General features: G+C 49.2%; 2 protein-coding genes and 1 long non-coding RNA gene across 7 annotated transcripts; all 3 read right to left on the reverse strand.

Annotated features, from left to right (window-relative positions):
- Positions 1-285: 285 nt before the first annotated feature.
- On the reverse strand, positions 286-5,771 carry LOC128817508 (uncharacterized). Its single transcript, XR_008440220.1, has 3 exons — positions 5,736-5,771; positions 2,548-2,650; positions 286-460 (listed from the first exon to the last, which is right to left on the reverse strand). It is a non-coding gene; the product is annotated as an uncharacterized LOC128817508 (long non-coding RNA).
- A 5,381-nt stretch (positions 5,772-11,152) lies between these two features.
- NACC2 (NACC family member 2) lies at positions 11,153-64,313 on the reverse strand. 4 transcript variants are annotated; one of them, XM_053996646.1, is made up of 6 exons: positions 64,155-64,313; positions 27,007-27,930; positions 18,970-19,137; positions 16,294-16,399; positions 15,919-16,016; positions 11,153-14,650 (listed from the first exon to the last, which is right to left on the reverse strand). In XM_053996646.1, exons 2-6 carry the CDS (start codon positions 27,866-27,868, stop codon positions 14,151-14,153), a joined length of 1,734 nt encoding a protein of 577 aa, XP_053852621.1. In that variant the 5' UTR covers positions 27,869-27,930; positions 64,155-64,313; the 3' UTR covers positions 11,153-14,150. The 4 variants fall into 4 exon arrangements, with proteins under 4 accessions (XP_053852621.1, XP_053852624.1, XP_053852623.1 ...); XM_053996649.1 differs by lacking the exon at positions 64,155-64,313 and adding an exon at positions 62,903-62,952; XM_053996648.1 differs by lacking the exon at positions 64,155-64,313 and adding an exon at positions 29,370-29,577.
- An 18,106-nt stretch (positions 64,314-82,419) lies between these two features.
- On the reverse strand, positions 82,420-86,224 carry TMEM250 (transmembrane protein 250). Of its 2 annotated transcripts, none has more exons than XM_053996695.1 (3): positions 86,089-86,224; positions 84,807-84,970; positions 82,420-82,988 (listed from the first exon to the last, which is right to left on the reverse strand). In XM_053996695.1, exon 3 carries the CDS (start codon positions 82,862-82,864, stop codon positions 82,445-82,447), a length of 420 nt encoding a protein of 139 aa, XP_053852670.1. In that variant the 5' UTR covers positions 82,865-82,988; positions 84,807-84,970; positions 86,089-86,224; the 3' UTR covers positions 82,420-82,444. The 2 variants fall into 2 exon arrangements, with proteins under 2 accessions (XP_053852670.1, XP_053852671.1); XM_053996696.1 differs by lacking the exon at positions 86,089-86,224 and adding an exon at positions 85,506-85,583.
- Positions 86,225-119,119: the final 32,895 nt, after the last annotated feature.

A 119,119-nucleotide genomic window follows, 5' to 3' on the forward strand; every position in this document is an offset into this window, starting at 1 on the left:
GGGTTTTGCTAATGCTGACAACGACCGTAATTTAGCTTTACACCAGCACTAAAACCGGAGGAAAAAAATTCATGTCCTGGGACATCTGTGCCACAGTTGCTGCTGAGGGCGGATTTATGGGCAGCCCCAGCGGCTCCCAGCAAGGAGAGGTGAAACAGCCCGGATTGACTCCAGCCCGTTCCTGTGGGGACAAAGCCCTGCTCCACTTTATTCCAGCGCGGTCGGTGGGATGGGGGAGGGAGGGAAGGAAGGCAAATCCGTGTCCTGGCGCTGCTGGTGGGCTCATTCCCGAGAGCTGCGCCCGTCGGGCACCCACGGCCCTGCTGGAGCGCTCCAGGGCAGGCACAAGCAGCAGATGGATGGCTAAATCCCCCTGAAGATGGCAGGAATATTTTGGGATGCCAGGCTGCGCCAGCAGCAGCTCCGGAGGGTCCCTGCTTTTCGCGGAGCGCCGTAATTCCTGTTCCCAAACAGCAAACAAATGTTAGACAGCTGCTGCAGGAAAATCTGAAAGCAAAGCCGGAGCCCGGGGTGCAGCAGGAGGGAGGGGAGGAGGGCAGGATGAGGCTGGTCCCAGCACAGGGCAGGGATCGCAGCCCTGGGCTCGGCTGGCTGAAGGCAGCAGCTCCGGGGGTCCCGGCGGGTCCCAAAGGCAGGCGCTGAATGTCGCCTCTCCCAGGGAGCCCCAAAACATCCACGTAACCTTTGTGGAGCCCTCCCGATTCCCCGCGAGCCGCTGCGAGAGGATGAGCTTGTTTGCACACCTGGCTGGGTTTTAAATGGGTTTAATTCCTCGCCGCAGCTTCCCCCCGGTGCCAGAACGAGCCGGCTCCGGGCTGCCCCCGCCGGGAGCAGCCCCGGCAGGGCTGGCAGCTGCCTGGGCACCTTTTGGGGGCAAAAAAGGGCGGTGCTGCAGCCAAATGCTGCGTTCTGTGGGGGGAGAGGATGTGGGGTCACGGGAGAGGAGGGGTAGCAGGAGGCCAGGGACGCCTGAGGGGGTCAAAAAGCCTCCGGAGGAGTCCTGTGGTATGGGGCGTCCTTGCAGGAGGGGCTGGTCCATAAATCCCCCTCTGGGGCATAATGGGATCCCCACACCCTGTGGGAGAGTGGCTGGGGTGATGCGGGACAGTTCTGGCGCTGGGTCCATCCCCAAATCACCCCAAAGGTGCTGATGTCCACAAACCGGGTGTGAGGGGAGCCAAAGCTGGAGAGACCCCGAGCATCCTGAGGTACACAAGAGGTGATTCCTCACTAAGAAACCAGGCAGGGATCACAGAGCAGATTTCCAAGACCTGCTTCTTTTGGAGACCCTTCTGCGTGGCCCAGTGGGATGAAAAACCAGAACCATGAGGGAGCACGTTAATGAATATGGAAACCTTCTTTTCGGGTAGTGCACGCTCATAAATGAATCCACTTTATAGAGCCATAGCAGAGAGGAAATGACTATTCGGAGCCTGATTTATCTGCTCAAATGCTTTGTAGTACTTCAGATTAATAAAAATATTTAATAAAGAATCAAGTTGGTTTATGCAAAGAGAATCACATCCCCTGTATTTTTATTACTGAAAAATTGGAAGCGGGAAGGAATAATGATATAAGCTACTGTATAAATGACAAAAATACCCATTCTAGTTATATGCATTGCTGTACAATCTTTTTCTATCCTATAAACATAATATATTCTTATGCCTATTTCAACTGATTCAGTAGTCATATGCTGCATTGTGCAGTTTAATACCATCCCGTCCTCAACAGCTCTGGCAAGTGATTAAATAAGAAATAAATTTTGCTGTCATTGCATTTAAAATCAAATCAAGGATCATTTGTTACCCCAAACGAACCAGTTATCCTGCTCTGCTCATAAGGAGGCTGCTGTTTGCTGAAGCATTTAGAAATGTATATATAGTAAACTCTTTGCATAATGGCTTGTACTGTAATATGATCTTTATGAGCCTCCCGCTCCGGAGACACTCGGCAGCGCCAATAAACAGCACATTGCTTTTTTAATTTAAAGTTATAGGTATGAGACACTCCATATTCTCCTTGTGCTCCTCCGAGCCTTGCTGGCTTTGCCCACGGAGCTGGGGGCAAAGCTCTGTGTCCCCCAGTGTCCCCCAGTGTCCCCCAGTGTCCCCCGTGTGGCACCTCAGTGACACCCCCCGGTGCTGGCGGCTCCTCCCCAGCCTCTCCAGCAGCTCCCACGGAGAAATCCGGCAGTGCCAGGCCCCCAAACATCCAGGGAACACACCCAGGAAGGAGAGACAAACTGTCCCGCTCACCAAGTACATTAAATTTAATGTCACCGCCTCGTTAATGGCCCCTGGCGTTGTAATGTGTAATATAAACTCACAAATTAATTGCCAGACCTCCGAAAGCTTCTTTAACTGCTGCCGGAATGAAACCTGGCTAATAACCATCATTTCAAAGTCCATTCTTCTTAGAAGATTGTGTCTGACCAAGCTCCTTTTGTTGGCTCATTATTTTAATTCCTCTCCTCCCCAGGAATTGCCATTTTTTGGCCATCTCCACACCCTCACTGGGATTTACCTGAGAGCAGCTGCTCTTTCCTCTGGGATTTCAGCCACAGGTGAGCCCTACACCTGCCTCGTGCTCCAGCTGTGAGCAAAAGTCCGTGGAGGGAACCTTTTTCCTTTGAAAGAAAAAAAAAAAACCCAAAGAATTTTCATTAAAAAATGACCATTGTAAGGAAAATGAGGCTCCCCGGGGTGCCCTGTGGGGGTTTGGGCATCACCAGTGGCTCCCAGCCCCTCACCAACAGCCACAGACCCACCACGGACCCCGCCAAACCCACCGGGCAAATTATTTGTTGCAAATTATTTGCTCAGCTTTAATTATCAAGTTTTGGCACCCATTAGTTAAACCGGTTAATTTTATTACGGAGAAAACAACAAATCACACGGCTGACAATAATGAGGATGAACAGGCATTTAATTATCCTTGTTCTAGACAGAACAATTATTAATTTTAAATTGCAGAAACTCATTTGAAAAGTTTGGAGTCTGGAGAATTCTGGTGGGGAGCGGGATATTGCTGTGGGAGATCTGCGGTCAGCGGCTTCATTAATACCAGGAACTCCAGGAAATCAATTCCTGCACCAGCCTCTCCCTCCCCCTTGGAAAGGGCAGGAGTAAAACCAATAAATTTGTGTGTGGGGGGGGTTGTTAAAAGAGATTTGGAGTCGCTCTGCTGGATCTGGAAGGGTTTGGGGTCCTTCTGCACTCAGCAGGACACAAATTCAGGATCCTCCTGAATTTGGGACAACACAGCTCCCTCCCCTCAGATCCTTCCTCGAGGCATCCTGGAGGCTGAAGGAGAAGCAAAACCACCCAATATTAAAATCTGGGGGAAATGAACCTGCAGAGGGGAGGACCAGCTGGAATCTCATCATTTATCCCCAGTGGTCAGTGGCACAGATAACATTTTTCAAAGTGTAATTGCAGTCAATTGTACTTTCCCCCCAGTGCCCGTCAGCTCAGCTGGGGTGATAAATGTTGGCTTTTAAGCAAGAATGGATTGATTATTAATAGCTTAGATACCAGTTACAGGAACTGCAATAAAGCTAGATTTTAATTTCCCTCTCTATTAAGGGATCTCATGTTTCATTCAATGTAGAGAGAAAATAGGGGGTTTTGCAAAGATATTAGATTTACTGCCACTGTAAAAGATCATCGAGGCACCCAACTCTGGGCTATATTTGACTGATTTTTCAACAAAAGGCAGCTCAGTGGGTCGCTGAGTCTCCCTGTGCCCAGCCCTGAACCTCCCTGGCAGGAGGGAGAAGAGGATTTCATGGAAACCCAGAATGGTTTGGGTAGAAGGGACCTTAAAGTCCATCCAGTGCCACCCCTGCCACGGGCAGGGACACCTTCCACTGTCCCAGGCTGCTCCAAACCCTGTCCAACCCAACCTTAGACCCTTCCTGGGGCAGCCACAGCTTCTCTGGGCAACAATTCCACATCTCCAGAGTTCCTGATCTCCCAACCTCCCTCCTGTGCACTCCTGCTCCCCATTAAACCCAAAATCCCAGCAGAAAATCACTTAATCGGGGCAGGGATGTTTCGGCTGTGATTTGTGTCTAAGTCAGGAGCAAAAGCATAAAAGCTGCCTTGACTGAAGAACAGAGTTGTGCATTTTAATCTCTTATAACTTACTTTTATGATGTAATTCTGAATTATGTTATTGCATTTGTATTTAGAGAGCACACCAGATGGTGCATGCAGTAACACTTTAAATTAGGGTTTCCCAAATACACATTAAATTTAGATTTAATAAGACAGTTATCACATGGGAATTAAATACCAATTGATTATTTGGAAGGTACCACAGCTCGGCAAAGCGTGCAGCTCCTTGCACTGCAGCTGGCACAGGGGAGGGACCTGGAGGGGGCACCCAGGGGTCCTGCCAGGCACCCATGGCCTCCCTGGCTCTTTGTCACCTCAGCGGTGACACTGGCAGCGGAGGGTGACACGAAGGGAGGGACGTGGTGGGATCCCAGTGCCACCCAGACTGGTGCCAGTGGTTTGTCCAGACCAGCGTCACCCCTGGGTAAATCAAATCCCCCCTCTGAGGGCACCTCCAGCCACACAAACCCATTTACAGCCCTTTGTGCCCGGCCATGCCCAGCTCCTGCTGCCCACCCTGTCACTCTGGGCTCGTCCCCTCCAGAGGCTCCTGGTGGCACAGGGCCCCTGGGGACATGGGACAGCTCTGCCTGGCAGTGTCCCAGCACAAGGAGTGGGGGATCCAGCCCTATTTCCATGTGGGAAACAGCTGGATCACAGCTCACTCACTGCCAGGTCTGTAAAAACATTTAAGATCCTTTGCTGCCACTGATTTATTTTTTTATTATTATTTTTATTATTATTATTATTATTATTCTGAGCCACAATGTGCTGCTCATAGACTGCGGGTAATTTACTTTTCTAATCAAATTGATTTCCATTCAAATGAATTCTCTTGTCCATCTCCATTCCAGTAATGTTATTGTAAGTGTGAGCTCTGTCTTGGTACAAATGTCTAATCAAATGGGGGGATGCAGAGGGCAGCCTACTGCGTCCTGGTGAATCACTCACAAGTGAAATTAGGGATGCTTTTAGGTGCAATAATTTATGGATTGTAACTTCTGGTGAGGCCCAGTGAGTGAGATTACATTGCCCTCCTGCATTTATCTGCCTTGGTTTGTGGCTTGGCATTTCTGCCTTTTTCCCCCCCCCCCCCCCTCTTTTTGCCCTGTCCCTGAACTGGACTGATCTAATTCCTCTCCCAGAGCCCCAGAGGGATCAGGTTTGGTCCCACAGGACCCTGCTCGAACCTGGCAAGGACCAGACCCACCGTGAGGGATTTGGGTACCAAAACACCAACCCTGCCTCATCCCAGCCCCAGCACAGCCAGCCAGAAATCGAGTTCCTGCCTCACCTGAGCACCCCCTCATCACCCCCACGCCGGTGGCAGCTTTCCTGCCCGAGTGTCTGCATTGTCACCGCGCCACTGCTGTCCCCACCCCAAGGACGTGGCCGTCGCTCCAACCCCTCCCTTCACCACGGAATTATCATTCCTGTCGTTATTACCCTTAAGCTACCCTCCAATAACCCCCCCAAAGTTCTCCCTGCAGCCCTGCCCGCGGCTGATGGATGCGCTGCTGGCACCGTGAATCCTGCGGAGCGGCCCCGGAGCGCGGCGGGCACGGCAGGAATGATGCACTTCCCACTGCTCACCCTTTATTTGTATTTTGTGTCCTGCACGATCCATCTGAGCCGTCGCCGGCGCTGGAGTGCCGCTGCACAGTCGATTATAAAAGGCTCGGTGCAGAAGATGCATATCAATAAGAGCAGCCCTGGAGCGGGGCTGTGATTTATGGCAGCTGCTCCCGGGCCCTGCTGGCATCAATCTCCCACCTCCCTCACACGGACGGGGCAGGAGGGGAAGCGGCGGCACCCCCAGAGCCCCCGGGCTCACACCCTGCGGGGCAGCAGCCCTGGGAAGGGGGATGAGGGGGATGGAGCCGGCCCTGCACGGGGGCTCGGCTCTTGTTCCCTTTGCCGGGGCTGCAGGAGCAGGGACCAACAGCTCCTGCAGTGGCCAGTGGCAACCACCAGCCCCTGAAATGGCCATCATCTGCAATGGTCAGCTCCTGACATGGCCAACACCTGCAATAGCCAGCTCCTGAAAGGACCAACCCTGAAAGAGCCAGCTCCTGAAATGGCCAACTCCTGAAAGAGCCAGCTCCTGAAATGAGCAGAGCCACCTGCAATGGCCAACTCCTGAAATGGCCAACTCCTGAAATGGCCAGCTCCTGAAATGGCCAACTCCTGAAATGGCCAGCTCCTGAAAGGACCAGAGCCACCTGCAGTGGCCAACTCCTGAAATGGCCAACACCATCAATAGCCAGCTCCTGAAAGGACCAGAGCCCCCTGAAATGGCCAACTCCTGAAATGGCCAACTCCTGAAATGACCAGAGCCATCTGCAATAGCCAACTCCTGAAATAACCAACTCCTGAAATGACCAGAGCCCCCTGAAATGACCAGAGCCCCCTGAAATGGCCAGCTCTTGAAATGGCCAGTGTCTGCAATGACCAACACCTGCAATGGCCAACACCTTCTGCAATGCCCAGCCCCTGCAATGCCCAGCCTCTTCTGTCCCTGGGCTGGTGACCCCTGATCCCAGGATCCCTCCGATTTTCTCACCGTGGGGACAATCTGCACCTGTAGCAGCCAGCTGTGTGGGTGTGAATAAAGAGCCAGACTCAAAGAGTCCGAGCAGGTGCAGTGCTCCAGCATCTCTCCCTCTGGAGCAGATCCCAAGGCAATTAAGACAGGTTAAGTCCTAAGAACACACCAATAACGAGCCGTTTTTAATGCCCTGGGGAGGAGCGCACCCATGGCTGCCCCATCGCCTCTCTCAGCCACCTCCCTCTCATTTTGGCACTGCCAAAATCACAGCCCCACCCCAGGCGGGGGGGGGAACACCTATTTTACAACAATAGCAATAAAAATAGTAACATCAATGCAAAGAAAGATCCCTTTCCATCCCCCCCCACGCCTGCTCCAGCAGCTCCCCTCGCGTCGCTGCCGCAATCCCGGGGCCCAGCCGGCGTGAGCCAACCCCCCCTGCGCATTTTCCCTCAGCACATTTCTACAGCAACGTCGTTTACTTGGTTAAATAACTCATTTATCTTTTTATACTCTCTGCAGATCATAATACACCCACTCTGACAATACCGCACACCAAAGACCTAATTTTAGCGCTGGTGTTTAGAAGTAATCAGTTTGAAATATTGGAGCGGGCGTACGATGGGCTTGGGGTTGGGTTTTTTTATTTTTTTTTTCCCCCCCTGAAATACTGACGTTTGCAAGAAAGCTGCTCATAAGGAAAATTCTGATTATAACAACTCATTTAGAGTAAATCAGTTTGAAATGGTTTATATAACGCGGCGGAATGCGCCGCACGCGAAGCATCCAAGTTTCTGTGTTTTCCCCTTTTCAGTGAGATGAGATTAAATGAAACCCCAAATGCAAGTGGTTTTGGGCACTTCTACTTTGCTAAGCTGAGGAAATGCAGCTTCTCAGCAATTTTATGGCCAGTTGGGTTGGGGGGGAAAAAATGGGCAGAAATTAGAGAGAGGAGAATTACCAACACCCCCAGCCCTCCGCGGGACCCTGCTCCAGCTCAGCCTCTCTGCTTTGAAACCTTTCCCCTGTCCTCATCCTAAAGACAACAACAACCCCATGACAGCCCCATCCCGGGCAGAGTCAGGGGTCCTGGGGTGCTGCTTGGAGCTCCATCTCCCCTGTTGGTGCCTGGCTCCCTCCCCCTGGAGCAGGAGTGGCAGCACATCCCCTGGAACATACCCTGGAACATCCCCAGAGCATCCCCTGGAACATCCCCAGAGCATCCCCTGGAGCATCCCCGGAGCATCCCCAGAACATCCCCAGAGCATCCCCAGAACATCCCCAGAGCATCCCCTGGAGCATCCCCGGAGCATCCCCAGAACATCCCCAGAGCATCCCCTGGAGCATCCCCAGAGCATCCCCAGAACATCCCCAGAGCATCCCCTGGAGCATCCCCAGAACATCCCCAGGGCATCCCCTGGAGCATCCCCAGAACATCCCCAGGGCATCCCCAGAACATCCCCAGGGCATCCCCAGAACATCCCCAGAGCATCCGCTGGAGCATCCCCAGAACATCTCCAGAGCATCCCCTGGAACATCCCCGGAACATCCCCAGAGCATCCCCTGGAGCATCCCCAGGAACATCCCCAGAGCATCCCCAGAACATCCCCTGGAACATCCCCAGAACATCCCCAGAACATCCCCTGGAACATCCCCTGGAACATCCCCAGAGCATCCCCTGGAGCATCCCCAGAGCATCCCCAGAGCATCCCCAGGGCATCCCCACTGCCCAGGGCCCTGAGATGCCCTCTGAGGCCTGGCAAACTCGTCACTCGTGTCCCTGGGTGGGTGGCAGGAGCCCTCCTGCCCGTTCTCAGAGCCTAGGTAAGGTTTTTCCCCGGTGGAGAGGTGGGGAGCTCCCAGCAGAGAGGGGAGAGGGGGATTTCAGCTGCTGCTGCACCCTCCAGTCTCGGCCCCACTCTCTGGCAAAGCCCCAGATTAATTTGGGAGTGCTGCAAATTCAATTTAAAACAACGATAATAGTAACAACAAATATTAGTGTTTATAAGTGGAGGGAGGAAGGGAGGGTGTGATGTGTCCAGGTAAAAAAGCCAAAAGATGCCCAAACCACATCAGGTGAAGTGGGGGGAGAGCCCAGGGCAGTGCAGGGAACTCCAAAATCCCAAAATTTGGGCAAACCCCTTCAACTGGCCAAAGCTGGAGGTTGTTTCATACCTTGAAGTGGAGCCTGAGCCATCAAAGCCCCTTCAGCATCTCTTAACAACCCCCTGCTTAACACTGCCCACCAGCCAGAAAGACAGAAGACAGAGCAAAGGAAACCTTTTAATTGTAATTTACTTTATTATTTTGTAAATGTGAATTTTACAAAGCGTTTTACAATTAATGATCACATTGGGTTGGTTTTTTTTGCTTTTTGTTTTTTTTTTGTTTTTTTTTTAAATGGATTTTTTTTTCATCATATGAAAACAGCTATGAGCACAGTTCCAGCTTGGGGCGGGGTGGGGGCAGGGGGTTCTTCATGTTTTCTCTCTCTCTTTTTTTTTTTTTTTAGTTACTGATATATCGTGTCAGCCATGGCTACAAAATAACAGTCTGAACTATACAGAGTAAGAGCACATAAATACTAGTGAATAATGCACGATAAAAAATAAAATAAAATTAAAAAAAAAAAAAAAAGAAGCTAGCATCGTTCGTGGCTGAGACAGTTGAGGAACATAATTCAGTGGTACTGTGAGATTTCCTTACAGCACAGAAAGTATTTTTAACAGTCATGAATTACAGTACTACTTAATACCCTATGAAGACGCTTTAAAAACAACCTTGTACTTTAAGTCCTTTTTTTTTCCCCAAACATTCTGTCCAAAGGATTAATGTTCTATTTGAATCAAGTGCCATCCAAATGTTCAAGTCAAAAATATGTATACATTTATACTCAGTTGTTTTTTATTATCTATTAATTATTTTATTTACTTCTTTTTTTTTTTCTTTATTCTTGTCTGCTAAAAATAGTATTGCAAGTTTTGGCTTTTTATTTTTTTTATTTTATTTTAATAACCTTGACATAAAAATCACGAGATTTTTTTTTTTTAAATTTTTTTTTTTTTTTTTTTTTTTTACTTTTGTGTGTGTGCAAAACGCTTTTAAACAGTGGAAGAAACTCGAGGAGGAGTGGAGGGGTTTCCAACGTGAGTGTGTCCCACTCGCCCCCTCGCTCGCTCCCAGCACGGTTTGGAGAGCAGGAACACTTGGAACAGCAGTTGAATCCCGGGATGGCTGCGGACTGGCCATGGGGGGCTGCGGGGACACCTGGGGACACTCTGGGGACACTCCGGGGCTCATCCCGGCTTCCCACGGCTCCTCCTCCATTCGCAGCGAGCGATTTCCAGGAAAAAACGAGGGATCAGAGCACGGCCCCGGGGGACAAGGGCTGGGGACAGCCCCTGGGGACACCCGGAGGGGCTCTGCTCCCCAAACACCGTGGGACAAGGGGGACAAGGGCTGGGGACAGCCCCTGGGGACACACAGAGGGGGCTCTGCTCCCCAGACACCGCGGGACAAGGGCTGGGGACAGCCCCTGGGGACACCCGGAGGGGGCTCTGCTCCCCAAACACCGCGGGACAAGGGCTGGGGACACACAGAGGGGGCTCTGCTCCCCAAACACCACGGGACAAGGGGGACAAGGGCTGGGGACACACAGAGGGGGCTCTGCTCCCCAAACACCGCGGGACAAGGGGGACAAGGGCTGGGGACACACAGAGGGGGCTCTGCTCCCCAAACACCGCGGGACAAGGGGGACAAGGGCTGGGGACAGCCCCTGGGGACACCCGGAGGGGGCTCTGCTCCCCAGACACCGCGGGCAGTTCCAGTTTTGGGGCGCTGCGGGGGCTCGGAGCCCTCGGTTCCCAGCCCGCATCCTCGGGGGAATCTGCAGAGGGAAATCACAGCTCCAAGGATCCAAGCACGAGGAGCCGCTCCCAGCTCCTGCCCTCACCGCCGGGAAAGGTCGGGAATGTCACCGTGTCACCGGCCCGGGGGACAGCGGGGGTGGCGGAGGGTCATGCAGCCCCTCGGCAAAGCGGTGTTTAATTAGCGCTAACGAGGAGGACAGGAGCTGGTCCTAGGCTACGGCAGCTGCGGGGAACTCGGGTGCTTTTACACTCTGCGCTCGTTAAAGGTGCTTGGTATAACTTTAGATATAGAATATACAGGTAATATTGCTAATAGTCAAGCATAAGAATAAAGGTGCAGACATACCATAAATACTGATGCTCTGATTTTACACTGTCAGACCTAGATGAATGCAGTTTCCTATTCACATTATAAAGCAGCCCCAAAATTCTAGAATTTAAAATAGTGTCGTAAACAAAGAGGAGGAAGGAGTCGGTTATGATCTGATCTTCTTAATCTGTTTTCCTTGGAAAAAAAATGATCAAAAAATTCTAAGGCACTCAGGAAAGCCGCATACAATCGATGGACTGCTCTGTTCTCACCTTACATTCAGTTTTAAGGGGTTATTTTTTTTTTTTGCTTTTTTTGTTGGTTTTTTTTTTCTCGGAAGAATACAATCATTACCATATAACATTTTCAAACATATCATTAATCCTCCACACACAGGAAACATTAGTGCAAAATGCTTGCCCTCATCTACCAGATAAGGAAAAACCCAACGCCCTTCACATTTTAGAAGTTTGCCTTCCTAATAATAATAATAATAATAATTAACAAAACAAACCCAAACCAGGAAAAAAAAAAAAAAAAAAAAAAGGAAATGAAAGAAAAGAAAAAAAAAAAAAAAAAAGAAAGAAAAAAACCCCAAAATATACAGGAAGTTGTGCTAGGTATAAAAATATATATTTTCACTGTGCAACTTGACTCTCTCCAGCCTCTCTGTCCTAAGCCATTCAAGTACTTCGCTGCTGCCCCCCCGGTGGCCCCGCCGGCTCTCTGGGAACAGGTTTGGTCCAGAATGAATCCCTCCAGCCAAGTGCAGCCCCCAGCCGGGGGGCTCAGCCTGCTCCCCACCCCCCAGCAAGTGCCAAAAAGGAGGAGGAGGAGGAATCCTCTGCAATATCTTCTCTCTCTATATTTATATTTATATATATGCACACAGACACACACACAACACAAGGGACGACTTTTGATCTCCGGCACCCGGAGCCGCTCCCGGCTTTGCCTCAAAGTTTTGGCAAACCCAAAGGTTTGGGGATCAGGAGGGTCCTCAGCCAAACCTGAGCCCCACCAAGCTGGCTGAGCTGCCCTCCAGCAGCTGTCCCCAGGGCACGGGGACACCCCAGGGCCAAGGAATTGCTCTGTGTCCCCAGGGATGGCAGGGGACAAAGCCCCCCCCCCCGAGCTCAGCCCGTGGTCCCCGGGTTTCTTTAGTGACGTGGGTAAAGTGCAAATAGAGCCGTGCCCATTCCCACTTCTCCGAAGCATCCCACACCTCTGCACCTGCACCAGCCCCCAAAACCTGGTCTGGGGCGTCACAGTCCCCCCAAAAAAGCTGTGCCAAAACCCAACGTGGGGCAGGACCCCCCCCCATCACTGATCTGTTGTGCCAGGAGCAGCGGCACAGGCTGGGCAGCCTCGTTAGTTATGATGCAAAAAAACTGCTTCAAGTATCAAAGAAAACAAAACAAATGGCCAGAAGTTGGGTTATCCTCTCCCCACTCCCCCTTTCCCAATGGAAATACAAAGAAGGAAGAAAACCCTGAGCAAAGCGCTGTCTGGATTAGGGAATCAAAGCAGGAAAGAAAAGAGGAGCACAGCCACAGCAGCCAAAAAGTGACTCTTTCTTTGTGCACCTTGTTCCTAGTCCCCAACGTGTTAGAGAACAAGCTGCAAGTGTCATTAAAGCAGGTCGTTAAGTCACAGTAAAAAACAACCATCATTAAAAAAGGAAAGGAAAATAAGGAAAAAGCCAAACTTGGCTTTAATGTCACTGTCCCCATCCCCTGGGGGCACCTCTGCAGTGCCACCCCCCGTGGGACCCCCCAGCCCCCGGGGGAGGCTGCAGGGTCCCGCTGGAGCCGGCTCTGTGGGACAGACTCCACTCACTTTGGGGTTTGTAAAGACCAGGGACAGAGCAGGTACCTGCTGCCCATCACGCTCCAGGGACACCCACAAGTCCCATCCCGAGGCCACCAAAGCCACCACAGCCCGGGGACATCAGCCTGCAACAACAAAAATAAAGACAAATAACTCCACATTGGGTTTTCCCCAGAAGGGGCTGCAGGAGGGTGAGCAGGAGGCAAAGCGCTTCCTCCTCCCCAAAACCTCTTCACAAAAGGGCTCAAAGCTCATTTTTTTCTTTTAATTTTTGCATCCAGTACACTCCAAATGATTAAAATTTGGTTGGCCTGGAGAGGAGGGAGGGGGCAGAGGGTGAGCTCTGCACGCACTGAGCTCTGCCTCTGGATGCTGCCAGGAGCCAACACCAAGAGCTCCCGACTCCATGACCTTTGGAGCAAGAACAATGTGCTCTCCATGCTCAAGATTCCTCCCTAAATCCCTTCCCGGGCTGAGGGGGGGCTCCTCCCCTCCCAGTGGGTGCCCCTGCACGCCCTGGGGTGCAGAGGGGTGACAGAGCCCGGCCCCACAGGAGTGGGGATGTGAAGGTGCAAACACGGAGAAGCAAAGGAAAAGGAGTGGCTGGGAAGGAGGAAGGGAGGGAGGGAGAGAGAAACCAAACCCAAACCCAGCTGTATTGGGCAAAAAGCAGACCACAACCACAAGGGCAGCCAGGCTCTCCACCTGCATCCCACGCAGTCCTCCCGACACGTGCCAGCCTGAACTCCCGCGGAACCGTCCCTGCTCCAGGGAGCCGCAGGAACCTCCCTGGGACAACAGCACCCACGGCCAGGGCTCCCCCCCTGCCTCCAGAGGGGTCTGGCCACGATCACTGCCACGATTTCCCCCAGCCCACCCCACTTGGCTCGAGCCCTTCCCGAGACAAACGCGGCCAGTCACAGCACCTGCACCCGAACACACCTCGCTTTCCTGGTCACTGACAAAACTCTCCTTAGAGGACAAGGTTAACGATGGCTTTACTTCTGAGCTGAGTGATGGATGGGGTGATGACAGGGTGGTGGTGGGTGGGGGGTGGCTAGCTTTTCTCCTCCCCTTCTTAAAACAAACGAACAAAAAAAAAAACCAAAACACAAAAAAAAAAAAAAAAAAAAGAAATGAAAGGAAAGGAAAAAAAAAAAAAAAAGAAAAAGCTACAATCTTATAGACTAACCTCAGGAATATCAAAAAAGGAGCCCAATATTTTTTTAAGTAGGTCGCCACAGACCTAGTCGTTTACAGTATAACGAATGCGATTATTTCCTTCATAAATTTTAAATACAAGCAGAATAAAAATCACATTTTTTTCAGGCAACAGTAGCAGTTCAGTAGGTAAGTGGCTTGATCACATTTTTTTTTGTTTTGTATTAGTAATGCATGCAAGCAGCTTTAGTATTACAGATCCCTTATAGGTCATGAAATGTTTGCTCTCTTTATAAAGTCCCTCCATAAGTACCATCTTGTCTTCTCACGGGGGTTTCGGGCCGGCTGGAGGAGCCCGAACCTTGTTCAAAAGGTTGCGGAGTGCTTTGGGTTTCCGATGCCATGGCATCTGTGGCAGCTGCCTCCTGGATCACGGAGCCGGCGCCTTCGGCATCCTCGCTCTGCTCGAAGGACTGGTTGGATCCATTGCTCAGCTCTACATTCACTGTGTTAGTTCTCAAGGCTACTATAGTCCCCGCCTCGCTCCTCCTCTCTGCATAGATGCGCTGCTCGAAGACCTGAGCAGCGTTGGGCTGGAAGTCGGGCTCCAGGGGGACAGTGTTTGTGGAGGAGCCCATGACGGTGCGGTACATCTCCATCCCCTCGGGCAGCATGGATTTGATCTTGGGCAGCCAGCGCTTGCGCACGCGCCGCGCGTTGGTGCACATGTCGGCCGCGATCACGTTCATCTCGCTCTCCTTAAAGCTCGGGGCAAAATTCTGACAATACACTGCAAAGACAGGGAGACACAGAGCTCAGGCTCCGGGGGGAGTGGCACAAAGGTGAGCCCGGACTCCCAGGTGGCAGCGGAGCTTCCCCCACGGACCTGAGCTCTCCACGCACACAGAGCTCCTCAGCTGGAGACAACCAGGAAGGGATAAGAGCTGAACACCCCACGTGGCACAGGGAGGGGGGTGCAGAAGGGCCCCTCACTCCATGGGGAGCCCCACAGCCACAGCATGTGGGGATGGCCAGACCAGAGACGGACAAGAAAAGACCCCACAAACTCCCCAGCAGCAGCTCCGTTAATGGCTCCTAAAGCCACAGCGCTGCAGGAAATGTCAGAGGAAATGTCCTCTGCCTGTGCCTCTCCTTACGCCACCCCTTTGTGGCCCAGCAGCCTGGCTGCTCCAGCATCCCTCTGCTGGCACATCCACTGGGAGCCAGCAGGAGTGGGAGCTGCAGGAGCCCTGCAATCCCTCGTGTCCTGCTCCTCTGCGGGAGCCAAGCACCTGATGTTATGGAGCAGCATCCAAGGAACTGCCACGGTGAATAAGCGTCAGCTAAAGCTCATGCACAGGGACAAATCCAGGCAGTAGGAACCCATCCCATATCCTGGCACACAACAGCAATGCCCTTCCAGCCCCTCTCAGGATGGACCATGGCTGGAAAGTCCAGAGCTGGGACTCTCCAGGATAAAACTGCTAACAGGGAGCTGACTCCACCATGTTCAACCACGTTACTGAGCATCTGCCCTCTTATCCCTTTTCCCCAGATGCCACAGATCTCCCAGGGCAGCTGGAAGGCCCCTGGACTTTATAATTAGGGAGGGGAAAGATTTCTCTTCCAAATCTTAAAACCTAAATTTTAAAAATTGCTTAGAGTTTTGTTTCCCCGCACAGTAATATTTACACATAGATTTAATCCCCAGAATTCAGCCAAGGTGAGAGAACACAGTGATTTCCACTGCATATGGAGCCCATGGTGAAGAGATTTTTCTGCACCCCTCAGGGTTTCCTCCAGCCCTCAGCTCCTCCCTCTCCAGCACCTCCTGTCCCAAAACACTCCAGGTATCCACAGGTGACTGAGGGGGAAGTGGCTGATGGAGAGCAGATCCCACCCACAGCTTCTCTGGGCAATCAAAAAGCGATGCAAACTAAAAAATAAATTGATTTTCCTACAACTCAATTCCACCATTATCACACAACAGGGTGACCTTCCCTGCCCAGGGCTGGGCCATGCTGTCCCACCCCAGCAGCAGAACACCCCTCTCCTTACATTTGACTGCATTAAGGACCCTGCTGTCCAAGGGCTTCCTGCTGGGATCGCTCGTGGAGGACCTGATTCCAGTCCCGCAGCTGTTGGCAAGTGTGTTCCTGTGGGGAAGGCAAAGGGAGATCCTGGGAGAGGGGACCAGGGGACAGCCACTACCCTGCCCTCCTCCCTTCAGCTCCTGCTGGGGGCATCACCCGGATTTTAAGGTGAGGAATGGGAAACGTGCATGGAAATGGAATAAAGTTCTCAAGCATCACGAAGAAAATGCACAGAGCTGAGTGCAGAGGATGGAGCACTTGTGACACAGGGTTAAACCCCTGGGAGGTGAAGGCAAAGAATCCCCTGGGAGAGCACGAGGAGCAGTGGGACGGGACCTACCGATCGAAGAAGGTGGCCAGGAGACGTCTCAGCAGCACCTTGTGTTTGACACCAGCACATAAATGGCAATTCATCAGCTGCCCCCGGGTGATGTAAACGCCTGAGCCTGCAAGGGTGCAGAGGGACAGCCCAAAATGAACCCCTGACACAGCCACAGAGCCACCCCTGAGCCACCCACAGCTCCTCCTCGCTGGTGGCAACCTCTTCTTCACCTGCTGCAACAAGGACAGAGGGATTTCTGGAAAATCCTGGCAAATCCTTGGGGCCTGGGCAAGACCCAGGCAATAACGACTCCTAGTTTTATCTGAACAGACAGGAAGTCTATGGGAATCCAATGAAAGGATTCTTATTTTCTCACCAATGCACACAGTGCAAGGCTTACACTGTGATTTGATATGTACAGATCACATTATTTATTCTTTCTGAAGTGAGAAAACCCCAATCCATTTGGCTTTTTTTTTTTTCTTTTTTTTTTTTTTCCAGTGCAGGACTGTAGAACACAGAGCTGGAAAGGAAAGAAAAAGCCCATCTAGCACAGAAAGAGGTACTTGGTCACAGATCTAACTGCTTCCAAAACCCCAGCCCATCTTGATACCTCTGGAGAGCAGGGAATTTTCCTTCTAATGCACAGCAACTGCTGCCTTTGAACCTGCTGCCTTTAAGGATGTTTTCTGGAAGAAAAAGGAGCCCTGTGCAAAGCAGCTGGAAATGTCCAGAGGTCTGGCAGTACTTTACAGCAGGTTTTATATCAAACCTTTTTCACTCTACTCACAGACCAACCTGCTCCTGCCTTGGCATCACTTCCAGGGAGAGGTTATCCCATTTTTCAAGCATTCTGTTACATGAGAGGGTTTTGGTATTTGCTTTTAATTAAGATTAAATAATGGGTCATTGCTGGATCCAGAACACACTCTGTTCTCAAGATACAAAAGCATCTGCTGGAGAAGTCATATCTCCTCCTGGATTTCCAGGGAAGATGATTGTCCCTGACCTTCTGGATGGAGCTGGAGCTCAGGGCAGCCCCTGAGCCTGACCCTCTGCACCTCCCCTGGCACCAGAGGCACCCCAGGACTCTCATCCTGCCCCAGGATCCAGCATCTGGACCTCTGAGCCATGCCATGTCTCACCAGGAATTTTCCTTGTATTCTCTTCCATCTAATGAGTTTTTTTGTATTTTTTTTAAGTAACAGCTTCAGTCCCTCCCTCAGCTGTGGTAACTGCAAGCCTTGTTAAAGACCCTTTTTCAGAGAGGGCTGCTCAAGTTTGCTGAATCAATTGTAGCATGAAAAACCAGAAACAAAAGGAAAACACTCCCACTTGGAGAGTTGAGGAAAACTTTCACAGCAGGATCAAGGCCCCCCTCCAGGTCTGAGACAGGAATTAGGGGAGTTTATTTTGTATTTTAAGAGATAAGGCATCAGAGTGAACACCAGCCACCAGCAAGGGGAACTTCACTTTAATAAATGAAAAATAACCAGGCAGCACTATCGGTTAGTGATATTAATCTACTTTTTTTCCAGATTGAAAAATGTAAATCAAGCAGAGTTGCCTCAAACCAATTTGCAGCTCTCACTGTGAAAATAACCTGCACCACTTGATGGGTTTAAGAAGTCTCACATTAAATGGAAATGGGTACAAAATGAATATTCCAGATACAAAATAAATACTTGTGGCTGTACGCTGCGCTTTGCCCTCCATCAAAGTCCCGTCCTCCATCAGCTGCAAACCTTTGTGGGCATCCCCAGAAATCCTGACTCCTTCTCCAGAATGGAAATGAAATCATGCTACTCACCAAGGGAGAAGGGAAGAAGAACTGATTTGGATGGACTGTGCTGCCACATGTCCTTTTTGGACCAAGGGCTTTGCAGGGATTAATTAAACCTCCCCACCTGGGGCAGGTCTGGGATGTCCTGCCCAGTCATCCCCACACAGCTACATCCAAGGGGAAAACCCACAGCCAGGCCACTGCAAAGAAAAGCTGGGGGGAACTTCTAAAAGCAGAATATGATTATTTCCACTGGAATTTGACCTGGTCACTCCAGTTAAACACTTTCTGTGCAGTGCTGAGTGTGCCTGGGCTGGCACAGCCACCTGGTTTCACTCCTCCAGCTCTACACTCTCTAAACAGCACCATCTTCCACCTCACACTGGCCAGAAATCTTTTATAGAGGAGTAAATTCTCCCAATATTGTAAATTTCCCCCAAAATGAAAATAAAGACAAAAGAAAGGGCCAATTCTTCTCCTGCTGCAGCATTTGACCACTTAGTAAATTTAAAAAGAAACTTCTACAGGTTTTTCAAAGCTTGTTCACTGACACACAAATTTTATCTCCTTTGCTTTGTAAATCTTATAATGTGGTAATTTTTGAGGGGGGTTTGTTGGGTTTTTAGATCTGTGATTCTAAATGGAAACACGCTCGCTGCAGCCACACCGAGCAGGAAGAACACAAGCTGCAGAATTCAATTAAAATGCTAAATTAATTCAATTGAATAAATCCTGTTAATGACACATTTCTCCGTCAGCAAATTAAAGGAAACTCGGAACTTTTCAAAAAGACAACTGGTGACGAATAATCCAGAAAGACACAGCAAGGGCACACAAGATGCAGCAAGATGGAGAGCACAAATCCAGAAGGAAAACAGCAGCAATCCAAAGGTATTCTGCAGAAAAGCTACCTGCAACAAGCTCGAGTTTCTCTCCAGGGTCTCCCTCCGAGTAGAGCTTTGGGTGGCAGCGGTATCCGATCTGGCTGATGAGGCTGGCAGGGAGAGCCACCAGATCCCGTCGGATCAGGACACAGGAGCGGTTCTCCAGCGGGATCTGCTCCGGCTTCTCTTGGGCAACTTTGAAATGAAAAGGGAAAACAGTTAAAATAACCTCTCACAAGGCTGACAGAAGGTCAGACTTTGACTTCTTCACACAGCAGTTGGAAATATTCCTCCCTCCAGATGTCCAACCACCGGGCAGGTGTCACCTGAAAGCTTGGAAAAATCCCCTGGTCTCCCCCTCCACGGCAGCCTCAGGTTCTGCAAAAGGGATTCTTAGAATCTAATTATGCTTTAACTTCTCCTGAGTTGATCATTTGTGAAAATGGACAGCTCTGCCCAGCTGGCATCGCTCTGCAAGCGCAGCACACGGAGCTGCTGCCCCAAACACCCCAGGAGGGTGGCAGGAATTCCACCAGGAGGTTCTAACAGGCAGTAAATTGCCCCAGTTTGATGAACACCTGCAGCAGTTCCATCTTGATGGTTTTTCCTGCTGAAGTTAAAATCCAGACCCTGCAGGTGCCTCTGCTCTGAGAAAGGTCAGCAGAGCCTCTCCTGAGATGCACCCACCAGCCACCTCCAGCCCACCTTCTCTTCCCCTGCCTTCTGCAGGCCAACTTTTCCTCTCAGTAACAAAAGAAGCCCCCATCAACAAGGCAAAAAATATTATTAAGATGTAGCTTGAAAACCAAAATACCAGATTTTCCCAGCTCGCTCTGATGCACCATCTCCAGATCCCACCACTGCCCAGGAGCAACCAGTAACATGGAAAAGCTGGAAATACTGGGCTGTCCTGCCAGCACCTCCAAATCTGGGTATTGTGGGCACACAGAGGATTGGTTTCTAAAGCACATTTACAGTCCAAGACCACCGGATTGCTTAAAATGACAATTTTTGACAGCAACGAGGGCTGACCATGCGCATCAACTTCAGCACATGGTGGGAACAGTTCCAGGGCTGAACTGCAGCCCAGCTCTGCCATGATCCACCTTTTTCCCCCAAAACTGTTTGATAACGTGGCAAGTGCCACGTACAAACCCAAACCCAGCTCTGTGCTCGAATCTCTGTGAACACCCAGAGAAGCACAAACCCCAGCAACGAGCGTTTCTGAACTCAAAACGTCCCCTGCTCCAGAGGTGTCTTTTCCTGCCATTATCCCCGAGTTCTGGGGGCCACTTTTCCTCTCTGCAGATAAAATAACAAGTTCTGCAGACTTGTTGCTGCAGTAACCGAGGGCGATGGCTCGGGGACAAAGGGAGCAGTGTTCTAAGTAGGACATGCCCGCGGTGCCGTGCTGGGTTGTGGCATCCTATCGCAGGCTCTGGGAGCATCCCCACCCTCAGGGCTCCCTCTGCCCCTGAGGAACAGCCAGGAGGGATTCTGGAATAGCAGGAGGATGGCTCGTGCTAAGGGAGACGGCACCCAACAGCAGCAGAGCAAATCACAGGGTGTTTTTGAACCCTTTGTGCCATCACAGCCTCATCATCAGAGTGAAACCTGTGCCACTGACATTCCCAGCTGCAATATTCCCAGCATTCCAGTCCAAGATCCTGTTGGAGATGGGGGTCAGCTCCCACCGAGGGAGAATCTCAAAGACCAGCTCTATTTTGAGGCTTTTAAAGGGTGATAAGCAAACCATATCCCATTAAATACTGATATTTTCCAGCTTAAAGAAACCAAAAGCAAAGGGACCGTGGGTATGGAGGAACCAGTCCTGCTCTGCTGTCCTTCCCTGGCAAGGCTGGGCCACCAGGGCAGCTTGAGGGGAGGAAGGGACACCTCAGTCATCTCCCAGAGGTAAAATTTTACTCAGAGGTAAAATTAAAAATACAACCCCTAGGAGCTGTATATGTGACCTACACAATCCCACCCCAGCACAGGGCTCTGCCAAGGTTATTAAAATTGAATTTTTAATACTTCATTTTTACTTTAACCAATGACTCAGGTCAAAAGCACCCACAATATCCATCAGCACCATACTCCAAAAACCAAACTAAAATTCAGCTAAAAGGACCAAGTGCAACTCAACCCACTGCTGGATTTTGGTCACATCAGTCCTGCTGGCTCACTGTCTGTAAATCTCTTATTAAACACGGCCATGAATCATTCTGGGGGAGTTTGTTTCCATTCAAGCATTAGCACAAAATCAACGGCACCAAACCAAAAAGAGGTTTGGGGCTTTCAGTGGCACCTCAGTTGAGCAGATAGCAATCAGTTATGTAAAGGAGCAGGGCACAAGAGCCACTTTGGTCCCATGTTTCCACAGAAAGCCACTCTGTTTGGCCTTTCTGCTCCGCAGAACAGGAGAGTATTTGCTTCTAATTAATTTGTATCTTCAGAGGGCAGCGGCTCCTTCCCTTTGAATGAAAGGGCAAACAATGGGAAGTATTGTTAAATACAGTTTTGTTCCTGAACAAGAAAAGAGCTCCCAGTCAGCAGAGAGGGGCAGGAAATCATTACAGAGGAAGCCACGAGAGCTGCCAGCCAAACACTGGAATATTTTATTTATTTGGATATTTGCTTTTATCCCAAACTTAGCTGGATGCTGCAGCTTCAACAGGTGGTGCAGAGTGGAAAATATCCATTTTCCTGGATTTTTTTTGGTAGAGGAAACAGCCTCAAACTAACTCCATGCTCCATGGCTCCAGGCTCTGCACGATGCTGGGGCACGTGTCCTCCTCATCCCTAAAACACACTCCAGAGATCCCCCACAGCACCTCAGAGCTGAGCCCATGATGGTTTGGTGACACTGGGATTTCTGCATGTCCCACCTGAGGTGTTTTGGGGCTGCATTTGCTCAGGTGAGTGCCTGGGAATTGCTGGACACACACCTGGCCCCAGCACTCACTTATCTCCTTCCTTCCTGACAATCCAAACAGCAGGGCTTCAAAATGAGTCATGAAACCCCAGTTCCCACCAGTTTGGGTTCTCCAAACTGCACACAAACATCAAGGTGCTCCTGTGGGTAAGAAACAACCGTTTCTGATTTAGGAATGGGATTGGAGATACAGAAAGATCAGAGTGATGGAGCCTCACCCAAAAATTGATGTTTACAGAGTCCCAACATGTAACCACACTTCTCAAGCCCTGAAGAAAAGACTGGAGAACCCATCTCCACCTGCTCCAGCACAGATGCAAGCACGTGGATGATCCTCCCTTGTTTCCTACATGGCCAGAGGTCTCTTTCCAAACAGCAGTATTTTAACATTTCTCTCCCATCAGCCTATTTTCCACTGGCAGTGGGACCACCTCAAAAATATCTTCCCTCCACAGCCTCAGCATCACCAGCATCTGCTGCAGATGTAAACCTGTAGCAGAGGACACACGCAAGCACCACGGGATAGATCCATCACAGAGTCCCAACGGGGAGAGTTTACATTTCCCAAATAGTACATTTATACCAACGTGCTGAAATGCAGCCGTTTGATTTGTGACCTATTTATACAGGGAGGTAATCTGGAATTAGTATAGGAAAAATATTACTGGTTTATAAATACGCCTATCTTGCCTTCGCCTCAGATCTCAGCCAGGAGTGAAACATCTGCCAGCCTAAAATTAAACATCTGTGGTTCAGAGGGAGGAAAATGGGGCTGGAAGTTTAATGCCAAAAAAGGCCAGAGGCTGAGTGCCCCCGGCGTGGGGCTCAGCCTTCCCCTGCTCGGCTCCGACCGTGCCGGGGTCGGGATGGGGCAGTGCCACCACAGAGCCACTCAGGCTGGAAAAGACCTCCAAGACCATCAAGTCCAACCTGTGACCAGTCCCCACCTTGTCACATGAAGACACACAGCCTGGCTTCCAGCAGTTTCCAGGTGTTTGAATCCCTCTGCTAAAAGCCAAAGCGCTCTGGTGGATAACCGGCGCAGCCCTCGACCGCTTCATTTCCTAAAAATCCACGAGCCCTTTGCTGCTGAGCGTCCTCCCTGTGCACAGCCTGGCCACCACGGGGACCAGTGGGACGTGGCAGGATCAGGTGCCTGTCCCTGCAGTGGCAGCCAGCTGCTCCATCCCGCTGCAATTCCCGGCGTGGCTGCCATGATTTACGTCGCTGCGGCGCGTCGCGCCCGGCTCCGCTCGGGATGCTGCACGGGCTGCATCATTTGGGATTCTGGGCTGTTCCCTGCCCTCTTTCCTCACTGTCAGGAATCAGAGGCCAGGAGAGAAAACTATTCTCTCAGCTAATTACCACAACTATTCTATAATGGCTATTTTAGATGAATTTTTAATGAGGTGTGCTCTTGTCAGTTCAGGATTTCATAACTTTCAAGTCCAGCCTTTACATTCCAGCCATTTGCTGCATAAAGATTTTCCCTTTTCCCTGCAAACCGGTGCAGCAGGAGCAGGGGAGGAGGACGGACCCTCGCACAACTTCGCTGGTGCCTGTCAAAATCAAATTAACTGCATCTGCTCAGCAGAGAGCTGACTGACAAGAACGTGGCTCAGTGCAGAAAAGCGCCGAGCATCTGCAAGTCCTGCTGAAACCCACTTCAGCTCAGGCCCACGACGCTGTAATTAACAGGGATAAAAATACTTTGCTTTTGTTTAATATTTTCTGGAGTTGTGCGTTCCTCAGATCAGATGCTGGAAACCTCATTAAGTCTCGCTCGTGTCCTCGAGGCCCACATGTTCTCCACAACCAGACCTAGTTATGGAGTGAGGAGCCATTTTACCGCAGTGCTGCCAGCCTGGCGCGGCACCGGCGACGCCGCGGCCACCGAACGTGGGGGGAAACTGAGGCAGCTTTTCCTACACCCAGCTGCCACCCTGTCTGCCAACACCTAAGCCTGACCCTCCTGTGTTTAATCCTGGCCTCATCCTGCTGTTCCTTCTGCAGGTCCAACACTTGTCCTGGTCCCTCACACCAGTGCCACCACTGAAGGTGGCACCAGCCTCTTCTCCCAGAAGAGGAAAACAACTTCAAGCTGAGCCAGAGAAGGCTCAAGTTGGACATCAGGAGGAATTTCTTCATGGAAAAGGTGTTCAGGCATTCGAAGGGGCTGCCCAGGGAGGTGTTGGAGTCCCCATCCCTGGAGGTGCCCAAGGAATGACTGGACGTGGCACTCAGTGCTCTTGGTAGTGTTTGGTCAGAGTTTGATCTTGGAGGCCTTTTCCAACCTTAATGATCCTGTGATGTGGAGATGTGGATCTGATCCAGCTTTGGAAATTCAGAATGGCTCTGACTACAAAAAGGGGTGAAGAAAATAAATTAAAACCCCCCAGCCTTGGGGCAAGAAGAGGATTGGTGACCCCTCCAAGGGTGGTGGGTGGTGCTGAAGGCAGGTGAAGAGCATCAGCCACTAGTGTCCCACCACACCCTCACCGGCACCAACGCTTCAGATGGGGAACAAAAATGCATAGAAAAAGAAGGAAAAAAAATCCAGCAACCCTCTCTGAAATTCAGAGCTTCGTCTGCTCTGCTCCTCTTTGGCTTTGTTTTTGTTTTCACAAGCAGGGCTCTTGGAAACCTTGGCAATCCCTATTTTAAAGGGCTCCCCCTCCCCCAGGCCTTTGTGAGGCTGTCGGGATCTCCATGCCAGGAGCAGGATTAGCTGCCTTCTCTCTTCCATCTTATGGTTTCATTATTCTGCACCTTTTGAGAGGGTACAGTTTATCCCGAGTAATTAAAACACAGTTAGCTCTACAAGTCCAAACCATAAAGGAACAGCTTAGGTTTTACTTTCTGTAATCTCTTTTTTGTGTGCCCCCTTTTCCAGGAAGCCTGATACCTATAGCTGCCTTATTCCAAACAGGAAACTCCCCTGAAAGGTGCGGGTGTGGAAGAGGAATTTCAGCAGAAATGTGGGATATTTAGAGCCTTACAACCTGCCTCTTCCCTGCATGGCCCCGGCATCACCACCTGGTTCTCCCTACAGAAAACAAGCAGGAAAACTTGGCTGGGCACAGCATCTCCCAGTGACACCTGAGAAAGCTGCTGGGATTTTCAGTTTTCCAGCTGGGATGATTCCTGCCCGACATGGGTTAGGGACAGCCTCAGAGCTGCTGCCTGCACCATCCCCGGGCTGCTCCTGTCCTTGCCTTCTGAATTGGTTTTGTTCTGTTCCTGCAGGAACTGGCCCTGTGACAGGGATGGAAAACACAGCCCAAGGGCATAACCCCACTGCTCCAAGGAGGCAAACCCACATTACTCACCACAGGCTCTGCAGCGGGGAAAAAGCAAAATAAACTCAAAACAAGTGGGCAACAGCACAATTCCTGTTCAGCCTGGCTCCAACAACAGCCGTGGAGGAGACCCTGACCTTGTCCCACCCCTGATCCCACTCCTCTCCTGCCCCATCCCAACCACTGGGACCTGAAGCAGGACAGGGAGCATACTCAGGTTTTTGAGGCTCATTTCCTACAACTGCTTGTCCACTTCTCCTGACAAATATTTCTAATATTAAAACAGTAAATTCGCTGTATTTTCCCCCTTTTTCACATGGCTTAATGAAAAAACACCTTGGAAAATACTGCTTGTCTGCTTGCTGTCTGGCAGGGGAATGTGGCAAGAGGATGCTGAGCCCCTGTTCCTGGGATGGGATGGGATGGGATGGGATGGGATGGGATGGGATGGGATGGGATGGGACAGTGTGTGGGGGTGAGACCATTCTCAGGAATGAGATCATTCTCTAAGGAATCCTACCTGTTTTATGTAACCAAAATTGTCCTACTTGCCAAATCTTGTTCCTTGGTGAAGACTAAAATCACATGGCTTTGAGGCAAGCCCATCAATGAACCAGAGTTCAAATATTTGCAACATTAGTGCAGCAATTCCAGGAGCCAGAGCAGGGGAAGCAGCTCCAGGCGAGGGGATGCTGCGTGCGGCCGGAGCCGGCGGGAAGATGTCCCTCCCTGGGGAGCTCCTGAGGATCAAAGCTGCTGCCACAAACACCTGCAGCTCCCACGAGGAGGCCACTGCGGGGCTGAGCTTCCATGTGGGACACTGCCAGCTCCATCTGTGGGAGCTGCTTCCATGGGGGATGCACAGAGGACAGCACCCAGGAACTGAGCCCCTGCACCTGCACCCCACCTGTCCTGGCTCCTCAGGAGGGTCTGAGCCCTGCAAGGTGCCAGGGAAAGGGGCTGTGTGCCCAAGGAAGTGGGAGGGAAAGGACCTCTCGTGTCCCTGTGCCCACCTTGGGGCTGAGCAGCAGCTCCCAGACAAGCACTGCCAAAGTGAAGCTGCCTCCTCTGTCTGAGGCCCATCGAGGGATTCGCACTCGTCCCTTAATCCCAAATTCTGGAAGGGCAGCAGAGGGATTTTACTTAGTTCTGGGCATTGTGTTTCTAATGGGGAAATAAAAGAACATCAAGCACCAAAAATGCTTTTCCCTTTCTGACAGTGATGTGTGGGACAAGGCTGGTAAAGGAGAGAGGGGCACTTCAGGCAGTGGGGAGAAAAGTCCATCTTTCCTTCCTGTTGCAGATATTCCTAGTTAACTTCAATAAAAATTATTTAGTTGATGTTCTCCCTTCCTCCAAATATCCCATCACTTTTTTGGGAACTCTTATTCTAAAAAGCCAGGACAGAAGACAGCTCCCAGAGTGAGCACCTTGCCCCGGGCCGAAAGGGCTGGTGCTTCCCTTGCCATGGATGACCCACGGCAGGTGAGCTCAGCCATCACCTCGGGATGGATGTCACCACCACAGGGCTCCTCGCTGGCAGCCTCAGCCGAAAAGCAAAGGCTCATCTGACCCTGGTGGATGACGCAGCCTCTCATCTAAAGAGTCTCCCAGCTGGGGAGCGATGGCACGGCGGGGAACCTGCCCATGCCACACCTGGACATCAGCACCAAGCCCCAAAAAAACCAACCAGTGAAACACCCAAAGACAAAAACCTGGTGAACAACCCAAATCTGCCCACGGTGGCTGGACGAGGACCACACAACCACTGCGAGGGAGCAGAAACCCCGAGGGGAGAGAGAGAGAGAGAGAGAGAGACACATCCATTACCAGAGTAACCTCCCGAGGACTTGATGTACATCTGCCCGTACTGCTCCTCCACCATGGTGTCGTAGGCCTCGTCGTCCTCCTCGTCCTCCTCGTTGTGGTAGGAGGTGGGGCTGTCGGTGGTGGGGATGCTGCTGGCGCCGGGGCTGGTGCGCTCCCCCTGCGAGTACTGCACCTGCTGCACGTTGGGGATCAGCGTGGCCAGGTTGGGCACGCCGTAGTAGGAGACGCGCGACAGCTTCAGGGGCCCCGCGTTGGCGCCGCCGGCGCCGCCGGGCCCGTCCCGGGCGCCGGGCTCGAGGGGCCGCTTGCCGGGCAGGCCGGGCAGGGCCTGCAGCTCCAGGTTCTCGTGTTTGACGCGCGTGAGGAGCGGGATGGGCATGGAGGGGGACATGACGTAGGGCGCCGAGGCCGACTGCAGCTGGTTGCAGGGGCTCTGCGGCTCCGAGCTGGGGTCTTCGATCATGGTGGTCTGAGAGTCACAGTGGGGAGAGCTGACCTTGAACATCAAGTCCGTCCCTTTCTCCACGATGTGCTGGATCTGCAGGAAGCCCGCCGTGTACATCACCACCAGCTGCTCGCTCGCCGCCATGGTCAGCTTGCCGGTGTAGCAGAAGGACAGGATCTGCTGGAAGCAAGCGGGGGGCACGGTCCCCGGCAGCTCAAAGGCGTTTTTGCTGTTCCCACTGAACAAGTCTCGGAAGTAGAGGCTGCTGGCGGCCAGCACCGCCCGGTGAGCCTTGAAGGCTTGGCCCTTCACCACGATGGAGACATCGCAGTACAGCCCCAGCAGCCGCTGCTCGTTCAGGCAGCCCAGAACGGTGTTCCCAAAGTTGGGAATCTCTATGTGCAACATCTGCGACATGGCTCAGGATCGGCCGGAGCTCCTCAGACATTCAATGCAGGAATATCCAAAGTAGGGCACATCTGAAAAACGGAGAAGGCAGGGAAGAGAGGAACAAGGTTTTTAGACAGTTCACCAAAGCAGGCAGGAGCACAGGAACCCACCTCACCCGACATCAAAGGCTCCAAGCCGAGCTCCGAGAGCCAACGCGGAAAAGCAATCGCTTACAAAAATTACTTATCGATGGTTTCGAGCGGCGTTGGGAATGCCATTGGTGGATGGCAAAGGATATTCCAAAAAAGCAAGTATTTCCTTCAAGTTGTGGTCTGTTTAAATAAGCACCACTGATTTATTCCCCCTGGGGGTTTTTACTTTATGCAGGAAAATCTGAACGATAATGGGAGAGAACAGTAAAGCACAGGAAAGGCAGTCAGACAGATCTCGGTAGCATTATATAAGAAACACAACAACCAGCAGCTATGTTGAAACTACAGAAAAGATATTTATAAAACAATGTGCCATTCTGCCCGAAATAAATACAGGATTCTGCCGGAGCGAGAGCTCCCAGGAAAAAGCACTTTGAAAAGCAATCTTGCATTTGCACCAGAAAGAGGGAGCATTTCAACAGTTAAACCCCTTCTCAACAGATTTATCCTCCAACAAAACGAGGCTTATCTCCAAATTAAGCCAGATATTTGAGCCCCAATAAAACAAACCAACGTGCCTGCCGCAGCGAGCCGCCTACCAAGTTGTCTTCTTATTTTCCTCCCCCAGATCCCGAGCGGGGCAGGGGGAGCCCCAGCCCAGCCCCTGGTGCAGGCAGAGCCCCCAGCCCCAGCCCGGTGCCCCCGGGTACCGGCAGCGAGGACCCTCCGAGCGACCCCGGGCCGGAGGCGGCGGCTCCGGCTCCGCATCCCGCCACGGCCGCTCTTCAGGGCCAGCTGTACCTTTTGGCCACGGGCAGAATTCCTGCTTCCCACCTCCCAAAAAAAGAGCCCGGCGTTGGAAGGGAGCCGGTGCGCAAAGCCGGAGCAGGTAGCGCTGGTGCAGCCTGGGCGCTGAAACTCCAGCGGAGCAAATCACTGCGGATGCACCGAGCCCAGACCCCCCCGTGCTCCCTCCCCAAAGAGTCCAGCAGATTTAAAATCCTGCCTGCCTGTGATACTACTGAAGAAAAACTACGTTTAACTAATAGTGAAAAGCTCAGAAGAATGATTTAAAAAAAAAAAAAAAAAAAGGAAAAAAAAATTAGAAGTTTATCTGAGAAAGATTTAAAAAAAAAAATCTCTGGAAAGAAAATAATAACCCACAAAGAGCTGCTCTGTTCCCATTGCCGAGGGGAAAAAAAAAAAAAAAAAAAAAAAGTCCTATCTGCAAGGCCACGGGGTAACAGGAAGAAAAGGGAACACACTCGGAGCCAATTTAATTGTATCTGCATGGTTAAAAAAAAAAAAAAAAAAAAAAAAAATTCTTCCAAGCGAGGAAGTTCGCGGTGCCTTCGCCTGGCTGGGAGCGAACGTACCTTGAGCAGCGTCCCCGGAGCGGCCGCTGCCGAGGGGCTCCCGTCCCCCGACCGCCGAGTGCTCGGGGGAGGGGGAAAATAAAATATAGTATCAAGCGCTAGGTTTGTATCTGCTGGAGCTCAAGCTTTTACCAAGTCAAATCTCCCCGGCAGCGCACAGCATCTAAATGAATAGGCCGGATGCAGATTAACATTCAGGCTGCTCTCTGCAATGAATAGAGCCCTTTGATTAGGGACCTGAAGTAAATGCCAGTTTCAAACCGAAGCTTTAAAAACAGAGAAATATCAGTGCCAGAGGAATGCTCTCAGTGTTGGTACAAGACAGACTTTTGATGAGTCACTGCAATGCAAACAAAGATGGCAGAAATACTGTACTGTATGCTGATGAAATGCTTAGTGGTGCCACGGCAACTGAGACAGGTTTTAAATTTATAGTGCAGTTTTGCATATGAATTACGCTGTAAACTGCCTCCCCTGCCATCTAGTACATCCAGAGTGTCAAAGCATTTAAACTATTCCAAACAGTCTGCAGAGCTGGCACTGCTGCTGGTTAACTCCTGCGGCCAGGGGAAGGCACGGAGCAGGGGTGGTGAGCATCCCCTGCATCCCCCCAGCATCCTCCTGTACCCCCAGCATCCCCCCAGCATCCTCCTGTACCCCCTGCATCCCCCCAGCATCCTCCTGTACTCCCTGCATCCCCCCAGCATCCTTCTGTACCCCCAGCATCCCCCCAGCATCTTCCTGCATCCCCGAGCATCCCCCTGCATCCTGAGCATCCTCCTGCATCCCTGAGGATCCCCCTGCATCCCCCCAGCATCCTCCTGTACCCCCAGCATCCCCCCAACATCTTCCTGCATCCCTGAGCATCCCCCTGCATCCTGAGCATCCTCCTGCATCCCCCCAGCATCTTCCTGCATCACCCCTGCATGGCCTCAACATTCTCCTGCACTACCCCCCCATGCCCCCAGCATCGTCCTGCATCCCTCCAGCATCCTCTGCATCCCCTCAACAACCCCTGCACCCCCCCCCAGCATCCTCCTGCCTGATCCAGCATCCTCCCCCCTGGCCCAGCATCCCACCCCAAGAGCTCCCCAAAAGCACAGCTTTGGGAACGCCCAAATCTGCCCAAAATAAAGGTGCTCCTTGGGCAGACACAGTCCTGCTTCCTGCCCCCCGGATCATCCCCCCCCCCCAATACAAGAAAGCCTTTCAAATGCAGGAAAAATGTTTACCCCTTGGGGAAAGCTTCTTTCAGTCTGTGGCTGAATCCACTAAAAGCAAATCCATTTGCTTAAGTAATGAAATCCCAGTCACATTGTCTCCTGGATTCAGATTTTAAATTACCTTCGCATTTATTGAGCATGTTTGGTGCTTTTTTCTGGGAAAGAGGGTGGGGCCTCCCTTTGCTTATTTCTCCCTTGCCCAGAGCATTTTCCCTTGTGCCACTGGCCTCGGGTTTGGTTCAATTGCTGCGCTCCGATGGTCACACACAGTTAAAATTCCAGGGATGAGAGGTGAGGCCATCCCCAGAGCAGGATAACTGCAGGGAGCACAGGGCTGGTGATGCTCCAGCCTGACCCTTCCCTCCTGATCCCGCTCACAGCTCCACTTCCACATCCTAAGGGAGGTTTGGTGCATTAAGTTCAAGCCCAGGGCAGGGAAGTGCTGTGCTCCCAGCAAACCCCCGTGACACGGCTGCCCCGAATCCCACAGGACCTGCAGAGCCACGGAGCTCCCTGCCTCGGGAATGCTCAACACACTCACCCAAACCCCTCAGGAGGTCACTGGGGTCCCTGCCTAGTGCTGCTGAGATGAAGGTGCTGAGAGGGGACCAAGGTGACATCCCGTGAGGAGATCAGAGGTGACACCAAAGCGAGCAAGGCTGAGAGCACAAAACCTCTCCCAGCCGTGACACCACCCACCTCTGCTGGAGAAAGGATGGAATCTGCCCTGGCAAACAAAGATCCACTCTGGATCTGTGAAAATTACTGAGAAAAAACCTGAGTTGCAGAAAAAACATCACTGCTCAGGCACCTAAGGAAGCCTCATCCATGGGTGGAGAAGGATTTCCTCCTCTTCTCTTCCAGGAAGGGCTCCCTCAGAGCTGGAGAAGACACCAGGGAGGCTCTGGATGGACCTCCTTGGACCCAGCAGGGCAGGATGTGTGGGACCAGCCAAGGACAGCTCGGTAGCACAGAACAAGCCAAACTTAAAATAAATATCAATTATTAATATTACTTAGAATTTGCTCTATAAACAAACAGGCTTGTCAAGAGCAACCCCTGTCTCTCCCTAAAAACACCACATTGGGCTGCTTTAGGGTATGTTTAAGCCAGAGAGAAGCCACAAAGTGCCCCAGCATCCCAAATCTTTGGCAAACCTCAGATAAAACCTCCCAGGAGAGTTTGAACCAAGATGCTGCACACAACTGGTCCCTCCCAAAATGCAGCTCTCAGGGAAATGGGGGGGGAAGTAACAGTGTTTGGTTTAGAAAGAGCATCAAGGAACACGAGCAAAGACACACAAGGAAGCTGCAAAAGCCCAAACCACCCCAATAAACCATCAGCCAGGATCTGCTGGAATTTTTCATTCCTCCTTTCCTTCCTCCTCCCTCTGCCCCTTCCTTTTTATGACCAGAATATATAAAAAAGCCTCCCAAAACCCCAACCCAAAACCACCAACAACCCCAAATCATGCAGAAATAAAATAAAACAAGTCTTGAAAGCCCATGAGAACCTGCTCACCACCAAACCTCACATTCCCTAAAAACAACAGCAACAAAAAGCTACTGTGATTAGACAGCAAATGCAATAAAGCTTGGTAATTTCTAACTTTAACATTCCTCTATTAAATATGATAATTTTTCTTTTAAATAGAGCACCAAATGACTTTTGAAGGGTTTGAAATGGCTTCAGCCCATCTGACACAGGAAGAGCTGTGCTGCAGGAGAAATGACCTCTGCAATTACAGATGCAAACTGTATTTTTCCAGTCTCATCTCCCAAGCTGAGCTGTGTCCCAAGGTGCAGGAGGAGCCCCCAGCATGACCCTCACCCCAAAAAATCCAGCCCCTTTTGGGCTGGAGCATCCTACAGGTGACAGACCATCAACAGGACATATCCAAATGGGAAGACTTGGATAAAACTGGATTAAAACCAGAGAAACATCCCCCACCTTGATCATTTTACGTATGTGACCATTCAAGCAAAACATCATTTTGTTTTCTGATGGCAGCCTCTTTCTCCAGCTCGTGGATACAGGAGGATAATTTGTACATCTCTGCCTGATTTTTGTAAAGTCATAGCCTTTGTCACAAGATGTTCATAAAAAATGCAGCTGTTATTTGAGACAACTTCCAGGAGAGTTTGGGAATTCTCAGTTTCTGCATTCATCTGCTCTGGGGGAAAAGAAAAAAGCAGGTTTGCTCTTTTCCAAACTAATTCCCTGCTCCGAGGCCTGAAAGGTCAGGGCGAGGCAACAGCAACAAAGGAAAAAAGCATCGACCTAGAATAAGATGCTGCCATCAGAGCTCCCCCAGGAGTAATCAGAAATAATTAGATAATGTATTTAAATTGTCCTTTTTCTTAGCCAAACAACAGAGAGACTCGGTGGAGAATCATTCCCCCAAAACCCCCCAAATATCCCCCAAGTCCTGCAGCTCCCCAGGAAGGTGAGCTGGGCAGCAGCTGGGACAGGGACAAAGGGACAGGGACCCTCCGGGGGGTGGGACACAAAGCAGCCAAAGGCTTTCACCCCCCCAGCCAGAGCCCCGGGAAAGAAAAGAGCTGAAAAGTCCTGCCCTTGAAGGCCCCAAAGGGTCAAAGGAAACTTCCCTTTCTTCTGTAAATGAGGAGAGAGGGGGGAAAAAAATCCCACCCTTGGATTTGAGGCTGGCAGGGGGATGTCACCCAACTGGGCAGGGGGTGCCCAAAGCCACCCAATCCCCCCAGGCACAGGGGTGGCACCTGCCCTGCTCTCACTGCAGGGTTTGGGGGTTATTTCCCCATTTTTTAATGCAAAGGAAATGTAAAAACCCAGGGCAAAATATGCAACAGCTCACTGCAAACTCAGTGGCCAAGTGTCATTCCCTGAGCCCGGAGGTGCTGTAATGCCTCAAATAAAATAAAGAGTTAAATAAAACAGACTTCAGTAAACTAAAGAGTTAAATAAAATAAATAGCTAAATAAAGCCAAATGAAATGCACTTCAGGTCTAGGCTGAGCATATTGCCCCCACCCCTGCATCACAGGCTGTGCCAGGGAGCCCAGGAGCCAAAATGCAAAGTCTTTGCACCCCCACCCCAACAACTGAGCATCCCCTCTTCCAGGTGAGAAAATCCAGGAGGGGAAGGGAGAGGGATTGGGGCACAGGTTTGGATTCCTGCACAGTGCTTGGCAGGGGGGAGAAAACAAGGTTAAGTTCAGTAATCAAATGGCAATGAGCCTCCTCTCCTGCAGCACTGGTATCTGCAGCTCCAAAGTATTTATTTTTGAAATGCTGCAAGTGGCAAGCGGCGCGGACGGACCCTATTTTTAGTGTAGCAGCCAGTGGCAATGGGTGAAAGAAGATTATTTCTGCCTTATTAAGAGCAGAAAGTGAATTTGCAAATATTACTCAGTAACACACGGGCAGCCCACACGCAGCAGACATGCAGCACGGAGCCACCGCGGCTCCAGAGCCCTCCGAGCTCCTAAGGAAAGCACAGCCCCGCAGGCTGGGCAGGGAATGGGGGGAAAAGATGGAAAAGTGAATTAAAATCGTGCTGATGGTGCAGCTCAGGAGGTGTGGGCAGCCCCACGGCCAGGGGATGGGTACTGGGTGCTCAGTTTGGGACCCTGGCACTGCCCTGGGGGCTCTCCCTGGGGACCAAGCTCCAAACATCTCTTCAGGTTCTGGGGACCTGGCACAGCCCTGAGGGGTCTCTCTGAAGAGCCTGGCACAGCCACAGGGATGCCAGGACAGCCCTGAGGGGTCTCTGCCCAGGGACCCTGGCACAGGACTGGCGCCACTTTTTGGGGACCCTGGCACAGCCCTGGAGTCTCTGCCCAGGGACCCTTGCACAGCCCCAAGCATCTCTCCTTGGGGACCCTGGCACAGCCCTTAGGGGTCTCTCCTTAGGGACCCTGGGACAGTCCTGGGAACTCTTCCTGGAGACCCCAGAACAGCCCTGGGGGCTCTTCCTGAGGACCCTGGCACAGTTCTGAGGGGTCTCTTTGTGGAGACCCCAGAACAGCCCCAGGGTCCCTCCCTTGTGCCTGGCACAGCCCCGAGGGTCTCTCCTGGTCGTTCTGCACAGCTCTAAGGGGTCTCTTTGTGGGGACCCCAGCACAGCTCCCAGGGACCCCAGCACAGCTTTGAGGGTCTCTCCCCAATCTCCTGGCACAGCCCTGAGGGTCTCACCCCAATCCCTGGCACAGCCCTGAGGGTCTCACCGCAATCCCTGGCACAGCCTCGAGGGCCTCTTTGCCCCAGGGACCCTGGCACATCCCCAGGGGTCTCTTTGTGGGGACCCCAGCACTGTCCCAAGGGTCTCTCCCCAATCCCTGGCACAGTCCTGAGGGTCTCACCCTGATCCTTGGCACAGTCCCAAGCGTCTCTCCTCAATTCGTGGCACAGTCCCAAGGGTCTCACCCCAATCCCTGGCACAGCCCTGAGGGTCTCACCCCAATCCCTGGCACAGTCCCGAGGGATTTCACCCCAACCCCTGGCACAGCCCTGAGGGTCTCACCCCAATCCCTGGCACAGCCCCGAGGGTCTCTTTGTGGGGACCCCAGCACTGTCCCAAGGGTCTCTCCCCAATCCCTGGCACAGCCCCCAGAGGTTTCATCCCAATCCCTGGCACAGCCCCGAGGGTCTCACCCCAATCCCTGGCACAGTCCCGAGGGTCTCACCCCAATCCCTGGCACAGTCCCGAGGGTCTCACCCCAGTCCCTGGCACAGTCCCAAGGGTCTCACCCCAATCCCTGGCACAGTCCCGAGGGTCTCACCCCAATCCCTGGCACAGCCCTGAGGGATTTCACCCCAATCCCTGGCACAGTCCCGAGGGTCTCACCCCAATCCCTGGCACAGCCCCGAGGGTCTCACCCCAGTCCCTGGCACAGTCCCGAGGGTCTCACCCCAATCCCTGGCACAGCTCCGAGGGTCTCACCCCAGTCCCTGGCACAGTCCCGAGGGTCTCTTTGCAGGGACCCCAGCCCAGCCCCGTGTGCCCCCCGGTGCCAGCCCAGCCCCGGGCTCTGTCCTGCTGCAAGGTGAGTCACTGTCACCGGCAGCCCGGGTGCACCACGGCTCCTCGAGGTCACAGCTCCAAAAAGTGCCGTCATTCAGCCAAGGCAAAGCGTGGTTTTGCCATTATTATTTAATTAGGCTTTGCTTTTTTTTCTTTCTTTCTTTCTTCCCCCCTTCCCTAACACTGATCTTAAGAGCTCTCAAAGCACAGAGAAGCAAAAATAGAAAATGCAACATTTTAATTTTTTTTTTTTTCCCCCTCTCAGATTGCTGCAAGGGGAAGGGAGAGACATGGCTAGAAAATACAATTATTCTGCAGAACGGAGTATTTTGCCATCTAATAAAAAGTCAAGACCCCGAGTAAGTTACGGCCACAGGAAAGCACAGAGCACCCCATCACCCTGCCTGCAGCATCCCATCACAAGCACTAATTCCCATCCGTAACACATCAAAAAAGACAAGTGCCATGCTGAATCCTATTCTCCTCACTCCTAGTGCACAACAGCAGAGCTAGCAATATATAACATGCATGACTCAGTCCTAGCACCGTGCCACTACGGAACAGAAAGCTTTAAAATAAAGTAAATATCTTAAAAGGTCAATTAAAAAAAGCTTACAAAACATCAGACGCTGCTTCTCGCTAGAGCTCATTACCTAGTATGGTGGAGCTGCCTGTGTGTTTTTTTTTCTTGTGCAAGTTAGTCTGTGAGTCAGCATTAACACACATGAGAACATCAGGAATACTGCCTAGTTCTGATGCAATGGAGGTTGTAAAAAAAAAAAAAAAAAAGAAGAAGAAGAAGAAGAAGAAATCGCACTCGGTTTGGACAGGAGCCTGTAATTCAATTGCCTTTACTTTTCAATTACTGCATAGCCTACCCTGACCAACCTGCAGAGGGGAAGGAAACTTTGCTTACATCTCTGTCTTAAAATTAATGACTTTTACTTTTGGCTACAGCTTATTCTCCCTGCTTAAAAAAAAAAAAAAAAAAAAAAAAAGACATAGCATAATTAACCCTTCAAGGGCAGCTGAGCCCGTGCAGCAATTGGGATCTTTGTGGTTTTTGTAGGAATTTCAGGGCTGCCAAAAAGTTCTGGTGAAGGGAGACATTTATACATTAAACTTTTAATACTCAATAAAGCAAAGCTACAATTGCATCTGAGCTTGATCCTTAATGGAAATAGAAGCTCGCAGACAAGGGAAGTTAAGAGACTGCAGAAATTTAACTCTGCACTTCTGGGTTCAGACAGGCAAATACGAGACTGCACAGGAGCTCCTTCAAAAATGAGGGGCTTGGTCATCCAGCAAAAACCCTTAGAAATCCAAAATTGGGGACATGAGGCGGCCACCCCAGCCTGACACCCACTTAGCCCAGGCAGATGGAGGCAAAGCTGAAAACCTCATTTTTTTATATATTGCATTTACAGCTTGTACTCCAGCAAAGAATTCCCTGTCTCCCCTTTCCCTGGGGGGAAAACCCCTCCAGACTGATCCCTGCTCCCAGGAGCATCGAGTACAGGAGCCTCAACACTGACTTTTCATTTCTGCCTCCTCTCCTCCTGCAACAAAACCCCTCACTGGGGGCAACAAATTGTGCCCAAAGCTTCAGAATGTGACTATTTCTGTATCATACCCTAAAACACCCCCAGACAACACTGCAGCCCAGAAGATTTTATTATATATACACTGCTGATGATTATCTATATGAAATATAATAATACAGATGATGTATGATCAATATATTGGGTTTTTATATATATATTATATGCTAAACTATGTCCACCAACATCTGACAAGTTCTGAGCTGCTGGGAGAGCCCCCTAAAATCTGGGTTTTTTTAATCTCTGCAGCAGAGAGAGGTCAGAGTTTGGAGTGAGAAAATCTCCCCAGTGCTCACGACCTGAGCTGGTCCCACACCAGCAAACACTGACCAACCCCCCCAAAAACATAAATAGGTCTATCTAATTCATATGGACTCATGATGCAGTGGATCACAAGAAATGCCAAACCCCAGTTTAATTTGCTGGTTGTTTGCATGAGGAGACACAAACACTGCGAAACTCTTTCTTCTTTCCAAGTATAAATACTTATTAATGCTGATTAACCAACACAGAACCCTCTAATATTAGAGATCAATCACTTCTGCAGCCTCTCCTGCAGGCAAGGGTCTGTCTCAAACCAGTATGAGCCTGGTGGGGTTATTCTTTCTTAAGCATGTGGGATACTTGAATACAGATGAATTGAGTTTTAAAGGAAAAAAACCCAAGCAGCAACTTCTGGGCCAAGTTCTTGTGTGCCAAACTTTTCAACTGCCACAGCACAGCTCGACAGTGTTTCAAAAGAATTTAAGCACTGTTTTGAATACTGCTGACAATCTTCCTCATCAAAATTTGTAATTTAAATACCTCAAATCTGAAAAGCACGCTCCCTGGGGCATGCTTCATTCTCCCTCCCCACCACCCACCCTCCCCAAGCCCCATTTGGAATAAAATCCGTTGTTTTCTGTATCTGGCAGGGTTTTCCCCCGTTCCTGCAGCCCCCCAGCATCTGCTGCATCCCACAGGGATCCCAGCAGAGCTGGGTCTGCAGGGCAGCCCTGGATGGAGCCTCTGTGTGCACCCCAAAACACAGCCCCCTTCCTCTTTCACAGCTCTTGAGGCTGGTTTAGAGATGAAACCAGTCGCTGGTTTAAAGATAAGATCAGTCACTGGTTTGGAGATAAAATCACTGATTTAGAGCGAAGTCCAATTAGTGATTTAGGGCTAAAACCAGTTAGTGATTTAGAGTTAAAACCAGTTAGTGATTTAGAGTTAAAACCAGTAACTGACTGAAAGCTAAAACCAGTTAGTGATTTAGAGTTAAAACCAGTTAGTGATTTAGAGTTAAAACCAGTAACTGACTGAAAGCTAAAACCAGTTAGTGATTTAGGGCCAAAACCAGTTAGTGATTTAGGGCTAAAACTAGTTACTGATTTAGGGCTAAAACCAGTGACTGATTTAGGGCTAAAACCAGTGACTGATTTAGGGCTAAAACCAGTTAGTGGTTTAGAGTTAAAACCAGTGACCAATTTAAAGCTAAAACCAGTGACTGATCTAGGGCTAAAACCAGTTGCTGATTTAGAATTAAAGCCAGTTACTGATTTAAAGCTAAAACCAGGCAGTGATTCAGAGCTAAAACCAGGCTGTCCTGACTCCTACCCCGAGAAGGGGTTAATCCAGGGAGCCCCATTCCCACCTCTCTGCTCTCCAGTGGATAGGATGTTCCTTCAGACGTGTCAGTGACCCCCCCAAACAATTCCCTGCCACCGAGCCTAATCCTCGAGGAGCAGCTGGAAGAATTTCTTGGGGTGGCTGTGCCGGGGGAGCAGCAGCTCCATTTTGGCAGGAGCGTGTTTAAGATTCCCTCCCAGCGCTGCAAAGCACCTTGAAAGGTCGGCGAGCGCTTTCATATTCTCAGATCCATCTCCGACGCTGCCGCAGACGAAGCGGATTGACCTAGACAAGAACTGCACCAGCCTCCGTGAAATAATCCATCAGCAGCCCTGAGCTGCAGCCGCCTTTGTCATGGGAACGCTGGGGAATCTCACCTACCCACTGCAGCCCGGCAGGGGCTGGAGAGGCTTTAAATCCCAGCCCTGCTCTCCTGGGATGCAACCAGAGCCGGAGCTGCGGAGCGCCGAGCCGGCACACAACAGCCAACACCTCCATATTCCAAAGGCTGTGCCCATTACCCAACTCATTAAAGACAGTGATACTTTGTAACACGCTCTAATCTTTAATATTCATAGCTTGCTTCATTTGCATATCATGCCATAAATAGTTGGAGCAGAGGTAAAACACAAAGCGCTCCACTTGCATTTCTAATTACGCCTAAAATCAAATGTAAATCACAACACAGCCAAGACACGGAAAATAATAAATTTGCTGGCTCTCAGTTAAAAATCTTTTAAACACTCCCCCCCCCCCCCCCAAATCGTGCTCACAAACCCAATTATTTTTAAAAAGAAAAATCAAAGGGGCTCACGCTGTCTGTTTTTAAAGAGGAGCTGACACATCCCAGCCCCAGCCCTGGTGAGGGACCCAGCAGCATTCCCAGCTGTGACCCCCCAGTGCCAGCCCATCTCCCCAAAACCATCCCTAAAAACCTGCCCTTCCCACGGGGCTGGGCTGCAGCTGCCCATTTAACCTTGGTGTTTGGAGGAACATCAGGAGCCTTTTGCTCCAGGGTGCCTGGGAAAGCTGATCTCAGGCAAAGGAGGTAAATTTGAAACATCAGCTCAAATCTGAACTTGTGCTAATTGGGCTGGCTGGAGGTCGGGGCTTTGGATTTGGGAGAGGGAAGGAGAAAAGCCCTGGGGCTGGGAGCTGCTCAGTCCCAAGGTTTAATGAGGAAGTTTTGGGGTGCTGGCACTCGGCAGCTCCGTGTCCAGAAGGAAACAAACAATTCCTGCTCACAATGTACCAAAAGCATGCAGAGGCAGCACAGGGTGCTCTTCTCTGCTGTGCCTTCTCCTGGAACATGGAAGAGCCCTCAGAGGCAGGAGCTGCCCCTCAGTGGGGCACCAGTCCTGTGGAAAAGGCTCAAGACCCCATTCCACCCCTGCTGATGCTCTGCCATGGAAAGGTTTGGCACCAGTGAGCCCCGAGCTCTCTCCAGACACATCCCAAATATCAGCCCTTTTTATGGGAGCTGCAGCAAATTCACCTGCCTCCCTCAGAAAGGATCCTGGGGAAATAAATGTCTGGTGCTGGCAGATCTCAGTCCCCAGCCACCACAATCCTGGAGGATTGCTCCACAACAACACTCAATTTATCAGCTTGTAGTGGAAAGCCTGGCATCAGCCGAGGCTGCACCCTTGGGGCAAACAAACACCTTGAGGTGTTTTTACCTGCACAGATGAACTGACCCCACCTCCCCCAGCTCACAGAGGCACCAGAAGACTTTATATCTGCAAATCACCTCGATATCCTTGGATAAAAAGTGTTATTAGTACATTCCTGATGGTGGCTCAAATAATTTCCCTGATGCTTCTGCATCAGGCACCGTAAAATTCTCTTCATTTTATGGAAAGTGTTAATGGAAATTCTCTTGATTTTACAGAAGTCCATCACCACCACCATGTGAAAATGCACATTTTTAGTTCAAGAGCACTGCAACCTCAACCCAATCCTGCTCCTTGCCCACCACACTGATCCCCACACTGTTCCTGATCTTCATCCATCTCCCCACTCCTCCTCTTCACCTCCAAAGAAACTACTCACAACAGAGAGACACGGCATCCACAAGACTCAAAGCTTTACAGATTTATGCCCAAAGACTGAATTAAAATAAAATGAACTGAATTTTACAAAAGCAGGACAAAAATCCCACTCTTTGGGAAGGCACGAGGTGCCCTGGCCTGGCAGAGGACCTTGGAGTGAGGAAGGCTGGATGCCACAGGGATCTTTTTCCCCACTTACCTTCCCTTTCCCACTGGGGCTCCAGCTGCATAAACCCACCACACCTGACTGGAAGGCTGTCCCCAGGGGAAAAAGCATTTTTAAGTCACTTGAACACAGATTAATTTTGAAGGAATCAGTTAAATACCACCACAGTGAGCTGGGCACCTCTCCCTCCTGAGATTTCTCCCACTTAACAAAAGGCTGAAAGAGACTTCTGAGAATGAAAAGTGGAAAGAAGGAAAAGAACTCCCACATTATCACTGCCATATTCTGCTCCTACTTGTACACTGGTTTTCCAGGATCCTTAAATCCCATCAGTGAATGGGTCCAGAGTTCCCCAATTCTTGCCCTCCTCTGGTGCTGCAGCCCATCCTGCCCCTTTCCAGACTCGACTCCAGCTCAGCAACTACACTGCATCAGTTCTAAGAAAGAGTTAAAAGGTTTTTTTCCCCGCCATATCGACTTCCAAAGAATTCCAGAGACATCATTAAATTTAACCCCAAAAGGTGAGCAACCGCCCCGTGCCCCAGCCCGCACCCAGGGAGAAGTGAAAGCGAGCAGCTCACAGCCTGCAAAGCTTTTCTGCTCTCCTTATGTACCCTGGCATCTTGCCCAGACCTATTTTTAAGCCCATTTACTAGAAATCCCACAAATTAAAGGAAATACGGATAATGTTGTAAGAATCCTTTGGGCCAAATAAAAGCTACACATAATTTTCCTTGTGCATCAAGAGTAAGATCCTTAACCACAAAAACCAGATTTCCCCAAAGCTCTTTTGCAACAGTGAGAGAGAATCTTGTTTTGTAAAAAAGTTGCTTTGATTCACTCCTGGATTACAGGGAGCGCGGCAGCTCCGCTGCCTCCCGGCCAAACCCAGGAGTGATTCCTGTTATGAAACAAGAGAGGTGTCAGGAGAACACAAATAAAATTCAACATCTCCAGCTCTGGAACGGGCACTGCAATGACAGCAAGGCACAGAGTGCAGCGGGGAGAAGCTGCAGGATGGTTATTGGGGTTTTTCCCTCCGCAGAGGAGATTTGGGTGGGTTTATCTCCCAGCTTCTACCCACTGTGTGCTCACAGTGCTCATGGTCAGTGTGCTGGAAAATCTCCAACCTGGCCTGCTGCAGGCAGGACAGTCAGCACAGACTCCCTCCTCCATCCCCAGTCCCCATTCCAGTGCCACCTGCAGCCCCAAGATGGGGACAGGGTGGTGCCAATGTGAGCTGTGCATCACCCCAGCCCCAGGGAAGGGTCTCCTCAGCATCTCCTCTGAGATTTTCTGAGAAACAGGGATTCTGCACAAAAATAAATCTACCTCTGCATCTCTGTTTGAATAATTACAGTGGGGTCTCTCATGGGGTGAGCAGGAAATAAAGGAGCATCCACCTGCTGCAGGGCTTTGGGAAGGAGGGAAGAGCTGAGTTTTATGCAGCATCCACGATTTTAACTTTAAATAAACTCCACTAACAGCTCTGGTACTGGGGTAGGATTAAAAAGAAACCAAGAACCAGATGCATGTTTCACTAAAACTCATCAGACAAGCAGAAACAGCCCCAAAACACAGCAAGCAGCATTTGTGGTTAGTCCTGGCAGGGAGGGAATGAGGGGAAGGTGCTTCCTTTCCTCATCCAACCTCGCTCTCCCCTGACTCTCCTTCATCCCCACTACTGGCTTAAAATGCCTTCCTCACAAACATTCCAGCTTCCTTTTAAAAAAGGAAAATAATTATGCTGGGGAATAACCACTTCTCTCCTACAAGCACACAGATATGAACAGTTAAACACACAACTTTGGGAACTTTTCCAAGATTTATATGTTTTGCATGGAAAGCAAATGTTGGTGGTTTTTTTTTTTTTTCACCCTGCCTGGGAAAATATTTAAGTGCTAAGTTTATGGAGCCAAGTCCATTTATTCCTGATTTAGGCTGCTGCTCAGACAGAACTGGATCAGTGATTTAAGCAGCACTGGGGGATGCAGTGCTGGCCCATGCCCCAGCCCCCAGCTTGGAGCTGTGCTGGCACGTGGCTCTGGGAATTCTGGCCCAGACAGAGGTTTTATCCATGGCACAGGATGGCAGGAGTGGCCACCCTTCCCTGGAGCATCCCAAAGCTCCCAGGAGAGCCCCCCAGGTCCCTCCCAGCCCCACCAGTTTACCACCCTGGTGCTTTTTGATGCAGTAAAAGTCTTTTCGTGGTGATACCCTTAAAAACAGCAACGCTTGATTTGCATCTTCCTGGCCCAATTTACCAAATCCCTGCCTTCAGATGGAAACTCCTCCCTGTGATCCCAGCTCAGAGCAGCTCCCAGCTCCATCAGTGTGCTGGGACCAGTCCCATGAGCCAAGGCAGCAGCCCTGTGTCCCATCCCTGGAAGTGTTCAAGGCCAGGTTGGACGGGGCTTGGAGCAACCTGGGGCAGTGGAAAGTGTCCCTGCCATGGCAGGGGATGGAATGGGATGAGCTTTAAGGTCCCTTCCAATAAAAATCATTCTGGGATTCTATTAAACCCTGAGATCCACTCAGTCCCAAGCTTCAGCCACTTGCTCACACCTGGAGACCTCTTCACAAGGCCCTCCAGCTTTTTGCAGCAAGCCAGCCAGTGATTCTTGCCTCTATATTTCGATTTATTTGTGTATTTTTGCAAATCTTTCTGGCCAGTTAAACCAGAGCCGTGGCGATTGCGAAATCCAGGAAATTTGCTGCAACACTCTGTAACTCTTGCCAGGCAATTAGCCAAAACCTCACACAAATAAGCTTTTTTGCCACACGGTTCTAACCACCAAGCATTAACCCATTTTCTTAGGAAACAACATCTGCTGAAACAACTTCCTAATCTAGCAGCAGGCATGGAAAAAACCCACTGCAGTATCTCTAGTGCATGGTAAAGAGAATTAGCAGGCAGGTTTGTCCTGCTCAGAGGGTGCTGGCCAGACCCAGTCTCCTCTCACAGACCCTCTCCCTGGAATATTTATTCCCTGGGGCAGGAAAAGTGTTAAGGTCAAAGGTTTTCCTGCAGCACTTCCATGTTTTAAAGACAGAGATGATGGTGGAGCAGCCTGGGGGCTTTGGAGCAGGATTTGCATCCCTGAACCTGACTGTTGTGGGGTCTAAAATCCTTGGAGCTGTAGGAGCTGCACCCTACAGCTGCAGGGATAAATCAAAGCACAGTAGGATGGCACAGGTGTCATTTGTAAGAATAACCAAACTACTGGGCAATAAAGCAACGATTTCCATTTCCTACCCTGGCCTTTACACAGCTTTTTTTTTCCTGGGAAAATGGGAACGTAGAGCCAAAATCAGGCTCCATGATTTGCCCTAGGAAAGACAGAAACCACACTGCATCCTTCTCCTTAGTCCAGACTGAAACAGCAGCTACACTTCTGTGCCATTTGTTAGAACTCATTTCCTCCCTGACTCTCTGCCCCTGCTTTCTCCACCAACCCGAAAAACCAATAAAATAAAATAAAAAGCTTCCTTTTGGGAACACAGTGGTAATAATATTACCCCCATCTGTTGATAAGTCCGAGGACCTGCACAGGGAGCAAAGAGGCTGGAAAGCTGAAAGGGAGTCAAGTGTTTGCATGGTTTTACTAAGAAATGAAATCCAGCTTTAAACACAGTAAATCGGAGACTATTCTGAATCACCTCTTGAATTTTTTAATGCTACTCCTGGGAGCACTGAAGGTAAATATGTTAATTTGACTTCAATCATGGTGCAGGGAAAAAAAAACAGCACACTGTATTAGTTTAGGGTACCAAGTCTTAAAACTATTCATGCATTTCTGCATATTTTATACTCAGCAAATAAAGTTCCAAGGTTCTATAAGGAGGCTGCAAAATTATTCTGAGTAAGCAATAATGAGCTGTGCATTATATAAGGCTGATACTAATGGTAATCTATTATTAAAATTTGAGAGTTATAGCAGCTCCATAAGAGTCCGAGAGCAGGTTTTCCTCCCTAGGAAGGGAGAGCAGCATCTGGAGCAGGGAGGTTGGCCAGCCAGGTTTTAGGGGACTCAAGCTGCACCCCAGGTCTTTGGGAAAAATCTGTGCCATGTCTAATGACCTCTTTCACAGGTTCATTTCATCATTCCCTGTCCCACTGCACCACCCCGAGTCCCAGCACCTTCACAGGCTCGCTCTCTGCCTGAGCGCAACACGTCTCCCAAAAAGCATTAAAGAATTAACAGGGTGCCAGGTTTGTGTGTCTCAGCTATCCCCAGAGCCAGCCTGACCCTTGGTCCCTGCTGAGATGCCCCACCAGGGCCTCCAAAGAGCACCAGACATCCAGGGTGGGAGCATGGACTCAAATCTCAATGGAAGAGGGCACAGCCCAGCACCCCGGTCCAGTGGAAGGTTCCCTGTCCTTGGAACAGGGTTGGAAAAAGACAGGCTTTAAGGTCTCTTCCAAACCAAACCATTCCATGGTTTTATAATGCTCAGCAAGTTCAAGCCAAGCTTTGCTTGGTGCTGGTTTCAGCTGGACTGGTTCTGCCCCTCTCCCAGCCCCATTCTTCCCTGGAGATGGATGCTTTCCTGGGGACTGCTGCTTCAGGATCCATCCCAGCCAGCGCTGTGCATTTTAAGGACAAATCATCATCTCTTGGAACAGCACCTCTCTGCATTGCTGTGAGAGAAACAAACAGCAAAAAGCCCAGAATTTGGCTCATTTTCCTCCTTCCTACATCTTCTGGTGAGAATCGAAGCAGTCTCTGGAGGCTGTGAATCTGGATCTGGAGAGCTCACACAGAAATAGGCCCACCAGTGAGGGACCAGGACATCTCCATGCTTAACCTGCACACCTCCATCCCACAGGCTCGTGGATCCTGAACACACCTGGGAACGTGGTGGTCTCACCTCATCACCTGCCCCTGGAGGAAATTCCTCCCTTGGTTTTGCATGAAATGCAAAATCACATTTTCCCTGCATTTCAGAGCGTGTTGCAGTGAGCAGCCAAGCTCCTTTTCCCCCAGTGAAATTCTGCAGTAAGTGCAGATCCCAAAGGCAAGGTTCTGCCCAAACCAGAGGACAATGAAGCATAATAATTCCTGGGGAAACAAACTTAGTCTGAGACCCTTCTGCACAGAGAAGGATCTTAAACAGCGACGAGCTCTTTGCTCTCTCCACGCTGCAAAAGGCACTGGGGAAGAAACCAAACAGAGCAGGTCAGATTTGCTGGGTGTTTATGGCATCCACCTGCTCTGTGCCTGTTGCCTGCTGTACTCCCTACCTGGGCTGAAGGAGTTAACAGCTCCTCTGGGATGTAACAGGAGCTGGAGTTAGTCACCCAGGCATGTCCGGATGGCACCAACCCCGAGCTGCCTGTGAATGAAGTTGCCTTGGAGATGCAGCCAAAACCAATGACCAGATATTAACTTTTCACCAGGGGCTGCCAAGGCAGGCAGAACTTGTGAAACCAGCAGGACACAGCTTCCAGCCAAGCTGGAACATTTGGATGCAACGTGAGGGACCCCTGATTCCCCCCGGAGGAGTAAAACTTTGTGCCTTTGCTCAAGGAACAGGAGAAATTTCCCCTTGCAAAGCCAAGCAGGCCAAGGACTGGCAATAAAACCCAGCTCTGGGACCTTCTGGAGTGGGCAATTAATGTCCATAAGCAAGATGATGCCTTCCCATGGTTTAATTTTAAAGTTGATATTAAAGATAGCAGCTCATTGCTATTAAAGATAGCAAGCTCCTTAATTCTTTCTGTAATCAGCTTCATAAGCAGAAAAAGCAGCATGGGCACCTTACCCAATGCAGCTGAAATGAGACATCATGAAACAAAACCATTAAGAAAGAGTTCAGGGGCTGGGCTGGTGCAGGATCACACATCTGCCTAAGCCAGCACTTCCTCTCCCCTTCCAAGGGCAGGTTTGGAAGTGGGTGAGCAGGAAGGTGAGGCTGCTGAGCCTCCCAGGGCAGCCACGCAGAAAGAAACTCAACTTCAGGCAGAGCTTTCTCAATCTCAGCTCAGAGCTTCCTTTTGTGCCCCCCCTGGAGGTGCTCAGCCACTCCACCATGCGAGGAGGACAGCGGGTGCCCAAAAAAGTGGCAGCAGGTAGCACCAGGAGGAAGAGCATCCACTCAATTCCAGGCATGAAACCAACCTCACCTGCACCTCTCCTCCTTCCAGCCTCACTGACCCAAGGAAATAAAGAGCTTTCAACCACCACAAGGCTCGTTCTGCACGAGATAAATCAGAGCAGCACACGCCACGCCTGCCCTGGGGAGCACTGGACACACCTCAAGCCCTGATTTCCAACCCAAAATCCTGCCCCTGCAGGGGATGATGCTCTCCAGGCCCTGCAGTGAGCTCCAGTGCAGCTCACACAGGGGATGACTTGCAGGGCTGTGCCCCACCAGCAGCACCAGCAGAGATGAACGGGCGGTGAAGCCACACTTGGGGCTGTCAGGGACATCACAGACCCATGAAGATGAAATGAAATGGACATCTTCCCATCAGAGCAAACCCTTCCTTCCCATCTGCACGCCAGCCCCTTGATATTTTTTCCCTGAAGGAAAAACAGAAGATGCTTTCCATAAGCAGACGATTTCAGCAGCTAATTTTACCATCACTTATGGTCGACTTTATGACTAAGATTTCATGCTGACTATATTAATCCTGTCAAATTTCAGAGTGAGAGAGAAATGATACTGTATATTTTATGGCTGCAATAACTTCTAAGCCATTAGACATGCATGCTGACATGAAAGTAATCAAATTGATTTTTTCCTATTACAATGAAGAACTTTGTATGAGCAAATAGTCTTTCTGGCACAGGAATGAAACGCCAAGAAGCCTGTGCTCACTCAGGAAATTAGGAAATTGCCACGAGCCATCGTTCAGAAATTTGAGTTTTCTGCTTACTCACATTTTATTGTCACCAAAGCTGAAAGGGACATGTTAGTCAACCAAAGGATCGACAAAAGCCAACGCCAGGGATAATCAGAGGGGTTTGAAGCCCTGTTAAATACTGCAGAAGCTGCAGTTAATTGTTTTCCCAGCATTAAAGGCTCCCCTGTGCCTTTTTTAACCTCATCAGACATGTTTTTCCCCCTCACAGCTCACCGGCCACTCCTCCAGGTGCTGGGTGGGCAAGGCAGAGTGGACCAGAGTAAGTGGCTCAGAGGGTTTTTGGCAAGTCTGGAGCCCTGGAAGTGTTAATGGATATCCCACAGCCAATGAGAAAGCCTGTGGGCCAGAAGGTCAACTGAAATGATTTTTAAATGCAAATAGGTCGTTAATTGTAAATTCCACTTGCTTAGTGCTCTGTTGAGCGTTTCAACACCAACTCATCTCTACACTTCAGCTCTGCCAACCCAAAATTCCACTTTAAAACCCCTTAATCCAAGCCGTGTGCCAAGCTCTAGAGCAAGTCAGGCCGAAACAGCCCCACGGTGGGCAGACAAGTGGCAGGGCAGAGGTGCCAGCCCGGGGTGTCCTGTGGGGACAGGGGCACACCCGGGCAGGGCAGGGGCTCTGCAAGCCAGGCCTTGCAGGGATGGGCCAACAGGGCACACCTGCCAGGTGAAAAACCCTGTGGAAACCTGTTTGCTTCCCCTGCTGCGTGAGAACACGTTGGGTGTGAGAGGACAAGATCAGAGAGGCTCAACATCTCCAAACACTCAGCAACTAGAAGCAATTAAGAGCAGATAACACAAATAATGCAAGAGGCTCACCTGACACCCTGCGGGCACAGCCAGGGCTCCTCTACAGCCAGTAAAGTGCAAGGTTTTCTTTTCATTTTCAGTGGTTTTGTACAATATCGGTATCAATCATTAAATAATGTCAGATCTTTCAGACTAAGCGAGCTGCATGAAAAAAAAAACCAGCACAGGGACGTGCTAAAGCTGTCTGAAGGCTCAAAGAGATAGGGGTGTGTATGTACATATTTATTTATATACATATATGTATCTATGTCTTGGGTTAGCAAAATAATTAGAGTTTTAACATGGATTTAGTTGCAAATTAAAATGCTTTGATGTCTATCAAAACCACTTATTTTTGGTTATGTTTTCTTTTGGGGTTTTTTTTTCAAACAAAAAAAATTTAGAAATACAAAACCATAAAACCACAACTACATGGATCGCCTCAACCAAGACTTGCAAAAGACCAATTTTAGTGAATTCCAATTTTAGTGAATTCCAATTTCAGTGAATTCCAATTTCAGTGATTTCCTTTGTCCTTCCACACCAGAAATTTGTAAAATCATCCGAGCTGCCGTGCACAGGGAACCTTCCACCAGACTAGGTTGCTCCACCCAACATGGTCTTAAACAAAATCAAAGTTGGGTATTTTGTCGTTGTTTTGGGGCTTGTTATTATTTGGGGTTTGGTTGTTGTTTTTTTTTTTAAAGTCGCAAAGCTCTCCCAACAAAACCCAAGCCAAAGCCCATCCCAGCACACTGAGCCCCGTTAACCAGCACCAACCCCAGGCCCCTTCCGCTGCCCCTGGGATTCAGGAGGATCCCACATTCCAGAACATTCCAGAACAAGCCTGGTCCCGTCCTGACTTGGGATGTGGTGCCCAGAGGAGGACGAGCAGCGAGCCACGAGCCCCCCACCACCCTGCCCTGAACCCCCAGCAGCAAACAGCAAATCCTTCCAACCAAACCCCGGCAAGGTCGCGCTTCAAAGTTATTCCCCAAACCCAGAGTCTTGCAAAGGTAGGAGAAGGCTCCCAGGAGAGGAAGTGAACAATATCCATGAGTTTCTCATGACCTTACGGAGATTGCCATGACAACACCGCCTCGATCCTCCAAACATGGATATATTCATTTGCACTGGTGTGATTGAGAATAATTAGAGTGAGATTCCCTGAGCCGGGGAGTCACAGCCGTGCACGGCTCCGGCAGCAGAGCCCAAGTTTCAAGGGAAGCAGCCTCAAATTTAAATGTAAAAAAGAAAACCGACAACACTCTTCGGAGCCGCGTGACCTAATTCATTACAAAGAATGTCAGTTAGCAAACCTTTTAAATAAAACATTAAGCTAGAGGTAATTTGAAGCCTTGTGGATTTTGTTTTACTCAATTATTTTCTAATGCTTCAACTTCAAGAATAAATATGCAGGAATCAAAAAAAAAAAAAAAAAAAAAGGAATACTAAGGGTTTCATTTAATTCTTTTTTCAAAAGAAATGAAGACATTCATACTAAACCAAAATACCCTCTCAACCAAGCTGGATTTTTAATTAAAACTTTTATGTCCTACAAGATTCTTCAAGGTTATAATATCTGCTCCCACATCGTGAGGCAGCATCACGCTCGCACAAGGGCGAGCCCGACATCCACGTTAGAACAACCTGTGCTGTGCATTGCTATACCTTATTTCCAGGACATCCACTCACAAATTAAACCAGGCTGGAATGCTATTTCTTCCCTGCCCCATAATTTCCACCACCACTGGCAATTTTCACTCTGTTGGGAAGAGTTTCCCTGCAGCAGACTGAGGCAGGGGATGATCACGCTGGCCTCTGCTTGGGTTTTATTAAAGCCTGGTGGTAAGAGCACGGCTGGAGGGAGGCAGGTGGGGATGTGACACCTCTGCAGAAGGGCAGCAGAGGGTAAAAGCCACTGCTGATGCTCACAGCCTAAAATTAATTGGGAAAATGGGGAAAAGAAAGGGAGAAACAGAATCCCGGAGTAGTTTGGGTTGGAAGGGACATCAAAGCTCACCCAGTCCCACCCCTGCCATGGGCAGGGACACCTTCCACTGGCCCAGGCTGCTCCAAGCCCTGTCCAGCCTGGCCTTGGGCATTTCCAGGGATGGGGCAGCCACAGCTGCTCTGGAAGGAGCTCGGTGAACACTGCAAATGCTCTTCTAAGAAATACAACAAAACTAAAAAAAAAAAAAAATAGTCATAAAGAGGCATCCTCTGAAGCAAAAAAAAAAAGAAAAAAAGAGTTTAGAGCTAAATATTTGATTTGATTTTGGCAGCATCGCCCTTTTCCAGAGGCTACCAGAAAGAGATTTGCAGGAATGTGCTTAACACCGCTCTGCTACAAGTCCGTGCTACAAAACATTCCGGAAACAAAGAAACCCAGAAGATAAAAAGATTCCTTTCCGCCACACTGTTCAGAATAAAACACCTCCCCTGCTTTGATTCGGCCTTCCTTGCAATGTTTAAAAAATAAAAAAGTCAGCCTTTCCCTGTAACCGACCCAGTGGGGTCCAGCAGGGATCCCCAGCACTCCCATCCCGACCCCGGGAGATGCCAGGGAAGCAGAGCCAACCCTCACTGCTCCCATTTTCACCTCACAACCCCACCCTGGGGCCACTTTCGGGGTGTTAAAAGTTCCCTGTGTCACCCAAAGGAAGGATTTGGCGTTGGTGGAAGGTGCGAAGGGTGGAACTCTTCAACTCTTCAACCCAACCCCGCTGCACCCAGGGCTCCTTTTCAGGGCAGAAAACTCTGGATAAAGCCACTTCTCTGCAGCAGGGAATAAACAAGGATTAGAATTCACCCGTTCATAACAGGGAAACCCTGCAGCTAGAGGTGGAGTCAGGCAGTGCCGGAACATCCAGCCTAAGTTGCTTGACGAATGCTAACTATGACTTCCAGCTTATTTATCTAATTTGGGTTGATTTTTAAATATTGAGTTATCTAACCAGACACGAAAAGAGAGCCTGAAAATTTCCCGTGTTAGTGAGAACTCTCCCTGCCGCCGTAATTCAATCTACATGTCTGAATATTACTGACTTTTCTCAATCACATTTGTATTGAGAAATCAGGACCTCGTTTTCTCAAATGGTGTTAAGTGCCTGGAAAACGGGGTTCTACAGCAAACGAGCCTCTCCAAAGCTGCAAGTGATGCACAGCTTGCAAGTATTTTAGTCATTTACAATATTTATCAGGCTCTATTTTTGCCAATCAATCCATAAGAAGAGCAGAACAGGCAATACCTGTAAAACAATCCGCTCGATTTCAGCGCGGCCGCCTTTCCGTGTGAGAAAGGGGCAGCTCTGAACTGACACAACCAGTTTGCAACACGCACCAAAAAAATACACGCAGGAGGGATGAAGTCAGTGGCAAAATCCTCAATGGCTTCAGCCGGGCCAGGATCGCCTCCAGGAACGTGCTGATGCTTGGAGAAACATCAGGGAGATGCCAAGGCTGGAGAAAAGGAGGCTCTTATGGCTCTCCACAACTGCTGACAGGAGGGAGCAGCCAGGGCTGGGCAGGCTCTGCTCCCAGGGAACAGGGACAGGAGGAGAGGGAACAGCCTCCAGCTGGGCCAGGGGAGGGGCAGCTTGGACACCAGCAGGAATTTCTCCATGGACAGGGTGGCCAGGCACTGCCCATCCCTGGAGGTGTCCAAGGAAGGCCTGGACGTGGCACTCGGTGCTCTGGGCTGGGGACAAGGTTGGCGTGGGTCACAGGTTGGACTCGATGATCCCAGAGGATTTTTCCAGCCTCGGTGATCCTGTGAAGGCTGCATGGGGCAGGACCCATCCCACTTCCCGTGTCCAACCTCCCAGCACCCCCGCAGTGCCCCCGTCCAGGGTGGTCTGACTGGTCCCAGTGATCCAGAGGCTGAAACTGGTGGCCCTGGACGCCCGGGGAGTCTGTCCCTGTGGAATCTATCCCAGTCCTGCTCCTTGGAAGTGCTGCTTGTGCCGAGGGTGGTGCTGAGCATCCCCACCCCACGGAACACGAGGCACCAGCAGGTAATTTCAGGGAGCACCAAACAGCTGAGAATATCAGAGGCTGTAATCGCCATCAGGGCGGATTTGAAACAACAATCCAAGCACAAAAACCCTCCCTGACCATCCCTGAACCCACGAGGTACCACGCACTCCCCCCAGCCCCAGCCCTGCTTTTAAAATTCAGCCTTTATCAGCTTGAGTTGAGCAAATCCAGTCAAAAGGCAGAAACGGATTGTGCTAGTAAGCAGAAAAACTGTTACATCTTCTGAATGTAATTTTGCCAAAAGCCTCTGCACAATTTTTTTTGTCACGCTTTGCATTATGAAGGAAATTTCTTTTTAGAAGAACAGGAGAATGATTTGCATAATATTCTTTGCAAGTTAATATCAGCCTCTGATAATGATCTCTGCATAATGCAAAAACGTTTGAGAAGACTGTTACAACACTAAGTAATCATATTTTAAATTATGTTTCCCTTTATAGAAAGGTGTTGCAAAAACACACAGACATGAAATCTGTCTGTTGAAGTCCCAAGAACCACCTGACCATCTTCCCACTATTCTACTGTTACAGATTGCAACACTGCCTTTCAAAATCTTACAAAACAAATTACGCTGCAACAGTCTGGCTTCACAGAAGGCAGAGCTTTTTCCTGTGCTGCTGCTCCAGCACATTACATTTCACAAGAGCCTCTGATGCGCTGCACGGGTTAAGCAAGGGCCCAGAAATGAAGCTGTAACAGCACCAGACGTGGCCATTTAGGCAGATTCTCCCATCTCACACTGCCAGCAGGCGCAGGTGGCAGCACCAGGGCATGCCCTGCCTGCCACCAGCTGCAGGGGACACTGGTTTAGCTGGGTGATTCCTGCTTTGGCCCAGCTGCCTCACAGATGGAGCAGTGGCAATTCAGCCTGTGACAACCCCACGGGGCCGGGTGTCCCTCCCAGCAGGCAGGGGTGCCCCCGAAATCCCCGCGAGGGACGAGGCGCTGGGCGCAGCCACGAGATCGCCGCTCACGCCGTCGCTCGTGGCTAATCGGGGCAGGAACTAAAGAGAAAAGCAGAGGTCCAGGAGGAAGCCATTTGTACAGCTCTGCTGGGCAGCATCCTGTCAGATGTGGGCGATTTCCCTCAGCCCATCTCCAAAGGGGGATGTGGGTGGGAAGCTAATGCACTTGGATATTAAATACTTCATATGTCACTACGACTTAACGGCCACAGGCAAGTGGTTTAAACCTGAGCTAACCTTCCCTGAGCTACAAGGAACAGAGGGAGGTTCCCGGGACAGGAACCAGGAGTGGGACAAGGAGCAAAGAGACACTTTGGGACCAGTCGTACAAATGACGTAGCTCAGATTTGAAGTGAAGCACGGAGCAGGATCCACGGGGTGGGCTGTGCTCCCAAGGGCAGTGCCAAGAGCAGAGCGTGTCCCAGAGAGCCACCGTGCCCATGGCAGCCTCAGGAGCACAGTGGGCAGCACGCACAGCACAGTGCCACCCACGCCTGTGGCACACACAACAGGGCATCATTCAGCCTGCACGGTGGGTGGTTCCTGTCCCACCTACAAAGTGAAGACTAAAATTCAAATACCAGATCTGAGCAGCCAAGGCAAGGAGAAAAGAGCCTCTGGGATGTCAGTCTGAGCTCGCCGGGGCAGCTCAAGCGCTGCCCTGGGTATGAAACCATCCCAGGCTCATGAGGTCATTCCTTGGTAACTTGGAGGGTTTGTCCAACTACATCCAGCGGTGGGCAGGAGAACAACCCTTCACCCCATCCCATCTCCCCTTTTCATACCTTCTGAAACAAGTTCCAAGCAGCTCCTTGCTACACCTCATCCCAGGCTTCCTCAAATGGCTTTGCAAGCACTGCGAGGTTGGGTTTTTCCTTCAAAAACTGCCAGCAAATCTCACCCTTTTTTCCCCAAACTGGCATATCCATCCATACCGGTGGGTGGTACCACCAAGACACAACTCCTAAGCTCCCAACCCACCTCCTGTCACCTGGACAGCCATCACCTGGACAGCAGGAGGGAAAACTTCTCCCAGCAAACACCGCAGCCGCCGGCACGTGCGCCGGGGCGGGCACCAGGGTGTGGCAACCGCCTGCACCAAATATTTCCATTGCTAATGCTGCACCCTGGGTCTTGGACAACATTCCTGAGGCACACAGGAGAGGTCAGGAGCAGGCTGCAGGGCGGGGAGTGGACACCAAAGCACCCAAACAGCACAAATCCCTCAGGCACAGCCAGGGGAGGCTGCAGGAGCACGGCTCCCCTGGCGCTGGCACTTGTGATGCTTCATGAATGCATTGCAACTGAACTGCACCTACAGTGCTTCCAGGATTTTGGGGGGAAAAACCACTTGGGAGGTGTGAAAAAGAACCAAGGAATCATGACTGTCACTCTATAGAACCTTACAGAAGAGTGGTAAAAGCCACTGGAATGTTTTTGTTTAAAATCATTGGCAACACTTTGCACTGTGGACATCACCAAGGTGCCACCGGAGTTCTCTGTGTTTTGATGATGGCCAAGCAAAAAAATTAAGCTCAATGCTCTGCCCAGCTGTGCTGGGGTGACAGCCTGGACCAGACACACACAGGCTGCAGGTTCTCTTGGTTCCTCCACCCCCTCCAAGTTGTGCTGCCCTCCTGTCCCCCTGCAAAAGAGTTAAGTCCTCCCTCCTGCATCATTTCTCCTGCTAAATGCAGATTAGTCAGCAACTACCGCAGGATACACCTCTCCTAAGGCACTCATGAACAAAGCAACAGCCAGTTTGGGATCTTAAAGGGAAGGTAAATGAGGAAACTTCCTAAACTTGATTGCAAAAATATTCATGAAGGTACCCCGTGGCTCAGGTACCTCCAGCTGCTCTGCTGAAGCTCCCACTGGCTCCCAAGGGAATGCAGAGGTGTGATGGGCACTAAATCAGTGCTGCAAGCTGGAATTAGAATCCACCAGTGGATCTGAACACCACCCAGAGCCAAACCCCCAGTCTGGTGACACAGTCCCAGCCCTCACTGCCTGAGCCCAGAGCAAACCTTGGGATGGAGGCTCCCACTGCCCAACCAGAGCACTGCAAGTACCCTGGGCTCCCTCTACATGTTTACAGTCGCACAAAGAAACCAAACACCCAGCAGTCATCTCAAAGGCCAGTTATTAGATCACTTGAAATGAGCTGAAATGAAATTCCCACAGGTTTTATTGGACTACTGAGATATTGATTCTGGTGTGCCTCTCACTCAGCCTGCAGCACAGAAATTCACCCTGCTGGAAATCCCACCCGTGTGCCAGGCCAGAAAATTCCCTGGCAATGTCCAGGGCTGCTTTTCCTTGCTCCCTCTTCCTGGGCCTAGAACTTTCCCTTCCCCTAAGGGTATTTAGCTTGACTGGCACAAATGCTGCTGGTTTCACCCAAAGGCACAAACCACCCCCTGTGCCAGAACACACCTCCAGTTCACCTGGCCAGCTGAGCTGGGGCAAGGATGGGTCCCACTCTGGCAAGGCCTCCCCCACCCCTGCCACTATTTCACAATTTTGGATCCCCATCCCCGATTCTCTCAGGTTATAAATTCACGCGATGCCTCGACAACAAAACAACACCACTATAAATTATTCTATTTTTTTTTTTTTTTTTTACCCACATAAAAAGGGAGCAAAACAATTAAACCCCAGGCTCTGCTGCGTGTGCAGAGGCACTCCAGAGCTCCAAGGAAGCACTTCCCCAGCCCGGGCTGCCCTGTGATGCGGTGCCAGCGGCACGCTCTGTGCTTCATGCCTCACTGCCCACGGCATGAACCCAGCCCCGGGCACTGCCAGCCCAGTGTTCCCTGCTCTCCCCAGCCCTGCAGATGTTTCAGCTCCACTGGGCTCCCTGGCCAGCCCACCAGCAGCCATCCCTCCTCTCCTGCCCGCCTCGGAAGGCCGTGAGCGGCTGGGAGGCGGCAGCTCTGCGGCTTGCACGGGTCTGTTCAGATTTTTGCTTTTGGAAGAAAATATCTAAATAAAAATTCATGCTTGCAGCATAAACACAAGCTGGGCTGGTACTCCACTCCTCCCTCGGCGGGATGTGCTCATCCCTGGACTTGCAGCTCAGCCAGTCCTGAGGTGCATCACTGCCTGGACAGCAGCACACCCACCCTCCCAAAAACCCCAAACCCCGTCCCCATGCTGGCAAGGACAATGCTCATCCCTAAAGGACCTGCCCTTCCCAACTCATCCAACATCCCACAGGAGGTGCAAGGCTCTTGGGCAGCGCAGGCAAAGCTCTGGAGGTGTCCAGGAGCGTGTAAGGCTGGGACTGAGCAGCACAGAGTGTTCTGGATGGGCTGGAGCCTTGGCGAGGCTGGAGTGGCTGAGCACAGCCCACGGCCCTGATGCAGCCATGGCACGGCTCCTGGGAGCTCTGTGGTGAGTCAAGAAGCCCTGATGTTGGATTCACTACACAGCCTTGAATTAGTCAATCCTCCTCTTTCCCCTGGGGAGGGGGGCTGGTCCCAATTCAAATATTGTGTAAGCTGAAAAAGAGCCTCTTAAAAAAAAAAAAAAAGAAACAACAACAAACCCAAACAGATAAAATGCAGAAATACTATTTCAGAGGAACTGGAGAAAGCTGAAGCAATAATGACAAACGATTCCTTGCTGTTCTCCCATTCCCTTCCTCCCAGGGCCTTAAAAAGGCTTCTCACCATCCCACTCCGGCCCTGCTCACGTTACACTGGGATCAACCAAAGCAGAGTGTGGTGCTCGTGTCCTGCCCAAGGTCACCGTGACAGCCAGAGCCCAGGAGGAGCCCAGCCTGGAGCTTCTGGAGCTTCCCAGGGCTCTGGCCCAGCCCCTGACCCCGGCATTCCCACATTCCCAGGCACGGCCTGGGGGGAACACGCGACCTGGGGAGTGATGGAGCAACGGGGCTGGGTTTTGTTGGGTTCATTTCCGTGGACACCACGCAGAAAGCCAAGGCAACCTTCCCAACTTGCCCTTTTCTCCAAGGCTTTTCTCTCTCCCTCCTTTTCTTCCCCCCAGTTCTTAAAATCCAATTATAGCACGACTCTCTCAGCAGGGGTCAGTGTGGAATAAGAATCGCCCGAGTTAATGGACATGAGACCAAGAAAGATTAATGCCTAAATGGTTTCAAAAGTTGTATGATGCCTATTTCATTAACATTTTAATTGTAATGTATCTTTTTAATCTTCTTTCACACTAATGGTTTTTATATGCTTCAAAAAAAGAGAAAAAAAAAAAAAACTGCTGACAACAAAAATATCAACATACCAAAATTAACAGACGGAACTGAGTGCTGTAATGGGAACTGAATGAAATGCAGAAAACCATGTTAATGATGCATTAAGAGTAGAAACTGTGCTCAGACAAGAGTCAAAAATTCAGCCCTACACTTGCATGCCCTGACTTTGAACAGGGGCACCTTTCCCCAGGTGCTCAGCACAACCCCATGTTGTGTCTTTCAGGGGAAAAAAAAAAAAAACAACCTGTCAAGTTACTTATGCTTAAATGTACATTTCATAATCAATTAGAAGTTGTATGGAAAAAAAAAAAACATAAAGCAACAACCCCAGCAGCTTCACCAAATGCACAGGTTTATCCAAAAAAAAAAAAAAAAAAAAAAAAAGCTGGTAATTAATCTAAGAAAGGAGTGAGAAAGGAGCAGCAGGTTCAGGGGAGGAGGCTGCTGCTGTTGTCCATCCCCTTCTCCATGGAATGGCACTGCTGTGGTTGTCACCACTCCCTGGGCTCAGGCACCTCAAGCACAGCAGAATTCCCAGACAGGAAAGCTGCTGTTGCAACCGCCGTGCAAAATTTTATTTTACTTAATTAGAAGACAATTAAATTTAAGCAATAATGTTTCATTAAGCATGGGCATGTATTGATGATGTTAGCATGGATAAATGGAGGCACAGAAGGAGCAGATAATTGGGGAGCAGACAGATGAAGTTTTAAACAACTTTGGTTTGTAAAATGAGTGAGAGATACGATTCTGCCACCTGCCCTGAGGCCAAGCTGCAGCTGCAAGGGTGATGCAAAAACCACAAAGTTTTCCTTCCCAGTCCATGAGAACTTCTTAGAAGGCAGAAGATCCGGTCAGAGGGATTCAAAGCCTCCTTATGCCCATTAGGAAATCATAATCCCTAAGTTTGCCATGAGGATGTGATTCCAGCCACAAGAGAATAACCAAAATGCACATTATCCTACTCAGGTTTGGGCCTTGAAGGTTGCTGCAGCTGGTGAGGTGCTGAGGGAGGTTTCCAGTGAAGGGGCACCTATGGAGAGAGGTTATTCCTGCCAGTGGGAATTTCATCCCACAGGATCTCAGCCATGCCTCTGCCAGGAGGGGTCTGTACTCCCCCAGGGCAGCCAGGCTCAGGCATCCCTCTGGAAGTCTCCCAGCAAGCCCCATCCGCCTCTCCCCTTGGAAATCAAATCCTTTTATCCACCTTCAAATGGATAAATCCCCACTCCCCATCTCCTCTGGGCACCTTGCCATTGCCTTTTGCAGGGCACACCACGAAACACCAACCCCTCCACTGCTGGCTCACGTGAAACCTCTGTGCAGCACAACCCCATAAAGCTCAGGAGGGCCAAAACATTATCAGCCCTTTGCCCTGCCACCACTGCCCAGCCTGTCCTGCAGCCTCCCTGCAAGCACTGATGTTCTCTCCCGTTTCCCTAACGCTTCCTATAATCCAAGTGTAAATGTTTGTCCTATGACAGGGAGAACTGGCATGTAAAACATGTCCCCCCACACAAAATGTATATATATATATATATATATATATATATATATATATATATATCCCAGGCTGCCATATGCTTCCCAGTGGATACCACAGCAGGAATGCTCTGTGGAGAGCAGCCAGCACCCTTCTCCACCTCCACCTCAGCCCCACTGAACCCCCAGCTCCTGGCACAGGCTGTGCTGCTGAAATCCTGCCCCTAAACACCCCACACCTGGCTGCTGTCCCCCAATCCATACACCCCTGATCATCCAGAGGAGCCCTGATCGCTACCCAGAGATGCTGCAGGGGGGAAAAGAGGGATTCTCTCCTGCTGTTTTCATGAATGATGAACAGATCCTGACCGTGGCTTCGTGGGGATGACACCGGGGAGGTGAAGGGTTTAATCTCATCCCAGTGACTATATATGGTCACCCTGATGGAGCCACCTCCCTCTGCTCACGCTCTGCTGCCCTTGGCTCCTGGCACTGGGCTCCGCAGCAAACTGGCAGGGCCTGGGCACGGCGCCGGCGCGCCAGAAGTCAGCAGACTCCCCACGTTCCTGTGCTCTCTCTCCCCCTTTCCCAATTTTTTCCTGGCTTGTAAAAAATCTTTTATCAGTTAAAAACCACAGAGAATGCGCAAATGCTCAAGGAAAAAAAAAAAAAAAACCTAAAACATTTTAAGAGAGCTTTATAGAGAATTGTTGCACGGGGGGGGGGAAAAAAAAACCCAAGCTGTCAAGTTACTTATGCTTAAATGTACATTTCATAATCACTTAGTTGTTTTATGAAAAAAAAAAATAAAATCAATCTTTTGGTGAAAAGTGTATCAATTCATTCAGCCCACACGGGCTGGTTTGTTAGTGCAGGGTAGTTTGTGGCTGCAATTCCTGCCCCACCCCCTTCCACCCACCTAGGGGGAAAAAACGCACCGAAATACTTGTCTTCATAGGAAATGCAACACCAAAAAATGTACTTGACACGCAAAATTCTGTGAAAACTCTGACGTGAGGACCTCTGAAAAGCCTGAGGCCAAACTGCACCGGCTGCGAGCAGCCCCGGGAACACACACAGCACAAAACCTGTGCCAAGGGCTATTTATCTTCATTTTATCCCATTGAGCCAGGAGCTTTCAGGGGGTCTTGGTCCAGAGACCATAGCAGAGAAGTGCTCTCATCACCACTGTCCCAACAGCATCCCCCATCCCGCCTGCCCAGCCCAGCCTGGATCCGTGGGATCCCTCACAGGGCCGAACCCCCCAGCAGGGAGAAGGAGGAAGCTCCACACGCTGCTTCCATCCTCTGTCCCAGCAGTCTGATTTTTATTACCTCCGTCCCCATTTAGGAGTAACCACATGACAAACCCGAGCGCAATCCTGCCCGGGGAGCTCGCCTGGGATTGCCTCTCCCTCCCCGGGAACACGGCGTTTTAGCAAGTTTTCCCCTCACAGCAGAATTTGTGGCTACAAAGAATGTAAGATTTAATTTTTTTTTTTTTTTCAGATCCCTGTTCTGCCTCCAAACATTTGCTTAAAAACAAGTTGAACTTAAAAAAAAAAAAAAAAACCCCAAAAACCCCAACAAAAAATAAACCACTAATGAATCACAGTTCCTAGCAAATGAGCAATTGCAGTTGACACAATGAATTATGCCTGAAGCAAGCTGGGAAACATATTTTGCAAATGATCTCATCCACAGGCAAACCTGGCATGACACTTGATTTGCTAAAAAAGACACAAAGCCTGTCAAAATTCCTGTCACTCCGCAAATAAAGTCAGGTAGAGAAAACCAACAGCCTCACCCTCTTTTAAGCACACTTCACCTATTTCTCAACTGCTCTACAGGCTTGATTTAATAAAATAAAAAAAGCCCCACACGCCCTCCTGTAGGTGTGCCCATCCCAGCGGGTGCTGAGGGCTATCGGATCCGCTGCCACTTCCCTGGATGAGGAGTAAATGGGCTGGGAAGCTGCTCTTTGGATGCCAAACACAGGCTCAGCTCGATTTGAAGCCTAATTGCAGCAAGATAGGATGCTCGATGCTCGCTCTGGCCATTAGGTATGGCAGGGAACTCACAATTCCCTTTAATTTCCTCCAGCTGCATGCCTGGGTTTTATTTCTTTCATTACATTCAAGAAAACTCAAAGGTTAGAAAAGAAGGGGGGGGAAAGCCACTCAAGTGCAGCCCCCCCCTGCTCCTCAGCATCCCCGGAGCTGTCTCAGAGCAGTTCTCTTTGGCCCAGCACATCCCACCCTATTTCCCCACCTGAAAACTGCTGGCTCAGAAAACCTGGAAAAACTCAAAAAGCCATGGCTGAACCCTCCTTCTAACCCCATTTTGTCGAGTATTTTTAAACACGGAGCAAAGCAGGAGGCGAGTCCCAGCACTGCTTCCCGGGTTGTTCCATGGTGTTTGTCCCCAATCCACGCCACCCCAGCGCTGCTGTGCCAGCAGAGCCAGCTCTGGTCCCATCCCTGCCCACCCCACAGCCCTCCAGGAGGCCGGGCAGGGACCACGGGCCGTGCAACAAAACAGCCTGAAATAAATATTTCCACTCCAAGGTGAGCTGGGCTGTGTCCCCAGCCAGGGAAGCGCAGTCTGGAGGTTTCTCCCAGGCCAGCCCAGAGCTCTCCGGGTGGATCAGGCTCTGGCAGGAGCTCTGTTGGTGCTCCTTCCCTGGCCAGCAATGCTGCAAAGTGGCCTCGCTCCTCCCTGACACCTCCAGCTGGGATCTGAGCCAAAGCCCAGTCCAGAGGGACTCACCTGGATGCTCCAGCCAGGCTCAAGTTCAAGGAGAAGGGATTTTTCTTTTCTGGACTTCTTCCTCTAAGCAGTGAGGATGCTCCGTGTCCCCCCCCCGAGCGTGGGGATGCTGCCCTGTCACTGGCACCAGCCAGGAGGAGCCAAAATCTGCCTCCAGTTCCAGCAGGCTCCCTCAGGAAAGCACAGTCATGGCTGGGGGAGCTAAAAGGCTTTTATATTGCCAGAGGGCTCCAAAAATATCACTTCCAAAGTGATCCAGCATCAAGGCACGCATCCCGGCTAATGGCACCCATCTCTCAGAACAAAGGGGGGGCTCTGGGGAAAGCTTGGGGAGCCCTGGACAAGGTTTTGGGAACACAGGAACAGCCACAGGCCAACCAACACACAAACCACACCTCTGGCCCCAGTGGGTTCCCTTGCTCCTGCCCTGATGCCTGGCTTTACTCTGCTCTCTGTAATTCCAGCCGCCTTGGGAGGTTTTTTTGTTTTTTTTTTTTTTGACGAATTTTAAGTTTCAGAAATCCATCCCCACCCTACTCTGTCCCAATACGACAGCTTTTACCCAGTGAAGCCTTAATTAAAAGGCCTCTGCAGGAGGAAAAACCCCAAAACACAGCAGTTACAGCCACAGAAGGACATTTACTCTCAGGAGGGAGAAGATGAGACCCCTAATTTTTATTATACTTGCCACTTACTTCAAATCCAAGCATTATCACCTCCATCATCCTCACCTTACTGTCCTCACAGCCTTACTGTCCTCATCTGGGCAAGCCACAGCAAGTCAGCTCCTAAGGAGCAGCTCAGCTTTGCTCTTTTTCTCTAAAAGCTTTCAGAATTTCAGAGCAGGCTGTGCATCCGGCAGGAAATTTGGGGGGAGGCGTGCTGGGATGCTGCACTTTGGAGCAGCCCCGCTTCTCCCAAGGACCCCAGTGGCAGTGTCCCCACGGAGCAGCAGCAGCAGCAGCAATCATCCCGGCTTGTTTACCGATCCCAGCTTCTCCTGCTGTTTAATATTTCAGCTGGAGAAGGTGAGCCGGCACGCCAGCCCCTCAATTACGCAGGGCGAGAGGCAAACACTTGGCAGGCAGCGAGCACATCAAGCTGCCCACAAGCCTCGCAAATGCCTCCGGAAAGGAGGAGGGGGGAGAGAGAAGAAAAAAAAAAAAAAAGGGAATATTCAAATTAATGAGCCGGCGGGTAATGGAGACTTGGCTGGAAGTGATCCTGCACTTCGGGCCGGCGGAGCAGCACGCGATGTACCGCTGGCACTGGGTTTTCCTAGGGCAGGGAAGATGTTTGGAGAAGTCCTTGAGCGCTGGAACCACAGCAGGCTGCGGCGGGCAGGGCAGCGCTCCCCCAGCCCAGCCCAGCTCCCGTCCCCACTTTCCGCACCAGCGGAGCGGCTCCAGCCCCCCGCCACAGAGGGGTCCCCGCTGGGATGGGGGCACACCCCGCCCGTCCCCCGTGAGCCCCCCGCCGCCCCACGGCTCGCAGGTCCATCCGCAAACCCCAGTTTCAGGGTTCGGCCGGGTTTTGGATTTCAGTCTCTCCCGTTTCGCAGCGTTTCCCTCCCCGCGGAGCGAAAAGTCCGAGCCCGCGCCCGCATTTATCCCGCGCCCGCGGCCCCCGGCCCGCAGCCCCCCGAGGCGGGGCTCCCACACACCCCAATCCCCGCACTGCCGCAGGACCGCCAGGAACCCCCCCCGAGCCCCCGAACGCCGCTTCCCACGGGGGTACCGGGGTGAGGCTCCGGTCCGCCCCTGCCCTTCCCCTCCCCGCACCCCCGCCCCGCCCGGGACCCCCGGCACCCCCGGGGCTGCGGGTGAAGGGCGCGATGTGCGTGTGTGCCCCCAGCCCAGCCCGGCCCGGCCCGGCCCGGCCCGGGGGCCATGAGGGCTCGGCGCTGCCCCGGGCGCTGCCGGGGCCGGTCCCGGGGCCGGGCCGGGGGTCGGGGCCGGGCCGGGGTCCCGGGGCTGCGCTCACCTGCGGGGCGCCGGCCCCCGAGGCTGCCCTGGGCCTGACGCGGCGGGGCCGGGCGGCGGCAGGAAGTGATTCCAGCCGCTCCTCACATGGACTTTCCCTGACCTCGCCCAGCAGCGCCGGCAGCCGCCGCACAGACCGGCCCGGCGGGACCGGCACCGGCAGCGGCTCCGCGCCAGGGCCGCCCGCGGGGCGGGGGCGGGCGGGGGGCGGCACCGGCCCGGGGGGACCCGCGGGAGGAGCCGCGGGGGGCGGGACCCGCCGCGGACACCCCGAACCCCCCCGGGCCCGCTCCCCCCAGCCCCGGGCCGCGGGAGGGGCGGGCACGGCCCGGAGCGGGGCGGGAACCGCGGGGCTCGGGCTGCTGCCTTCGGCTCGGAATGTGCTCTGAAATCTGCTATTTTATTTTATTTTATTTTATTTTATTTTATTTTATTTTATTTTATTTTATTTTATTTTATTTTATTTTATTTTATTATCATCTTTTAATTTAATTTAATTTAATTTAATTTAATTTTATTTTATTTTATTTTATTTTATTTTAATATAATCTTTTAATTTTATTTTATTTTATTTTATTTTATTTTATTTTATTTTATTTTATTTTATTTTAATATAATCTTTTAATTTAATTTAATTTAATTTTATTTTAATATTATTTTAATATCATTTTATTTATTATTTTATTTATTTTTTATTTTATTTTATTTTTTATTTTATTCTATTCTATTTTAATATTATTTTATTCTATTCTATTCTCTTTTAATATTATTTTTAAACTTTATTATTATTTTTATTTTATTATTTTATTATTCTATTTTATTTATTATATTATTTTATTTTTTATTTTATTCTACTCTATTTTAATATTATTTTCTTCAATTCTGTTCTCTTTTAATATTATTTTTTATTTTATTAATTTTTATTTTATTATTTTATATTATTCTATTCTATTCTACTTTAATATTATTTTATTCTAGTCTATTCTCTTTTGTTTTTTTAATGTTCTAGTTTATTTTTATTTTATTTTTTGCCTATTTTATTCGATTTTTATTTTAGTCTATTTTATTTTTATTTTATTTTATTATCACTTAATATTTCATCTCATTTTAGTCTTTCTTTTATTTAATATTATTACTTTTTTGCTGTTTGTATTTTTAATTTCCTTTTGCTCCCTCAGTTTTTTAATTCCATTTATTTTGTCTGTTTATATTTTATCTAACTTTACTTTTCTTTTTAATTCATTTCATTATTTCCTCCCTAATTTCCTTTTCATTTCTTTTGTTACATGAATTTTTTTTTAATTTTTATTTTTCACTTCATTTAATATATTTTTCATTTAATCTCATGCCTGTTATTTATTTATTTCTGTTTACCTTTATTTTCTTCATTATTTCATTATATAATGAGCTTCCATTCCCAGGAAAACCCAGTGGAGTTTTGGTATTTATCCCAGCCCAGACTGGATGTCACAGGGAGATGCCCCTTCCCAAACCCTCCTCCTGCAGAAAAAGCCTTTAAAGCATCACAAAAAGCAGAGTAATGTGAGGTGGGACTGCTCGAGCCTTGTGGGCACATTTCCATTCCAAATTTCATTCTACAGCCTAAAAAAATTTTAAAAATCCTTTTGCTTTGTTGCCTCCCTAAGCCCAAAATATGAAAATCGGCAAATTTGCATGATGAAAGGGTGCAGCGTTGGCCCTACGTCTGCTAAAGGAATTTCAAAGGAGTAACAAAAAACCTCTTTAAAGCAGGAGCCTCTTGCTGTCTGCTTTGCATGCGAGATTATGTCAGAACTTCTTTGGATCTGGAAGTTTCTCTCCTCTCACACTCACCAACATTCATCATTTCGAGGCTGCCTTAAAATCTGCTGCAGAATATCCCCATCTTTTAAAAATCAGCATTGAATGCCTAGAACTGCTCAAGGCTGAGGAATTTCATTAGCACTTGACACTTTAAAAAACAGTGTCAGGTCAGGACAAACACATTTGCTTTTCCGCTCAAGATAAATTCGGGGGCTTTTTTTAGAAATGATGCATGAGAAATATGTCCCCAGCCGCTTTCTGAGGCAGAGCAGTCGTAGAACTCTTCCAGGGTGAGATCCCAGCTCCTCTTCCTGGGTTTTCATCGAAGCATCCCCACATCAGTTCACCTGGAAGGAGAGATAGGAAAAGGGGGGATGGCTTCCAGCTGAGAGAGGGCAGGGTTAGGTGGGATTTTGGGGAGAAATCCTTCCCTGTGAGGGTGGGGATGCCCAGAGAAGCTGTGGCTGCCCCTGGATCCCTGGAAGTGTCCCAGGCCAGGCTGGACAGAGCTTGGAGCCACCTGGCATAGGGAAATGTGAAATGTGAGAAATATCTCCTGCAAGAACTTCCCTGGCCCAGGGGATGCCCCAAACCACCTCCCGGGGCTACAGCACTGCTCCAGGGGGGCAAACACCCCTGTGGGGTGACCAGCACTGTCCCCCTGTCCCTCCCTGAGCACCACGGCCACGTCAGCATGTCCCTGTGTCACAGAGGACGTGGGGACACGGCTCAGGGAACTCGCGTGGCCCCCAAGGTGCTGCACTGAGCAGTTCCTCCTCCCCGGCTCAGCACAGGGATTTGGGGCTTGGAAGCCCCCAGCAGCTCCCTGAAAACCCAGCCACGTTCCAGCTGCAGAGCTGGAAAACTCCTGCTCCTCCTCCAGTGCTCCGACAGGAGAGGAAATCCGAGCGCTGCCACTCGCCCAGGGCCTCCCCAGCTTTGAGAGACAGCAGAGCCTGTTAATGCTCCAGTCCAGGAGCATCCTCCCTCCCTTCAGCCATGGACATTTTAAAAATGTTCTGTGATGGAGAAAGAAACATTTCTTAAGTACCATTTGATGTCTCGGAATGGCTCCGGGGCTAGAGAAAACATGTTTATTTACTACTCTGCTGATTTTAATGCGAAAGATTGGTTCAGTGAGTAGAGGAAACAAACCAGGCAACATTTTCCATAATGTCTGCAAAGTGTTCTTGGGCTGCGGAAATATTTTCTTTCTCTCTCTCTCTCTTGCCTGCGTTTTTTTCAATCTAGCATTTCAAATTGAAGAATGGCTTGAGGGCTGAAGAAATCACTTGATAAAATACCCAACATTTACATTCTTGCAGGAGAACAGCTAACTTTTTTTTTTTTTTTTCTTCCATCTGAACAGTGGTTTAGTGAAGCAGAAGAAACAATCCTGCAGCATCCCACGTCCCTTTAACCCTTTCTGGCTGCAGTTCTTGAGCTGAACTTTCACTGTTCACTGCAAAGCTTTAGGGATTTTGTTCCTTCTCCAAATTCTGGGCTCTGAGGCCACTGAAGGTGGCGAAAATACACTTTGCAGCTTGATTTACAGGTGTATTTGTGGATGCCTGGCTGGGGAGCAGCCCATGGCAAAGCATCAATCTCTGCACCAATCTCTGATTTATTTTGTGCAGGGACGTGACTTTCCAGCAAACTTTGGAAAGCAAAAAGGTCTTTCTAATCTTCCTGCCCCCAGAGATGCTGGGGTGGGAATGCCCCTGGACCGATTCCCAGCACTTTGTGGTGGTGGGGATCACCCTGAGCACCCACAGGGCTGGAAGGGGTGCTGGAAGACCTACAAAAATTCAGGAGTCTGCCAGGAGACCCCCTTATCCCGCAGCAATCCTTCAGAGGGCTTTGCAAAGCACCTCAACTGTCGCATTAGGAAGAATTTTTGTCGTTTGCTTTGTAGGTAGAATAAGTTTTATCTCCCCAGCCCAAGGCGTGACCAATATTTGTGCTGGGCTGTGAACTACAAGGCCTTGTGGAAGGTGGAGAGAATCTCCAGAACCTTCCCTGTGGTCGCCCACTCAACCACCACTGCAGCACAATTGATATTCACAGAGCAAAATGTATCAGAACCCCTTGTTTCTGTGCCTTACTTATTCATGCCAGAGGGATCTGCCTTTTCCTCGCCCGGTGAACTTTGCCAGGTGATGAGTTCTGCTTGTCCTCCTGCAGGAATAAAGACAATCCTCAAAACCAAACGACAGCAGCGGGGGTGAGGGGAGAGCACCGTGGGGATTTGTGGCAACCAGCAGGGCAGAGGCTCTGGCCATGGAGAGCAGTGACTCTCCAGGTGCACCCCTGTCAGCCACAAAGCTCAAATCAGGGATGGTGGCTCTTGCACCACCTTTCCTCCTGGAAATTTGAGACTGAGAGGTTTGATAGCAACGTGTGGCCGTGCTGGGACTTCTTCTGCTGCTGGCCCTGCCTCCTGTGTCGTGGTGTCTCCATCTCCTCCCGCTCCAGGATTCCTCTCTGCTCCCATCAGGGAGCCTGGCTGGGGTGCATTTCACTGGGAAAGCTCTCACCCTGCTGCAGTGAATCTCTCCTGGGTCACGGAGGGTCTCATTCCAGCCCAGCAATGTTTTCATGTCAGCCCCCAGAGCTCCCCTGGGAGGCCCTGGGCTCAGAATTGGCATTTTGATGGTGTTTGAGCTCTCTGAACCCGGCCATGACCCTGCGAGGTCTCTGCCACGCAGCCCTCTGGTGACAAGAGCCATTGCCACTGCAGCTGGGACAGTGGACATCCCCCACAGCCTCCAGTGCCATACACGAGAGGAGGGATGAGGTGCTAACACCGCATTTTGGGACAAGCCCCTGAAATCTTTGCTCAGCCAAAGCCACAGCACCCGGGGGGATGATTCCTTCCCCAAGAAAGCCTTTTGTTTGTTGTCTTTGGTGGCTGTTCAGCTCTGTCATTTTTTCCTCAGTGGGGTTTTCTCCTTCCCGGCTCTGAAACGGGTGTGATGGCTCCAGCCCTGCCAGCCCTCCATCCACTCCAGCTCCCGAGATGTCAGCCAGGAGAGGGAAGCTCTGCTGCCAGGCTCTGCCACCTCACTGCTCTGGGCAGGGCTTTCCCACATCAGTACGGTGGGGTCACTCGTGGGGCGATGGGATGGAATCAGATGTTCATGGAATCCCAGAATGGTGTGGGAGGGACCTTAAAAACCATCCCAATCCAAGGCAGTGACACCTTCCACCATCCCAGGCTGCTCCAAGCCCTTTCCAGCCTGGCGTTGAACACTTCCAGGGATGGGGTGAAGTTAAAGTTGTTGTTTTTTAATGAATAATTTAAATAAATCTCTGAGTTTTCTTCACATGAAGCCTCTACACGAGGCTCGAGCACCGCCCTGTGCCACGCAGCTGACACGGTGCAGATGTGGATTACTGTGACTCCAGCCAGGCTTATTTGATTTACATTAAAATGATTAGGAATAAGTTAAAACAAACAGAAATGAGATGTCTCCAAGGCAGCTGCTTTGTCCTGACTAAACTGGCACAAGGCTGTGTGCAAAAAGGCTTTACTTGTTAGTAAATAGAGAAATCCTTCAGATCCTGCCGGGAGAATTGCTCCAGAAGCGCAAGGCACCGCTTGTTTCCAGCTGGGTCCCCCGAGGTGAGAGCAGGACAACAACAGAAAATCATGTATCACTGGCCTGTTTCAGTAATTATTTATTATATAATGGTGTGGTGCCTGTGCAAACGGGAGAAGAGAAAGCCCAGCCCTGGGAGGCATTTTCTGGCTGTGTTAATTCGTGGCAGGTACTCACAGCCTGGCTCAGCTGAGGCTGCTGGCCTGGGAGCCTCTGACCTCCCTGGACACAGCCTGCAGACTGTTTTCCCAGGAGCAGCATTAAAATAAATTTCCATAAAAGTATCTGCTTTCATCCTAAAGACTCAACGTGCTGGTGGATGGAACCTCGTCTGGTAAATGGTGTTGATATTTAATTGCCTCTAAAGCTCAGAAATAGTATTTAAGTCGAGCTGGTGCAATTCACAGGACACCACCAGCCTTGCTCTGGCTGCCTGCTCTCTCTCTGGGCTCTGCCCATGATTTCTGCTCCCCAGATGAACCATCTGACACTTGGCTGTGGGAGCAGACATCCCATTACTGCCTGATCCCTGGGAGACTCTCTCTCTCCAAGGGACTCGCTCCTGCTGCAGCTCTGCATTGGAGTCAGGGTTTGCTTCAAAGAGTTTGGAGAATTGGGAAGGAGCTTCTCTTTTGGGTCTGGCAGAGGAGGTAAAGCTGCTCCCTGGGCACCCCTGTAATGTGGAGGGGGCCAGCCTGGGGGATTTGGGGACATGGAGCAACACCTCATGACGTATCTCAGCCCAAACTCCCTGCAGACTCTCTCTGGCTTCTCACAGAGTGTGGCTCGTTTCCCTGATCACCTCTTTGATCAAAGTGATCAACCATCACTTTTTCCAAGTCTTTCTTGGTTCATGATTTTAATTCATTTAAAGCTGACCACTCAGTTGACTGCTGAGCCAATAAATGGGGCTCAGGCTCTCCCTACAGATCCTGTCACACCCCTCACTGCTTCTGATGCAGGTGCTCAGGAACACAAGCAAGATGCCTTTAAGTCAAGATGCTCAGGTCACCCTTGCAGGGCAAGTAACTCTGGCCGGGTGGAAAGGGGAGGAGGTGGCCACGTGTCTGCTCTGCAGGAGATGATGATAGCCTCGATGAGAGCGTGAAACTGCCAGAGACGGAGTCAGGCGTTTGATTTTTCTAAGCTAAGCATGTAAATGAGACTGGCATAATCGGTCTGTGTTTCCCCTTCCTTTCTGTAGAGGAATATTTTGGGTTGAAGTGTCTGTGATGTGACTGATGCAGCAAGTCAGCGCTGTCAGAGCCTGATTCACGAGTCGGTGCTGCAGTGCTGGGGGTGGGAGCGGGTAACCTTGGCTCCTGCTCCTCCTCCTCCTCCTGCTGCTGCTCTGCTGGGAGCCTGGGATCCGGTGTCACCGGCGGGCGCGGCTCTGTCCCCGCTGGAAAGGGGCAGGCACGCACAGGGAGGGTTCTCCTCGCTCACGGCACCGCGTGGACAGCAAAACCAGCAAAGGCTGGGCTCCTGTCTCAGTCACTGCCAGTGGACCAGGCAGGGGCATGGAGCAGCCCAGATGTCTCCTGGAGAATTGCTGCTGGACACGAGAGGCTCTGGGTTTTTAGTGCGAGCGACTCTCGGTGCTGAAGTTAAGCCAAATCTCTTCATATTTCCCACAGAACTCGAGCGTGATCTTATCACAGGAGCTGCAGCAGGGCCCGTGCATTGGCACAGCTCCTTTGCTATTGTTGAGAAAGTCTTGGTCTGAGAAAATTTAGAGTAATAATGATCCCCCCTGAAGCATATTGTTCCTCTTTATTCTGTGTTCGCCCTGGTAGCTGCACCTTTAAAGCAGAGAGGGCACCCCAAGAGAAGCCACTGCTTCAGCCCACCCAGGACAACACTCCAAGAGAGGGAGAGAGCTTTGCCAGCCAAAGATCTACTGGAAAGAAGCCTTCAGCTGATTAATTTTCCAGGTTTCCCACAACTATTTTGGGAGCTTTTGTCTCCCATTGTTATAAGACAAATTTCTGAGCCACTCTTCGGGAGGAGCTGGGCAGGGATGTGATGTCCTGCCCAGCCCCCAGCCCCATCCACCCCTGTGGGATGTCTCCCACCTGTTCCAAGGTGCTCCTGCTCCTGCTGGGGCTGGGCTGGGCTCCTGGCACCAGGCAGGAGGAGGAACTGGAGCACCAGTGACTGCACACAAAAGCATGGGAAAAAACCTGCTGTGATTTACCCACATGGGGTTCAATAAACACTAGATCTGATGGCATTCATCGTTTTTTCATAGCATGCTCGATTACTGCTTCAGTTATTGCTCAAATGACATCATTCCTGGCAAAGGAATTGATTGATTTTTTAATGAATATTCATATGGCATTTCAGCCAGGAGTAGGCATTAATATTCTAAGAAAGAAGAATGAAACGTACATCCTAATTTAATGAATGATTGTAAATATGTATCTGATGGATAATGTGACGATGAGCATTTAAAAAGGCATCCATAGTCACCTCGGGGGCTTTTTTTGGGAACAAAGGGGCAGCCAGGGCGCAGGCAAGGCAAAGGGGTGAGGGATGGACTGGGCCACCTGGTCAGATGTCACCACAGATCTCCTGTCACTCACGCTGGGATTCTGCAATGCTCCGAGATAAATCACATATTGATAACACTCGCTGATCCCAGGCAATGCTGGGGCTGTGACGTGGAAAACAGCGATGAGAGTGAGATGTGAAGCTGGACAAAGAGACAGAGGGACAGCAGAGAGCCCCCATTTCCCCCTCTGCCCCTCTGTCCCACCCCAGAGATGCCGGGGGCTGGCTGGAGGCAGGTAAAGCATCGGCTCAATCCCCCCGTGGAGCTCTGTCATGTTCAATTCCCTTCATCAGATTACGGCTGCGAGGCTCGTGGTCCCCGAATGTACATATATTTGTCAGACATTCTTAAGATGTCTCCCCGTTCTGAGAGCTGATCCTTTGTGAAGGCAACAGTTGTAGTGCTTAAACAGCGACAGCAGCCTCGGTTCTCCCCCTCGTGCCATCCCGGCTCTGGAAAACGCTAAAACGCCGGGCTTGGAGTGTCAGTGCTTAGAGCCTCTTAAACAGGCGTTTGATTTAAATGCGCCTTCGGTCCCGGGGGGGAGAGCACGCACCTGGAGCATCCTCTGGACGCAGGGATAAATCAGGGCACCGCCGCTAGAGCCACCGAGGTGACAGGCACCAAAGGCTATTTATACCCAGCGGCGATCCATTGTGCAAGGGAGAGAACGGGCCCTTCTGCTGACAAAGCACAAACCGCCTCGGCCCCGCGTGAGATGCAAAAAAAGCAATCCCCGAAATTCCCTGCGAGCCTGCGGAGCCGCAGCCGGGACCTGCCCTGAGAGCGAGGAATGGGGACCTTGATAGGAGCAGAGCTGCTTTTTCTCCCCTTTCCCAAGCAGCCCAGCCGCTGTTGCTCCTGGAGCTGGCAGGGAAGAGGGATAACCTCCGCAGGGCATCTCCGGGCTGCGGGCGGGGCCGGGCTGTGCCCGGTGGTGCCCCGGGAGCAGCCCCGGCTCCCGTTTGCTCATCCCCGCGCGTGGGACCGAGTTTGCCGATAAAAATACAGCCAGAGTTATGCTTGGTATGGAACAAGCAGGCAGTAGCTGCCGAAGACTTCACAACATCCCGCTCCTGGCTCGCCTCCAAAGCACCAAAACAAAACAAAAATTCCGTTGGCATCTCTGCGGATTGAAGCAAGTTTTTCTTTTCGCAGCAATTGCTGAACAAACGTTTCGATACTTGCGCCGCCGCCCCCGTCCCTGCTTTCTCCCCCGAATCATGCGCTGGAAGGAGGGAAAAGATGTTCAAGGTCATGGGCATGCTGTGAACAGAATGCAGAATCCCAGGAAGCACTGAGGCTGGGAAAGCCCTCCCAGACCACCGAGTCCATCCTGTGACCGATCCTCAACTTGTCACCCAGCCCAGAGCACTGAGTGCCACCTCCAGCCCTTCCCTGGACACCTCCAGCCCTTCCCTGGACACCTCCAGCCTTTCCTTGGACACATCCAGCCCTCCCCTGGACACCTCCAGCCCTTCCCTGGACACATCCAGCCCTTCCCTGGACACCTGCAGGGGTGGGGACACCACCACCCCCCTGGGCAGCCTCTTCCAACCCTTTCTGTGAAGAAATTCTTCCTGAACAGACCTGCTCATTGCCCACCTCTGTCCTCAGTGGCCTCGCTGCACTCTGTCACCAGTGTGGAGCTCAAGCCATGGGTGTTGGGGGCCTTGGCCCAGCAGGGCCTGCAGGAGTGGGGTGGTTTCTCCAAACCACTCCCTTATCATGCTGGGGGCTTTTGGACCCCCAGGGAGGTGCAGCTTTTACACCTGGGCTGAATTCAACCCCTCAAATTCACCTTCCTCCCATCCAGGGGCTGCTCCCTTGCACCAGCCAGGAAGGAGCACAACCAGGAATTACAGCAGAGTCGGCCTGGGGAAAATCCCACAGCAGTGGCCTGAAATGAGGGAATCCAGGGTCTGGCCTCATATTTCTTGTGTGACACAGGACACAAACAACGTACATCTTCTGTAGGTTTGAGTGTTGCAACTTGACCTTCCAGGCTTTGCTTTCAACTGGTTTATTTATTTCTCCAAGAAAAAGCAGGTTTGTTTGAGAGGAAACAAGGTGAAACCCTGACCTTGCTGAAAGCACTGAGAGTTTGCCATTGATTGCAGCAGAATTAGACATTTACACAGAGTTATAACCAGAGGTTCAGCTCTTGGTTCTTGTTTCTTTGGTGCTTGATGCTTTAAAGGAAGAGACCAAAAATCCTCCAGCCCTTCCCTGCATGCCCACCATCCATTCTCCCTCCTGCCAGCCCCCTCCTGCCCTCTCTGGAAGCAGCCACAGTCCTTGAAGCATGAAATTCTCCTGTCCTTATTGTAGCACATCACTATCATGTCGTTACTGATCAGAAAAATGATCCTGTGTTTTCTCTGCATCCAGCCCTTTCCGAGGGCGTTCACAATGTGTGAGCACGGGCACAACTCGAGCAATCAATCTCTGTGGAAACCACCCCCTGCTCTTGCAGAGAGCACTCCCCTGGCTCTGGGCAGCCAGAGTGCAGAAATGCATCAATCTGAGTGATTTTTGACCCGACAGCAGCCCCCCCAAACGCTGCGATAGCGACTTTGCAACCCAGACTCCCCACGTACCCAGAGGAGCTCTTTGTACAGTGTCTTAATCAGTACATAAAATGCTTTCAGTGAAATGCTGCCTTCTTCTGTCTATTTGTCACAACTGATGCTCTGGTGAACAGTAAATAGGAAATTTGTTGGCAAACCAGCACGACCAGCTCGGTTTGCAAGGAAAAGCTGGAGCACAGAACTCTGGGCAGGTCCCTGTCGTGCCTCGTGCTGGACCCTGAGTCCTTGAGGCTCAGCGAGTCCTGAAGGCACATAAATCTCTCCTCAACAACCCAGCAAAACCCAGACAGCGCGTGGTTATGTAATTGCCAGCACTTCCGATGTTATTAAAAGGGCTGATTAAAGCAATGTATGCACAAGAATCCCCCGTCAGTTTTGCTGGGAAAGCTCCACATTGAAAATTCCGGCCCTTTTCACCGCCTGTGCTGCTCCCCGCCTCCCTCCCCTCCATCCCCATCCCTGTTGCACAACGCCGGTTTCATGTTTGCCACCAGACAGTTTGCAGTCAGCCTCACATGGAAAAGAAGGAAGTAACAGTGCCTACATTGCACAGAACTGCAAAGCAAACGCCTTTCCAAGAAACTATTAAGCAGTGCTCATTTGAAGTTTAAACGAGAGAAAAAAAAAAAAAAAAAAAAAAAAAAAAAAAAAAGAAGACAAACTTGGAAGGATTTTTCTTGGCTCAGAGCTTTTTATGAAATTCAGATTTGAACTGAAACGTGGCCAGGCAACACCAGTGGGGCAGCAGAGGCAGAGTGAAGGCAGGGATGCTGTGACAGAGCCGAGCCCTCCCTCGGGGAGTCCCTTCCCTTCCCTTCCCTTCCCTTCCCTTCCCTTCCCTTCCCTTCCCTTCCCTTCCCTTCCCTTCCCTTCCCTTCCCTTCCCTTCCCTTCCCTTCCCTTCCCTTCCCTTCCCTTCCCTTCCCTTCCCTTCCCTTCCCTTCCCTTCCCTTCCCTTCCCTTCCCTTCCCTGCACCTTGTCCCCATCCAGAGGGGCTGCAGTGACCCACAGCCCCTGGGGCACAGCCTGGCACCCCACACGCTCCCCTCTGCTGACCCTGCCTGGCCTCAGTGCCCAGCTGCCCCCTGCTCCATCACCCCAGCGCTGCCCAGCCCCTGGCACTGCCCGGGCTTTGCCCACAGAGCCCGCGGGGCTGGCCGGGGGCCCGGCGCTGCGTGGGTCCCTGTGCCCAGGGATGCTGGCAGGGCACCCAGCGGGACACGGCGCTGTGAAACGGCCCCTTTGTGCCGCACACAGCGGCAATTGTTCCTCGGGAGCTTTGCATGGACGAGGCCGCTGTCCCCCCGGCAGCTTCAGACACCCTTGATGTCAGAACAAACGAACAGGCAGCGTTAAAGTAACCGCGTTGGGCTTTTCAAATATGCATCGCTGGGATTTATTTTTTTAAACTGTGGCTCATTTTTCGAGGCAGGGAGATAAGACTCCTTTGGAAAAAAAAAAAAGAAAAAAAAAACAAACTCTTTGCCCATCTAAATTCTCCCCATTACTGAGCAAATGGTTTGCAACAACAAATTTATTCCGCAGCGTCTCCTGTGCTCTTTTTTGTTTGAAAAAGGCACAAACAGATTGTGATTTTCTCTAACAGATTCACCATCTGGGAAATTTTTCATGCAACTCCTTTCCTCACTGGGAGCAAGTTACTCAGAGGGGAATTCCCAGCAGAGAGCAGACTCTGAAGGGATGGGTCGTTCATTTAATTAGCATGCATAATCTGGATGTCCTTACTCAGGCAAAACTCTCACCAGGGCCAATGGGAGATTTATTTCTCTTTTTCAAGAACCAGCTAAGGACTTTGGTATTTGTCTCTTGGTGTTACATACAGTGTTTTCCTTGCAGGGAGAAGTTGGCTTTTGGCTGCATTCGAGGCTCTGATTTACTCCAGTCTTGTGCATCCAAGGTCAGGATGTGGCCCTTGCAGGCCGTGTCACAAGGCTGAGCCTGGCAGGAGCAGCTCCCTTTCACACACTTCCCCAGCCCAGGACACGTCCCACGTTTTGGGGTGGAGGTCAGCGGGGGAAGAGGCTCTGCAGAGCCCCACAGGCATCAGCACAGAGAAGTGTCCAGTTCCTACAGCCCTTGTGCAAGGGATGGGGTGTTTTTTTGGTTTTTTTGGTTTTATTTTTTTCCCTCAGCAGATGGATTTATCACTTGGGAAGATGCAGGAAGCGCAGGGATGCTCCTTTCATCTGTTACCTTAAAGCTGCTCCTGTGGAACGCCAGCCCTGATTGCAGCCCCCGAGAGCAGAGAGCTCAGAGCAGACCCCAGTGCCCGGCTCTGCTCCCACCTCAGCACAGCTCTGAGAGCTGCACAAGGAGATCTTACACTGAACAATTTTCACGGGCTCATTACTGGACAAAACTTTGCTTTGAACTGACGTTTTCTGGGCACGACGAGTGCTTTGAAGCAGGGAAACAAAATTAGTGCAGAGAGTTGGCAGGTGAAGAAATGACAGGGTGTTTTTTTTTTTTTTTTCTTTCCCCCAGCAGCAGGGCTGTCCAGGAGCTATGGAAACCTTGTTTGGCTAAATAAAAACGCAGAAAGATAACAAGGCTTCATATTTTCCAGCAATGTGTTTGCTGGAACAGCGTTCTATCTGTGTGTGCTGGAGGCTCCAGAACAGCCAAAGCTGTTCCTGAAGGGAAATGTGCTGTGCTGTTCTCCACAACTGGAAGTAAGAACTGTCTCCTACCTCCCCAGGAGGGAGGGAAATCAAGCCAATGATGTAGGAGAACCCTGGGAAGAATTGCAGTGAGCCTTCAGGCAGGTGAGGGGCTGGTTTCTTCTCCAATCTGTTCCTGGTGACTTTTTGAGACTTGCAGCTATAATCTGGGACAAAACTTGGCCCCAAAGCTCCCTCTAGGAACTGGGCAAACAAGTTCTTCCCCAGGAGATGGCAAAGACTTGATATTCACATATTACTGAAAGTGAAAATACGTCCACCCTTGTCCCAGTTGTCCTCTCAGAAACCCTTCAAGCTCTCCCCTGTGATTCTTCAGCTCTTGGCATAACAGAAAGGAGCATCTCCTACACACCTGGGGATGGTGGGCTGCTCTAGCCACACAGATGTGTCTCCAGTTTGGTCTGTAATGGTCCTGTCCACACCATTGTGGTTCTCCAAAACCTCCAACTTTGCCAGTCACTGGAGCAAAGTCCTGTACAGCATCTGTTTCAGGGCTTCACGCTGTTGAACATCACTGCAGCACTTTCCACACAAGGACAATGGGAATGTCAGTGTCCACCACAGCAGGAATATTCCTCTGTCCCCATAGGAAGCATCACAACTGTGTCCTGAAACTACAGCTCTGCACAGCAAGCTCAGCTCCACCAGGGAGAGGAGGAAAGGAGGAAAGGCAGCACCTCCCAGGAATTAACTGCTGTGCCCTCATGGGAAGTGGCAGCTCCTTCCATCCCCTCTACCCTGCACTGCCCTGTTTTGGAGAATCACAGTGTCATTCATTTTGGAAAAGACCTCCAAGATCAAGTCCAAGCTTCAGCCTAAATTGTGCTCCCCTCCTGCCATCCCACCACCAGGACATCCCCACATCACAGCCACACCACCACGAGAGGAGGAAATTCTTCCTTTTTCTTTCCAACCCATCCACCAACATGTTAACAACCCAAGTTTAATGTAGGTGGCATGTTTCATACAGAATCTTACAGGCACCCAAAACACCAGCTGGTGCCATGTTCTGAAGAGTTAACGAGGTGAAACTCCAACACTTCAGTCTCCTTCCAACGTTCCCAGGCTGAACAACGGGCCCAAGGCGGCTTCACCACCACACGGCTCCTCAGGGATCCCCAAACATTCCAAAGCTCTGCAGCCAGCAGGGCTCATTCTCCAAAGGGTTTGGAATAGCTCTGCAATGGACACACTCTCCCAAATCAGTATTTCTAATATTTTTTCCTAATTAGTCTTCGGGGTGTTTCTAACCCACGATGGAGAATAGCAATGTTTAAAGACCAGACATGGAAAGAAAGGAACAATCCAAACAAACCATCTGCTCTCGCTGTTCAAGATGGGATCTGCATGAAGGAATGATGAAATGGAAATTACAGTAATTTTAGAGTTAAAGCCATTTATATCTTTAATAGACTTAATATATTTTGGAGCCTGATCCATTCCTCCCAACACTGAATTTGGAAAGAGTGAAATATCCAAAAGAACATGAAATTCCCCAACGAGGCACAGTTTGCAAGAACCTGCTCAACATGAAATATTTCTGGCAAATCTCATTATAAACCACTCTTGAAAAGCAGAAAGTTCAACTTGCCCTGTTTCCTTACTTGTATTCTACAACATTTTGTGTGTCCCTTTATTAATAATGCCAGGTTTTTCAATGAAATTAAAGGTGGGGAAAGCTCAACTTATTCTTTGCATAAACTTCATACAACATTTAGTCTGCCTCTTTCTCCCTCCCTCAGTTGTGGCTTGGCTCCCTTTCAGCTTCTAAGAAAAATTTGGAATCTCAATTCTGCAAGAAAGAAATACTTTGGCAAAATAATCCTGAAAGCTTTTTTTAAAAAAAATAAAACCAATGAATTTACATTCTGAACCAGTCCCAAGATTTAACTTACTCTGCAACCTCCTGGGGATGTTGTGAGGTTTAATTAGCTCCAGTTGGAAAAGGCTTTGAAAAGGAAAAGTGCCAAATATTGCTCCACTCAGGTAGAGCTAAAATGTCTAAATTATTGCATCATAAAACAAATAATTTGAAAATTAATTTCTCTTCCTTGCCAGAGTGACTTCACAGGGACTTCACTTCCCCAACGTGCTGGTAGGATCACACCACCAAGGTGTCCAAGTGCTGGTAACGACCAAAAATCAGAGATTTTTGAACATCTTGGTGCATTTGAGGCCACCTCAATCACTTAATTTCGGGGTAGTCTAACTCTGTTTGCCACAGGAGACCTGACCCTCAGGGCATTCTCAGCGCAGGCCACCTTTGGAGAAGATGCTGGGGGAGTCCCTGAGCTAAAGCAGCTCAGCCCCAGGGCCTCTCTGGAGGAACATCTGGGCATTTGGCACGGGTTATTTTTTGTGATCTAACAAGGACACGTCCTTCTTCCTCAGAACACAGGGCCAGTGGAAATCTGAGCGGCCGACGTGGGTTTGTTGAAGGAAGGTGTAAAAGCGAGGCACAATCTCCTGCTCACCAAGGACGTGATAATGACCCGAGGCTCCCAAGATGAGATTTTAATGCTCTGTGAACACGAGGTTTTGCTCAGCATCACTCACTTACCCACAGCTGCACTTGGCAAGGGTCTCTCAGCCCCCAGGAGTGACCTTGTGAGGCTCCAGCTCCAGGGCAGATCCCCCCATCCCGGCAGCTGCTCAGCAGGGACAGCTCAAAAAAGGCTCACTCAGGCTGTCATATTTATGGAATAAAGCAGTTGGCTCGCCGTCAAATTACAAGTGATGAAAAAGGTTGTGAGACTCCTTGTACCCACGAGCTCCTTTGTTCCTTGACCAAATTAGCGCTGGAAGAACCACCTGCTATTCATGTGTTAATCGCATGATCGCTGCTCCGCTTTACAGGCTCACACACATCAAAGCCGGCCGTGTCACCCTGTTCCTGTGGGGGTTTTCAAAGAACACCGTGAAACCGGAGGAGTTCACGACCTGCCGACAGCGCAGGCCTTTATCTCCTCAAACCACCCCAGGTTTGGCCAAGCACTTGAGTGTGTCCATCACAGAGGACCAGGCAGGCACGGGACATAAATCACCACAAATCTCCACAAATCACCCTCGTACCCAAGGAGCGCTGAAGTTCAGCCACTCCCAGGTGAAACCAGGTCCCACCACCCAAGGAGGATGCCAGCTGCTCTGCCAGCCCACTCCAGAGCTGTTTGCTGGGGGCTGTGACAGGTTTTCTGCAGGAATTCTGGAGCACAGCCACCCCGAGAGCCTCCCCAGCCTGCAGTGCTCCGGGCTGGCAGCTGTGCTGGGCAGGGAGGCACCGGGCTGGGGAGCTCTGGGAGCTCTCTCTGCACACAGAGCGAGCTGGAGCTCACACCTACAGGACACTCAGCATCTGAACAATCCCAGAAAAGGCTCCGGGGAGCTCTCTGTTGGGAGGAAAGTTCCAGACACCAGTTTGTGACAGATGCTGATGCTCCATCTTTGCTGCAGAAAGAGCCTTTGGCTCTCTTGGGGCTAATCTAAAGTTCACACCACCGTGGCCATTATTTATTCAGCTCTGCTGTTCAGCTGCATTATCTGTAACACTCCATAATGACAGAATTTCGGGGAGTGCTTCAGCTTTGGGCTCCACACAGAAGCTTCTCTATTTTCTATCCACAAGCCTCCAAACCAAAGTATGTCAGCAGACTGCACCACTCACAAGCTAAAATGGGAAGGATCTTTCTCTGTGTGCAACTGGAACTCACAGCTCTGACCAAGGAGCTGATAAAAAACCAGTTACATAATTTCACTCTTGCTTATTTCCCTATGATTGACCCCAAAGATTTCGTGGAGGGAGGGAAAAAGGTTCTGCATAATTTTTACCAACTTGTTTCCAAACAGTTCCTTAAAGAATGCAGGGGAAAAGGCAATATTCCGTCATAAGGCAAGACAAACAAACAAAAGCAGAATAAAAATAAACTTTAGGCCAGCTTCTGGGCTCCATAAATAGAGTTACTTAACTGACTGCACAGTGACATCTTCGATCAAGACCAATAGAACTGAGCTTAAAATGCAACTGCCTTTTTGAGCTGTTGGTAACACTCTGCAGTGACCCTCCCTCTCCTGCTGCAGAGGTAGAACAGTTTGTGTCATTTCAGGGAAGAGCTATTGCCAGCTCAGACTGTGCTCTGCTTCCAGTCTCTCCTAGGTAAGACAGCCTCACCTCGTTGTGCTCCGTGAGACAGAAAAATCCCTGTGAGAAAGCTGGAACGAATCAATTCAGGGAAAAGTAGAACCAAATGCCAGGATCTCAACACTGAGGATCATTGCAATGGGCCCCCCATAATCACTGCAAAATGAGAACATATTTGCCGTGACTGGGAATTTCAGGAGCACATGATAGCAAGCCCTGCTCCCATCCCTCCCGTGGGTTTGTGCTATCAGGGAAAGACTCAGTTACTCAGCACTAAATGCCTGAAAAGGACAAAGCCACTCAAATCACCTTAAAGTGGATGAAACAGGAGAGTGGGGCAGATGTATGTCTTGCATAAATCTAAAAATAAAAGTAGAAAAAAAAAATCCCAAAGCCCTACAGTCTGTTGAATTTTGGGCCCAGATTCTTATTGGGAATATGCAAAAGGAAAACCTACAAGAAAGATACTTATTACATGCCTGAGACATTAAGGAACATTTTTAGGAAAATGGTGAAGATGGATTAAGAGTGTGGAGCGCAAAATTATCTGGCTTCTGTCCTCCAGATAAATCATTGCCTTTTTCATGGCCACATGAATACAGGAACAGCAGCAAAATAAGCTCTTAATTAAAAGAAACTCACACTAACCTGCACTGTGCAAAGAATAAAACACCCAGTCAAGTGTTGCACTTTGATAATCAAAATGGCACCTCGACCTTCAAATAGATACAAATTCCAGAGACAAGCACGTTAATTTATGTACAAAAATTACCACTGAGAAATAAATTAATTTATATTAGGAAAAAAAAAAAAAAAAAAAAAAAAAAAAAGAAGAAGAGGATATTGACACATTTCGGGGCTAGAAGAAAAGTCACCTGCTGATCCCACATGCGCTTGGTTTTATTTACATATCCACAAAGACCATGAAACACCAGCCCAGCCCCCCCACCAGCAGCATGGTCACATGGATCCCGTAGATGAGCAGTTCATTCATGAGGCTGAAGTCCACCCGCCTCCGCCCCAGCAAGAGCAGGATGATGGAGAGTTTGTACTGGAAGCGCAGGAAGATGCGGATGCCGAGGTACTGAAGGCAAAACAAGATCGAGAGAGCCACCCAGAGGATGGAGGTGAAGAGGCTGCAGCTGAAGTACAGCAGGAAGCGGATGAAGCCGTACATCCATCGCGACTTGAGATAGATGTCGAAGTTGTTGTACTTGGTGCGCACCAGGTGCGCGCTGCGCACGGGGCCGCAGGCGGAGTGCAGGCAGGTGGTGTGCGGGCCGTGGAACGAGCGCACCCGCCGGGGAATGGGGATCACCGGCATCGGGCCCGGCCCCGCGCAGCCCGCCCCAGGCCACCGGCCGCGGGGCACATATCAGATGGCAGCGCCACACAGCCGGCGGCCCGGCACGGCTAAGCCTGCGCTGGATGGCCGCGGAGGGACACACCTGCGGGGAGGCACAGTGAGCAGATTGGTTTGGTGCTGGTAAATAACACAGACAAGAGAAACTTTCTCTAAATATCACAGACAACAGAAAGTTTCGGTTCTCCTGAAGCTGAATAGAGCAACTCATCCCAGCTGATTTCAGTATCAGCGCCCACAACTGCTTCGCAAACCTCAACTTCTTCCCTTAAAACATCTCTGTTTTGCTTCTTATTCCCCACATAAATGCACTTAATTTCCATGCCAGGTTCCAAATAAATTCCCCAGCCAGAAGCAGTCTGTTATAAACTTTATCCAGTGTAAATGCAGCAGAGAGGTTTGGTCTGAAATGATCCTGGCTAATTCATAAATCTTTCCTAATCTAACAGCCACCCTCAAGAGCCCACCCACCTGAGCAACAATATTCATGTGAGAGCAGTAATATTAATGTATGTGTTTGCATGGGGTCACATTTCCTTTAAAAGCAAAAAAAAAAAAAAAAGAGTTCTCTGAGTACTTTCGCAAGTGGATTCCAGATTTGTGCTCATTTCCAAACTTGGCAAAGCTTCACCAAATAAACAAACTGAAAATAATGGAAGGTCTTGGAAGAACAATGAGGCAATCATGTTTTTCACACTCCACAGGATGTAGCTCCCCTGGCTCAGGCCAGCCTTGTGCTCTCACTGTCACTGCGAGGCAAGGCCAGGCAGCCTTTCAAAGGCACCCAGCAGTTTATTTCTCCCCTTGGGGACCTGCAGAGATAAGTGGAATTATCTTGATCTTCTGCAGTGTTTAGGATTTATAATCTTAACATCCTTCCACACACCCATTGTTGTTGTGTGAGTGATGAGCAGGAGCCTCTGAGCTGCTCTCTGCTTCACCCCAGGCTTCTGATGTGCCAAATTCCGGGAATTATGAAATGACAATGCACTCATCAGATAATGCTGGAAAACAACGGGGACTTCCCCAGACCCCTCACACACCCAAGTGTTCAGATCCAGGCAGATCTTTCCTTTGTTGAACCAAAAATCTGACTGTCCTGAAAATTAAAACTAATTCAAGAGTTACTTCAAGAATTCTTTAGTTTCATTACTAACAGAACTAACCACAGAGCAAATGATAAAGCTGCAGGAAATTGTATTTTTGATATCACAATCCTTCTCTGATTCAATGTGTATCAGTGGGGAAGTCTCTGCCCTGTTTCCTGCTTCAAATTCCATGGAAATGGAAATTCCAGTTCTGATCTCTCTTGCTCAGCTCCATGTTCCAAATCCTTTTTGCCCTTACAGAAATTTTGAGGCAGTGTTGGATCTACACGGATCAGGGACTACCAAAAAGGAGTGAGGGCTAAATTATGATTTAAGGAATTTAGGAAACCAAGGGTTCTCCTCAAGCACCACAGACACCCTCATAATTTTAGGTGCCTCTCACCCCATTTCCTGTCTGGAGCCAGGAAATGCCAGTCAGAAACGTGGCTTTTGCAAGGCACAGGAACTGCTCAGACACCAAACCAACACTGCCTAAACCCAACCCAGCTCTGGAGCAGGTGACCCCACATGCTTCATCCACGGCTAGGAACTGCTCACAGTTTGCTCTCAGAGATATTTTTGGAGGACTAAAGCAAGACAGGTCAAAAATCCCATGCTGGGGACTCAGAGCATTCCACTCCTGGCGATGCAGCCTCTCCCTGCAACTTTCCTTCACAAAGTTTTCCAGCAAACCCTTGAACAGTTGCTGCGCCCACCACGGGAACAAACAGCCTTTGGTGGGTTCATGCTCTTTGGGTGAACTCAAATATCAGCACTGCAGCACTGGGAGGACAAAATAAACTCGGAATTATTACATTTTAGGGGCGCTGCCATCCAACTCAGCAGGTCGCTGCCGTTCTGGGGTGCCACTGAATTCTTGGAACAAAAGAGTGAGGTTTTCCTGTGACACCTTCTAGGAAGAGTGACAGAAACTGCTGAGGTGCTTCATAAACTCACAACTCTCTGCACAGGAGCTGATCTAAAAGACAAAACGACACAATCATTTTCAATTTGCTCATTTTGTGCATTAAAACGCTCACATTTACCAGACCTCTCCCCAAGCATGGATTTTTAAGCCCGTGAAGACTCTAAAAAGAACCCAGCACTCAGCAATATATGGATTCCACCTCCCTGATCCATGCTGGGAACAATCAGGGAGCTGCTACTCAATGCCAGGACAGAAAATCCCAACCCAGCCGTGCTGGTCACCTTCTCCTGCCACAGAATGTTACATGGAACACGAAGCAGGCAGCACAGACTTTCCAAACTGAACCTGGAATAGCAGATCCTCCCTCCCCTGGCAGGGTGGGCAGGCCCTGGCACAGGGTGGGTGCCCCTGGATCCCTGGAAGTGCCCAAAGCCAGGCTGGACAGGGCTTGGAGCAGCCTGGTGCCCCTGCCCATGGAAGGGGTGGGATGGGGCGACTCTTTAAGTCCCTTCCAACGCAAAACTTTCTGTGATTCTGTGATTCTCCCCCATTTTTTGGGTCGCATTCTGCGGGTTTGGACACCCACTCCGTAATTCTGGGTCTTTTGGGGGGCATCATCCCACAGCTGCGAGGATTCCAGCGGGAGGCACCTCCGTGCCCAGCACCAGGGCGTTAAAATCGCCGGTAGCTCTCCGATTTCACTCGCTCTCCGTTAAAGCGGGGCCGCTCGGCGAGCGAGGAGCGCAAACCCCCGCGCACAGCGGGCACCGCGGGCCGGACCTGCCGCGGCTCGGGGCGCTCGCCACGCCCGGAGGAGCAGCGCCGGCACCTCCGGCGGGCCCCGAGTGCTCCGGGAGGAGCCGCGCCCCGTTGGGGACAATGACAAAGGAAGGGGAGAGCCGAGGGGCGAGCGCCGGGAGGGGCGGAATCGCCAACTCCTCCCACAGCGCACCGGCCCCGAACGGGCCGCGGCCGCTCGGGGAAGGAGCTGCGGGAGGGAGCTCGGCCCGGCCTTCCCCCGCAGCCCCGCGCGGCCGCGACTCGCCCCGGGGACGGGGGGGGGGGCAGTGACCGAGCGCTGCCGCGCCGCCGGGCCCCGGGGAGGAGCGGCCGCCGCCGCAGGGCGAGGCCCGGGCCCCGCCGCCCGCCGGGCCGCGCCCCGCACTCACCGTGGTGCCCATGGCCGCGCCGGGCCCGGGCGGAGCGAGGCCCGGGCCGCCGGGCGCCCGCTCTGCGCATGTGCGGGGGCGGCTCCGGTTCCTCCGGTTCCGGCGGCGGCGGCGGGCGGGGAGCGGCGGCGCGCGGTGATGGCGTCGTCGCGCCGCGCCGGCCCGGCCGGAAGTGGCGGGGACGCGTTGCCCTGGCAACGGCGGGTGGCAGGGCCTGGTCACACCGGGAGTCACACCGGGGGTCACACGGAGGAGGTGACACCGGGGGTTACACGGAGCAGGTCACACCGGGGGTCACACCGGGGGTTACACAGAGGAGGTGACACCGGGGGTTACACGGAGCAGGTCACACGGAGGAGGTTATACCGGGGATTACACGGAGCAGGTCACACCGGGAGTCACACCGGGGATTACAGTGGGGGGGGGGGATCACTCTGGGGGTCACTCCAGCGGTCACACCGGAGGTTACACCGGGGATTACACAGAGGAGGTCACACCGGGGGTCATACTGGGGGTCACACCGGGGATCACACCGGGGGGGTCACTCTGTCACTCTGGGGGTCACACCGAGGGTCACACCGGGGATCACACCGGGGCTGAGGTGCCGTGTCCAGCGTAACCGGAACGGCAGCCAAGAGTTGTCCAGAGAGTCCCCCAAAGACCCAAAAAGTTCTTAAAAAACGAACAGGTGGAGAAAAGTTCAAAGCAACATAAAGGGAAGGAAAACAACTTCCTCCCTGCTGTTTGCCCTTAGATTTAATTAGGAATTCTTCTCCATAATGGAAAGGAGACACAACTTTGGCATTGGCTCCCTGCCCTGCTTTCTGTCTGGGCAGTGCCACGGTGGAAAAAACATTAAATAATAATAACTCAGGCCATCTGTCACCCCTCAGAGCTGCTGCTCCGCACAGGCCAAACCTCTCCCGGTGTCCCGCAGCTCCTCCCCTGCCCTGCAGAGCAGTTTGATCCTGAAACACCCGAGGGAATTCTGGATCAGGGAATTCTGGGGCGTTCTCCTGGGAAATTGGCATCTCCACGTCCCCCACGCCCCTCCTGGGGGAGGGAGGGAGAAGGGGGCGTGCGGAGCCCCCTCGTGCAGCAGCTCCCTGACTGTTCCCAGCATGGATCAGGAAGGTGGAATCCATATATTGCTGAGTGCTGGGTTCTTTTTAGAGTCTTCACGGGCTTAAAAATCCATGCTTGGGGAGAGGCCTGGTAAATGTGAGCGTTTTAATGCACAAAATGAGCAAATTGAAAATGATTGTGTCGTTTTGTCTTTTAGATCAGCTCCTGTGCAGAGAGTTGTGAGTTTATGAAGCACCTCAGCAGTTTCTGTCACTCTTCCTAGAAGGTGTCACAGGAAAACCTCACTCTTTTGTTCCAAGAATTCAGTGGCATCCCAGAAGGGCAGCGACCTGCTGAGTTGGATGGCAGCGCCCCTAAAATGTAATAATTGAGAGTTTATTTTGTCCTCCCAGTGCTGCAGTGCTGATATTTGAGTTCACCCAAATTTCCCCAGTAGCTTGGAACTGGGAATGGCTGTTTGGTGACTTGGATCAGCAGGAGAGCCTCCCACATTCCACTCCTTTCCCTCTGCCTTTCTTTGGGACTGGAGCCAAAACCCAGAGGTGGGAATTTCACCCCGAGCAACAAAAGGATGAAGGCACTTTGTGTTCCCACTTGCCTCGGGGGGATCACGAGGGTGCTGCTGGATGGAAGTGTGGCACTGGGGGGGCTCCCGGCGTCCTGCAGGAATCCCCTGGCTGGGAAAGGTCTTTCCTCTCAGTGGAGCTCCCTGGGGTTTTCTGGAGGGTGGGAAAGACAGATTTGTCACTTTGGCAACAGAACAAAAAAAAAAATCTGGAAGATACTGCCTTTAGAAATAAATCATAAATATATGCCTCTTAAAAGGGTTTATTTTGGTCGTTAATAGTTGATGCTCCCTCCCCCACCTGGTGCAGGATTTCAAGTTAAATTATGCAAAATCAAAAACAAACCTTTCCCACCTTCCAGAAAACCCCAGGGAGTTCCACTGAGTGACCCCACAACCCAAACACAGTGTGTGCACCACTACTATGACTTTGTTAGGTCAGGGTGACCTCCAGCTCAAGGTCTCGTGGGAGGTGTCCCTGCCCCTGGCAAGGGGTGGAAGGAGACGAGGTTTTAATTCCCTTCCAACCCAAACCATTCCCTGATTCTGTGACAAAAATCAGCACAGCCCCGTTCCATTTTCTGCCTGGCACATTTGGACCTCTCTGCTGCTCAAAGGCTCCCTCAGGAAGGAACTGCCCTGGGGTCAGGCAGTGTGAAAAGTGCACATTTTATGATTGGCTCTTCACAAATATTAAATTGAATCCTGTATGTGTTATGGAGGGTTATTTTGGAATACTGTATTAATCCTTTTTAAGTGGTGTGTAAAATACAGTTTTAGGTGACAACACAATGTTAAAATAGAAATGTAAGATACTTTTTTACTAGCTCAAGGGATAAGATAAACAAGAAACTCTTAGCACAGAGGTAACAGCTACAGGAAACCTGAAGAGTTACAGCCTCCTTATCAGAAAAGACAAACGTCCTTCCACCTTCTCTCCAACTTTATAGAACCACCAGGATTAAGGGGAAGAAGTTGACAAAAACCAGAAAAAATCTTAATTAGCAAGGAATTTATGCATCTTGTATGAGATGTATGGATATGCAACAGGCTGTTGCTTTTCAGGGTTATTCCTTTGTTCACAGGTCATGGTTTTGGCAGCTCAGTGCCCAAAAACACCTGGACATCCAAAATTCTTTGCTTTTTATTGTCTCGTAGTGTCCTGATCCTCGTTGTCCAAATTTTTTATTACTCTAATTTTATTACTATTTTTTTTAATAACCATTTTATTACTAATAAACTTTTAAGATGTTAAAAACCCAAGTGATTGGTGTTTTTCACAGGCGGGAAGGGAAGCTTTGACATTCAGAGAGATCAGATCCTGAGGGAGGGCTGCAAGCGGAGCCCGCAGGGAACCCGCCCACAACCCTCGGGGCTGTATTTCTTCCCCGTGCTAATTTTACTAAAGACACAACTCATATTCCTGTTGATTGAACAGTTTTGTGCTGACAGCGTTGAAGATTTGTGATGAAACTCATCATCAGCCCCGGGAGCGGGCCATTAGTCCCCGTCAGCGCGGCCGGCGGGGCCTCGGATGTTTTATGGCCTGCTCTGAAGACAAACATACACATTTATATGTCACTTGTTGCAATATAAATGCTAACTTGTACTTCTTTCAAAACTTTTAATGAATTGTGCACATTTCGCAAGATTTATAGCGAGAAGTGGTCGGCTCAAAATATTGCCTCAAACGTATTTGTCACTTTGGCAACAGAACAAAAAAATCTGGAAGATACTGCCTTTAGAAATAAATCATAAATATATGCCTCTTAAAAGGGTTTATTTTGGTCATTAATAGTTGATGCTCCCTCCCCCACCCGGTGCAGGATTTAAAGTTAAATTATGCAAAATCAAAAACAAACCTTATAATACTTAATCAAACATGCATAAAACTGTCAGGGCCAAATAAATTCTCTCAATTAACTTGCTTCAGATTGTGATTGCATTTACTAATTTAATCAACACTAGAATAATTTGGAGACTGGGTAATGATGAATTGCTGTGGTGCTGCACGTGAAGGGCCGCTAAGGTGGTGTGCTGAGGCAGGAATGCAAGAGATGCCTTCGAGGCTGAGGGCAAAAAACTGCAGCTGAGTCGTCACAACCATTTCATAATGGAAACATCTTTTTCTTCCCATTTGGAGGGGAATTTTTGCCAGCAAATGCCTAACTTGTGTGGATGAATGGCCCCAGTGTTAGTCCATGGAGTCACTCTCATTTCAGCCCAAGATGAGCAGAGGAATCAAACCTGCAGAGCTGTCCCCTCCCCATTTTTGAGTCATTTTGTGAGTGTGATCTTTCCCTGGGGGCGGTGACCTCCAGCCCTGCTGCCTTCAGCCTGCTCAGGCCGTTTAGGCTGGAGCTGGAGTAACAGCCCTGTAATATCGAGATGTCCTTTAGCTCAGTGCTTTTGCACTTTGAATGGATCTGCACTTACAATAAAATGGGCCTGACCCCTGCCTAGGAAAGCTTTCAATACTATTACTTGTGGAGAGCTAAACATTACACTTCTGCAGGCGTAAGCAAGGTTTTATGGAAGGGTTCTCATTTACAGGTTCGTGTGAAGGAGGCTTTAAGGTGTATTCAACCCTATAAAATACCTGAACCTCAGAAAAATCACACCCATATTTGGTCTTTAACCTTTCCACACCTGTTTTACAAAAAATAACAATGTCCATCTAGCTGCTGGGGGAATGAACTCATTGCAAGACTCTCCTCCTCTCTCTTTCTCTCTATCTCTGAAAAAATATGCTTTCCACAGCCTAACTGACCATTTTGGCCACTTTTTATTTGAAATAGAGATTGTGCTTTATAAATGTCTGGCATTCAGCACCATTTGGTCCCCGGCAGAAATCACTAAATAAAAATCCATATGCTCAAGAAAATATCCAGAAAAACAGTTAACAAGTTTCCTTGGGTGACCCAGAAACAATTACTTCCCCAGCAATTCCATAGCCATGTAGACATCCATAATTCTTCAGGTTTTAAAGATAATAAAGTGTTAACATGGTGTTTTTCAAGCATTCACTGCTGCCTTCCAGTCATATCCAAAAGCACCATTCAAAACCAGCGGCATCTTAAACTCCCTTGGGTTTTGCTGAGCAAGAAATAAAACAAATGAGGGAATTAACTCTTTCCTTTTCCTTAAAGGAGATTTAGGGTTGAGTCTGGCCCTTAAATTTTAAATTTAATTGATCCTCTCTGTAAATCTAAAGTGCAAAACCTTGTGAAATAATTTTTCCTTATTACTTCTTTCCAGATCTCATCTCGTGGCTGGAAATGTCAGCTTTAATCAGTTTGAGGAGATTCGCATGTGGTAAATAATAATGCAGCCTATCAGACTAACCAAATAAAAAGACATTTTTAGCAGAAAGTGGAACTAATTCCCAGTTCTGCAGCCCTGCAAGCCCCGGGTGCAGCCCTGCAGCAGCGCTCCGAGCCCCCGGCTCTCCCAGCTCCCCAGGGCTGCAGAGTTTTGGAGTGTCATTTGGGGTTTGGCAGCTTTGCATCCCCAGGGAGTGAGGGATGTGCAGAGCAGCAAGCCCTGCACTGAGCACCCTGCAGGCTGGGGAGCAGCAGTGCCAGCGCAGATGGTCGGGTTGTGGAGCTCAGCCAGGCCAGGCTGCCGTGTCCCTGCGGGAATCCTCCTCCTGGAAGAGTTTTATGGATATATATTTTACAGGTGACTTGCGAAATATAAAACTAGAGCAGTCTGCAGTTTCTAAAGAAATAAATGATTGGTGTGAGGCTCGGTGAGACAGTAATGTTTGATGTATTCCATCTACGTGACACCTCAGGCTGCCTTTGGGCAGAATAATCTGCTGCTGCCAGCCTCTGCTGCTCTAAAAACAAACCAGGGGATGCTCGTGGGGCTGGGGGCTGCCTGCATCCCCTCTGCCCCAGAAAACTGCTCCCTCCCTGCTGCAGGAATCAGGACAGGGAGGGAAAGTCCGGTGTCAGCGTGGGTGGGATCCCAGTGAACCCAAAAAAAGGTTGATGCACATAAAAAATGTGTGCTGTCCTATAGCAGGGACACTTGACTACCCCAAAAGACAGAGCCTCACTGGGCTGGCTGTTCCCTCCACCTCTGGAAGATGGGAAGGTGGTTATTTTCAAGATGCTGGAGTCATGGAAAGATTCCTGCTGACCTGCGGGGGCTGGAGCAGGAGCCAGCTGCACACATATGGTGAGTGAGTAACTGTCTCTAAAACAAATGAAAATAGAATCGGATGCTTTGCCAGGGACAGAATTCCTGCCAAAGCTTGTTGCTGCATCATGTTGGCGAGTCCTGATCTGGCTGATGTCAGAAACTGCTTATTATGCACAAAACTCTCGAGGAGAAGTGTCATTATTGCCTTCTGTTCCTTTGTAGGCTGGGTCTAATTTAAGCAGGAGGCAGTAAAACCCAATCCATCCCTGCCTTGGGGAGCTGAGCTTTGGTGGGATGGCTGAGAAAGCCTCGCAAACCCTCTGGCTCTGCTAAATGCTTCTCCAAGGGTGATATTTCAGGTCAAAGAACAGCTTTTCTCTGGGAATCTCAGTTCCCTGATTTTCCATTCATCAATACTATATCTCAATCATATCATGTGCAGATGGGTCCTGTTAAACTCATTGCATGGCCCCTTCAGGATCCTACAGTGTGGATGAAATTTGTCTGCTCTGGGGTATTTTTAGCCACAGCAACCTCCTCTTGTGTCACCCACAGTGCTGGGTGACAGGAGAGAGCAGAGAAAAACCTTGGCTTGGCAAAGGGGTTTGTGGCCAAGCTCTGAATCAATGAACTCACCTAGCCTGGGCATTGGCCAAGTGTCAGATTTAGGGACAGCATTCAGCTCGGTGGGATCAATGGGAAGCCGAGTTTGCCCGTGTTTCTTAGGCTTCATTCCAGAGCATCAGTTGGTGTCAAGTCCTCACTGCCTGGGATTAACCATGATTGCTGTCAGCACGAGAGGGTCCTCTGGGCCAGGAACCCAAAACACCCCGTGCTTTTTGATGGGGCGCTCTAAATACATCTCTAATCATCTAATTTTAATGTACATTACTGTAAGAGCTCTTCTGTAAATTATTATTTTTTTTTCAAAACCAATAGGGAAGAGCAGGTGAGCATCCCTGAACCCCAAACTCCCCGGGCAGCATCTCCCGTGTGGGGCGAGGGTCAGCCCCGATGGCTGGGGCGTGGGCAGCCCCCGAGGGTCCCCGCAGCCCCCGAGGGTCCCCGCAGCCCCCGAGGGTCCCCGCGGCGGGGGCGAGCCGGGGCTGTGCCTGCGGCCGCATCCCACGTGGCGGTGCTCCTGCCCCAGGGATGCTGCGGCTGCCGCGCCGCAGCCGACAGGGAGCGGCGGGGATTGGGGGGAAAACCAACTCCGAAACCTCGAATTCAGGGCGAAACCTCTCCCGCGAGGCTCTCTCGGTGTGAAGCAGGCATGTCCCCCTCGTCTCGTGCCCTGGCCCGTTCGCCCTGATACATCAAAGCTGCGGGATGGAGCGGTGCCTGCGGGAAGGACCATCAGCGGGAACCCCCTGCATCCTCTGGGATGGATCCTCCATCCTCCACTGCGGCCCCTGAGCCTTCTCCACCTCTGTTTTTGGGGGGATAAACCAAACTCTCACGTTTCTGTGGGGCAAACCGCGCCCTTTGTCTCTCTTGCTAAGTGGAATGTTGTCCCTGTGTTCCCAGGGCAATGGGCACTGGCAATCCAAGAGGTCTGAGGAGGGGTTTGGCTGCAACCTGGAAAAATGCTTTGCTGACAGTTTGAGAGAAACTTCTGGTGCTCAAAAGCTTTTCAGAGTCTTTTTGGCATTGGTTATGCATAGACTGTGTAGTACAGAGGAGAAAATGGCTTTCCAGCATCAAACAGTAGCAAAATCCATATCAATAAAAATTATCAAGAAAAAGGAACAAAGTGTTTATAAGAGAAAACTGTCTTCAAATTTATCAAGAACGATTTTCAAACTGGGGGAAATCATTGCAAGGCTATAAAACTGATTTTAGTGTAGATCACAGCACTGCCCCTCTCCTTATGTGGATCTCCATGGCAAAATTGCCCCTCCACCAATAATATGATATAAATATATTATAACCACAGGAAGCACAGGGAGAAGAGCTGAGATAATTTCTTCCAAAAATGCCACACAGAGGGTCACCCAAGGGATGTATTTTGCTGGAATGTCTCTGCCAGGATGAATCCTGCTCCTTGCTCCCTAACTTTCTGTAATTCACTTCCAGCCTGTAACTTACTGGTGCAACATTTTGCCCGGAAGAACGTGAAGGAGACAAAAAACCCAAAGCCCTCATCAATCACAGCCTGGCTCCTGGTACAATTAGCAAGTTCTATTATCTTAAGAATGACACTTGTAGCACGGAGCAAAGCCAGGCGCACCCAATATTCTAATTCTGCATGGAAAAAAGGGAAGGCTTGAATTGCATTAGCATTGCATTAGATTCCCATGACTTTTTATATCAGCACTTGTGAGTTATTTATGAATTCATTTATTTACAAGGACAGCCCTTTCTGCATTCAGTTGCCATGGTTGCTTTAACTCCTGTATCCTATTAATTCTGGATGTTGTGAAATAGATATAGATCAGACAATCATTGTGTGGTGGTGAGGTTTTTTTTTATTATTCTTATTTTACTGTTTGATTCCCTGTGTCCTGACCAGAAAGGCTTTAACACCCATCATCTCTCCAGAGTATCCACTGCCAGCTGGCTGGGGAGGAGGTGTTGGGGCAATTCCCAGAGCTCTTCCCCCTGCCAATCCTTCCTGGCACAAAGATGCAGCCTGGGCTGGGGGAAATGTGGCAGCTGATTCCTAGCACAGAGCCACCCGCTTTGGTCTGAGGCAGCAAGTGAAGAGCAGAGCTGGGAGCAAAAAGGGAATTCAGGCAGGCCAATGCCAGCCTGTCTGGGTGGCACAGGGTGGCACGGGGCACCCTCACCTTTGGGAATTGCTGCAAAACCTCTTGTGATGGGGATTTGGTTTTCCTGCCTTCCCCCTGTTTGCAAAAACCACGGTGAATACCAGGGTGCCAAAGCAGGCTCAGCCCTAGGAGAAGCCAGAGGGTTTTCTATCACCTCAGAGAGATCAGACTGTGTTTGAGAGCACAAATCTCACATGCAGTTACTCCTCAACTCCTTCTGGAAGGAGAGATCAGTTTGGCTGCTCTGCCAGCTGAGGGACAGAGAGAAACTCCCCTGACAAGGGAGAGCTTTGAGGTGCTGCCTGTTCCAGCCAGGACCTCATTCCCACACTGAGCAGGGATGTCCCAGGAAACTCTGGGATCTGCTGGGCTAAGGAGCTTGGGATTTGTCCCTTGGAGAGGACAGAGGTGCTGCTCAGGGAGGAGGATGGTGCTGGAGATCCCAAAGCCCATGTGCTGGAAGTGTTTTGTAATAGAATTCCACAAGAAAATTAAATCAATTACTGAGTCTAATAAAGCTCTCAAGGTTTTTAATTAAATGAAGTTTTAATTAAGGCAGCATGAGCCCATGCTCTTTTGATATTCTGCTTCAGACCCTGGAGGATTGTGACTCCTTTTTGTAATTTACAGGGGCTGGATCAATCACCAGAGTCACAAAAATGTGAGAACTGTGTCAATTTTATGGGATGGAATACTGTACACGAGCCTGCAAACTCCAACAGCTCCGGCTGGGAGAGGTTTTTAGCTTGGGATCACCTTTCCTGCCATGGGCAGAGCATCAGCCTGAGCTGGTGTCCTGGGAAAAGTCCTCTCCCAAGCAAAACTCCTGCCATCTAATCCAGGAGGCTGCTGTTAGTGGGAAGTTACATGAACTCAGTAATTCCCTGTTCCACATCAAGCTGGCACTTTTGCCTCCCACAGATTCATCTCATCCCAGAGGGATCCCAGAGCTCATCCCAGGCTGTAACTCTGGTTCAGGAGCCAGGCAGGAAAACTGCAGGCAAACCAGACCCACATCTCCCAACCTGGACATCTGGTAAGTGGCCCCAGAATGTTCTGTCTCTATTTTAGTCTTGTTTTGTACACAATATGCCCAAAACATGCTTTATTTCTTAAGGAGATAAGGATCTTTATGTAACCCATTTTTCCTTAACGCTAAGTCCTTTGTCAGGATTAAAGAATCCTAAAACATCTGTACAGGCTTGGGTGGCAGATGTATAGAACAAACAACCTAAAATAACATGGAATATTAACCTACTAAATGAGGTATTAAAAAAAATAAAATAAAAGGACCCTCTTGCATCCTTAGCTACAGCCAATTCCCAACCCCGGCTACCATGGTGCAGGTGGATAACAAATGGGAAATGGGGATTTTCATCTGAGGAAGAGAGGGGACAGGGGGGACATTTGCTCACTGTGTGTTTGCAGAGGGGGCAAAGGGAAACCTGACTCCAGTTCTGCCCTGGGAAGCAGGATCCTGGTGCTGTTCCTGGACAATTGTGCACAGCTGGACTCGGAGCCTGGGGCTGAGGGGCTGGCAGGGAGCCCCTCTCCAGTGCTGCTGGTCCTGGAGTCCCAGGGGCAGTGTCTGAGAAAGGCTGGGAGCTGTGGAGAGCACAGGAACTGCCCTCTGCCAGCTCCATGAGTGCTCCTTAGCTCTGGCAGCTCAGCATGGATGGATGGACAGGGGTGTGGGTGGATGGATGGCTCAGAGCACTCAGTGACCACCCTGTCAATAGCCAAGATCAAACCTGCTGCAGTTCAAAGTCTCCAGAGCAGGTCAGAAATCCCCTGCAGTGCCTTGGCCAGTTAGAGCCCAGTGTTAACAGCCTCTGCCATCCTCATCTCCCATTTCCAGCGATCCATACAGGTCCCATCAGTCCTGGCCACAGCCAGCTCCCTCCCAGCCAGCCAGCTAAGGCCATTAGTGTGATTACTGGAGGTCATGAAGTTCAAACCAAAATGTCAATTTTCATTTGGAAGAATGGTCCCATTTTAGGAGCAAAGGGAATTTTTTTCCTCTCTCAAAGAGACCCTGACTGTGGAATCATTGCTCCCCAAAGACTTGCAAATTTCTGGCCAGCGAAAGGTGCCAATAGTTGCTGGAGCCAGTGAAAAGATTAACAAGGGTCACCAGTGCTTTCCTCTTTGCCTGCACTCAAAGGCTCTGGGGCCTATTTGGAAGATATTAACCATTGCCTTTACCTTCTGCACGTTCATCACCGGCTTTGGGGTCTTTATGGATTTATTGACAAGACAGTGCCCATTAATCTTCCCTGCAGCATGCCAGCCTGGGAGTCACTCAGGTTACGTCACCCTGCAGACAGGAGCCTGTAGCCAGAGTTTTAAAAGGAAGATGGAAATGAGGTGATGTAGGTGGTGAGTGAAGCCAAGCGCTGCTCTGAGAGACCCTGGGGTAGGGAGAGCACCCACCCAGCAGCCTCTGCCAGTGTGTGAAGGCCAAACCTGGCCTTGGGGAGGCTGCTGGGCTCTGCTCATCGATTCAGCAGGGTCAGGATGATCCCTCTGTGGTCTGGAGTTAATGATCCATGTTTGGGGATGACTCAGGAGAGCCGAGAGATGGCGAGAAGATGGGTGCTGACCCCACTCAGAGTGGTCCTGGGCAGGGCTGGTGGTGTCATTGGAAGTTTTAGGTGTCTCCTTTCTGGAGAAACTCAAAACAGCTCTAAAAGGCCTTTGTCACACCAGGCTGCTGCTGGGAACACTGCCTGGGCCATTGGCACTGCGGGGTGGCACATGGCAGGGCAGGGTGGGCTCCTGCCCACCTAGGAGATGTCACACTTTTAAAGTGAGTTTTTTCTTCGATGTCATTGTGCTAAATAATTAAGTCTGTTCCATCTTTACCTAGTGACAATGTGGCACTTAATTAAGTAGTTTAATTAGAAGCTGGCAGCTTTAATTAAGTTTAGGACTGTAGAGGTGATTGGGAGCCTCCAGCCGAGTCACAGAGCCTTTCCCTGGGGATGTGACGTGGTGGGGGAGAAACCTTTGCTCCCTTGTCCATCGTCCTTAGACACGCCAGGGAGGGAACCAACACCTGCTGCAGCCCCCCAGCATCTCCCAGCCACTGAGGGAGGGGTGGTTTGAGCACCCTTTGGGAGAGCTGAGGTCACTGGGCCCATGGAGCAGGAGGGGTTGGCCAGGAGGATGGAACAGGTGGGACAGCAGGAGGGGCTGGCTCTGCCCAGAGGGTGCCCAAGCCTCCTCACCCTGGCTGAACCTGCTGAACACCTGGGAAAGGTGACTCTGAGCAGGACAGGGTGAAGGCTGTGGTGGGCTCAGAACAGCATCTGCAATTCTACACCATGCCCAGGGCTGTCTAAAAGATGTATTGCTTTTTAATAATGTAAATATGTAAATATTACCGAGGTGCCATTAATCCTCATTGCCTCAACATGATACCACTCTTAAGAACAAATGTAATAAGAGATTATTAATATGCAAAGTAATAGGACATTAACCTGACTAACACCAATAAATTCCCAGCTTAGCACAAAGCCAGGGGCTGTTCATGGAGCAGCCTGAACCCCACTTGCCGTGAGCCACCCCCAGCAGCACCCCAGGCTCTGCACCACAGAGGAATCCCAGTTATCCCTGTAGGATCCCTTGCCTGGGGATCCCAAACAGCTGGGGAGGAGCAAGGAGGCCCTGGGAGAGGAGGAGGGTAGGAGCAGGCTGGGCTAGGCAGACCCTGCTCCTTACTTTGGAGCCCCAAATACTGAGGGTCCTTTTCCAAAGCCTCACATTTTCCCTGAGGGATTTCTTCACCCCTTCTGGCAGCAGATTCATTTTAAATTCTAAACACATATTAGGAAGGAGAGTCTTGTTGGTTCCAGAAGCACGGGAGTGAACCCAGGCTTTGTGCCAGAATTCCTGGCTGGACTTGCTCAGACGTGGCCAAGCCTCCATCTCCTTGGTGGCTGGAATTTTGTCCCAAGAAGCTGCACCTCTACTCACAGCCCCAAACCCCAGCTCTGTTAAAGGTTTCCAGCCTCCAAGCTGGGTCCAGTGCAGCTCCTTTCTCACTGCTTGCCTTTGCTGGCGTGTTTCCTCTTGGAATACAAGCACATCCAGGGATTACACATGGAAACAAGTGCCCCCATCTGCAGGTTCCTGGCAGGGCAGCCTCTGCCTTGAGCTGTGTGAACGACAAGTGGGATCAGAGCAACACACAGCAGACACACAGAGGACACACAGCAGACCAAAAGGAGCAGGGGAAGCCATAAAGTCTGAATTTAGGGCTTGAAAAGGAAATTATTCTGTGCAAATGGCTGCTTCAGTTCAAATCAGCCCTGCCTTGTAAATCCTGCTCATCCCTCTCAGGAGGGAGACCCGGTGAAACAGCCAATATTTCAGGAGCACAGATGCCCAGAGACCTTCACCTCGGAGTGTCCCTGAGCCCCACACCCAGGCACGGGCCTGGAGAGCAATTCAGGCACGAACATGGTCATGGTTTATGCAAAAATTAACCTGTTGCCCTTACTTGGGTCAAAGCAATTCCGTTTAATTTGGTAATCTGGGCCCTTTATCATTAATGAGTCCTTGGGGGGTGGGGGTCAGAGCATCTCTTTTTTGGCTGAAGAGAGCAGCAGAGATTACTCTTAATATTCAGGCTGTTCAATAGAGCAGAAAGACCTTTTGCTATTGAGAGTACTGCTGGTTTTAACCTCATCGGTGAAGGGAAATTGCCAAATTAATCTCTCATTGGATCCGAAATTAATCCTCTATTTTGTGGTTAATGAACCTCAGAACCACAGATTTACCTGGGTAGAGTATATTAAGAAGTTGTACACAGTAGTTGTCTGTAAATAATCAAGATAATATTCAAGGAAAAGAATAAAACATAGTTTCCTTTCTGTGGAAGAATTAAGTGGAACACAGTGAAATCATCAGGCTGAATATTTTTCCCCCCAGAGCATTACAGGACGATGGAACTCACTGCTGGAGGATCTGTATAAGTTTTCCCTATGAAGAACCTATGCAAATTTATGCATTATATGTGCATCTACTGCTTTTAACCCAGGAGTCTCTCATCAGCAGTTTGCTGAAGGCTGCAATATCAATTAAACCACTCCAAGCTCACATAGATAAGGGTTGAGGCCAACCAGGAGAGCTCCAGTTTATCTGCCTGAGCTGTTTTTGTCTCTGTCCCTCACCAATGCCCTCCTTGCTTGCTCTGCCAGAGCCCCTGGTGCTCCTTTCTGTCCTTGCTCAGCTCACTGGAGCTGCTGGTTGGAGTTCACTGTGCTCAACTGCACTTCCCTCTCCAGAACGTGAACCTTCCCTTTCCTTCCAGGGTTTCTTTCATGCATCATCACTTTAGCAGGCCCTTTTGTACTGGAAATCTGTTTGCCACATGTTAGCTGGAGCTCATCTGCTAAGATCCCCAGTTAAATATTCATGGGGAGTGAGCAGTTGAACTCAGGTTACACAGCAGAGATGAGAAGGGTGCTCTGGCAGAGGAGACCGACTCCATATCAAGTTAAAAACCCTGTGGAAATGGTTTACCCCACATAAGGCCTGGAGAGGCAGGAAAACATCCCAGTCACACTGTGCTGCTGAGGTGTCACCCATAAAGTGGCAGTCTGGAGCCCTAAAGCACAGCTCTGGTGTCAGGTGAAACACTGCCCGAGCTTGTGGCTGTTAGAGAAGCCAGAAGGAACTTCCAAACAGGTTGAGCTTTTAATGGGATAAGGAAAATGAAGTGTCCTTGCATTGCACGTGTCCATGGCCAAACACACATGGAAATGAGGTGGGTTGGATGGGGAATAGTGTCAAACCTGCTGTGCCAGTCTGAAAGAGTGATTCACCAACAGGTGATGCTTGAGCAGGGCAAGGTGGAGAGCAGCACTGCCTGTGACAAGGCACTGTGCCTTTGGAGAAGTTTGGGGACAGAAGAGTGGCCTCAGCCTTTGGAAGAATGGCTGGGGACAGGACAGGGCCCTGTGCCTTCAGAGGAGGAGGCTGGGGACAGACCACCCAGCCAGCTCCTCTCCACTGGCTCTTAACTCCCACAACGCGGCGACAGGAACAATAAGGGCAAAAGGACAAGAGAGCAGAAGTCAGTCTGGGGTGTCGGGTGACCGGTTACCTGAGCTCTGCCTAAAGGTAACTTCCTCATGAATAGCCCAGGAGCGCTCATCCGAACGCTCAGCCCAACAGCGACATGCGAGGCTGGTGAATTATGCAGGGCGGGGCGCTGAGCAGATGGCATCGCTGCCGTAACCTGAGCAGGCCCACGACACAACACGCAAAGCCCGGCAATTAACCTTTCCCAAGGTTTCCTCTTGTCTCGGGGATTAAACCTCCTTCAACCCCCTGCGCTCCACTCCTGCCCGAGAGAAACGAGTAATCCCCCAAATAAATAAGGGAAATAGATTTCGATCCCTCCGGCAGCCCTGTGAGATTGTCACACGGCTCCCAGCCCTCCACATGAATACCGGCGGGTCTGGAGAGGGAGAGCTCCGGGCTGCCCCTGGCACTTGCCCTTCCCAGCCCCGGAACAGTCCCACCCCGGTGGGCTAAAGACGGGAAAAAAGTGAATTCTGTTCCTGTCACTCCACCTTGGCAGCAGCTTGGTGACCACACCGTGTGGTGAGGAAGGGAAACACGAATGTGGGCAATGATTTACTACTTAGATGAAAAAAATATTTGCCAAATGCGAGGCGTTCACCTTGGTGCATGACAAAAGCTATTATTTTAACTATGATACTTGATCCTCTTTGTAATTAAACTGATTAATTCACAACAATAGAGTCTATATTGCCTAATACTTTTAATTAACAAAGTGTTGTACATATACTGGCAGAGCATTACTGGCATGCTTCCTAGGCAATACACTTAATTCTGTAATAAATTATTAGGACAAATGACTAAGATACATTGCACCCTGGAAGAGACTGTCAAGGGAGAAGGACTTGAGACTCTTGGGCACTGGTTGGACCATCATGGAGCAGAACAGAGCCTGGGGAAGGTAAATGTGTGCAAGTACAACACTGACAGCTACATCACCTCCAGAAAGAGCTGACTGCAGGGACAGTCCTGCTCCTGCCAGCCCCGGTGACTCAAGACTGGGGTCACTAGCCACTGTAGGGATGCTCTAGGAAGGAAAAGAGTGGAGGTACCAGGGGAAGAAAGCACCAGAATGGAACTAACCAGCAGGACTTGACCCTTGGCACGTGCGGGACTTCAGATCTTAGAGGTGACCAAAGTTTTTAAGATCGGTCATCAGGTGTGAGAAGGAAACCAGGTCTTTAAAGTAAGAATATGGAGGTTAGGGGAAGGACCCTATGTTTTTCCAGGTTTATTATGAATCAATTAAGAGACAACACCGTGGGGATACATACAAAGCAAAATTCATTCCTGCAACTTTTATTGGATCACAGTTGAAGAAGCTCACGGTCACAGGTCATGTGTGTTACTTTAAGACACAATCCCTGGGGTCAAGCTAATTAGCACCAGGGATCACATCACAGGCTTTTCCCTTTCCTCTTTGTTTCCGAGTCCTCTCTGACCTCTGGCCAGAACCTCCCAGTCACCATTTGCCTCCAGTTTTCTGGCTGACAGACCTGTGGCTTGGCTCAGACACTCAGCTGAAGAAACATCCAGGTTTCTTCCTCTTTCAGTCCAGTTTGGAAGAACCAGTCAAGAGACAATTAATGGCAAACACACCTTTATCCCTCTATCCAAATTATGGGAGAGACCTACCCATAACTGATACTGATTGTAAGAGCCACACAGCAACCACAGCTGAAGGGTTTTTAGCAGCATCCAGCTGGGGCTGAGCTCATTCCCTCCTGTCCCTGGGTAACGTGGGCCAGCACCACTTCTCTGACTGGCAGCTCCCAGCCCCTTGTGCTTGGTCAGCACATCACAAAGATGAGTTTCATGCAAAAGCTGAGCCTAGCCTCTATCTCATAAATTTGTTATGCATTACATCCAATTAATGTAAATTATTACAGTGACTAAATAATGGCGCTGCATCAGATAAGGGAATAATCATAAGTGAGCCTGAAAAGCCCCAAGGTCCAACTGTGTTAACCCTTTCTCCTTACTCCACTGGACCTGGTGTGAGGATTGGGAACCAGCCCAACTCCTTTGCCTTTGGAAAAGGGGACATGGACACGTAGTCCTGTCTCTGAGGCAGATTTAGTGTGGGCTTGGGGGGGTCTGTGGTCAGAGTGCCCCAGGCAGTGAGTTTATGTTCATCAGAAATGCCTCCAAATGTCTGTGCTGCTGAGACCTGGAGGGACCCTGGTGTGTTTTTCAAGGTAGAAGTGGTCATCAATGTTTGTAATAATTCCTGGGCTCAGATTAAATGGAATAAAGGCATGAGTTCTGAGCAATAAATAAATAGTCCTCTCCCTGCCTCAACGTGCTTCTCATGGATTCATTCTCAAGCTTTCCTGCCTCTTCCTCCTTGCCTTGCTTGTGCCCAGCTCCTCGTGGTACCTGTTTTACCTTGGCAGAGCAGCCCACAAATCATAGTGACACACCAATCAAGAGATCTGGAAATTTTTACACCACTCTGCCTCTTGAAAGATGAGTCACCTTCTGCACCACGTTCCTGGGCATCCGGATAAATCTGTCACAAACTTCTCCTTCCCTCAAGGTGCAAAATTCTCTCCTTTTTTTCAGTAGAGCTGTATTTCCTCCTTTTAAGCTCCTCTTTCTTGTCCCAACACACATTCCCACCCCTCAGCCATCTCAGTATATTTCTCCCTTTGTTCCTGTTTCACTGACAACTTCATCCTAATAGTCTCCTCAAAGGAATGATGAATGCATAAGCTGCATATTGATCACTGCAGTGATTGATTACTGGATCTCTTTGACAGATGAGCCTACTAAGGTAGTTGCCAATATGGAGGTATGGATGGCAGGGCCCCCTTGTACAACAGTCTAATGGTATCTGACCTGATAGGGCAGAAAGGCAACTCCCTCATTTCAGCAGGAAAAAAGGCCTCTTTATACTCTTTATAAAATAATTCATAGGAAACTTAAAACACTCAGACACAGAGAGATTGCAAATGGGGAAATATGATGGATTATGGGTTGAAAGGAGCCGACTTCTGGAAGCTAAATTGATCCCCAGGAAAATGTTTTTGTCTGCTGTGAAAAATGGGCAATATCTCAGCAGCTCTGGAGGGCTATAATCTGGAAAATAATTTGCTTTTGATTTCCTTTAGTTTCATGCAGGTTTTTTTTTTTTTTAAGTTGGTTCCTTGCAGGTTTTGTTGCTCAGCTGGGAGAATCAGTGATGAAACAGTCGAGGGATTAGCCATGGACAAATACGAGCTGATCCTTACTTATGGTTATAAAGCCCTCACCCCACCCAGTGTCACTTATTCCACGGGAGATGTTACACCCCCTGCAAACAGCACTCTGCCTAGGAAAAAAAGCAAAGCCAAGCACAGAGCTGGGCATGAGTGTATCTGAAATAAATCAGAGAATCTGTGTCCGTGATCCTGCAGAGTCCTGCAACCAAGTGTGACGAACACACTCCTTTTCTAAATGTCTCCAGATTGCCTCACTAACAAAGAGGAGTAGATTGCACAAGGCTTGCTCAGCCTCCTTACTCAGTCCTTGCTCAGTGAGAAAGCCTCTGCCTGTGATCCTGTGAAATGGGAGGCAGAGTTTTGGGAGGACTGCTGGCACCAGGCAGGCAGGGAGAGAATTCCATGAGCTTATTTACTGCTTCTGCCCCTCACCAGGATGTCCTGCCTCCCTAATTTAGGGGCTGGAAAGAGAGAGAACATAGGGGTGGTCAGTAAAGCACATTTAGAAGCTTCTCTTCAGCAGAGGAGTTTCCTTTGCTCCCATTTTTTATTCAGCTTCCCGCTTCTACTGCTAATAACGAGAAATGTTTTGGCAACAACTAGAAGAGTTTTGTCCGAGTTCAAAGTGCTAAGAATAAAATTTATAGGAATAGTTACAGCCTCTCAGTGCCTGGAAATTCCTTGGCAGTAGGTTTTTGCTCCAGAGAAATATTGAATCAATGGTGTGCTAACAGCTCAGGAGCCTATTACAATAACACGCATACCTTGAGTCCAGACAATCAATAACTCAGCGGGATGCAGCTACCAGAAAACAACAACAAATTAGTTAGATTTCCATAGACTATACCTTTGGTGAGTAATAATCTGTAAGTGGAAATGAACCCAGCCTGGAGAGACCACTGAGCCAAATGGAGATCTTTTATTCATGCTTTCAACTATTCACCGAGTAGGATGTTTGGGGAGGGCTTCAACCTTCTAAATATACATGTGCATGTTTGGCTTTGCACATATTCCTACTGAGCCCAGCCACTTTATTGCTACACTGGAGTTCTGTTTGCAAAGGTTTTTCAGTATAAGTCAGGATAAAGGCCCAGTAGTGAAAGACTGGCAGGCTTAAATTTAATGTATCTTATTATTTGCACGTTCCTATTTTGAGGTATGGCTGAAAATCCCTAAATACAGTCCAGAGGTCAAATCTTTCTCAGGTTACATATTATTGCTGCTGACTTATGGTCTTCTAAGTCAGCCAGGATTGACCTCTGGCTGCATAAAGCACTTGAAGTATAAGAGCTTTCAGAACAGCAGAACCACAAATCACCAGGTCTAAGTACTACAAACAGTTTCAAAGCTATTTCCATGGTTTCTCTACAGGCAAACTCCTGTTTCCTCTGAGATATCCAAGTTCATTTTTCTCCCTCTGGAATAATGAACATTTGAATTAATTTTTAATCATAGGTGCCTATCAAAAGTTGATTAGCCCTTTATTGCTAGAGCTCCTGTTAAGTAAAGCTAAATGATAAAGAAAAGTGTGAAAAAGCACAGGTGACATCCACACCTCCCCTACTGATTTATTCAGGCCACAGCCGTGCCTGTCCTGTTCCTCACAGATCTGGGTCCCAGCTTTTACCCAACACCTGTACAGAAGAAAAGGGGCCACAAAAAATGATTTAAATTACTTGGCTAAATTCAAAGCAGCTCAACTTGCTCATCTAAGCATAAAATTAGATCAGAAAGTAGCCATGGAGCATCAAAACACTAAATGTTTCTCACGCTCACCTGGCAGGCAGTTTCTGAGGAGGCAGATCTCCCAGGCTGGGAGCTGATTTTATCTGCTCAGGCATTAAACTCTCCTATTCTTGATAGATTTTAAGGAGCCTTTTTCTGAACACCAGGTTTTATTTTGCCAGCTGAAACACAAATACCAAAGAGGATGAGTTACAGAGATATGTTTGCTTATTGCTTTTAGTGAAGTCTAAATGTCTGCTGCAAGCTCTCTGGGCAAAGCACATCTGCATTGAAAGTGGCCTTTCCAACAGGAGAGACCCTTCAAAGCTACTGTTATTAGTCATAAAAGCTTTTAATCACATAGTTCTGACTGGACCTAGTGAGTGGCTACATCTACAGTTAACACCAACCACTTGTCTCTGTATTTCTTTTTGGTTTATTATCATTGTGTAATTATCTTTCAGTTATAAGATACACATTTTTTCAAAGAAAATAAGAATACCTATAATAACCCCAAACTTCTGGATATTTCCAACACTGCACCACACTCCAATCCAAGCTGAGAAAAGGCAGGAAAGAGTCTCTTAAATGAATATATAAAGATAAGGCTGTGCCTATCACAAGAACACACATTAAGTCGCTCCAGGAACATATGTACCTGTGGGGGTGTCGAGGAGGGTCCAAAATTGTGAATTCCATTTCAGGGAGACATTTTCATATGGATGTGGGGAAGAATTCAGCAGTGTCATGGAGTGATCTATGGCTATTGCCAGCACAGGCCAGGCACAAGCACTGCAGTGAACTTCCACACTCGTGCACGTGGAACTATTTTTCATGGATCTGATGAATTCTGCAGCGACGTTCATCGCAGTAGGACACATTATTGCTGCAATATACGACTATCAGTAACACCTACAAGCCTTTAATATTCTGCAGCTGAACTGTGGAAACAGAAGAAAGTCACTTGTAAATGCCTAATTCACAGTGTAAGTGGGTTGTCTGTCAAAATAATGCTCAGATGTGAAACTTCAAGTAGGAAGCCTAAAAATCAGAAAAATGCAAGGAACCTCTTGATGAATGTTAAAAGCAGTTTAGAGAAGGAGAAAACGACCGGAATACTTTTCTGCTTCCATCCTCATCACAGAGTTGCAATTAGCTCAGTCTGTACAGGTATCTAATCACAGAAATTCTGCAGTCTTAGCAACCATCATCTGAAGGGTAAAGAGAGTTGTTTCAAGCAACAGGGCTTTGAATATGGCAAAATGGATTCTGCCCTTCATTTTCCCACTACAGGAAACGTCTCCTGCTTATTTCTGTCTCCCAGTTCATTTGTTTCAGTAGAAGTGCTGGTTAAGTGTGCTGTGCTCCAGGATTTGCAGCTGCCCTCCCTGTTCCTCTACAGATGGAGTCTGTCTCCTTCAGAGCACCCAGTCACTCATGGGAACAGGTCCTCAACTCTACCCCTCCAAGGACATGAAAGTTAGGTGGTGGCAGGGGAATTCAGACTTGGAGAAAGAATGGACTGAACAGAAGGATTGCAACACAAAAAAACCCACATTTTAAAAAATGGGCATTTTGTGTTACGTGACAGGGATTGTCCACTCCTGCCTCGCTCCGGTGCCAAACCTGCTGCGGGATTTGCAGCCTGTGAGTCCATCAGGCTCTACCTGTTGGTGCTGCACCTACACGGGGCTGGCACGGGGCAAACAACGAGCAATAGCTGCGGAAGCTGCAGCGCAGACAGAGGGCAGCGCCCCTCTCCTGAGCCGCGGCCATCCAGCGGGACAATCCTAGTTGGCATTCCCGTCATTGGAACCCGCCCGACAGCTCTTTGCATGAAACATCGTCCCAGGCTTTGGCAGGAAGTTGTGCTTACCGACAGACTCTCATAGGAGCCACTTGATTATATTAGACAGATAATTATTGATCCAGCTATAGTTTATCCTTGCTGCCTAATTTCAATAAACAACAGCTTGGGGGAATTAGCAAGGGATTCTGTTCCCCCTCCCCCTGCTTCTTCAGGATTTGTCAGAAACAAGATGATTTATGTGTATTCCAGTAAGATTCTCGTTTGTTGGCAGGCTGCAGGGATTGTTTGGGGCTGGAAGTACTAAGCTTTTATATTTAAATGCTTCCATGCAAGTATTCATGGGTCTCACTGCCTTGCATTGTAATATCTGAATAATAACTGTGACTTATGCAAACCAGTTTTCAGCTGTTCATCGGGATCAATTTTTCATTTTAAGCAACTCCCTGCCATCCCAGGAAAAAAAAAAAAATCTGATAGGCAAGAAGAGTGAGACCCAAGGAAAGCAGCAATACTCTTCCCTTTTTAAATAATGTACGACTCATTTCTGGAGCACTTTCAAATGTGTTGCTTTCTATTAAATATAGATAATATTTTGAGGATGTTCCCCCCTCCTTTCAGATGAGGTTTTTGGAAGAGCAAAGGTCCACAAAGCACAGGCAGGATGGCCAAATAACTTCAGTTCCTTCAGGGAACACCTCATTGTCATTTCTCTTTTTTAATAAAAATCTCCCATTTGGACAGTGAAAGAAAATTCTTACTGCTAATAGTTAGATCTCTGCAGGTAAATAAGTTTTTTTAAAAAACATCTGGTTTTATTTCTATTTCCTGGCTCATTTGGGAGTCCCAGTTGCTAGAATACTGCTCAGGATTTAGTTGTCTCTTGCTGGCACAATTTGGAAGCTTGCTGTTCAATAAACACTTCATTAAGCACCAGACTGATGAGTTACAACACGATTTACAGATGAGCACTTGGGAATGATCTGCTCACTTCCAGGCCTGGGCTTCCCAACGGGAACCAGATCCCAGCTGGTGGCTTTCTCAAGGCCAGTTAGATTGATGCTCAGGTATTTCAGCTCTGTCCAAGAGTCAGAATAGCCAAAATTCTTTCACTAGCTACCAGATACAAAGGTCACACAGGAAATGGCTTATCCATGAAAAATCCCTGATTTGGCAATATCCGTGTGCTCACAGTCTGTGCAGTCAGGAAGAGACTGGAGTTCTTGCAGGCATCAGCAAGGAATCCTTTTGTCCAGGAAAATAGAAGGTAAACAGATACTATACAGGGCACACAGTATTTCATACTGTCACTTGATTATTTACTTTACTTTCAAGAAAGGTTTCAGGATAACCTTTAAAAACTGAAAACTAAAAAAAAAAAAAACCCTAAAAGAAACTCAAAAAACTCAACCCAACCTTCTTCACACCTTAGTTCCAAGACCTCCTTACTCCTGAGTCACAGTCCCTATTATAAATTGTAAATTTTGCCCAGAAAATGATGAGATAAGGACCTGTTGTAGCTGGGAATCCCAAAATAAACTGTAAATCTGGGATGGCACAGCCTGCCCATTTCCTTTGGCCTCCCACAAGAGGAATAAAACCCTTTTCCAGAAGCTTTTGCAGTAGTGGGGCAAGAGAACAACCTTCCAACAGACACCTGGCCTGGTTTTAAAGACTTAGTGAGGAACATCCCCACAGCCCATGGGAAGAGACCCCCGCAGTGAATCACTAGCACAGCTGAGAAAATGTAACAGGTTCAGTCAAGAATTATTGGAGTGGGACAGTTTTCCCAAAATACTGAGGCTTTTTCAGAAGAGACACTGTGTTATTTTTCACTCTCTTGCAGCACAAGCATCCAGGATCTCCTTTGCTGCATATTTAGTGAACAGCATCTGCAGCATCTTAATTACAGTAGCTGTTCTCATCTTAATCTCTTGCTTCAGAATAAGGTTAAGTGTAATCTGTCCTAGATTCTTATACAGATGGTTCGTTTTCTTAAGTGCTTGAGAAGAGTTTAGTCGATCTTTAATTCCTTAATCTGGGAACCAAGACCAACCAACCTGATTCTGACTGATATTTTAGCAGATTTTACAAGAAAAATATAACACACACAAACATGGGTTGATTCCTTTTCAATATTTTTTTTTTTTGTTCTAATGAAAGTCACTGGGAGTGAGAAGATCCACATGACTCTGCCTTCCTCCCATTTAACTCAAAGAACTACACAGCATTATGGATAAAGAGCACCTGAATGTCAGAAGAAGCCAGCAAATATTTTTTTCTTTAGCTGAAATATAGGAGTTTCTAAACAGTTCAATAATATAATCAGTAGATTTTTTTTTTTTTTTTAATCTATGACCAGATCATGGGCATTGCCAAAAAATACAAATCCTGATTGGACATAGATTTCCTTTCTGCAAGAAAGCTGTGCCTACCCAATTATGGTCCTGGCAGGGAACAAACTGAGACACACAACGACAGTTTTCAGTCTGGTTTATATTGAAAAACAGCAGTGAAAACTGATGTAAAATTTTAAACCAGAGTTTTGGTTTTTAGTTATTGATCTGAGTCTTGAATCAAACTTCTTGACCTTCACACAACCATGAAGAAAATAAAAGGGTAGATTTTTCACTCAGACTAAAGGAATGAAAACCTCAAGGGTTCACTACACTTTTTCTTGTCTGCTTCAATGTCCCTTTACAAGCTGAGTTGCTCTTTTATTCCCAGTATCGCACCAAGGGAACCCAGCACAGTTTCATCTCTCCACACTTCCAGTGAGAAGCAATGACAGCTCCCAAAAGCAGCCAGAGGAAGTTATGAAATGAGCAATCACCACCCCAAAACCCTGTGGCAGTGGCAGCCCAGGATGCTGCATCCCTGGAGTTACAGGCTGTTATCCAGCACAGCCCTTCTTTTCCAGAGGAAATAAGTGTTCACCTCTTTAAGCTAATAGTCACTTCACCATTTTAATTCCCCAGCTCTTGGCTTGCGCTTATGATTTCAAGCTTTGCATTTAGTAAGACCCTAAAGAAAGCTCAAGAAATGAGCTCCCCAATAGTCACTTCTCTTGGTGGGCTCTTCCAGAACAGGCTCTGCCCACGCTGACCTCTGGCAAAGCTCCAGGGAAGGCATTTTGATGCCCTTTCCAGCAATTCTGGGAGATCCATGTAAGATAATGGAGATGTTTTATTTCCCCTCAAATGTGGAGTGAGGAATTTTCTGGGAGCATTTTAAAAAATAGCCGCGATGGGCAAAGAATCGTGGAATTGTTAAGGTTGGAAAATACCTCTAAGACCATCCAGTCCAAATGTACATGAAGAAAGCCCACAAGGAAGATGGAGAGGGACTTTTCATAAGAGCATGTAGTGACAGGACAAGAAGGAATGGCTTCAAACTGAAAGAGAACAGGTTTAGATGAGATATTAGAAAGAAATTCTTCCCCGTGAGGGTGGTGAGGCCCTGCACAGGTTGCCCAGAGAAGCTCTGGCTGCCCCATCCCTGGAAGTGTCCAGGAACGGTGACTCCACTGCTTCCCTGGGCACCCTGTGCCAACACTTTCCACAGGGAGCTTTTTCCTAATATCCAGCCTAAACCTGCCCTGGTACAACCTGAGGCTGCTCCCCTCACTTGTTACTTGGCAGAAGAGATTTTGTTGCTCCCCTTTGAGACTCCCAGGACTGGAGCCAAACACTGGAGGATATCTGCACCCACCCTGCAGGGTGAATGAGCCATCGTATTAAGGCATTGATCCGAGTTAACAATAATCTTTATTTATGTCCTTGATAAATCAGCAGCTCCTCAGGCCCGAGTCTCCCGGCAGGACCCCTCGACAGCCGGGTCTCCTCACACAACCTCTTTGTCACAGCCCCTTCCCCCTGCCCGCACTCAACTTCCCCAAGTTCCTAATGTGCCTCTTGGCGAGGCGCAATTTTTCTCCGGGATTATAAATTTCCGCGGTTGCCCTGAGCCGGCAGCTGCCGGGCTGCCAGCGCGCCGCGATTGCTCCCCGGTGACACGAGCAGATCGATTTCTCGCCTCGCAGCGCGCGGGCGGATTAACACAGTGATAAATGGCCGGGGATTGATTTGCACTTAATTGACAATTTGGTGAACCTGCTCTAAAACCCCGAGGTTTGGCCCCGGGTAATGGAGCGGGATCGATCCGTGAGGGGAGCGCGGCGCGGGCCGACAGGGGGCGCCAGAGGCTGCGGCACCGTTGGCGCGCGGCCCTGAGGGCTGAGGGGAGCTGAGGGGAGTGGGGGGGGGCGGCGGCGCCTTCCCGCCGCTCGCTGCTCCCGCCCGTGGAGTCACATCCCTGACAGGTTAAAAAAAAACATAGCTATGGCCCCTGGGGACACGGGGTGGTGGTGATCATGGTGGTGGTGCTGGCGAGATCGTAGAGTCACGGAATGGTTTGGTTTGGAAGGACTTTAAAGCTCATCCTCTGCCGTTGGCAGGGACGCCTTCCAGCCTGGTCTAAGGCAGCCACAAATTCTCTGGGAAATCTGTGCCAGGGCCTCACCACATTTTTTTTTTTCTTTGTAATAGCCAATCTAAGCCTACTCTCAGTTTGAAGCCATTCCCCCTCGTCCCATCACTCCAGACAAAAATAAAAGAATCTCTCCATGTTTCTTGTAGGCTCCTTTCACGTACTAGAAAGTCACAATTAGCTCACTCCAAGCCTTCTCTTCTCCAGGCTGAACAACCCCAATTTTCTCAGTCTTCCCTTACCCAGCTGCTCTGGGAGTGGTTCCAAACTCATTACCTCTGGCTTTACCTGTGGCATTATGTTTATCTTAAATGTAACATAAACTCCCCCCAGGATCAGTCACCTGTGACTACAGGGCTTTATGGATAAAGCAGGAATGGGCTTGCTGGCAGGAGTGAAAGTAAAGGCCAGGGAGGAAGTTAATTAGCAAAAACTGTAACCTTCCTTTGCCTTTTCTGTCATCTTTTGTTCTTTCCTTCTGTTGTGCCAAATCCCACAGCTTTTACCCAATAGCCCCACAACACAGTCTGCATTATATGATAAAAGCTCTGTGCAATTCACAAAAGCAGAGCAACATTATCCTCCAGTATTTATCTATTATTTATCACAAAGAACTTTAGAGTTGACAAGAGAAGCACTATGGATTCAACCTGTTGAACAGCACGTTTCATCCCCACCTTGTGTTTGGGTTTTCTGAAGGGCTGTGTGACTGCACGGCTGTGTCCCCATAGTGAGCACAACTCAGGCACCTCCTGAACATAAAGGATGTCTGAACTGGGAGTTTTTCCAGTGACTTTTAAAATTCCAACTAACCTGAGCTTCAGTTCCAACAACAGCATCCACAACCACCTCTGCATTTCAGTCTCTAGGTCACAATTGCTACGTCTGGTAAAAAAAAATTGCAAACAAAGATAAATCCTTCCTATTGGAGAATTACTTTAGGCTTCGCACCTCTTCCTGCTCACCCCAGTGCCACCTTCTCCCAGGAAGGTGGCACAACCTGATAGTGAGTTTCAGTTTGTGAAACAAATGCAGGATTCCAGAAAGGATGAGTCAATGGTTTGACAGAGCACAGCAAATCCTGCATTCCCATGGCCACGTGTGCACACGTATAGAATCCCTCTCCCTGGAACTGCAGAGCTCCTCCTGAAAACAATCACACAAACTGCAGCACACACTGCCCTCGCAATGGGCTCTGACCCTGCAAGGCAGCCCTTCCTTGAGGAAAATCAGAGTTTTTCCCAACTCCAGGACTTGTCTCCAGCTCTGCTTCAAGCAAGGATGACAGTACTACCAAAAAACTCAATCCACCTTGCCTACAGGGCAGCCTTCTAGACTATTTTGTTACGCTGGTTATATAATGGAAAGGAGATAGAGAAGCAAATTAATTGCATGGGATAAAGAAAAGATCTTTTTAATGTTACCTGTAGCTTTGTGGCATCTTCATACTGATTACAGCAAAGGGAAAATAGATTAGAAGCCAAGTCAGAATGCACCATCAATATGTTATATTGGAAATGAAAGAACAGGTTTACTAGTTAATTAAGAGCCATATCAAAAGGCAGCTAAAATTACATGGAAAGAAAAACTTGAAATTTCTCTGGCCCCAGAATGACCTCCACTCCTGCCTGCAGCTCCCTTTGTATGCTGTTGGGCCAAATCTCTGTGTGCTCCTTACCTGGGGATACAGGAAAGTGGCTGAGGGTGCCAGGAAGCAAAATAACAGTGGCTGGCATAATAAATAAATGCAGAGTTATAACTCCTGCCATGAAGAGGGTTTAAATAATTGTATGTTCAATGATTTTATCTCCTCGTGCAAGAATCAGGAGGTAAAATAAAACCTGATACTGCTAGAATGAAATAGCACCTTCTGACAATTCCAGTGTGGTAAAAGCTGGTGACTGCTGAGCATTCGTGTTTTAATTATTGGACACACATAAATCATTTATTACACATTGATTTGTTTTTTTAAGAATGTTTTGGTAGTGTGAAAACAGCTGGTAATTAACTTGTGATCAGATAGATTCAGCCCCTTAGCAAAGCAGGGGGAACATCTGAAGGCTTATGTTTATCAACCATTTCATTTTTAATTCTAAAAGCAAGTCCAAAGCTCACAGGTTCTTGCTGAAGACATGGAAATGATTTTGTGGAAAGTCATTAAAAGTTGTAAGAATTCTTCCTGTCTGGAAGAACCAAAAGTAAAGATTCCAGATTCCTAAGAATTCGGATTGTGCCTGTGATTTTTATTTGATTCCTAAACTGTATCCAGGGGAACAGCTAATTGGATCTAGGAGTTTATTAGTTGTTCAGAAAAGCAATATTGGTAGAAATAGCTGAATCCTTGGTACAGCAGAAGTCTGGCCCTTGTGCTCAGCGTCCTTCTGCTGGCTCCAGTGGGTCAGGGTTTCACCCAAAGGCTTGAAAGCTTTTCAGTGGAGAAATTGTTTTATTTTCTGCACTGTTACAATGAAACTCTTTAAAAAAAGAGACTTTCCTCTAAAAGCAAGCAAGGAGGAACGGAAATGAGCTACTTTGTAATCAGCCAAGTGAAAGCAGCAAATGAACCTGGCTGGTTTAGGTTTCTCATTCGGATGCTGTTCAATGCCACTGTTATTTCTGAGCACGATGGTGCAGCCAAGTCTGGAAATGGAGGGATTTGGAAAACAACAGGAAGACATTCCATATCCCCTACCTGTCCTGTGAAATGCTACAGGAGAGCCGTGGGTAATTATTGCCCGCGGCAATCTGGGTCTGCACCAGGGGACAGAGGGTTAAGCCCAAGTTATTTTGAACAATAGATTTCACTTTATTTTCCTGTTTCCTACTTTGCAGACTTACATTCTGAGGCTTTACTACTTAATCCCCACTGTAGTAATAAAAATTTTTAATCCTGTGTTTAAAATATGAGATTTACTTGTCAAAATCTGGATATACAGCATGGAATTATAATCGCTGTTCAGCAAAAGCAATTCCCCTCAAGTTCAGGCTGCAGTTTGGGACAGCCTGTCAGGTGCTTTGTGTCAGCACTGGAGGAATGTGCAGACTGCAGGGTCACAGCAGCTTTCCCTGCACACTGGGGACACAAGTTTGCACACATTTCATAGGTACCTGCTCAGATTTCCCATTTTTCTCTGATTTTGTGTTTTAATCCCCTTGTTCTTGCTGGGGTGTTAATAGCAAGTTTGGATCCCTCAGCCAGCACCTGCCAGGCAATTACTACGTGGCAATTAATGGGTAAAACATTCATCCAGCACAAAAGGAAGAGCAGGATTTTCACAGCCAACATCACAACCACAGCTGGGCACTGCTCAGCTCTGCACAGACTTGAGTCAGGGAATTTTTGGCACCAGGAAAGCCTTGGAAGCCTCAGCAGGGATCACTGCCCTGCACTGGGCACTCTTAGCAGGCCCAGGATGCCCAGAGCAGCCAGGCACTGCCCCAAAGGCTCGAGGTTAAACTCAATTAAAGTTGAGATGCTGACAAGGAGCACGTGTGGGATCTAACACAGATTAACATCCAATTGCCAGCTCTGACTCTCTGGGAGAGGGAATTCCAGGCTGACCTCACCACTTTATTAATAAACTTGAAATAGATTCCTCACTGGAACAACATTTAGTTTCTTCACACAATATTTATTCAGAGCAGATTTGGAATGTGCCACACCTACCCATCTTGTGTTTCAATAATATTACAAAAAATATTAAACTCCTTATGTCTTAGTGTGGTAAAATTAATGCCAATATCCCTGAGCTGTTTACTGGATTCTTAAACAGCTCTAAGCTCTCACACAGTTATATAGATATTGGAAAAATTCTGTTTCCACAGAAGCATCTCCAGGAAAAAGTTAGATGCCAATTTATCAAAAGTTATTCTGGATTTTCTTTCATTTGATTGGTTTTGAGACAATAAGCTGGGAGTGTTGTATTTATCCCAGTGCCACCTCTCCCAGTGTTAATCTTCTCCCAGCTGGAGAAAAAGAGAAGTTACTGCTTGGACTATTTTTTTTTTCCCTTTAAATTGCACCATTCCCTTTTGCAGCTCATCTTCCTTACTAATTACAAAATTTGGTGCTAGGAAAGGAACATACAATGAGCCAACTTGTGGTAGGCAAGGGTCATTGCTCTGGGATATTTTCAGAGTACTTGGTTATTTCTAACCAACAGCTCTTTATCTCGTTCAATGGCAAGAACACTTTCCCTTCCTGGCTAAAAGAAGGTTTAAATCTCGGTGAGGAACAGGAAACCTAGGAATAGTGATTATTTTTTCTTAATGGAAAATTATAACTATCAACTAAATCATCCTTCATGCTGGATATGACAGACTTAAGCACTTTGAAGTGATTGATTTTTAAATGATATTATGATTTCATGGTTGAAGCAGTAATACTCTTTGCTTTTTCAGACCCTGTGTATCATCCTATTCCTTAGCCAGAGGAGACACCATTAAGTAGCAATTTGGGGCATTTATTACTTGAGAAGGAGATAAAATTACATTATTTTACTTGTACAATGGCCACGTGTTTCTGCCATACCAGGTCACGTGCACACCCAGGACATGGTGCTGCCCTGCTTTTCACCGTTTTCCTGAGAACTGCTCCAGTGCCCTCTTTCTGGCCAGGAAATGAGGACACAGCTGCTGGATGGGCCACCCAAATCCCACCTGCAGCCAGCCCTGCCTTTCAGCCTGTTGGTTAAACCACTGCTTCATTCAGGGAAAGAAAATCTTCAAGGAACATGGCAAAAGCACTTAAAATGCAATCAGCCCTCAGCCAAATATCTCACTTGGTTATCCTGACTTGAAAACCTGTGCTGCAGAATCAGAGCTGGGTTCCAGCTCCAGTAGCTGGACAAAATAAAGATATTCTCTCTGCCTTGTTGGACCCAGCACAGACTCCCTTCCCAGCACATCTTTGTCCAAACACTGTGACCTAAACCGCCACAAATGGAGCCAACCTTTCCATCAAGAAAGCCTTAATTTATGGTGAGCAAGGAACAACAAATCACAGCCCCTCAGATTTATGGCCCCCAGGATCTGAATTGACCATACAGCACAGCAGCCTTTCCAGCACTCTAGTCATTTCTTTAATAAAGTTGAAAATATCAAATTTGCATGCATGCAGAGCCACCCCATCTGAATTTTATGTAAAGTGCACAATAAGTTTATGGATGGTAGTAACGTATTACTCCTTGTAATTTCATTATGTAAAAAGACACAGTTGGGATCTCTTAGGCCCCTATTTCAACCTTTATGAATTAAATAACAGAATGTATGCAAGGCTGGAATTGGAGAACAACATTTTCCAACACGCAGAATTGATGAGGAAGGGTTCTCAGTATTTTATGAGGCTGTAACAAGCTCTTTGCTGCCTAATTAGAGAGACTCTGACAGAGAAAAAGGGAAAAAAAAAAAAAAAACACAAAGGAAAGCAGAAATCTGTCAAGATGAGGATAAAGCAAAATTTTGTGCAAATTTAGGACCTTGAACAAACCCACCCTGAGCTGCAGATCGTTCTAGTATCAGACCTGGGTGCAAACTTTAGGACTTTTGTCTGTCAGCAGGAGAACTGGGAACCCCTTGGTCAATCCAGAAGCCCTAATGGTTACTCCAGCAGCTGTGTGGATAAACCTTTGCTGTATCTTGTCAAACTATAAAAATGTGGTCATGCCCTGGGTCTATTCCTCCTCTCACTCCCAAAAATCTTGACTTTAATTTCATTAAAAATTCAACAGCTTGGTCACAATGGCTGCACGACCAAGGAAGGAAAAGCCTGGAGTAGATTCTGGGTTTATGGTGTTATGCATGGGGCATCTCATGCCCTGAGTTAAGTAAACTCTAACCTGTTTGGGCAATGCCTTTTGGTCCATAGAAATGCCATTATTTAGACTATCACAATCAATAAATTGGATTTTGCTTTTGCAAGTGAAAGGGCTGTTATTTTTCATACAGTTTGTCAATAGGCTCCAGGTTAGGAGATATATGAAAGATATTCTACACAGACCAGAGAGTTATGAGCTCTCAGGCAGATGAATTATTTAAGTTCTTTTCACTTCTATAAAAAAATAAATACAGAGATGGCCAAAACACATGCCATAAATTGTGGGTTTGATGTAGGATTTCCATCTTTCCTTGTCTGTTCTAAAAGGCCTGGGTTCTTTGTGCTGAAAATCCTTTTACCATTTGCATCTGTGCAGTGAAAGACATTATTATACACTGAAATAGTGTGCTGTGAACTGGACTTAGAGGTGAAGACTTACTACACTCACAGCTGTTGGGTCACCCAGGGAACTGAAGCAGCCAGGGACATTTCATTCCCTCCTGACCATTCCCTCCCTGGTCTGGACCCCAGGAAAAGCCAGGAGGGCACAGTACCTTCCATTTTTTCTGACATCCCTGTAATTCCTGCCTTTCTGCCAGTCTAGCAATTACCTGCCCCTGTGAGCTACTGTAAAGAAATCTCAAAAGAAACTAATTCATTGTAAGAATTATTTGAAAATACAGCAAACTTTGTGTGATCTGCACAGAGAGTTCCTATGTTCCAGTGGTTTGAAATCTATCTTCCAACCTGCCCCTTCTCTTTGCCCCAGTCCCTCTCTAACCCTCACACCCCAACTCAGCAGAATTTCTGCCCTGCCATTCCACTCTGCCATGATCCATTATTTAATCCTAATGTGCTCTATATACCTCATCAGCATGTTCAATGCATATATTTTCATTTACAAGTCTGCTCTCAAGAGCCAGGACAGAGAACAGGGCCTCTTTGCTGCCAGATGCTGCAGGGATGTTAAAGCAGAAGGGGAATTCTTACATCCAATCTCATGTATTAGGATATTGGTTCCTTTTCCCCACCAGCACATACTTGCAGCACTCTAAGCCAGCCAGCTCTGCCCTTGCTGCTTCCTTACCCAATCCACTCTAGTTAAATACCTTTTTCATAAGGAGTTTTAAATTATAAGTCTAAATGAGGCCAATAAATTATACTTCATAAAATCCTGTGCACATCATTTCCTCACAGAAGAGGCTCCAAAGAAATATTTTCCATGCCACCACCTATGTTCCTATCCCTTTGCAATATAACATTTATTCTAATATTAAAATGGCAGCTGCTCTATAAATTGTGAATCATTAGCACTCTTCATTGATTTTT

The sequence above is a fragment of the Vidua macroura genome, chromosome 21 (genome assembly GCF_024509145.1).
Source record: "Vidua macroura isolate BioBank_ID:100142 chromosome 21, ASM2450914v1, whole genome shotgun sequence".
NCBI lineage: Eukaryota > Metazoa > Chordata > Aves > Passeriformes > Viduidae > Vidua > Vidua macroura.

Excerpts from the sequence above, each read along its gene's own strand:
- NACC2 (XM_053996646.1), bottom strand. The coding sequence starts at position 27,868 with ATGTCGCAGATGTTGCACATAGAGATTCCCAACTTTGGGAACACCGTT. Across the intron at positions 16,400-18,969 it reads GAAACTCGAGCTTGTTGCAG|GCTCAGGCGTTTACATCACC; the intron begins GTAGCTTTTCTG and ends GCACCCTTGCAG. Across the intron at positions 14,651-15,918 it reads GGTCCTTAATGCAGTCAAAT|TGTATTGTCAGAATTTTGCC; the intron begins GTAAGGAGAGGG and ends CTGTCTTTGCAG.
- TMEM250 (XM_053996695.1), bottom strand. The coding sequence starts at position 82,864 with ATGCCGGTGATCCCCATTCCCCGGCGGGTGCGCTCGTTCCACGGCCCG.